Genomic DNA, 144,179 nt, shown 5'->3' with positions numbered 1-144,179 from the left:
AAAGAATTATTGTTTAAACTACCAACATTATTGAATAGATCTGCCAGGAAGGAATCAGGAACCAATGAGCAGAAACTCGTGCTATTGTTACTGAAGACAAAGAACTAAAAGAGCAATCTTCCTCGGAATCTGAAAAAGGAATATCTACTATCTTCATAACTTTTATGATAATTGCATATGTTTCAAATACAGAAAATCTACCTGGCAAACATGCCTGACATTTTTTTAAAGGTCACTGGAGTCATTAGAGTCATGAGCCTGAGTAAGTCTGATTAAAGTTAATAATGAATTTTGAAGTGTAGATTTACACATCCTGGTAATATTATTCCACTGTTAACAGGCTGCTGGTGTTTTTCAGTAGGATCATTGGCTTTATTTCTAATTTTCTCAGGAAGCCTGAGTCAGGGGACACGTGGGATAGGTGTTTGAAAGAAGACAGTATGAACTTCATCCAGTGAAGGAATGCAGAGATGCTATACTGATTTCTATGAATTTGTTCCATTTGATCAGCTGCTCTCCTTGGTGGGACTGGGCCCATTATCTGCAATAGTGAATGTTCCATCTCATAGTCAGAATTATATTTTTTCAACATTTTGCAGATTCACTGTATAAATTATGTAAAGTTATTTAAGGCTAAGTCTACTGAAACCAATGGGCTTATAGTGGAGTAATGGTGTACAGGACTGCACAATGACTATAGTATTGGAGCTAAAGTGCTGGGTTTCAGTGGGAAAAACCAGATCTTTTGTAGCCCTAGGAAAATCTTTCAGCCTAACCTAACTCACAAATGAATGAACTTCCAATTGTAACCCTTACCCTATTAAAGGAAATGTGTGGTTCAAGTGTAAGGAATAATTATTACTGCACTGTCAAATTGACACAATAAATAATATTGACATTGTTAATATAAATAAGGCTCAGTCCTGGCTAGAACTTGGATGGGAAACTACCAAAGAATATCAAGGTTGCTATGCAGGGGCAGGCAATAATAAACCACCTCTGTTAGTCTCTTGCTTTGAAAACTCTCCTGGGTTGCCATAAGTCAGCTGCAAATTTGACGTCACTTCACACAGACATAAACACACTCACACACACACACACACAATTACCCAAATAGGTGGCCTGTCTTGTAATAATTAATTTAGAGGAATTTGATAGAAGGCAGCTCAGCAAGAGGTGAGCAACAGTGGGATTCTCCACCAATTTATACTAGGATTCTCCTGTAGGAGATTAGACCAGAAATAATGACAACTTTGACTAAAGAAAAGGGTCTTTACTGCAATGGGGAAATATCACAAACAAATAAGAGCAGTGCAATCATACAGAACCTAAGAAAGAAAAGAGTTGAGTGAGGGTTGTAGAGAGGGAACTGGTTCAGGGTGATACATTACTTGTCCAGAAGACCAAGGAGCAGAAAGCAATGCACAGCCAGCACTATTGATGTGAAGAGAAAGAAAAATAGCATTGAAAGACGACATTGAGTTTATGGAAATACCACCACACACAGGTGCAGTTTACTTCCTAATTTATAGGGTAAATTGAATGAGTCTGTGGAGGGGTTTTGAAGTTAAACCCAACCCTTCCACTACACTGGGATGCATCAAGCAGTGGGAACATCTGGAATCCACTAACACTTGAACCATCATTCGGGTCCCTTTGGAGGAGTTGGACACAATCATGGGTAGGACTATGGGTCCTTTATCTTCAATCATCCATTCTGAAGCTCCCATCAGTGGGTCTGGACCCCAGACCACAGCGAGATGCCCAGATCCCTATGCTGCTCCACCACAATCAGAGGAGGATGGGATTGTTCCCAAAACTGCTTTTGATGATCCTTTCTTAGGCTTGGTGATACTAGGCTTGTTTACTGTAACAAACTGAGTCCATTCAATAGAATCTTCAATAGAATCTTCTTTGAAAATAGAAAGATCTTTATTAAAATGGATAGATTCATTCAGAGTCCTTGCGAGAACTGATTAGAAAAGTACAGACAGACATCAAGCGAACTTTGGCCCAGCCTACACAGCCCAGTTCACACACCAAGCCAGGCCAGTCTGGGAAAAATGCCAAGCTGAGATAAGACAAAACAACAGGTGTGAATACTAACCATTAGCATTCCAATCCCCTCTTCACATTTACTCATGAAGGAGTTGGCCCTTTGACTGGGGTTTTTGTGGGGCAGGCAGCGGCCATATGTCCACTTTCCCCGCAGTAAAGTGACACCAGTGAGCATAAGGGGTCTCCTCAGGTGCTCTGGCTGTTTTCCCAGCTGGTTTACTGGGTCCCATTGAGGCCGCTTGCCCCTGACAGCATCCATAGCTCACCTTGTTCTCAAAGTTATTGGCCCCCACTGCTAGTATAATCCAATCCATTAGGGTGACTGGATTGCTGGACATCAGAGAACACAAAGATTGAGTGCACCCTTGTATGTTTGAACGAATATTTGTTCTGGCCAATCAGGGATTTTGCCCAAAACTCCTCCGAAAACTCTACCAAGGAGTCTGGTGTATACTGAATGTGCAGGCACAATAGTGGAACATCAGCTTGAAAAATACAGTAGCAAAAAGAGTTTCAGACTTGTTGCAGTAGCAATAAGAGTTTCAGGCTAAAGCAGTGATGGTGAACCTATGGCACGGGTGCCAGAGGTAGCACTCAGAGCCCACTCTGTGGGCACGCACAAACAGAGTTCATCATGTGGGGGGGAAATTGCCCCCCCCCATACACACACACATCTAGGCTGGCCTGAGCCGCTGTGCTCAATTATTAGCATTAAACCTAAGACCTAGTTTTGGGGGAGCAGTATAGGTAATCCTGTTAAGTGCTGTTAAACCCCACTGATTTTCATGCAAAGAACTAAAGCGCAATCCTTTACCTGGGAGTAAGCTCGGTTGCTGGCAATGGGGCTTGCTTCTGAGTAAACCCTCCTAGGGTCGTGATTCACCCGTTCGAAAAGTTGCATGATTGCTTCAAAGCAAAGCCAATGACTACCACCAAGCTTACTCCCAAGTACTGCACGCCTCAGAGCCAACCAGTTTTTCTGAACTAAAACCTCAGTATTCAGGTTAAATTGCCGTGTTGGCACTTTGTGATAAATAAGTGGGTTTTGGGTTGCAGTTTGGGCACTCGGTCTTGAAAAGGTTCGCCGTCACTGGGCTAAAGGTACCCAGTTTATAATGTAAACAAGCATTTCAAGTAGTGAACATTTCCACTACAAACTCATTATTTGCAAACTTAGTCAAATCAACACCCTAAATCTTGGTAGTTGAATCCGCATTTTTAAACCTGGATATCTCCCTTTCTTCCAATCTGTCCTCATTGCTTAACTCTCCATGAAATTTATGGAGGAATCTTAAATAGAGTTACATTGTTCTAAGCCCATTGATTTAAAAGCACATTGATGTGTGTTACTTTATTCTGGATTATAAAGTCTGATTATAAGCTTGTCAGGTCATAGATCTATGTTTTTATGTCAGATGTAAAGGATGACAATTATACTTTTTGCACTGTATAGTAATAATAGTACAAGAAGTAATTATTATTATTGTTGTTGTATTTTTTTATTCTCAGAAGTGTTGGTGCTATCCCAGGCAGGAACACAATATTCTAAGGCTCTTTCTGTAAGGCATGTCAATCATTTTAAAATGTTCTGGTTATATGCCAAGTCTGGAGAATGACAGCTTTTTCCATTGTATTTAATAGGATGTATTCTTTGTAAGTTTTGCCTCAGAGTACTTGGAACAACTTCCATAGCTGGTGTTAAAATGGATGCTATATGAATTGTCTTGAATTTACAGGCATACATTATTTCCAAAGCTTGGTTATTACATTCTTTTTAATATTCCTGGATTTTTCAACATATGTGTGAGAGGTACTGTAACTTCTGTTATAACAGGTAATTTTGGGGTTTTGTCCACCAGAATTATGTCTGCTGTGTTAGAATTTATTATTTTAACTGTTACAATAGGGCTACCTCAATGCATGTTGTAGTTATTATTTTCATGAACTGGAGTATGGCTTTAAAAATAATTAATAGGAAAATAGTGGTTCGAGTTCAACGTAACAATAGGATAATTAAGAATGAAAGGTGTTGCACTCTGCCGCTAGATTTATTTTAATAAGTGGGGATGTGAAAAAACTAATTGGAGGACATACATACATACATACATACATACATACATACATACATACATACACCAGTACCCAATTGATGTTGAAAGATTTTTGCCATTTTACTGTGTCTGGCAAACAAAATCTGAACTATTTTGAACAGGGAAACTATTTGTGCATACTCTGTTGTTCCTAATTTATTTTTGTATTTTCTACAAGTGTCTGCAGCTGTGATCTTTCTTATATGTTTTGATATTTATTGGTGGTAATGATACAGTTTTGAAAACTTATTTCTGCCTCAAGTTGAGCATTAGGAGAAGTTACACTACACTTTCTGGGCATTTCTCACACAGGACTTCAGATTTCTATGGTTTAATTCTTTCTTTTATTATTTGGATAGAATGATCCATTACTGACATTTAGAGGAGTAAAGTTCTGAAGAGGCTTGGCTGCTGCTTGGGCGACAAGATGGTCATATATCCGTGATGGCGAACCTATGGCATGGGTGCCCAAGGTGGCACATAGAGCCGTCTCTGTGGGCACACAAGCCGTCATCTCCCCCTCCCCCTTCCCCCCTCACCCAGCCAGAGGTGGCTGCCAGCAAACACGTTGGGAGTCACGCTGCACAGGCTGGCCATGCACAAAGGCGCTCTGCTGGCTGGGGCTGAGAGAGTGATGGGGCTTTTAGTGCCTGGGAGCCCAGGGTGGGGAGGAGAGATCTTGCAAGGTCCCTAGGCTCGTGGAGCCAATCCTGTTCCCACAGGATCAAAGCAAAAGTACAAAAGACAAAAGGCATTTCACACCAATAAAGAATTGACTGGCAGGAAAGGGAGAGGAGCATCCCTTACCGTCCTGAGCATCCCTTCCCCACCCCTCTTGTCAGAATTAGGGCCATTCTGACAGAGGCAAATGTGGGATAGAGAGGTCTATTTCAAAATATTCCCCATGCTTTTATTTTTCTGTTCCTGTTGCATTTTGTGGGAAGTCAAGTGCTGTGATGACATGTGAAGGAAAAACTGCAGATCAGATGGCTTCTCCACCAATTTAGCTTTCCTGAAGTTATTCCACCCCTTGCACAGCATTCTTGCTTAGGATTGCCTTCCTTGACTGCCTTTTTAATTCTATTTTGTGGTGGTGGGGTTATTGGATTGCAGAAACTGAAAGTTTTATTTCCCTCTCCCCCTGCACCTTTCCCTCTCCCCACACCAGGCCCCCAGCGTGATAATAGTGTAATTATTTCAGGGTGACTATTAGCATTAAACTTCAGACCTAGTTTTGGGGAAGCAGTGTAGGTAATCCCGTTAAGCGCTGTCAAACCCCACTGATTTTCATGGGAAGAACTAAAGTGCTATCCTTTACCTGGGAGTAAGCTCGGTTGTTGGCAATGGGGCTTGCTTCTGAGTAAACCCTCCTAGGGTCGAGATTCACCCATTCAAAGCATTGCACGGTTGCTTCAAAGCAAAGCCAACGACTACACCACCAAGCTTACTCCCGAGTAACGCGCACCTTGGAGTCAACTTTTTTTTTAAACTAAAACCTCAGTATTCAGGTTAAATTACCATGTTGGCACTTTGTGATAAATAAGTGAGTTTTGGGTTGCAGTTTGAGCACTCGGTCTCAAAAAGGTTTGCCATCGCTGTCATATATCCTGCAACACAGGTTCAAAAGTCAGCTGGTTATGCTCCACTGTGGTAGGATAAGGTTGATATTCTTTTGTTTTAAGCTGTTGCCCAGATGGTTAGGAATGGAAATCCCTCTCCCACCCACAAGGTATGATTGGCAATGTTTCTTCAATCATTCAGGTGTAATTTAAAGGCACACTTGTTCTGAAGGATCTTTAAAATCATTTGATTACTATTTTATTGTCATTTCTTTTATGATGCTAATTCTGTTTCCTAAGGTGTTTACATATTGTATTGATGTGTTGATGGAGTGATGTTATGTTTATTGCAGTAGTAACATTTGTAATCTACATTGTCAGTCCAAAGAGTCTCAAGTGGGTTAACAAACGATAAATCCCAAAATAAAAATTAAAGTCCATCAAAGAAAAAAACCCCAAACATTACCCTCAACAGTGAAACTGACAGTCATGGGATATATAAACAAACATATAAACTAATATAAAAGCAGCATAACTGTTTTCACAAATAGTAAAGGTTTAGGAGCAATTTAAAAAAACCAGTTAACAGCATAAAAGTAAAGCAGAACCAAAATCTAAAGTCAGAGTGCAAGCAGGATCGATTAAACAATTAAAAAACCTAGGAGCAATGTCACAAAATGGTAAACTCAAAGAGATGTCTGGATAAAATTTGATGCCAGAAACTCAGTTGACTCAGTGCCAAATTAATGACTGTGGAGAAAATGTGGCACCACCTGTTCCTTGCAACCACCCATTTTATCTCAGTAGCTGAGACTCCACAGTGCATTTCAGTTGATTTCAGTTGGCATGCAGATTGGTATAGGATCAACTGGTTGTTTGACTTGGTTGCAATTAGTGCTTTCTTTTGCTTATTACTGTAAGCAAGCTTGAGTATTTTTAAAATAAAAAAGAAAATAGAAGATTCCTAAATAAATGAATAACATTGCTTTAAAATTTTTGATTTCTGATTTTCCACACTTACTTGCATATTTGCTCATTCCATACCTTCCACATACAAAAGATGTGTAATTTTAGTGTTGATGTTTTCTTTCTGTACCCCACATGAAGGCCATTTGATACAGATGAAAGTGGTACATGGGTTAACCTGGGGAATAAAAAAGCTAAACAAAACCAAACACAGTCAGGAAGCTGCAACTACCACTGTTACTGCTACAAGCTCCTCATAAACTATCTTTCTTTCTTTCTTTCTTTCTTTCTTTCTTTCTTTCTTTCTTTCTTTCTTTCTTTCTTTCTTTCTTTCTTTCTTTCATTTATTTATATAGCTTCCCTCCACCCAATTCAGGGTCTCCAAGGTGGGAAACAATAAAACAAAAACAATAAAACATTAAATCTTTTTACACATTAAATAAGATCTCTGTGTGTGTGTGTATTGTTCTGAGATAGCCCAGACTCTACCTCTCAAGATGTCTGTGCACCACCTCCCCCTCCCCCCCGAGTACCGGAATGGCTGGGGAAACTTCAAGTCACTGCAAGCTGGCCTGCATCACACTGTGACACCTGGAAATGGCCAAGCAGTCTCTGTGCTGCTCGGAGCCACACCACCTCAATCCAAAGCCCACAAAATGACCAGGTAAGCCTTTAGCTGTGCCCAGCCAACCCACCTTGCTTCAGCCTGCCTGGAAAAGGTCAGGCAGTTCCTAAGCCACTCAAAGCTGCCTCATGGCCACTCCAAAGCCCCAGGGCTAGTGGGGAATTCCTTTTCTAAGATAACACCTACTATCAGTAAGTTTGTTTGTTTTGTTAAAAAAAAGATTGCTTAAAAATAGAATTTCAAAAAACCTTTCTGATTAATTGGAAGTACAATTAAATTTATTAAAAATGATCAACATAATTAACTGACAATGTTACATCTACAGCTTAACAAAATAAAAATATGAACAAGATTAAATTGGTTTGAAAGAACTTTGTTCTCTTTCTCGTTTTCAGCCTTCTTGTGAATCCTACTGTGATTAATAGCTGTATTTTTTCCTTTGGGGTTTTCATATCATATTTCAGCTATAGACTAGAAGCCACTTTCTCTGAATTGTCCTTGGACTAGGCCCATAAACCACTCCAATGAGATTTCAGGGAGATGAACTAAGTTTGTTGTTTGTTGGTTGCCTTGGAAAGATGCCTTCTACTTATAAATTGTTACCAGATTTCACCATAGGACCCACAAATCCCAAAACTTCTGCTCATAAAGAACACCTGAGATTGCCTTCTACACAGTCAGACCATTAGTCCATCTAGTTCAGTTCAGTTCAGTCTCCAGGGTCATAAGCAGAAAGTTATAGGCAAATTAAGTTACAACAATTATTTTGTTTGTGTGTGTGTATGCTGTTGTATGGACTCAGTTTGTTACAGCTGTTAAGTCCAATCACAGCTGACATAGTGATCTTGCAGAGTTTTCAAGGCAAGAGACATTCAGAGGTGGTTTGCCATAGCATGTCTCTGCGTGGACTGAGTGAGTTCTGAGACAACTGTGACTGATCTAAGATCACCCAGTAGGCTTCATGTGGAAAAATGAGAATTGAACCCAGAAAGAGTCTGTTGCTCTTAACCAGAGGTGTATCTAGGGAAAATGACATCTGGGGCAAAACCTGAGTTTTCTGCCCCACCCCATGGGCCCAGGGCAAAACCTGAGTTTTGGGCAGGTTCAGCTCTGGGTCCTGAAACTCAGCCACTAATTCTGGGGGAGAGTGCACGAAGGAACCCATGCCCAGTGCCAGGAACTGTGGCCCCACATCTAGCAGCATCCTCAGCCAGCCCTTGGTCCAGGTCCAGCTCCAGCTCCAGCATGACAACAGCTGCCGCCAAGAAGCTCTGGTGGTCCTTCCTGCCTCCTATTTCTTCCATCTTGGGGTGGGGTGTCTCTTTGGGTGCTGGCTGGATCTCCCTGTTCACCTGTCCCTCTCGTCTGCATATTGCAGTGGCTGCCACAGGAGAGGTGTGGGGTGTGGGGGTGATTTGGTGCCCCCACATGATTAAATGTGTGGCGCCCAAGGGTATTTGCCCCCACATGTACCCCTGCGTGTACGCCCCTGCTCTTAACCACTACACTACACTGGCTCCCTCTTAACAATTAAATACCCCTGTAATTCAGTTTGCATGTAATTTCCTGGAGAGCTAGAAATGACTGGAGATACATCACAGGAATTAATTAAACTCATAGCAAGCAGGAACTTAAGAAACATACAGAACTGTAGACTTAGATTCATTAGTTTGGGATAGGAAAATTACTGAATGCAGTTCTGTCCCTGGAATCTCCACTCAGCTTCTCTGTATAGTGTTTTCAGAAGTGACAGAAAAATAAAACAGGAGTCCACTGATGTCTTTAAAGAGAAAAAATAATTTATTCCAGCATACAGTTTCATAAATTAGAGTTTAATTCAACAGATGCATGAAGTATTCACCCATTTGGGAGGATTATTTCTACTCAAAGCTTCAGATAACAGAGAAGTGGTTGTGAGGAAGATTTTACAAAGAGCGGCCAGTTTAAAATGATATTTGCTCAAATGAGTAATCAAATCTGGTTGTAATGTTGTACTTGACCATGGACAATAGATTGTTGATTTTGCTTTGGGCGGTACCTGGAATCGTAAAATGTGTATGGCAACCACTGTATTTCTGGTATACACTCGTTCTTATTTTATTGTTTGATTTAAAACTTTTAAGAGTGTCTTTCCATTTAGCTTAGAGTCCCCAGGATGGCAAACAATAAAAACACTGAAACAAGTTGAAAACTTGTACAAAACAATTGCAAACAATTAAAACAAACATATACACATGAACAGGAAGGAGGGTCATGAGGGAACACCAAACCAAAAAAAAGTCTTCACTTAGTAGAAAAAGTGATAGAAAGGGACAGCCAAATCTGCCCAGAGAGGGAATTCCATAATTCTATACCATGACAGAGATATCTCCATCATATAGCTGAACAGTAGTGTCCAGAAAATATATCTCCCATGTGGATTAATTCATGGACAGGTGGTTGGTAGGATGCAGGTTGCTAGAGTCTATGTAGATGACAAAAATGTCACAGATAAATCTCAAGTACAAGAGATGTGTTGATGGGTAGGAAATGAAGAACTGTTACTCTGTCAGCCATGAAAATGTTGACATATTATGGCATCATGTGGGTATTCATGGCTGTGCCACTAATGTGAAGATACAAGTCACTGCTTAATCTGAGGACAAAGGAATTTTTAATCACCTGTGAATCCAATTATCCCACAATTTTAGCTACTTTATTCTACAACAGTTCATAATACATGTTTCTTCTGCTGCAAAGGTACAATTTTGCAACTACTGACCAAAGTTTTGATGTCTTAAAAATGATGTGTTCATAATTCAGTTCTAGAAAAGATTGGTCAGTGACAATCAAATAGCTGCTCCTTCAAATTTCAAAAATGTGCTGAGCATCACAACACTGACCACTGATCACCCTAGGAGATATTGAAAGATATAAGAAAAGAGAAATTGAGCTAAGCTCATAACTACTATCATTTCTGAAACTCTGAATGAAAAACTGATGCAATTGCTAAATTCCACTTCATGGATCTTAGTAATCTATGGGTGGAGACTTGGCAGTGCCAGATTTATCTGCAGAGATTTTCAATTGCCTAAAGCAAAAGCAGAACTTTTTAAAAAGTGGTGGGGTGGGGAAGAGGCTCCCTCACTGATTTTATTCCTTTCATTGCTGGTTGCTGACTGTTTTTTAACTGTGTCCAGTCAATAGAAATGCATTATTTTTATTTTTAAAGACTGAAATCAATTGGTTTGGGAAGGGTGGCAGCCATTTATGTATTTACCTATAGACAACCTTTCTCACTGAGGCTTAATGACTGGGAGCAACCTGAAAGTGGGGGCAGACAAGCCGCACAGCAGGCAGTGGTGTTACCCAAGGTGGAGACACAGTCTCTCAATATAGTGGGGAATATTAACTTAGAGCAGACTGCTTATTAATGTAGCAAGAGGCTGGGTATGGAATCTTTAGTACCATTGTATATGAAGATCAGTTCTTGGAAGAAAATCCACAGAGAAGGATATAATGTAAATTTGGCAATCTTTATTATAGGGTTAAGAGGTTCATAAGCACTTGATTCAATGCAACAAACATGTATACACAGAGTTCCTAAGATATAGATAAGTCGGAAAATAGATTTGGATTAGAAAGGGGTATGGGATATATGAATAATACTACCTAATCACGATCCAGGGTTCAGAGCCAAATGGTCAGCGTCTGGTTCCAGGGGGCAGCATGTTGGTCACAGTGACAAAGATGGAAAGTGTCAATGGCACTGAGAAATTGGCCCTTTGGAGAATAGGATATTTATAGGATGAAGAACTGACTCTGGGAATGTCAAGACAATCTTTGGGGTATATAAGGACAACCTCTGGGTGGGGGTGTCCAGATGGATTGTTTGAGGAACAATAGAATGCATTATAAGGTGGTCAGAAGAAGTTAGTTACAGAAGAGAGTATCTGGGTTAAGATAATCAGGGGAGGCAATGACATCAGGAGTTTTCTTCTGACTGGAATTGAGTATTCACTCAGCAGGACTACTGTATCATGTTGAGGACCCATTCTTCCTTGGCTGTGGAGCTAAAAATGTGATGATATGGCAAGCAAGCTGAGAGCATAAGAACAGGAAGACAATTCCTGGAAGTTTCTTGTAGGTAGACCTGACTATTACCAGAGAATGGCCTACCCATCTCTGCAATGCCAGCATTACCCTTTAGGCTGGCATGTGGGCAGGGATACTTGTGAATAAGCACTCCCCCCCTGCTATGCCAGGGTAGTATGGTAACAGTGGGGTGCTTCCTCATGTGTAAACAGAGAAATGTAAGGAGGCCCCACTATGAATCCACTGTGCAGCAAAGAGCCCTGAGGAAAATACTGGACCATAATGTATAATGGACCATAATCTGCCCATGGCTCACCCCATGAGTCCATTAAGACCTGGTGCATGGACAGGGGACTACTTTTTACCTTTACCTGGTGGGCTTACCTTTAATTTGATATGTCACAAATTCAATGAGCCAGGACAATTTGTATGCCCACCTGATTTGATTAATTGACACTATGTCCCAAATTCAGACATAGCATTGACCCATATGCTCTAATGTACCACAATAAAAATAAGATTATCATAATATGTTTCCCCCAAAAAAATGTGAGAGAAAAGAATTTAAAACTTGCTAACACCTTCCTATATTCAGAAAGTGGAGCAAACTCATCATTTCTCCTATTCCTTCCTGGGACTGCACTGCTGCTTTGGGTTTAATTGAGAGTCCTTAAGAAATCTGATGGTTCTTTATTTATTTATAGCTTGCGCCCACATTTATGCAAATAGGGAACAAATCCAGGAGCAAGCTTTTTTCCCTTAAAAAAGTAGCAACACAGATCTGAGTGACTGAATGTACAAAAGAGCAATCGCAGACCTTTTAAATGCATTCTTTCAAGGAATAAAATGAAGAACAACAATCACGAGGCAAAAAACCCTTTGCAACACAATTACCTTGAAAAGGCAACAAATATTTCTGACAAAATAAATACTGTCCATTCTTGTCAGCTTTCCCCTCACCTCCTTTGTGTTCCAAGAAATTGCCAGTAATGAAAACAGAGCAGAGCCAATCAAATTGTTGTGTATACCAGTGCACTGTCGAAGCTGGAAACCCTGCATTTCAAGTGAGCCTTATGCATTATTCATTGCCTATGCATGTTTATGTAAATTAACAAAGGCGGAAGTGTAGGGTAAAGCAGCATTAGTAGGTGAAATAATGATGGGGGTGGGGATGGAAGTTTAAACTGTATGTTAACAGTGATGCCATCCTTAACCTTTAAAAAAAGAGGAAAAGGTGATGTCCCATGAAGAAATTAGTTATATATTAAAATCAATTATATATTAAATTCCAAATTTAAAAGGAAGGGGGAGAGTGCTAGATTAATCATCCTTTCTTTGTGACACATGCAACTCTAAAAGGAAGCTTTACATGTTGGGAAGGCAGAAAGGAAGATGTGCATGCCACACTGTTATTATTGTTAAACACATGCCAATCGAAGAGATTAGACTGTCTGCAGTAACAGCCTGCAAAACTTGACACAAACAAACAAAGAGCCTGGAGCTTTGGAGGGGAGGCAAGGTTAAGGGAGAGGTACATTTCTCTTTTGGCAGGAATACTAGACAGTGTGTCACTCAATTCACATGCACACCCCTCTTTCAACTGCAGTCATTTAGGAGAAAGGTACACCTTCCTCTGCACAGACACAAAGAAGGGCTATTCCTCCAGCTCCTTTCCCCCTTCTTTTCGGAGAGTGATAGGAGAAGTAAAAAGGGGAGGAGAAGAAAGACTTGAGTGCCATGTTCATTTGCATGAGCTTAACATCTGCTGGTCGATAATGCAGCTGTCTGCAGTTTAGTGACACACACAGTATTATTATTTGGCAAAAGGCCCACATGTACACAGCACAGTGATGAGACACAAGAAGACACCAGTTCCTCAGTCTCTTGACAAACCCGGTCGATTGCTTTAAATTCTGTCTTTCTGGATTATGTAGTTTTACTTTAATATAATGTCTTTCAAAACGCCATTGTTGGTATTTATTTATTAGATATTTGTTAAAGCCTGTCTTCATAGTGAGTGAGGGTATAATACTGTAAGTGTGGAACAGTGTTTGTGTACAACTATAATTGGGCAATACTGAAATCAGTAAAAACTAAGCCAAACAGAAAAGTCAGAGAATGTATCTGAATGTTCATAAACTCAGATGCTCTAAAACCTTCCTTTAATGATATGGTAAAATTCCTGTTTAAGGTAAGATCCATAACGGTGAAGTGGACAGAATTTCAAACTAGGACTGAAGAGACCCAGGTTCAAATATGAATGCTCCCATGAAATACACTAGATAACCTTTAACGGATTGCTTATCTTTCAGCCTAGCATACCTCTCCAGGTTGTTGTTGTTAAGATAAACTGGAGAAGGAAAGAACAATACATTCTACTTAGTCCTTTGGAGGAAGGGTATGGAAAAATGTAGTAGAATCTGTCCACAGGAATGAGGATGAGTTTTACATTCTAGTACTGAATCTCAATTGATAAAAAGGTTTTAGAATTATGCCATGGGCAAAGATAGTATACAATTATTTTTAAAAAACATAAATTAAAAAAAAGTTTTCCCTATGTTAGCCTCAAAGCCTACAATGCATTATATAATGTTACTAGCATTTCGACACTGAATAATATATTCCACCGTATGGAACAAATGTCACAGCTTTGCCATACCTTTGCAAATATTCATTATACAAACTCAAGGTATATTAAAAGTACAGTCCTAAGGACACTTTCCTGGAAATAAGACTGACTGAATAATTCCTGAGTAGACCTACTTAGGATTTTTCTCTAAAAGTATTCAGTGCTTCAAAAAAGTGTCAAGCCCTGTTTTTCTTGGAATTTCACTTAATATATTTATTTTATGAAAACATTATTATTTTTTATTATTTATTTATTTATTATTAGATTTGTATACCGCCCTCTCCCGAAGGGCTCATTTTACCATTTAGTTTTAGCATTATGGCTGTATTTCACATAGTGGCACAGGCACAAAAACCTGATTGGAAAACATGGAACCCCATGGATCCTTATGATTTTTGCACTAAATCACCCCAAAACCACCAGCACATACACAGCTCATGCCCCTGGAAACATGTCTGAACACAATAATCCTGCATCCCATGCTCCATGGTGCTGCAGTGGTGCAAAAACCTGCTTGGAAAACACAGATACTCATGGGTTCTCATGATTTTTGCACTAAGTCACCCCAAAATCATCATTAAATCATAGTCCAAGCTCTTAGCCATATGTCTGAGCAAAACTATTATGCATCCCATGCTCCATGGCGCTGCAGTGATTCAAAAACCTACTTAGAAAACACGGATCCTCATGGACCAAACAATCTACTAGCAGCAAAGCCCAATGCTGGGGAGATGCAATGGGCCCTAGAAAAGGGTAGAAGGGGAAGGAGCTCCCCAGCAATGGGCTTTAGTTGGGTGGTAGCAGCCCCCACCCCACCCTTGCTCAAAGTGCGACACTTACCTGGGTGTGCAACTGTGGCTCAGTGTGGGACAGGTTGAAGAGTATGGCTTGAGGTAGGAAGGAAGGTGAGATAGGTGCAAAGTGGAGAGGAGGGTGGGGAGGGTGGCAAAGTGAGGGCTGGAGTGGAAGAGAATGGAACAGAGTGGCTTGGGATGGTGGGAGGATTGAAAGGGTAGGCTTGGGGTAGCAGATTGGGAGAGGGTGGAATGGGAGGCTTCAGGTGGGGGAGATCAAAAAGGTGAGGGTTCTGGTGGGACAGGGTGGCAAGGTGAGGCATGGGGGAGGGTTGAAAGGTAAGGCTTAGGGTGGTGGGAGTGGAAGGTGTCGCTAGGGGTATGGGATTGTTGTAGGAGAGCATGAAGGTGGGCAAGGTTAGTATCTTAGTGTTGGGGTGAGGCAGGGTGGCAAGGTGTGGCTTGGAGCAGGGGAGCATTAGAAGGTAAGGCTTGGGGTGGGGTTAGAGTGGTAGGGAGAGGCAGGGGGTGGGGAGAGGCAGGGAAAGGCCCACGGAGCTGCTCGGGGGCCCAGACTTGCTCGCAGTGGGGAGGCAAGGAGGCAAGGAAGGGCCCATGGAGCAGCTCTGTGGCCCCGGGCTTGCTCGTGGGGGGGGGGCAGGGAAGGGGAGGCAGAGCAGGGGGAGGCAGAGCGGAGCAGCCAGCCAGGGGCTGCAATGTGAGAGGACTGCCTTGGCAGCACCTGCCTGCTCCACGCACCTCTTGCATTGCAGCCTGCCTGGCTTCTGCCAGAGGAGTGGGCTGAGGTACAGGGGGCAGCTGTGGCACAGAGCAGCCAGGCGCCACTCGGGCAAGTCTCAGCCCGCCCCTTGAACAGCAGCGCCGAGGCAGGCGATGGGCCGGGAGGCCTGCCTGGGCAGTGCCTGGCTGCTCCACGGCTGGTTCGTAGGCTGGCTCGGCTGCTGCCTGAAGGGCAGGCCAAGCCAGAGGGGGTTAGCCATGGTGCGTTTTGGGGGGGCTGGGAGGGGGAGAAGGAAGGAGCCACCCTCTCCCTCGGCCCAACCCTTGGACAGCAGCCATAGCAGGCCTACCAGGCCGGTTGGCTTGAGGCCTGCCTGGGCAGCGTGCACACATTGTGCTCAGACCCAGCTAGGCCAGAAGTGTGTGTGTGGGGGGGGGTGTGTGATTTTCCACCCCCACGTGACTCCACGGGCTGCCCAGGGTAATTGTCCCCGGATATCCCCGTGGCAGCTACTCCACTGGACATTAGTAATCCTTCATCTCAAGGTCTGGATAAACTAAGGCAACTCTTTTGTAATACCTATTGGGGTTATTGTTTTGAGTGCTTTTCATGCTGCAGCAGAAGAGCAAGCCTTGTAGAAGAGGTGCTGTAGAATGAACCTCCACATCAGAAAGGAACTAATGTAGCCAAAATTATAACCAAATACATGAATTGTTCAATCAATTAATCAGTTAGTTTGATTGCTTCAAAAACTCTTTGCTTAACAAAAATACTTTTCTGACTATCAAGTGGCCAGTATGGTGTAGTGCACTAGGACCTGGGAAATTCGCACTCGTGCCACAGAAGCTTGCTGAGTAACCTTCTCAGCCCTCCCTCTCAGCCCTGACCCTGGCTACTGTTTGGATATGATCCCTCCAAGAAATACTAGGGACATGACATGGAGGCAGGCAAGTAATTGGCACTTTCAAACATCACTTCCAAACATCTCTTACCTTGAAAACTATGGCAGGGGTGTCAAGGGATTCAGCCCCTTGAGAGGGCTTATCAGGCCAGCAAGCCAGCTGAGGCAACCTCCCCTGCTCTCACTGCAGGGACACCAGTCCGGGCACGCACGCACGCACACACACACCTGCCTTGAGCAGATCTCAGAAAAGCTGGCACAACCATTTTCCAAATTAATACTTCAGGTGGGAAGTGCTGTCTTATCAATTCAGTCACCAGAAATGCCTCTTCTGAGGCAATGACTGCTTTGCCACATGCATACACAGAACACAAACACAACGAAAATGTACTGTTGCTTCAGAACAATTGATTTATTCATAAGCAAATTTGTGCAAGATTGATGAATTGATAAATGGCCCAGTAAGATTAATCAGTTTTGTAAAGTTGGTGGCAGCACTAATTAAGTGGGATGTTGGTTACTTATGAGTCCTCAGTGTAAGACAGCTTCAGAAACCCTAGGGTCCAAAGTGGTCAACTGCAATACTGCAGTACAAGCTCTCCTCACAACTTGAGTTTCATCCCAGTGGAAGTCAGTTCAGGTAGCTGACTCAAGGTTGGCTCAGCCTTCTGTCCTTTTAAGGTTGGTCAAATGAGCACCCAATTTGCTGGGGGAAAGTGCAGATGACAGGGGAAGGGAACAGCAAACTACCCTGTAAACAGAGCCTGCCTAGTAAATATGATGTGACATCACTCTACAGGTCAGCAATAACCTGGTGCTTGCACTGGGGACTACTTTTACCTTTATCTGTAAGACAGCTTCATCTTGTCAGCTTCACTGTGTAATAACAGAAGTCAGTTTTCAACTGTTGATTCAGTCATCCACATATAATGGAGTGCAGTGTATAAAATAGCAACATTTTTCTATTTTAATTTGTTGATAACATATTTCCACACGAGAAAAAAGTTCAGTTATAGAGTATCTTTCTAGCAATTGCAGGGATTTATTTATAGATGTAATTTCTCAAAAGACTGTTCTATGTGTAAGAATGGAATTGCTGAAAAATGTTGGCAATTATTTTGCAAGCTGTGGTTCTCCCTTGCATGGAACTAAAGCTTATTTGCATACCGTATGATTGAAAATGAAACTCTGACACGTAGGATTTCACAAATATCAGGCAGGGGAAAAATCCAGCAGATACAACAAATAAATACTGCCACTTATAGATCAAAGACAGTGTTGCAACTACTAAATATTTACTGTAATTTTCAAGGGTATCTAAATTTTTCAAAATGTAAATTATGTTTAAAATGTATTTATTTTTAATATTTACCATACACTTAAAACAACATGACATTCTAGTAACCTACATGACAAAATCATGACTTCTAACAACATGACATTCTAGTAACCTACATGATAAAATCATGACTTCTAAATCCAACAACTTTCCCATTCATGCTCTTCCCATTTTAGCATGTCAGCACACTATGGCTGATATCCAGAAGTCTTTTTTTTTTCAGAAGGTGCGACAGCATGCACAAAGGTGTCAGTTGCTACTGATTTCTTCTCTGGCTGTAGTCCCCATCCCATGCTCCTCTGGAGGATCCTCCTGACCCTCAAAAAAATTGGCCTGCAAGGAGATCTTCTCTAACTCTTGTTAGGATCCATTCTTGCATTATTTTGCAAATGCTCATTCTGTGTGACGGGAAGTCCCATCCAAGAGCTGGCTGCAGCGTCACAGCTGTGCCTGGCTGCCACTCCCAAAGGGGTTTTCCAGTAGCACTGGGAGGCTCAAAAAGTTAAAATGCCTCCCCATCACTGAGAAGCCTCTATAGGGCTGAATAGACTTAGACCACCCAAAAGGGTGACTTATGTCTCAACTCTTGACCACCAGTTCTAATGTACCAAGTGACTAAGAGGGAGCTGACTAATGTCGGCTCCTCTCCCAGCTACCCTCACTACATTGTGGCAGTGGCAAGGGAGCTGGGATGCTGGCAGAGCATCCAATGCCACATATTAGTGCCTGGGAGGGCCGTGGTGGCTATATACCAATAGCTTTGCCCCTCCACCAGCGTAAGTGCCCCAGGAGGGCAAATATGCCAGCACTGCCACATGCTGCTTCCACCAGTGGATTCAGCCCCCCTCGAATGGGGCTCTTGACTGTCCTATTTTAGTCTTTCCCAACTTCCCTTGTGGATGCTGCACACAGAAGTTCCCTGTCTTCATCAGCAGACCTCTTATGAGTAAGGGAGCTGCATTTATGGGACAGCTAAGTGTGCTTGCCAGGGTTCATAGAGGTATCACAGGATTGGGTCCCTTAAATTTTTCCAATACCTCAGGTGGGTTTTAAGCTATCATTAAGTATTTTCATAAATGAGACTTAAATTGCTGGAGTCTTTTCTGGACTGCTTTAACTTTTAACACTTAGACAAAAAATTGAACTTAATAATATGAGAGTACCATGAAATCTAAATCACACAGAATATTTTTATGGCATTTCTATTGAGAGGAGCCACTGCTGTTTCCAAGAAATCTCTACATTTTTGTAAAGGTGATAGACTGAAATAAATTATTATTCTTGGAAGCTGACATCATGTGAACATAATCTGTAAATGGACCTTCTTCTGTTATCTAAATAGCATTTAAGTCTTTGCATGTAGAGGTAATACCTTCATCCTGTAGAACTGGAATATCTAAATGTTCAGTCATACATTTAATGAATTAACATCTGACGTGATCCATCTAATTTTTGGCATGGGGAAAATATGTACATACTTAAATCTAGAGGTTGGGGTCATGGACAGTCGAGAAAGACCTTTATGCAAACCTGAGAAAAGCCAGGTTTCACAAAAATCTGAAATAAAAAAAAGAAACAAAATGTTATTCCCACTCCAATCATCGAAGCAATACCTGTAGCTATAAGAAATGAATGCCCTCAGTGGCTGTTGCCAGGCAACCACACAATAAAAAGCAGAGAAAGGTGGCAGGACCCTTTCTCAGGCTGATCTGGCCTTTGAGGGAAGACTCATTGGTCTACCACGCCTTGCAGCCACCACCAAGCAACTTGTTACAATTCAATTTACCTGACTCACACAGCCCTGGATGCTTGCTACTGTTCAAGGCAGCTTCCTATGATAGTCAGTGTTGGGTAGCGGTTAGAGTTGCAGACTAAGATCTGGGAAACCCAAATTCATATCATCACTGTCCCATGGAAGTTCACTGGGTGACCTGGAGCCAATTACACATTCTCAGGCTGGAGCAGTGGCGTAGGAGGTTAAGAGCTCATGTATCTAATCTGGAGGAACCGGGTTTGATTCCCAGCTCTGCCGCCTGAGCTGTGGAGGCTTATCTGGGGAATTCAGATTAGCCTGTACACTCCCACACATGCCAGCTGGGTGACTTTGGGCTAGTCACAGCTTCTTGGAGCTCTCTCAGACCCACCTACCTCACAGGGTGTTTGTTGTGAGGGGGGAAGGGCAAGGAGATTGTAAGCCCCTTTGAGTCTCCTGCAGGAGAGAAGGGGGGGATATAAATCCAAACTCTTCTTCTTCTTTTTCTTCTTAAATCAGAGTTATTTTCAGGAAAAGAGGAAGAGAGGAAAATGGCGTAAGCTGATTTGGGTCCTCACTGGGGTAAAAAGCATGGTATAAATGAAGTAATAAATATAGTAGGGGTGGTGATTTGATAAACTCAAATCACCATCCCCCAAAATCACCTGAAAAAACATATTGGGTTGGTGGGGGGGACCATTCAGCATAACTGAATTAGCCTGGTGCTGAAAAAGCTGAATAGCTTTCAGCTTTTGCTTGCGGAGAGCGGAGCGCTCTACTCTCTGTAAGCAACCTCCCTGCCCTGCCCAATCACAAAGCCAGTTGCCAGCTTTGAGATGGGGGAGGGAGCTGGCTTGCTTGCAGACAGTGGAGTCTCCACTCTCTGCATGCAACCCAGCTCCCTCCCCAGTCCCAAAGCCAGCAACCAGCTTTGCAGTTGGAGAGGGACGGCTTGTTTGCAGAGAGCAGTTTTCCACTTTCTGAAAGCACCCCCCCCCCCCCCCCGCTTCCCCGATTGCAAAGTCAGTTGCTGGTTTTGAGATTGGGGAGGGAGCCAGGTTGCTTGCAGACAGTGGACATTTACCATCCTCGGTAAATTTTATGCTTGGTTATTTAAAACCTGAAAAAAATTGATAAAGAGACAAAGCCAGTGGGTATTGGCTTCATTCAGCTTTAATGAAAATGTTGGGGTTTTAAAAACCTAAATCTGACATTTATCAAGCACAACTGTTTGTGATCAGCCCTAAAATATAGCTGAAGTCAGGGGACATTGGGCCCTAGAGTGCACAATTTTCACTAGAGCTCATAACGAAAGGGCAGAATTCAGTGGGGAAACAATGAGCAACTTCCCTTTGGGACTACTTAATTGCTCTAAAAATACCTCACGCAGGAGTTTTGGAAACTAAAAAATGATAAACTAATAATACATTAAGCAAAAACTATATCGTTGACATGGTACACATGGTCACTTTTCATACTGTTTTCTAATTCAGGCTGGAAAACACTGGAAAACTTCCTCCCCACAGCTTCTTGAAACACAATCTCACACTTCCTTAGGACCTGCAAGGTGTATTTTCATATTTCAGCAACCTGTATGAAATTACCGCAAACCAGTTCAATGACAATTGAGATAACTAGATAGGCAACAAAATTTAGGAACTACAAAGTTAGTGCCACTGACTGTATACATTCTTCACATTTATTGATATTAATTGTAGTACATTGTTTAAGCTGCCGGCAATGAGATGCAAAGCCTCATTTAGTTCTTACCCAGAAAGAAAATATCATTGAAAGTAATTCATGCAAAAACTGAAGACAAACATATTAGTCAGCAAAATATTCAGAAACTCATCAGAACCAATTACAGAAATTGTAATGCTTTCTGTCTTGCTAACTAAACAAACTGCATAGGTCAGTGGTTTTTAGATGGCATACATTTTTTTTCAGACATTGATAATTGGTGATATTCTTGGAGGTCCCAGCTCCCACTACATTTGGAAGAAGAAGTTTAGTACATACAGCTGCTATTTCTTCTTGTTCATTTCAACGATGAAGAATAGAACGGTCCTTGATAAAGATATCAAACATGTCTGAATTTGCATCAGTAATGTCTTCTTGTATGTAGCACTGATGGTCCAATTAATTTACAAGACTACAGTGGAAGCTTATGGTGGTATTTTTTATACTGAGGTCACTGGGTTTTAAAAAAAATCTTCTCATACAAATGTGTGGATAATTTTTTTTAGCATTTCATGTTGGTTTTATCTGCAAATGTTGGTTTTATCTGAAACTGCACTTTTGGTGGGAGGGGGCAAGGAGTACAATGCTGACTTCTTGGGTGTCTTGAGCAATCAAAGGGTAATATATGATCCAGCAGAGACTGCTATCTCTTTCAAAGCTTTCCATGTTACTTTCTAAGAAAGAAAGTACAATAATTGCCCTCACCTCAGTAAGATAACAATAGCCACACTTTCAGCATTTCTGGCAACTCTATGGCTACTGCTCAATTTCAGTTTGATTCCAAATGGTGTCCCACATCAGGAATCAATAGAAAGTATCATCAACATGTACCAGCTGTGGGAATATCAAGATTATATTGCTTGCCTCATTTCTCATCTTCTCCACACATGATGTGCAGCAATAATGAAGAAGAAGAAGAAGAAGAAGAAGAAGAAGAAGAAGAAGAAGAAGAAGAAGAAGAAGAAGAAGAAGAAGAAGAAGAAGAAGAAGAAGAAGAAGAAGAAGAAGAAGAAGAAGAAGAAGAAGAAGAAGAAGAAGAGTTTGGATTTATATCCCCCCTTTCTCTCCTGCAGGAAACTCAAAGGGGCTTACAATTTCCTTGCCCTTTCCCCCTCACAACAAACACCCTGTGAGGTAGGTGGGGCTGAGAGAGCTCCGAGGAGCTGTGACTAGCCCAAGGTCACCCAGCTGGCATGTGTGGGAGTGTACAGGCTAATCTGAATTCCCCAGATAAGCCTCCACAGCTCAGGCGGCAGAGCTGGGAATCAAACCCGGTACCTCCAGATTAGATACATGAGCTCTTAACCTCCTACGCCACTTCTCCTCCTTGAAATAGTCCACATTGCCAACACGAGGTAAGTTAAAAATGTAACACAATGGTAAAGAAGATGTGATGTGCCAAGTTTAAAAAGATAATTTGGTGATTCTTTTCAAAAATCCTGGTTTGAATCTGCGGCTCATTCCACACACGCAGAATAATGCACTTTCAAGCTGCTTTCAGGGCTCTTTGAAGCTGTGTGGAATGGCAAAAACAGTTGTGAAAGCAGCTTGAAAGTGCATTATTTTGCGTGTGCGGAATGAGCCTGCTACTGTGCAAACACCATGGGAGCAGAACCAGTTTATTTTTCCTGCCCAGCCACCTGATCTTCCTGTCTGCCGCCTGCTGCCCTGATCTCCCCACTTGATGTCATGTCAGTTTTGAACTCTGCTGAGCCACTGACCAATACAGACTGCCCTTCCTGAAACGTTCCCCCAAGCACGTTTTCTGTTCATAGTAGCAACCAGGTGCCATTTCGCCTGGGTTAATCAAGAGTGGAGTCCCAAAATGTCCCCATTTTCTTTTCTGTACATGTACTGGTTGCTCAGACCACACATTGCTAGGGAGATGTAAACTTCAGGCTGAAAGTTATTGGGCATATCACGGGGTGGGGAGAGTCTCTCATTTTCCACAAAAATATGAGAACGTGAGTGGGAATGTGATGTGATGCTGTGTCCCATTATTTTTTGCTTGCTGTGTTGAGGCTTGCGCTGGGCCCTATCCAGAACTGGAAAAGGGGGGGTTCATTTTCCCCTGCTGCTGCCCCCAAACTAGAGCCAATCAGAATGTGGGACACCGGGAATGTTTGTGCATGCGCGGATACACTTGCGGTGTAAATGCTAAGGACCTGGGCTCGTGCGAAACAAACTGGAGTAGTTCCTCCCAGTCTCCACTCAATTCCTTCACAGAAACGGGCAGCCATGCGAAGGGAGAAAACAGACCCGGATTGCAAGATACTGATTGTATCCCGGTATAATTGTGCTGTGCAGAAACAGCCATATTTTACTTTATACCATTTTTTTGTCCAGTGCTGAAGATGAATGGAACTTTTAAGCAAGAACAGGTTATTTTTTTTTTTGGCCTATTAAATTGGGAGTGGCATGTCAGTGTACTTTTCTATTTTCTGGCTCAAGGAGATTCACGAATACCTTGTCCAGCTACTTTGACACAAGGCATAAATGCACTGATCACTGTTTAGTTGTAATTGTCTGTTTGCATCCCACCAACATGGATGGAGAAACCATTGTGACTGATGAGAGCATTTTATTTTAATGGAAAGTGTTAGTCAATCTTATGATTTCATCTACTCTGAATAGTCATCTAGTTTTTTCTAGAAGACAAAGACCTCAGCTTTTCTTATTTAGCTGAACTTTTTATTATGAAACTTGGAAACAAAAATAGCTCAGAAAGTACAAAATAAAAAACTGAATTGAAGGTGTGGGGTGGGAAACAAATATCGCTGAGCAATTTTTCTTCTTATTGGCGATGCCTTCCACATGTCCTTGAGGTCTTCTGATCATTTCCTCTTGCTCCTAGGGTCACAGTCTTGTTCTGGATTTGCAATCAGCTGATCACAAACATATAACTCCACAGGTTGTGTCTGGAAATGTGGAAGTAAGTACTCCAGCTAGTAAGAAGGCCATTATTCTTGCCATTGTAATATATTCCACAGTGCCTACTGACCATGCTTTAGAACACCTGGCATTTCTCATTCTTTCAATGTGACTTTTACTCATCATATTTTATACACTGCTATTAGAATTTAGAATGCTTTAATAAATTGTGTGATGAATATATGATTTTGATACTTGCCATTCATTGAAATAACCACACCATTGCAATGGGTGAGCAGGAGAACAAGTACTTTCACACTGCCTGACAAGCCTGCATACCATGTTGTGCAGTCACAACTCATTGCATCTCCATCTTGGCAGAGGTGTTGCACATCAATGCTCATGTTTGGTAGAGATGATTAAGGGATGGATTAAACCTAGTCAGGAAAAAGTAGTGCCTCCATAAATCCAGTGCTCGGCCTGCTAGGAAGATTTACACACAGTAATGTTTGGCCAGTGCAATCCTTGGCATGTTTTTCTAGAAGCAAGCTCCACTGTGTTATGTAGGGCTTGTTCTCAAATAAATGTGGATAGGATTGCTGTCTGAAAGACTGCATCACACTCTGTTTTCACCCTTTCAGTGATTAATCCAACCCGCTAAAGTTTTGGATCTGGAATAAATGGATCCATGTCAATATTACAGCTCTACGAAGTGTACTGAAGGAATAATCCTAGGCAGGTCTACTCAGAAGTAAGTCCCATTTTATTAGAAGGGGCTTACTCCTAGGAAAGCTTTCTTGCCACTTGCCACTTGAATGCTCTCTTTTCCAGGAATGTTGTGAGGAAAGAATGTAGGATGTATAATGTGTCATTGTCTTTGTATTTAGGATAGTGATATAAATCTTCATAAAAGGGGGAGAAACCTATCCTCCACATAGTTAAAGAATCACACTGATTAAATAGATGGTTTGTGCTATAGTGGTTGACCAGGCCTGATAAGATCTGGGCTGATTCCAGGACAAAGCTCATGGTTGACTTTGGGCCCATCATCCCCTTGCAGTCTAACCCAGAGGAAGGGAGAGTTATGCACTCTTTCCTAAACTTTTTTGGAACAACAGTGTTGCAAGAATGAGATAGTCATCTCTTCTAACTCTGAACACTAAAGTAAAATCCCTTCATTAACAGCACTGTCGCAATAAAGAATACTTAGATTTTAACATTCCCCAAATAGTGTGTGTTGTTTTCTCTCCAGTCTGATTTAGGCCACATTATTTCTTGAATTGGAATTCAAATACAGTCATCTAGTTACCCTAAGCAGGTAGTCTCCATTTTAATTTGGTGGAATTAGCTGGAGACAGACAACAAGAGAGGGTAACTGGGATAGATAACCGATATATACCAGGATTGTCTGGGTGGAGACTCTTAAATGACCAGGCAGTTTTACGATTAAGAACTGTGTTCTATTAATTAATGAAAGACAACAAATATATACATAAGGCATGCAACAACTGATTAAGAGAAGTGAGGAGGAAGTTGGATAGAGTTTCTGCTCTTCAGCTAAGTTCATGGAGAGAACTGAATCCAGTTTTCCCCTATAGTCAGTGGCATAGCGCCAAGCGGGTGGGGGGAGCAACGCACCGGGCGTGTGCCCCTGCGAGGACGTGACAAGGATGTTCTGGGGACATGGCGGGGGCATTCTGGGGCGGAAAGGGCCGTGGCAGGGATGCAGGGCACACGCGTGCCCCGGGCGCAGTTCTCCTTGCTCCGCCCCTGCCTATAATTGTTGAAGAATCTGATGGAAGGGGAAGCAGCCAGGTTTATAACAGATATACAGCAAATCCTTGTAGTCTTGAGTAGGTGGAAGCATGTCTAGAACAATTTTTTACAAAGATTCAATAATAGGAAATCAAGCCAACATAATCATGTCTACATAATATGCTTGGTTGTTCTGATTAGCATAAATTCCTTTGTCTGTCAAGTGGAAGCTGATCAGAGACCTAACAAAAGGACTTTAATGGTTCGTGGTTGCTTAGAGTCTCTTTCCAGCTGTGGGAATGTGACATCTACCAGAGTATGGGAGGAAGCAAAGAGAAAACTGGAAATAGTGGCAATTTTAATCTGGTCACAGAAATAGGTGGAAATTGTAGTTTTTAGATGGAGATAGCTGAACTAGAAGTTGCTTGTGGATCTTGGGGTAGGAAAGATTCATACTGATGTCATTTGGGATTTCAATGCAGGATCTGCATTTCCACAGCCTGAATTTAGGAATTTGCCTCCTTGCTTATAGGCTATTATAAATATTTGTAACAGGATATTATAAGTCTTCACTGTGCAGGCATCCAGAGGAACGTAAACATTGTAGACTTGACCCTGGACTTCTCACCTCTGTCAGGAAAGAGAGGAGCACTTAACAATATCTTTCCATCCTGTTATTCCTCTTCTTTGTCCACAATCTCTTGAACAAAAACAATCTTATGTTGTAGCTATACATTACGCAGGCGAGTGCAGGGAGAGAATCCTGTTGAGAAAACAACTTGAGGACATAACCATAGCAACAATAACAGCTCCAGCAAGGGCACTGTTACATGTGAATCTCATTGCAATGAAGACCGGGGGAATTGAACAGAACCCCTTTCTGGAGAGCAAGGCTCTTCAGAATGGAGGACTGGGAAAACAGTTATTGATAAGACAGCCAGTCTGATTCTTACTGAAGTGTTTTATTCTGAATCTGAAAAATGGGTAATTTGTTCATTCCTAATATGCACTCAGGGAATACTTTCATGTTAGTGACAGAATATTAAAGTGAATTTTTTAATTTGAAAAAGAAAAATACTGCTTGTTGCAAAGCCATTGCCTTCTAATGCATAGAAGTAAATGGGGGGGTGGGGTGGGGGTGGAGGGAGAGATGGTCCTAGCACAAATGTTGGCCTCATGTAAAAACAGATAGTTGGCAGCCTAGAGATTCACTCTAACTTTCCACCTGGCCTCTCAATATAGCCCCCAATTTTAGAACCCAGCCCCATTTTTAATGCACCTCTCAAATATGCTTTCTTTGCTTCCATTTCCCCCATTCCTAGTTGTGAAAACCAATAGAGGCTCTGAGAGAAGGCTCCATCTGCATTTATGCTTCTCCATCAGACCTCATTTTAAGATATGATATAAAGGATACTTTAGCCAAATACATTGCCACTCGTGTGATTTGTGTTATTCAGGTTATGCACAAAACCCAAGTGGTGTGGGCAATTTGCAGAGTTCTGACATGATTCCCAACTCTCCTTGATTCTTGTTTGCGAAGTGAACCAAAACATATGCAATTGTTAGTGGACAGCTCTACTAGATGGGGGAAATTATTGAAGCTTTAATTCATATTATGGAAGAGGGTGTTAAGAGTTTTTTTCAAGTAGTACCAAAGTTTCTGGCTGTATTGTCATGATCTTAAACTCTTACCCAGTTTGCATTCTTAATTTTTATTTTTTTACCCACATAGTAGGTTGGCTGGCCTTCAGAATTACATTTCCCATGAGGCTGCTGGGGTGATGTTGGTGATGATGATAGGAGGAAAAGATAAATGGAGAAAAGAAAAGGCCATGAGTTATAACAAAAAGAAACAACATAATGAAGCTTCCAGTTTATGTGTTCTACGTTATCTAATGCAAGTGCGTTGCAAAGTTAAAGACATTAAGTGCTATTGTAATCACAGAGCAGTGGCAAAACTACAGTGTCCTTTTTTTCTGGGGGAAGCTCAGGCATATAAGATGAGTGATCTGCCAAAAGCTTCTACTAATGGTCACACTAGGGAGAAAGGAGGGTTGCCAAACTTCAGGTATCACATGGAAATCTCTTGCTATTATAATTCATCTCCAGGTAACCGAGATCAGTTCACCTGGAGAAAATGGCTGCCTTCAAGGGTGGATTCTATGGTATTATACCCACTGAGGCTCCTCCCTACCTAAACCCTCCCTAGGTCCCACCCCAAAATCTCCAGCTATTGCCCAATCAAGAGCTGGCAATTTTAGAAGGCAATTCGAAGGAGCTTTGCTTATATATCATTTGCTCTTGTGAGAATTAGTCAATGGTAACAGTCATCGTGATGCACCTTCAGATTTTTTTCCATTCGCAAGATAGACCTTGTTAAAATTTGTTGCTGGCATGTAATGCGCAACATAATCAAGTGCAGTTTTTTGTAAGAAACACAAATATTTAAGATATTTATTGCATTGAAAATTCAGCAATGATACTCCAAAGGTGATCAATGATAACTCAGTTAAAACAAACAATTTGTACAGTGATACCAACTTTAAGAGCTGTATTCATGTCATATTATAACCAACAGCAGCAAATTTATATTAGAAAAAAAGGTGAAATAGTAAAACAATAAACAGCGCAGAAAAGGGTAGAACAAGAAAATCCAACAACACAACACTCCAGTGGGGGGAAAAAAATAAATCCAAATGTGACTGCTTTTACCTGGCACCTAAACGTCAACAGGCTTGGGACCTCAGGTTGCCAACAGTTCTGAAGGACAATGACCTGTCCCTTTACTAGAATCTGATTGTGAAGAAAAGCTTCAGCTTTTCATGGGATGAAGATAAATTGTGCTACCTGGTAAATAACATCCCATTAAGCCCCTGTTAAAGAGAAATGACTTTTTCTCCCAGGCATTTGGTTGCTGATATTTATGATATGACTTGAACACAGCTCTAAAAGTTCATGTTACTGTTTATGCCAATCATTTGTTTTAAGTGAGTGATCATTGATCACATTGGAAGGAAAGATTCTACAGGAGATCATTAAACAGACAGTCTGTAGGTACTTAAGAGTGAATGCTGTGATCATTAAAAGTCAAAATTGGTTTCTCAAAAAAAAGAAGAAGTCATGCCAGACTAATCTGACCTCTTTTTTTGATAGACAAGTTTGGTAGACAAAGGGAAAACTGTAGATATAGCATACCTTGACTTTAGTAAGGCTTTTGACAAGGCTCCCCTTGACATTCTTGCAAGCAAGCTAGTAAAATGTGGGCTAGACAATGCTACTGTTAGATGGATTTGTAATTGATTGACTGACTGAACCCAAAGAGTGCTCACCAGTGGGTCATCTTCATCCTGGAAAGGGTTCTGTCTTGGGCTTAGTGCTTTTCAATATTTTTATCAATGGATGATGGAATAGAGGGCATGCTAATCAAATTTGCAGTTGACACTAAATGAGGAGGGGTAGCTAATATCCCAGAGAACAGGGTCAGAATTCAAAATGACCTGGACAGATTAGAGAATTGGGCCAAAACTAACAAAAAGAATTTCAACAGGGATAAATGTAAGATACTACACCTAGGCAGAAAACATGAAATGCACAGATATAGGATGGGTGACACCTACATTTAAAAGGGATCTGGGAGTCTTAGTAGACCACAAATGGAACATGAATCAGCAGTATGATTTAGCAGCAAAGAAAGCCAATGCAATTCTCGGCAACATCACTAGGAGTATAGTGTTTAGACTGAGGGATATAATAGTACCACTGTATTCTGCATCGGTCAGACTTCACCTGGAATACTGTGTCCAGTTCTGGGCACACAATTCAAGAAGGATATTGACAAGCTGGGATGGGTCCAGAGATGGGTGACCAAAATGGTAAAAGATCTGGAATCCATTCCCTACTATAAGGAGAGACTTAGGGACCTGGGTATGTTTTATCTGGAGAAGAAAAGGTTAAGGGATGACATGATAGCCATAATTTAAATATTTGAAGGGATGACATGTTGAAGAGCAAGCTTGTTTTCTTCTGTTCCAGTGAACAGAACATGGAGTAATGGATTCAAGGTACTGGAAAAGAGATTCCACCTAAACATTAGGAAGAACTTCCTGATGGCAAGGGCTGTTTGACAGTGGGATACACTGTCTTGGGGTGTGTGTGTGTAGATTTCCCTGCACCACAAAGCTCCTTTTTTCTTCCCCAGATTACCAGAAGCAAAAATGGGAAATTCCATGAATTTATATACATTGTAGAATTAATATTTTGTAGCAAGATCAAAGTTTTGAGTTACTTTGACAGACTTGGGTTGCCCTCTCCAGTTTAAAAAATTCTTGGCAATTTGGGGGTGGTGCCTAAGAAGAGAAGAGTTTGGGGAGGGGTAGAGGTGCCACAGAGTAGTCAAAGCTTCCATTTCCTCCAAGAGAACTGATCTCTGTTGGCTGGAGATTCTGGGACAACTTCAGGTCCCACCAGTGTGTATATTCACCAGTGTGTATATTGGAAGTGATTTAAAATCAACCACGTTTACTCGGGCAAATAATCCTGAACTATCTGAGGAAACATCTTGTATGGTGGGCGGGCACTGAATTTGCTAATTTATTGTGTCCTTTCCTTAAAGGTTGTTACCCAAGTTAGTCTGGTCTGATCTTGGGAGAGGTCAGGTAACAATCTGACCAGTTTATACAAAAGTTGCTCCCCTTAGAAATCCACACAAAAAACAGAATTAAGAAGGTTTACAATTTTAGTAAGGATTACAAATAAAAAAATACACAAGTTGCAAACACTCACTGAGATAATTTCAAGAAACCTAACATGAAAAGAGAGGTGACTGATAGAGGGGATAAAATAGGGTGTTGAGGGAGGACAATATTTACTGATCTAGAAGAGATCGGAGAAAGAGGGGGTCAGCATTCCTAAAAAGAAACTGACATCAGGCACAAGGAATGAGATCCAAGGCCCTCATTTGGGAGGTCTAGCTGTAGAAAAAGTTGATCCTCTGTCTATGAGGCTATTTTCCTGAAACAAAGCAAAGTTTTGTTCCCAGACACAGACAATGCTATGGAAAAAGCCTTGACTGGATTAAGACCTGGATGCTTTGGGGGCTTCATTGATGAGAGTTAGACCTGAGGCATTCCAAGTCAGGATGAGCTTGGAACATTAAAACAAAGACACTCCAAAAGGTTGGATAGGTGGTTTAAGATTAAATTAACATTTAGGCAAAAAGGGTTCAGGGTGATCGAGCTGGTTCTCTGATGAAATCAGGATGTGAGCATTTGCAAGTTCTATGTGAGGTGAGAGCCAGGTGTGCCTTCTCAAGGCTGCACTGTTGTTATCCAGTGGCTGAGCCTTGAGGGATCAAGTGGCTGAGCCTTCAGGGTAGACACTATTTGCTGCTGTGCGTACCTGAGCTGGTGTGGGAGAGATATATCAGGCAAATTCACTTGATATCAAAGCTCTTGAGTTAATGCTGGTGTCCGTCTTACCCTTACATTGTTCTGGGCTGTCTTTGATACCAAGAAATGATTGGTAGAGCATTAGAAATGCCTGCTCCAGGTCTGGCAATAAACCTGGTCATGCCAACAAGATCACTTGGTTTCTTGTCAGATCATATAAACCTCTCACTTTTTACATTCCTCACAAGCCACATACATTCCAATCTAAGCTTGCTCTATTTTTTTTCACTCATTAGCAGATCATATCAGAATACAAATAACAGCAATGCAAGCTGCCCTGGATGAACAGACTGTTGGATAAGGTACGTGTAGCACTGAAACACACCTTTCTCTGGAAAGGGGTTGAAATGACTTCTTCCACTTCTGCTTTAGTAGCAAACTACTCAATCAGGAATGTAGAAGTTCCTGTGATTCTTTAAAAAAAATAATAGCTTAGCCAAATTCTTATATGCTGTCAGATATTGAAATTACTCAGGTAGCACATTTTAAAGGCATAAGTAATTGGATAATTTTCATTATCTTCCAAGTTTGCTTTGCTGTTCCACTATTCTCATAATTCTGGCCACATTTTCTAGCACACACTATGTTTAATGGCAAAATAAAACATCATAGACTAAGAACTTTTACACATGATTGGCCAGAGCAATTGATTAATAACTTTTACAGCTAGTTATGAAAATGAGATTACAATACTTGTAAAATTAACACTGCATTTCTAATTCTTCTGCCTGTGGACAATGTGCACAACAAGCAATTCAGCCGTTCATAATTAACTAGTACATTTCAGTTTCCAGTTTAATTTTCAGTGGCGCATCTTTCTGATTCATACATTAAAGCTGTATCATTAAAGCGAACAATGAAATTTTATTTATTTGAATTATTTTTTCTTTAATAGTTTGGCTCAGTTTATAAAGTAAATTTTGCTACTGCTTCTAAGAATAAGGACAGAATTCCTAGTGTCTTTACAATCCTTTGACTTCACTTGAAACATATGCTAATGAATTAAAATGCTGCTTTTAGAGGCACACATAATTTACGTTCCATAGTATGAATCTGCAACCTGCAAGTGTGTATCAGGATGCATTACATATCTGAGATGCAACCCTATGCAATCAGCCAAATAACAGTTTCAAAGGGGTGGGTTTAGTGATTTAATTAATCAGATTCCCACATTACAAAATTTCTTTGGATTTCAAATGAGCTAGGAACTTCCAGGTATGCACAGGGCCAATCCAGATCAGGACTAGCAGCACACATGTAGAAAGGATTTGAATTTCTACTCTGCACTATTTCCCCAAATCAGAGTGTCCCAGATAGGCACTATTTACTCCACTGGGATCTTTACAAGTACTTATGGCTAAACGCAATTCAGTGAACAGCAGCTCCCCAGAGCCATTTTATTTTGGGAAATGGAGAGGTCGGGAGGCTGTAGCTCTTTCTCCACACTTTCTATAGTCTTGATCCAAATTTGGACACCTCCACTATATAACTGCCCCAAGGATTAGGAGGTCCAGAAGGACTTCCATCATATATTTGAGCTTATTGTCCTGTATTTCCCCATTGATTGCTAATTTCCTATTTTCTTCACTTGTCCATTGCAGCTGGCTTCTTCAGTATTCCCAAAGCTCTGCTTATCTTTTGGACTATTTCCTTGTTTGTTTTATGGTAATTGGCACAAAGTGTTATGATAAAGTAAGTGATTAAGTAAACAGATAGTATTGTTTTTAGAAAGTGGAGGAGATGGTGAAATCATCACCCTTTCTAGCTCTTTAAATATTTTAATTAGGAGCAAGCAAGGAGCCATGAGCCATTGCCTATTGGAATAGATATAAACTCCTTGTCATTAAGAGCAATGATCTCTTTGGATGGGAGTGATTATAAAATTATTCTTCAAAATGCCCAATGCTACACTAACATAATGCTGTCCTCCATGAGGTGAGACTGTAGGTTGAAAGACTAGGGTTGCCAACCTTCAGGTGGAGCCTGGAGATCTCCCAGGTCAGTTCCACTAGTAAAAATGGTTGCTTTGGAGGACTGAATATATGACATTGCACCCTGCTGAGGCCCCTCCTATTACCCTCTCCTCCTATTACCCTCACCTGGCTACCCCCAGATCCCCAAGAATTTTCCAGCCTGGACCAGGCAACCATATGAAAAACATGGTGTACAGACATTCTAAACTAACACATCAGTTGAATCTCTATCCCAATTCAAGGATTAAATTAATTTAGTAAAGTTAACACTATAGCATTATCAGCTTTAATTGCACCTATGAACAGACACTGCACTTTATTAGTATAATAAACAGGCCCTTCCAAAGAACTGTTAGACGGTTCCTTTGTTGCAGATTGATGTTAAGACATATTGAGGATGTGGTTCATGCATTAACATGACGGAGCGGACACTGGTCCATAAAAGCCTAAAATGCCACAATAACGGTCCTGTTTTATGAAGAATTTCTCGTCTCATTTTATTTGAAACCAAAGAAACTGGAGGAAGTCTGTATACAACTGTTTTGCAAATCAGTCAGTCTTTAAGGTGCCATGGGATTCATTTAGGTCCCTTCCGTACATGCAGAATGACGCACTTTGCAGATGGATTTTACTGTGCAGAATAGCAAAATCCACCTGCAAACAATTGTGAAAAAAGATTGAAAGTGCATTATTCTGCGTGTGCGGAAGGGGCATCAGTCTTCCCATCTTCTCTTGATGATTATTCGCCGCTAATCTTAAGCACTTTGTGCGCTACTTTATGCTTCTCTTCTAGAGTTAAGAAAAAATAATTAATAACAACCGTACTCATCAGGTCCCGTCTGTTTGGTCCAGTGACCCACAGGGAGCATGCGTTGTGACAATCTTCAGCAGCCTTCACTCAGGAGCCGGAAGTATAAAGCTGAGCGAGTCTAGCATTTCTCTACCTCTTTAGATTTTGATGACGTGATGAGGAAGACAAGAGAGCCTCTATAGCGCATGCTGGGACTGTGCCGCGCATGGCATGCTGGGACGATGGAATGGGTTTGTGGCGGATGAAGCTGTTGCTGTCATAAGTGCGAGAGGAACTGGCGTGTTGCTGTGTCGGGATGTATCAGAGCAGCACGCAGAGGCGTTATTGGACCTTTCGCAGCGAGGAGGAACTCATTCGGCACCGGGCCGATGCGAACCTCAGGTTCCGGTGCAAAGTGGCGGCCAATAGGAAGGTACCGGAGGGATACAAAAATAGAGGAGGGCGGGGCAAAAGAGAGGAGTCAGTCCTGCTCTTCCGCCTTCTCCCGGCGACCGAATACATAATCAGTTTCAGGGTTAGCGGTGCAAATCTAGGCATGCGTACTCGGCAGTAAGTTCCGCTGTGTTCAAGGGTACTTACTCCGAGATAGATGCGCAGACCATCGCACTCTAAGTCCGATTGTTCAGAAGCAAGTTCCTCTCTGTACAGTGTGATTTAGGTTTTAGATGATGGACATCTGCTAGAATTTAAACCTCACTGAGCTGACTGCAACTCACTTCTGAGTAAACAGGCTAGGATTGCATTGCTCTCTGTTAAACGCTGCAGGCAAAGTTGCTTTTACCTTGCTGCGATCTCTGTTGGGTACAGTATGTCTCACATACAGGATGGGGAGACTGCCAGTTCTTTGGTCAACATTAATTTTCCATCTAATAATGACTCTAATAATCAGTATTTACATGGGGCCTTTCAGGGAGCCGTTATGAGGAGCGTAAATATAGAAATTGCACCCTAACACACACACCCGGATTTGGGGGGGATACTAAGCAACCTTTGGGGAAAGGGGGGGATGTCACCCATGTTCCCCCTCTCCTGCCACAGCAGCCTGTGTGGTTGATGGGGTGACAAGTCTGGGCAGTGGATTTTGGACGGGTGAATCCTCAGGAGCCTGAGGGTTATCCTGCCCAAGTTAGGAAGGACTGTGGCTTGTGTGCCATATTCTGGGCAGGGGAATCCTCAGGCTGCTGAGGATTTCCCCATCCAAAATCCACTGTCCAGACTTGCCATCTTATCAGCCAAACTCTGGCGCCCCAGCGAGGTCTCCACAGCCCTTTCTTACTAAATGAGGAAGGGCTGTTGAAGCAATGCTGGGGTGGCAGAGCTGGGTGGGAGGCGCTGAAGGGAAGACTGGCAGGAAACACAGTGCTCCTCCAGCTCCTTGCTTTGTGGGGGAGGAAGGGGGTGGGCATCCGAACTGACTCCTGGGCTCCTGCCCACTCCGCCCCCCTTCATGATGCCTATGCCCATTATTAATTGGTGGAGAAATGAGATGCTGGTGTAGTGCATTTTGAGAGTACCATTGCAGTCCTGTGCAAAGTGAATGGATTAGGCTGGAGTAAGTGCATAAGATGGTGCTGTCAGACAGTTATATGGGTAGTGATACTTACCCTTCATCTAGTGTTTCCTAATGTTCATAATGTTTCACATTCATTGTCTCAGTATGTAATTATTGTATTCATATTCTGCTGGCTTCTAAGCAACCTTATCTGGTCACTGTGACAAGTCACTGTTTTTATCCCCATGTTAAAGCTGGCAGGCTGAGAGATCAGTATGGCTAAGGCCATCTAGTGGATTTGTGCAAGAAGTAAGATTCGAGTCAGAGGTTTATTCTTCTATCTTGCTGAATTCAGTGGGACTTAGTAAAAAATAATTGTTTTTTATATTTTTATGTTTTCTATCGTATATATTTTAGCTGCATGGTAAGCTGCCTTGAGCTTTTTACAGTAGTAAGGTGGTTAGGAAATTTTTTAAAAAGATTGTGTATATAATTGCAGCTGTGATATTTTAGCTCCTCTGCTCCCTAGTGCTTGAAACCAAAGCAAAAACTTGATTATTGACATGTTCCTTATTAGTTTAATTTGTAGTTGCTGGGCACCTGGGATGCTGGAGAAATAACCTGTCCTTAAATATTAAAAAACTTATTATCTGTGAAACAAATCCCTTTGCATCCACTGTTCTCCTCTTCCCTTCTTTCTGTTTTGTCTGCTTTGTTCACTAGGAACTTGTTTTATTGGGACCTCTTAAATCTGTTTTGGTACTTACACATTTTTGTATGAATACTTGAACGTGTGTTTAAAGGATTTATTTTAAGAATTCTAGCTTGTGCTTAGTGAACAGTTCTGATTTAAGATCCATTTGTTCTTCCAAAAGGTTCAACAGAATGACTCATTTATTCTTGAGTCTCATGAAGAGTTGACAATTTGTAAATATTATGAAAAAAGATTACTGGATTTCTGTGCTGTCTTCAAGCCGGTAATGCCGAGATCTGTTGTGGTAAGTTGTTTATATTGGGTTCTCTTGCACATTTTGGATAAAAGAGTGTCTGTGTTTAGTAGCATTCCTCCCTCCCTTATCATCTCCACACACGCCCCTTCAAAATCCCCCCAAAATTTATTACCAAATCAGACATGGCACCAGCATCCTAGCCATTCACTGCCTTATGCCAGACAGGGCCTCAGACTTAAGCTACCAAAAAGGTGTTTTAAATTTTATCACCAAAGTTAAATTTTATTACCAAATAAGACACTATTTCTGTTTTTGGTAGTAGTTACACTTTGAGGGAGCAGGAGATATGAGGCCTCAGGGATTGAGTTGGGAGACACATGATTGCTTAGGCAGGAGTGGCAAAGCTGAGTTTTCTGATTTGAAGTTTTAGTTTCTTTCAGATTTGACAAGGAACAGGGTGTGTGGATAGCTGTCTAACACTTCCCTGGGTGGGAGCATCTCAAAGGTTGAGAAATTAAGTTTCAGAAACAGCTCGTTCATCTTACTGGATTTAGTAACCGCCTTAAGACATTAGAAAATGTAGGGGGTTATTCTTGCAATCCATGAATCTTCACACTGGAAACACACGGAGAGATTTATTAAAATTCTGTGACTGAGAAATTGTCAAAAATAAGATCTAAAAGCAATTTTGCATATGATAGCTGTAGTTGCATCCAAGAACCCATTAAACAATTGATTGTAACATTATGCTTTGGTACTAAATTACTTCTGCCTTGTATATAAGTTACAGTGAAAAATGTACAATCTGTGTACAGTATACACTTGGATTTTCAAAATGTACGCATTGAGTAATCCCCTTTTTACATTCAGCACATGCACAGCTGAATGTGTGAATGAAACCCCACATTTATCAGATAGTGGTCCCTGGTTTCATTTGAAATATGAATATATGTTAGGACTTTATTACAAACAAGTGTATTCACATACATCCAAGATGTACATGCATTCGTGGTAAGGTGTGAATAGCCCTTCTGTTTTTCATGTGTAGTCTTGAATTGGCTGATATCTTATATTTTACTTTACCTTTGTGTATGTTCTGTGTGCTAGCAGATAAGTCCTGTTAAGTTGTGATATGTGACTGGCCTTTCTAACCTGAGTTTCCTTCTAGGGATCTGCTTGCATGTACTTCAAACGTTTTTATCTCAATAACTCAGTGATGGAGTATCATCCTCGTGTGATTATGTGAGTAACTGATTCGCTTTATTAGCTCATACTAATCTGCAAGTTTTAAAATCTGTCACATTAAGCTTGGGTGATGTACCTAGTTTGCCTTCAACAAGTCTGTTCTTAGGCTGAGAGAAAGTGACTGGCACAAGGGCAGTTTCTTTTTTCTCTAGCTATTTAAGTTCAACTTGCAAAACAATGCAACAGAAAATCTGTAGGATGTTAAAATGTATTCATTTATTTAAAATATTTTTATGCCATCTTTCCACACGATCAAGGTCCCCAAGGCGCTGCACATAAAAAACAAAAACATTTGAACAATTAAAAATATTTACAATTACGAAATCATTAACAAAAGCACAACAATTAGCAGATGATCTTTGTTAACTATTTCCCCTCTTCTCTCCCTTTAGAATGTAGGTGAATAAGTTCTGAATACTTTTTATTTTTGTCTGTGTATGTATATATAAGTTGGTTACTGTAAATTAGACAGAATCAAGTGTGTGTTTGTTTTTTAGGTTAACGTGTGCATTTTTGGCATGTAAAGTTGATGAATTTAACGTATCCAGTGCACAGTTTGTTGGTAACCTTCGTGAAAGTCCAATAGGCCAGGAAAAGGCCTTGGAACAGATCTTGGAATATGAATTGCTACTTATTCAGCAGCTGAATTTCCACCTTATAGTGCATAATCCTTACAGGCCATTTGAAGGCTTTTTGATTGATCTGAAGGTAACTTAAATATTTGTTGCTTGAGAAATGTACCTTTTTGATACAAAATGAGAGTAAAGTATATAGAATACAAAATGTTGTCAACAGGAGCTACTAGGAGAAATATCTGGACTGGGGGTATCTTAATATGGTAATATCACTTAACTTTAATGTTATCCACATTATCTGAAGATGCTGTAGAGATTCGGAACAGTGCCTTAGGCTCATTCCACACAGCATATTTATAACGAGTTGCAGTCATTATAAACGAACTTGTCTTCCCTTTTGATGAATGGAAAACAAATTAATTTATAACGATTGCAATTCATTATAAATATGCTGTGCAGAATGAGCCTTAGTAAAGTGGTTAGATGATGAAGGGTGAACAAGTGAATTCTGGCAAGACAGAAGTAATACTGTTTGGGAAGGCTGAGATTGACAGACATTGTCCTTGACAGACATTGATTCCTATTGCCCTCCTTTGGCATACCAGTGTGACGTAGTCGTTAAGAGTGGCAGACTCAGGTTCAATTTCCCACTTCTTTACATGAAACCTGCTGGGTGATCTTGGGCCAGTCCCAGTTGTCTTGGGACCCTCTCAGCCCATGCGGCAGAGTTAGGCAGTGGCAAATAGCCTCTGAATGTCTCTTGCTTGAAAACCCTACGAGATTGCCCTAACAGCTGTGATTTGATGGTGCACACAAGCACATGCTTCTTGTTCATTGATCCATGTAAGTTCGTAACAGTTATACTGAATTAAGGTCTATTAATGAAGAAGCAAGCTAATGCAGCTGCAAAAAAGTATTGTACAAGATTTTTACATGGCTCCCTATGTTGACTTGGCTGACCTGGCAGGGGGTAGACCCTGTGGGCAATTGATGAGCTAATGAGTTCAGTTTGAAGTTCTGATAATCACTTGAAAAGCCCTTAATAGCCTTGGTTTAAAGATACCACCCAGCAGATGGGTAAGATCAGTGGCTCCTTGTTCATGTGCAGTGGCGACTCCCACCTTGTGGAACACCTTGCTTGAGGAAGTCCAGTAGCTTCCCACATTTGTGTCATTCCACAGAACATGCAAAATAGCAAGTTCATGATAGCATTTTTTTAAAAAGAAGAGTGATTAGAATTGTACTAAAATGGAATAGAACAGGAGAGTACCTTTATAATAGAATAAGAGTCTAGTTCACTGCCATGATTGTTACAGGTATCACCTGTTTTTATTTCATTGTCTTATACACCACATTCTGTATCCTTTACAGTATATATTTGCTTTTGTTTGTTGTTTGCATCCTTCTCTAGCTGTGATCCTAGTCTTGTTGCATTCTTCATGGGTTGTCTTACACTATGTGATTGCTCTGCTTTGTAGCCTGTAATCAGCCTTGACTCTTAGCGAGAAAGGTGGACTATAAGTTAAGTAATTACATATATGTATCCAATCATAGCTGTAATGTTACATTTGGGTTTCTGGACAAAGAGTATTTTTGGATCAAGTAGTTGTGATGAGATTTTTGAGAATCAAAGGACTAATTAGTCTAATAGTTCAATGAGTGGGCATTATCGCTTCAAATTTGTTTATCTTAGTTTACAGTGAATCTGATATATAATAAATGAATTAATAAATGAATTAATACATCAATGTATAATTATCTGTGCTTGCTTTTGGGAAGTTAGTTGCACCATTCTTTTTGTTAAATGTTAGCTATGACTGTGGTGCATTGAAAGGTACAGATGGCAGGAAGCAATAAAGAAGTTGTGAAGCCCCTTGTTGGAATAACTCTTCCGCCTCAAGGTGGCAGGAAGTTGTGGTATTTTGGCACCAGATAACGTGTGGTATTTTGGCACCAGATTAAAACGTTTTAACTGATATTTTAAAAATGTGAAAATACAATGGCTGGTTGTATTCACCTTAATCATCTCCATAAAATGATGATGAGATGTTTTGGCACTGTTATCTGGTCAGTTTGTAAAACTTTAGAGAGATGCATTCCTGACGATACTCATATTTATCTATGCCATCTTTCTGCCACTGCATTCAAGGCAGTTTACAATTCAAAACAATTGCCTATGGTAAAGTAGATGTAGTATAGAATGGGGGGGGAAAAGAAAATCATATTGGAATATATGTCTTAGATGATCCAGAACTTGGTGGGAGTCCAAAGATTATCTTTGAACTCCCATTTATTACATATAAAGAGCTCTATTTTTATTTTTTAAAGTTAATATTCATTTGAATCTTGTCCTGAACAGGGAAATTTCTAGCAGCATCTGATGCTCAAACTTTTTTTTATTTTTCAATAGACTCGTTATCCATTGCTTGAGAATCCTGAGGTACTGAGGAAAACAGCGGATGACTTTCTTAACCGGGTAGCTTTGACAGATGCCTGCCTTCTATATACACCTTCTCAAATTGCTCTCACTGCTGTCCTCTCTAGCGCGTCCAGGGCAGGAATCAGTATGGAAAGGTAGATAATATTTTGGATGCTTCAATTAGTATGTTTTTGACCCTTGTATAATTCTTCTATACATGAAAAGAATATGGAAGGGCATATATAGTGTGCCAATAACACTTGGTGGCAGTTTATCATTAATTGTTCTTCAAGCATACAGGTATGTATGTAGCTGATCATTTTGACTGACCGCTTAGGATCTGTGAATGTGATTGCTCAGAGAAGAACAGTCACATGTATTGGAATTGAATGTCAGTTGCCTTTAAAATGATAGCTACACATATTTATTACTGTCTGTCACAATCAGTTAATGTTTCTATATTATACCTTCCAGTAATAATGCCATTGTTTTGCTTTTTGAACATTATCTTTCATGCCTGAGGGGTGTAGATGTTTGAAAATTTAAGTAATTTCTGTAAAGCATGCAGTTTATGATTAGTTTAGCTTTTAAATCTTATTATCGATTGGATTTTGTTCTTCTTTCAAATACTACATTTGTTTTAATATGCTGAAAACCTGCTTTCCGTCACATAATGTGAAACGTGAGCCAAAATGTAATTCTCTGTACAGCGTGTGTGTTAATTTAAATGCTGCTTATAGCGGTTGTTGCATCCAAACAGTAGTAGTGGGATCTAATTTTCACAATCTTTTGACAGTTACTTGTCAGAATGTCTAATGCTGAAAGAGAACAAAGCTTCCCTCTCACAGTTACTGGATGGCATGAAATGTAAGTAAAGCCACTGAGAAAGAGATGTTGTGTACAGATTTAGTTTAAACTGTACTGCATATCACAAAAGTAAAGAGGCTTTGCAAAACGCTTGATCGCCATTTGAAAGGAAAGAGTGCCGTGCCTCCCCTCCCTCCACATAGCTGTAGTATTACTTGTTGTTTGTTTCCTAAGTGATTACTAGGACATCTGTAATAACAAACTTGTATTAGGTGGATGATAAAAGAATCCAGAATGGTTGTGTCGACTTGTTTTTGTCTTCTCTGCCCCATGTAGGGCATAAAATGACAAGAACACAGCAAGATGTATAGTTCAGTGGTATTCCTTTTCTGTAGTCAACCAGGCTGCCCTCTCAAAACCTTGAAGGAACAAAGATGGTTTCACTGATTCTGACAGCTAATAGTAGGAATGGGTTGCATCCAGGCAGGTTTTCTCCTGGTGTTTAAGGAAGGAGGGATTTTCTTTGAATACCTAGACTGGTTATGCTGAGGATCCTGTGACCTGTATGGGTAAAAGCCATGTGAGATGTGGGCTGTAGTGAGGAGATGAGGAGGGGAATTGGGTAAGGCTGAGTGAAAACTGACTGAATCTATCTGCAGAAGTCAACAACTTCACCTCTTGTCAGCAAGGATTATATGCACTAGTCCTGCTCAGTGCCAACCAAAAGTGCATCTTACAAAAAACAGTGCCAAGCACAGGTGCATTTTACAAAAGGTGCCTACTGTGGAAAATTGAACTTTCCATTAAAGGCTGCTTGTGTAACCTGTAGACATGCTGGTAGACATGTTTGTACTGTTGCTTCAATTTAGACTACTAGAAAACTGTTGGTTACTAATTTCTCCATGAAAGGAAGCAATCTAAAGGTGAGCAAAGTTACTACAGCTTGGTAAAAGGCTCACAAGTGCGTGTGTGCTTTGTATAAGATTCTGTGAGACCCAGTTGGGCGTTGTTTTGCAGGTTGCCATCTTGGCTTGTGAAAGAGTCTGTGGAAAATCACTGTACCTTCCCCAGTTTTGCACACAATTCCCCACTTGTTTAGAATAATTGTTTTCTTCTGGTTTGCTGAAGCATTCATTTAAAATCTCTCCCCCACCCCACTTTGATCCCAACCCATAAGGCATTGTGCTGTGGGGCATCGTGGAGGCAATCAGATTAAGTGCTGTCAAGTAAAGCAAATGTGGTTTTTACTCTAAATGGGGTCAAGATGTCGAGATGGATCTCCGTTGCCTGGCAACTGAGCTGTTCTTTAGCAGTTTCAGAGGCAACTAGTGCTGCATCATAGAATTGTTGCATGTAGTTATGCATCACTAATGGGCTAGAATATGGAAGGCAGTGCATCACCCACCACATTCTCCCTCCTCCACTAGTGAATCAGATATGACAAGATTGAAATAAGATAACTGGCTCTGTTGCTTCATCCCCTGGCCTGTTGCAAATTTTACAAATGGGTGTGAAAACAATCGCCAACTGTTGGTGGTGGTGAGGGGAGTGTTGTAAAACGGATTTTGGCTTAATGTTAACTGAAATATTTTTGTGTTATCTTCAGAAAGTTTGATCTTTTTATGAATCCAACTGTTGCTCATTGTTCACCCGCCAGTTGGATCTATTCCTTTTTCTCTCTGTGCCATGAAAAGAGTCATGAGATTAGTCTTCCTTCCCCTTTTAATGATGATTGCTAAAAAGACCACTAGTGGCAGTCTCATACTTCTTGTTTCCTAAACTGAAATGTGTATGATAGGCCTAGATAATTCTTTTCCCCCTCTTTCTTTAGACCAGAGTTAATATTGCTGGTGCAACAACACAACTCTTAGTTATTCTACAGGTGGTCATGAACAACTCTTGGCTGAGGGAGGCTTGCAAACAAAATTCATCAAGCGTGTTCCACTTTGATGTTCATGAAAATAGCTAAGATATTCCAGCAGGTATTCAGAGCCACTGGATTCTTGTTCAAACTGCTTTTGGCCTAGAACTGGTTTTGTTAAATCTTATGTTGCTTGTCTCTGTTTATCAATTAGTCTATCAGTCTTTATGTTATGGTTTACTGTTATCATATGTACCCTCACACTAAGATCTTCTTTGGAGCTGATCTGTATGCCCTACTGGCTAAAGTTCTCAGCAATGGAAGCAAGACTGTAGAACTCCTTTCCTAAGGAACAGCTTCTATAGTAAAAACATTTTACTGGGGACAACCAAAATATTGCATAACGGTACACAAGCTTTTGACTTCTTCAGAACTCTTCATTAAGCTGGATGTATAGTGCAAAAAAAGGAGGAATGGGTGCAAACTTGATGGGGTAGAGGTCTTGCCTTATCCTTTCCTTACTCCACAAAGATGGTGGTGATTTGGAGAATTGGGTGATGCTCTGATAACTCTTGTTTGTATTTGTTACTCCACTACTGATTCCATTGATGATACTTTGCTTCTGTTGCTACTCTTTTCATCTTCTGTCATGGCTAGTTTTGTGGTTTGTGTTTTCCCCCTAATATTGTGTGCTTTGCATTTGATATTCTAAATTGCTTTTACAAAGAAAGACACAAAGATAGAAACAAGTGTTTTACTTTTCTTTATTAACAGTAAGCTCCTTTGACTGGAGATCGTGAGCCATAGAATAAAATTACAGTTCAAATATCAATAACAATTACGAAGTGATTGATAAAAGAAAATAATGCCACTAGATAAAAGAAAATAATGCCAGTCACATTAATGCTTAGCAGGGGGATGTCTCAATGACATTACTGTAGACAAGAATTTGAGCATAGGTAGCAGAACTGCAAAAATAATGCCAACCAACAAAAAGGAAACTACCCAAGGCTCAATAAGTTGATACTTGCTCAAAATGGGGGAAATACAAAGTTTTCACAATGAAGACCATTGGTTACAAAATAACAATGTAACCGAGGGTCTCAATATAAAATACCTATTTTACTACATAATGTTGAAAACCCCTCTCAGGACATGGCTGAACCAAGTGGTGGGGCAGTGGTTATAAATATGATAAACTGATGGAGACATTATTATTTTGTTTACAATAAAGGCTGTACCCTTTCCAGAATTGCTTCTGTCTTCTAGGGTAGGTGAGACCTGAATTATCAATGATGCAAGCAAGGAAGTTCCAAAAAAAAATGATGGAAGATGCTTTTAGTGCTATGAAGAAGTAAGAGGAGATATAATTCTGCCCCTTCCCTGTTCCCAGCATCACAGCAGTACTAATAACCTTCAATCTGTAGACCGGGATGCATGAAAAATATCGAAACTGTTGTATCTGGGTTTGCAGTAGAATGCTATTTACTAGTCTGTCCCTGACACTGCTTTTGTACTTACATCAAAGACAACACATCCTTCAGTTGATTTATATGTTGAAGGTTTGATATGCAAAATGTGCTCCTGTGTCTTGACAGTTTCCCTGGGACAGCAATGCTAACTCTGCATTCTCCGTTAGCCTCAAGGAAATCCAAAATCATAATGTGAACTATCAGCGTGGAGAAGTTCTTTCACTTTGTGCTTACGCTTGTGTCTTGACACTACTTAGAATAAATCCTCTGATGCAAGATGACAGCTAAGAGCCTTACACATGTAATCTTGGCTTCTGTGAAGGGCGAAGAGTGTTATGTAGCAAATTTTAAGCCACAACTTTGTTTATGAAGCCTCTTGAAAGCGGTCTGGAGTTTTTATTCCACCTTAATTTGTCTGACAAGAGTACTGATTTAACAGGCTTAGTAGGAAATATCATGAAGATTTCTGAATCAACTTAATTTCTGTAATGGCCCTAGAATTGCTGGGAAAATTCCATCTAGTTTACATAGCCACTGCACTTCCCCAATAATATTTACAATTCCAAAGTCAGAATTTCATCAGTTTTTGCAAATTGGATAGGGAACTCTTAGAGCAGCTAAGTAAATTGACAGCTGTGACTCGTTTGTTTATTTATTTTAAACATTTTTATACTGCTTTTCCATCCAAATAGGGTCTACAAGGTGGTGAACATAAGAAATATTAAAACATTAAAACAATTCAAATGATACGTCTGTCAAAAACACAAACAACACTAGGGGCTATGCCAGACAAAACAAAAAATTATTCGCCTCTTGGTGAAAGACACCAATAAAGGGAGATAGATAATTGGGGGTGGGGGGGAAGAGTTCCTAGGTTTTGTTGCCACAGCAGAGAAGACCCTTTCTTGGGTTGCCACCAGTCTAACTTCAGATTGCAGGAGCAACCAAAACAGGGCCCTTGAAAATATTGGTAAGTTTGTATAGGAGAAGGTGGGCCTTTGTGAAGGTTGGTTTTCGATTGTGCAGGGCTTTAGACATTAATGTCAACACCAGTTGAGCCTGGAAGCAAACTGAAAGCCAGTATAACTGGAACAAGACTGGAGTGATGTTGTCCCTATGAACTACTCCAATCAACACTCTGGTTGCAGCCTTCTGAACCAACTTTAGCATCCAGTCAATCTTCAAGGACAGCCTCAAGTACAACGTATTGCAATAATCACATCTGGATGCCACCAGGACAGGGACCACATTACAAGATTTTTTTCTACACAGGAATAGCTGCAACTGGCTCACCAACTGAAGCTGCCAAAAGACACCCCTTGCCATTGCTGCCATCTGTTTATCCAATAGGAGGCCCTGGTCCAGGAACACCCAGAAGCTGCAATCCTGCTCATTTAGGGGGAGTGCCACCCATTCCATTTCCTTCTACCAATAGCATCTCCATTTTGTCATGATTAAGTTTTAGCTTGTTAGTTCTCATCCATTCCAAAACTGCTCCAGTTCATGGCTTCCACAGTTTCCCCGAATCTGTTGGTGGTGTGAGATAGAGCTGAGTGTCCTCTGCATACTGATGACTGTTCAGACCAAATCTCTGGATGACCTCTTCCGCCAGCTTTACATAGATGTTGGAAACCATAAGGGAAAAGATGGGACAGCAATTTCCTCAGCACTACACTCTGAAACTTACTCTCGAGGTAGGATTGAAACAGAGCTTCTGAGTCCAGAAGGAGACCCAGAAGGATACATGATCAATGGTATCAAAAGCTGGGAGGTTCAGGAGAATAAACAGGGTCATACACCTCCTGTTCATTGTCCAGTGCATGTCATCCAATAGGATAACCAGTGCTTCTTCATTCCCATAACTAGGCCTAGAATCATAGAATTAGAAGAGGCCATACAGACCATTTAGTCTAATGGATGCACCACTGCCCACTTTAAGGCAGTGATGACCATCTCGTCTCTCCAGAAGGCATTTACTGTCTTCCAGTCCACCCCACCTCTCACCCCCAGTAAGTTGCAGTCAGAATGGGCAAAGTTCATAGAAATATGTGGTAGTTCTCTAACTTCCAAGAATCCTGTCCATATTTGCAGGCGTCACAAGCTGATACTTATTCCACAACACTGGACAAATCATAGCCATGGGATGATCTATCCTGTTGCTTCTATTTTGGGGTCCAAGTTGGAACAGTGTGAGAGATTTTATCTGCAGAGTGCTTAAGAAACTGATCGCAACAGGCTGAATAGTTATCCACCTCCTGTTAACCAGAACCCAATAAAGTTCTTCAGGTCTAAGGAATTTAATATATTTGTACATAAGTATATCATTTTGTACAGATCTTATTGTTCATGTTTCTTGATAATGACATATTTACATTTCTTTCAAACAGATGGTGTTAGATAACTCTTTGATCAAATTGTATCTGTGCAATTGTGCTTTTTAGCATTTGTCATTTCATGTAATTGTACCATTTTTAACTTTTAGTAATTGTGCACTGCTGCAGAGTTTTAGGGAACAGATCTCTTTAAATATTTTGAATAAATAACCATTATTTTTCAGGCATGAAAAATCTGGTAAAGAAATACGAGCCTCCCCATCCAGAAGAAGTTGCAGTTCTGAAGACGAAGCTAGAGACCTGTCATCGTTTGGAACTTGCTCTTAACCCAAACACGTAAGCAGACCCTCAGACTATATGGTAGCTTCATAAAATGATTGTAGGAAAAGATGTCTTGTGTAAGGATCAGCAGATACCTTTAAATCTGACTTCTGGGTAGGTCTGATAAAAAATGCAGTGCAAAATGTTATGATTTATTATTTTTTTTGTCAGAGGTTTGAGGCCAAGGTCTCTGACAGGAACGAACATTCTGGTATTGTCTGAACCTGAGAGGCTATCTATGGAAACAGGGTACTGTACACGACAAGAGATGCTAGTGGAGCTGAGCTAGTGGAGTGGGATATTCTTGCCCCTACATTCTGTTGGTTCCCACTGAACTTTGCAAGGGAAATTATTTTAAAAAATCATTCTTGCCTATCGGTTATTAATTATATGCCAAGATCAGGTCATTGCTTTTGTGGGAACAGATGGTTGAAGAAGGAATTGAGATTGCAGCATTTTGTAAGCTAAAGAAAAAAAACTAAATCAGCACGGTGATATTATATCTTAAGCATCCTATGGCCAAGTTCCCATTCAGCAACACAAGTTCAGTTGTGACCAAATCTGACTGGAAGCTGCTAATTGTTATGAGATGGGAATTCTGATGGTTGACCATCATATCTGATCTTCCTCTATTAGTGCACTTCACTCTTTTGGGGACTTAACTTTCTGAGGTGGTTTCCGCACAGCCAAGGGAGAGACCCTGCATCGGCATTAATCATGTTGATGCAGTCTGTGGGGCCGTTCGCACAAACGGCCCCATGGGATGCGTAGCTACGTATTCCCCTCCCCGGCCCCAAACGCCTCGTTACCTTCTGCTGGCAGCCGCGTCGCTCTATCGTTGCTCTGAGGAGAGAAGGGGACACGCCCCCATGGCCACAGCGACGGCTGAAGCACCGAAGACCAGGGGGCGTGTCCCCTTCCCTCCTCAGAGCGACAATAGAGTGACGCAGCTGCCAGCAGAAGGTAACGAGGTGTTTGGGGCTGGGGAGGGGAAAACGCCAGCTTCCACCCGCTGCCATTCGGATGGCAGCGGATGGAAGCCGGCGTTTGCAGGAAAACTCGCTCCCCAAGCGAGTTTTTGGCGGGCACAGAGCGCTGCTCCATCGATTTGGCAGCGGCGCCTGTGCGAAGGGTCCCCACCAAAACAGTGTTTTACCGGGCTGAAGCCGTTGCTTTCAGCCTGTGCAGAAACCGCCATAGTCTTTTAAGTTTCCCTGAGGTTCATCTATCACAAGCTTGTTCTGTTTTCGTTTATAGTAGTTGATTTTTTTTTGCTTATTCTGGTAAAAGCTTGCAATCCTCAGCAAGCTCTCTTGTACATTTTGAAGGTTCAGTGAGACTAAAAATTTCCTGGTCAGCATTTTTGTGGTAGAAGCTGGCACTGGTCAGGGGTCACAAGCTATTTTTCAAGAACATACTATTTTGGAAACCAGGGGACTTGCTTGGAAGTTAACCCCTCAAAATTGCACACGATGTTTCTCAAAACTGTATAATGTCCAAATTTGAATTATTTGGGTATGCTCACATGATGATCCTCTTTCTTGATCTTCATCTGACCTCTGAGTCATGAACAGCACAGAGGGCAATGTGAGGGTCTGCAGTAAGTGGTGGAATTCACCTTTCTTCTCTTTTGATAACAGAAGAGTCCTTCTGTGATCAAAAACAGATGATAGAATACAGGCCATTATATATCTTCAGCAGTCTTGAACAAACTAGTTTAGCTGTAATGATCATGAACATGATTTATTGACCAATTTGCATGTCCTTTCCCTCACTGATCTTTTTATATGCAGAACACAGTTGAAGACTTCCTGATTTAGGAAGACTTCTGTGTAATTTCACTTTGTGATTTCTGAATGTGAGAACTTCAACAAATTGGACTTTGTTTCTTTTTTAGGAACTGAGATTTCAAACCAGGATTAAAGTGAGGCTTCGAATCCCAATTCCTTAAAAAAACAAATAAAGAGGTTGAAGTATTGAAAGAAATTGAAGGGGAAACAATGGCACTGAGGACTAACTTGTTCACTAACAATTTTGTATTTGTGGGGTTGGTGTTAGGAAGAAGAGGAAGGGCAATGAAGAACATGAATACTTTACAAAGAAATCAAAAATGGATGAGGTTGGTTGATTTGTACACACTTTTCCTTGTCCACTTAAGTTCCCATCCCTTGATCAATTATGCCAGCTACAACAAATGAACCAAAGTTGACTGTTAGTGATATGGGGCAGAAAACGATGCTGTATTTTTCCATGGAAAATTGTCTGCCGCACACTTATTGATAATAAATTGATAATAAAACTGCAAAGATTGTCATGCCCTTATATAAAGCCGTGGTGCGACTGCACTTGGAGTACTGTGTTCAGTTCTGGTCGCCACATCTCAAAAAGGATATTGAAGAGATAGAAAAAGTGCAGAGAAGGGCAACGATTGAGGGACTGGAGCACCTTCCTTATGAGGAGAGGCTGCAGCATTTAGGACTCTTTAGTTTGGAGAGGAGACATATGAGGGGGGATATGATTAAAGTCTATAAAATTATGCATGGGATAGAAAATGTTGACAGAGATAAATTTTCTCTCTCACAATACTAGAACCAGGGGGCATCCATTGAAAATGCTGGGGGGAAGAATTAGGACTAATAAAAGGAAACACTTCTTCATTCAACGAGTGATTGGTGTTTGGAATATACTGCCACAGGAGGTGGTGATGGCCACTAACCTGGATAGCTTTAAAAGGGGCTTGGACAGATTTATGGAGGAGAAGTCGATTTATGGCTACCAATCTTGATCCTCTTTGATCTGAGATTGCACATGCCTTAACAGACCAGGTGATCGGATGCAACAGCCGCAGAAGGCCATTGCTTTCACATCCTGCACGTGACCTCCCAAAGGCACCTGGTGGGCCATTGCAAATAGCAGAGAGCTGGACTAGATGGACTCTGGTCTGATCCAGCTGGCTTGTTCTTATGTTCTTATAGTTGTCAGGGTGATTGTGCTGCAAATCACTCATGTTAGATGGGACATGAATAACATAATACATAAAACGTTTAAAAATAGAACATCTAACTGGCAGATTTTGATTCTAGAAACATCTAGAGCAATGATTGTCAGGAACAGCATGGTTTGTGGCACTTCCTCACTTTTTCTAGCAAATGGTTTGATAGCTTGCTGAAGAAACTTTTCTTAATAAAAAGGGTTCAATCTTCCAAAGCAGCATCTTGGAAGAAGGCTCCTCAGCAAAAGTCACTGGATGGAAACTGAGAAATATTGTAGTTTTGAATACTTAAGATGGGTGTGCATCTGTTTGCTTGGCTAATTGGTTTTTTCTTTTTGTTTAGGATGAATGGACAGATGATGATTTCATAGAATGACAGTAACTGTCCTTGGAGATGACATCTTGAACTTAGAGGAATTTAGATTGTTACAATTGATTGCACAGTTCTCCTGTTGCTACTGTAATAAAGAACTTTTTAAAATAAAATGACTAATTCATCACTGCTTATTTTATGGTGGCAATTGTGGTGTAGTGGTTAAGAGTTGGACTAGGATGTGGGAAATGCAAGTTCAAATCCCCACTCATGCTATAGAAAATCTTGGGCCCGCCGTGCTCTCTCAGCCTAACTTACCTCACAGGGATTGTGAAGATAAAATGTATGAGAAGAGAATGATGTAAGCCACTCTGGGCCCCCATTGGGGAGAAAGGCAAGGCATAGAATGAATAAATTCATAAATAATTTGTGTTTTAATTAGTAATAAACAGCTTTTTTATAGCCTTCTGTTAAGGCTATATTATTATTATTTATTTGACTTGATAGACTGCTCTACCCGCAAAGGGCTCAAAGCAGTTTACAACACACAAACAGACAATAAACAACAAATTACAAAAGGACAAATCGAATAATTCAGTTAAAAATCAATAAAATACAATAAAATCAGTAGCAACAATAAAACCCACCCACAAGTTATGGATGGCGTCCAATCCTCTAAGTCTAAAGCTAGATGTGGTTACAATTTAAATCCCCCAAAATGGCCTGAACTGGTACTTTTACCCAAATCAGTTCTTGTGTGAGCATCCTTCACATGGAGAAGAAAGAATATTAGTTCTGGGGCAAAATGGGATCTTTTAGTCTGTTGTAGAAATGGTTCCCAATTTGGCACAATGTCGATTGGAAAAGTGAAAAATAAGAGAGACCAATACTTAACAAGCAAGAAAATGTATTGCCTTGTCCAAGATACAGTACAGAAAGTAGGGGAATCAAGACAGAAGTACAAGACAGTTAGCAATTTCAATAGTATTGTGGCAATTTATGACTATACAGTTGCACAATCCAGGTGTTTGGTTGTCTTATTTAAGCAAAATACCCAGTTAAAGTTACTTTTAGCTCAAACTGTGTTCCTTTCATATGGCTAGTCCAGTGAAAACTGACCCAGAGAGAATGGAGTTGATGGTCGTTGACCCTAAAGGCCCATAAGGTAGGGAGGGAACTTTGGATACTAAGGAAGAAATCCCCTGGCCTGGATTCATTGGGGGAATGATGATTGGCCAATCAGTCTAGCGCTGTAAAGAGAGGTAAAGATGGATTAGAAAGATGTGGAAGGTGAAATTTGGGAAGGAAATCAAAATTGGGGGGAGGCATACTGTACGTGTCTTGAAGTAATTTTGTGCTTTTAGTGAAAAAATGGCTCTGGAGGAATACCAATTTCCAATTTGAGAAACCGTTTATGGACCTGGGATTCCTAAGCAGCCCTGATTGGTCAAATTTCGTTCTGTTAAGATTTATGATTGCATGGAGCCACATCAGGCTTCCTATTGGTGAATTTGGATTTTTGTTAAGGCGAAGCAGCAGAGCATGATGTATACCTGGTGAGTTGATGAAAATGTTGGGAAGATCTAGATAGGGTGAGTGCCAGAGGCTGAGTGCCAGAGGGCCAGGTTAGGTAGTTAGTTAACAAAGAGCAGTAGGTAGATTGCTGGTTTTACCTCCAATTATAAACAGAATTTTATATTTTGAGAATATTATAGGAATGGTATCCTACAAACTTGGGTCATTATGGCCATGGGTGTGCAGAGTTGTGGAGAGTCAAGCAGTATTGGTTCATGTTCTGGAACATTCAGGCAGTCAAGACTACTTCCATTTGATATTCAAGCAGAGACATTCACTTTGGCAGGAATTCCACTACATGTCCTCAAACTGGATGGATTTCACCCACACCTCTGACTCGGGGTACAGAGAGAGGCCTTAGTGAGGAAGTGAGGCTTCACAAACTTTTGCTTGCAAAGAATTTGAAGATGCATGAGTACAAAATCAAGCTCCAAGCATGGCACATGAAGAAGAAGAGTTTGGATTTATATCTCCTGCAGGAGACTCAAAGGGGCTGACAATCTCCTTGCCCTTCCCCCCTCACAACAAACACCCTGTGAGGTAGGTGGGGCTGAGAGAGCTCCGAGAAGCTGTGACTAGCCCAAGGTCACCCAGCTGGCATGTGTGGGAGTGCACAGGCTAATCTGAATTCCCCAGATAAGCCTCCAGAGCTCAAGTGGCAGAGCTGGGAATCAAACCCGGTTCCTCCAGATCAGAGTGCACCTGCTCTTAACCACTACGCCACTGCTGCTCTCTGCTCGCTACTGCTTTATTTGTGACATAAATAGCCTAGTTCAACTTCTTCACAAAAAAAGGTTTCTACCTAATGTGGTTACATGCCTGTGATGCATGTTTAGTAAAAATACTTTCAAGTTATGTGTGTGTCTTAACTTGCTATGCATTGAGTTTTAGACTCTTCAATCCTAAATGCATTTCCTTCTGGGGGACCATTTTTATTTTATTTTTTATCAATTTTATATACTGCCCTCCCCCGAAGGGCTCAGGGCAGTGTGCAACATCAATCACCATAACATTTAAAATCAGCTAAAACAATCAATACCCAATAATTAAGAACCACATATACATTACAGATGGCTTTAAAACTCTCACCCCTCCCCCTTACTTGTACCCACAGGAGGCCAGATGTTTATTATGTGGCGAGATGTCGATATTACCCTGGCTGGCCAAATGCCTGGTGGAACAGGTCTGTTTTGCAGGTCCTGCAGGGCCCTGATCTCACCTGGGAGCCTGTTCCACCAAGTAGGGGCCAGGGCTGTAATCAGTTTGTATTAAAAGATTGTAAAGCATATTCCGTGTTAAAGCATTACAGCACATTCTCTGGCCGTTTCCGCACGGCCCATAAACGACGGCCTGGGGGCGGTAAAAACGCCGCCCCCAGGCCGCCGTTCGCACAGGCGCCGCTGCTGCAACGCAGCAGCGGCGACCTGAATGTGCTTCCCTCCCCCCAGGGCGGCGTCAGGCCGCCCTAAACAACAACCCTTTAAAGGGTTGTTGTTGGGGAGGAAGCGTCTTCCCGGCGGCGCGGTGCGAACCGCGCCGCCGGGAAGACGCCGTCGCCCTCCTCCGTTCTACTCACGATGTCCGTCGTCGTCTACTCACGATGTCCTTGTCGATGTCCCCAGGGGTCGGAGGGCAGCATGGGCGGGGCTCCGATGGCCAGCAGGCGATGACGAGGACATCGTGAGTAGAACGGAGGAGGGCGAAGAGGCGGCTCCGTGCGGAGCCGCCTCTCCTGCGGCGGCCTCCGCTTGGCCTGCTTGCACGCTTGCGTGCGAGCGGGCTTGTGCCCCCACGCCGCCAGCACTCTTGGCGGCGTGGGGGCGCAAGGAGGCCGTGCGGAAATGGCCTCTGTGAAGATCTAGACATTCTTTCCTCCCTATATGGGAAAACTAACTGAAATTTAGATGACTTAAAGGAAGAACCTGCACTAGAAATTAGTCATTTAGGGATGCATTATAAATGTCTTTAATTAAAGATGCAAATTTTAAAACCAAGCAACTTTGGCTGTGGTTCTCAACAAGGTCAAAACAGCAGCTCTTCCTCCTCAGAATGAAGACTGGATCCAATCATCATCCGTCTATGAAATAATCCTGTGAAAGGTGTTGAAATGTTGATGTTCAAGTCAATTAGACCATTTGAGTTTATAAAAAATGGTCATCTGCCTGGGGATTCCCCTGTCTGATGAATGATTGCATAGGGATGGCATTGTCTTAACTTATACCTTTGGTTTACTGTGGAATGGGCATTTAACCCTATCTTTATGATTGTGCATGAGGGAACTTGGAAATGCGTGTTGGTCCTTTGGCTTACAGAAACCATTGGACATCTAGGTCTTTTTCATGTTAGAACTGTATCACACATAGATTTTCCACTTTCCCAGATATAATTGGGAAGAGCTTAATCATCCAAGTGATATTCTTCACTCCTTAGTTTCTGGATTAGAGGCAATTAGTGTTAGCTGGCCTTTCTGCAGGGACACACTTTCCTTTTCTGTAAGAACTGAAATAACAACAGTGCTATCAGTTCTATTTCATCTTTCAATAGAGTTCATTTCTATCCTAATCCCTACTACTGTAAGATGTAGGCTTCTCAGAATGGTTAGGGATATCAAGCACTGTTATGTGATCATTGGGCCTAGATCGGGTAGGGAGGTTTCAGGACTTCATGGTGTTCTGGATTAAACCAGGCACTTGAAGACAACAAGGCAGTACATTTTCAGAGGCTATCCTTATATACCTTTTACAAAAGCATTAGAGTGCAAACTTTGCCCCACTGACTGCTTAACCAGTAAAAGGCATTCTAGAAAGTACTGGAATCCTTGTTCCATGCTCTTTTCCACTTACTGGTGGTCCATCAATTTCTGTTCAACACTCTTTAAAAAAAATCGAATAATTGTTTTTGCCTGAAGAGATTTGATTAAGCAGTGTGTAGGATGCTCCAGTCACATGTTAGTATCCCCTCTGAAAGATTTGTGGATTAGAATGAAACAAAGAATGCCTATTTCTACTGCTTATGTGTTTAATTTTTTAAAGAAAATGAACTAGGTCACATTACTAGAAGTAGTAAAAGTTCCTGAGAAATCAATTGGTAAATTAGGAAGTGTTGACCAATATGTCCAGGACTGACAGGGTGACTAAGGGGAGCCACAGTTCTGGCAAAGATCAGTGCAGGGAAAGAAGACAATAAGGATTTTTTTCCTGTTCTGCCTCTTTCTGCCAGCCACCAGATCCACGTGAACATGGTCACTTGTGCATTTCTCCAGGTATTTCCTCATTTTTAAGTCAGTTCTTGTCTTTAATGAGCTGCAATCCAATTATTAATGCTGTCTAAAGCCAATATGACATGTATTAAGACCTGGATGAACTAGGTTGAAGCTTCCATCATAACAATTTTGTCTAAGTTACTCAATACAGCATAGACTAGCATGATGGGAGAGAAGAATGGTACCATAGCAATATTTAGAGAGAACAAGAATTTGTCTTACATTACTATTGTCTGAGTGGGTTACACCATATCCAAATTTTCCCTCCTAGCAGAGATCTTGTCTGGTGTGGCACAGTTGTTAAGGTGGACTAAGTTGTTAAGGTGATCCTCCTTGATCGGAGATTGCAAATGTCTTGGGAGCAGCAGCAGCAGAAGGCCATTGCTTTTACATCCTGCATGTGAGCTCCTAAAGGCATCTGGTGGGCCACTGCGAGTAGCAGAGTGCTGGACTAGATGGACTCTGGTCTGATCATGCAGGCTCTTTTTTATGATCTTATGGACTAGAACCTGGAGTAAATGGGTTCAAATCCACCATCTGCTGTTAAAGATTGTCTGGTGATCTTGGATCTATCACAATCTCTCAGCCTAACCTACTTCACAAGGTTGCTTTTGTGATGATGAATAGGAAGAACAACTATGTGATAAGCTGCTTCGAATCCTCATTAGGGAGGAAGGAAGTATACAAATACAAAAGGAAGTATATACATGGAACATGCCTTACCTTGACGGTAGATCTGTTGTATTAAAAATGAAGCTGAGTCACTAATTATGCCAAAAAAGCCAGGCAAATTTGTAAGCTATAAAATTGTTTAATGAATGCATGCATGCCTGATACAATTACCAATAAACTTACTGAATTCCAATTTATTTACTGTTGTAAACATTTTACAAAAAAGCGCTGTGATTTCTGGATACAGTCCTTGACAGAACAAATTATTCAAAACAATCAGTGGCACATTTTAAAAAGCTGACAACCTAGTCTGCATTTTCTTTCAACACAACTAAAGAAGAGGAATAGCATGGTATAAAAAGTATACAGCAAAGATTTTCCTATCAAACTCCAGTAGCTGTAAATACAAATTAAAGTGGCCAAACAGTCTCAATAGGTGTAACTAGGTAAATTACAGTAAGAAGTGTTTTCAATCCAGTTATACTTTGCAGTCAATATTTCCTTGGCAGTTGATTACAGTTTTGCTTTTTCCCCATAAGACAGCAAGACTTTGGCAAATCGGAGGTGTTGAAATAAAGTTCAAGAGACAGCCACAGCATTCTCTTTGTGGAAAGTACACCAAGGCTCAGAGGTTGTGAAAACTGGTTCCAAGTGGAAGAAAGTGCAAGTGTCCTGCACAGTTAGCTTAAAGCTGCTGGTACAGTCTGTTACCAACAGGTTTTTAATTTTTTTTTTTTTGCATAGTTCACACATCACTGGGTATGTGAAACGTGTGTGCTATTTTTGGCAAGAGCAAGAAGGAAGTGATATTGGTAGAAGTTATTGTATTGGACATGCTGGATCCATGCAGAGTTCAATGAGGAAAGCTGCTACCTGATATTGTTGGACAGGGAATACTGATTTTGCTTTTGTTGAAGCAGTTCTGTAATAGCCAGTAACTTCTTCAGCACATGCTGTTGAACAAATAGCAGATAATTAATACAATAATGCATCATTCGGGGCACAAAATGCATAATACAGTCATTTCAACCAAAAGTAATTTGGGTCTCTGCTTGGATGGGACAACCCCACATACGCCACAATCAAGTTCCACAGAAGAAAAACAGGATATACATGGAACAATACTTTTTTCTAATCCACTTAGATTTTGAACTGTCTACAGAGTCTCTTAAAACTTTAAACCGTTTTCAAAGTGTTTAGAACACTTTAAAAACGTGAACTTAAGAAGGGGAGGACCTATAAGCCAACTAGAGTTTCTTAAATATCCCTGAATGCTCTTTAAAGCTTTAATTAGTTTAAAAAAACCCAGAAATTGCCATTTGTTAAATAAAAACAGGACACAGAAAAATTGTTTCGAGAGCTTAACTCCTGCATAAAGATGGCAAATGCAAAACAGCTACTATGAAGTAGCTTGGTGGAAAGGAGCTATTCTACATTTGCCACCTTGCATGTCTACAACTGATTCACCCTAGATATAATCTATTTTCATTTTCTTTAGCTCACAAACTATACATTCAAATATGTACAGAAATATATCCAGTAGTTAAAAAGGCAAGTTACAAGGCTAAGATATCCAGTATGTCCAGCCAAAGCTTGTTAAACTGCTCATAAAGCATAGTTAAGAATGAATTTATTTGCAAACATGAATGAATGAGCTAGAGGAAGATGGTCTGGTAAAGACATCTGGTTTTGAAAAAGTCTAAATGTTACTAATTCTTGATGGTTGCTGGCTTACTATCTGAGTCATTTATTGGTTGTCAAACATATGGCTTTGCCCTTGGAAAAACTACACAAATGGCAGGATTAAAATAGTAGTTAAAAGTGTTCCAAGAGCAACTGTTCTTCAGTAGAAGCTTACCTTCAGAAGTAAAGATTGACTATTTGGTCAAGCTACACATTTACACATTATACACCTGTGACTATTTGGTCAAGCTACACATTTACACATTATAGTCCAAGTGGAGACAATGTACTGAATGCTATGGGCCTCCCCCCCCCCCCCCCCCGCGTTTTAATTCCCATTCTGTTTTACTATAGTGCACTTCTTTGTTCTGAGATAATTATGTCTAAGGTAAAGCTTGAGTTTTAGTATACCAGCATGTTTTCTTTACAATGAAAGTGCAAGAGTAGCCGTTCATCATCTAACATTTTCTATTAAATAAATACAGCAACTGGCAGCAGCTTAATATAAAGAGAAAACTAGGTAAAGAAATCTCTCTTTTAATGACTGTTACCTGCATTGCCCCACGCTCATTGCTAAGTGTTCGAAGCTCATCTGAATGTGCCACACAAATCTCATGTAGAGCTGCTAGATCACGAGACAAGTCAGTTCTAGAAGGTTCTGTAGTGTCTGGAAGTTCAGGTACATTCTTAAACAAGAATGAAAAATACATTATTCATAACCATCACCCTATCATAAAAATAGTACAAAGAAACTGTACAAAACAGTACAAAGATCAAGGAACCATTATGAAAGGTAGGGGTGTGTGCAGGAGTCATGTTCCATTTATCACTTTCCATTCATCATTTTCCATTAATCCAACATCTCCAGCAGGGAAGATGCCTAACCAGTTTCACACAGCAAAGTGTTTCCTTTGCAAGCAGACCTAATTACAAGCCAGGTATATAACTGGCGGCTCATCACAATTGGCTTGTAATTCAAAAGTGTGACCAAAGCAATGAAACCGCAACAGTTGCAGCAAGGGTCTTCACATGCTGCTGAGATGGTAGGGATGAAGTGGAATATGCCAGCTTCTCTTCAACTGAAAGTGTAGATAAATGTAATCCCACACATTCCTATAAGGAGCTCAGGATGGTATATTCCTCAGGGTGGCATATTCCTGTAAGGAGCTCAGGGTTCTCCCCTCCCATTTTACATTCTCAACAGTCTGCAAGAAAGGTTGGGTGAGTGAGCAGTCCAAATTAAATCCTTTCATTTTGAAGCCTAAGTCAGTCAATCTATCAGGAATAATTTGATGAAATGTACAATTAAATAGAACTGAACAAGGAAGCCACACAGTTTAGCAGTAAATAGGCTACCTGCATCCCAAAGAAGTGAAAAGCTTCAATGGATGACTGATGAAACTCTTACATTTGCTAAAAGAGACAAGCAAAAATTGTAAGAAACAGAATTAGAAATCTATATGCAACACTTCAGCAACTGGCAAGTACAGACAAAGAGAACTAGTCCAATAACCGAAGTAAAGAAAAGGAACAAGAGGTCTGTTCCACAGGATACAAGAAATTAATTTAAAGCATAGTTAGGCATGATTAAAGGTCACCATGGATAAACATTAAACAGGACAAAATAAAGAAAAGATGGGAACAACACACTGGCGAACTATACAGAAGAGATGAAAGGATAAGAGTAATCTTTTGAAGAACTACCTGCAATTTTAGTGAAGTGAAGTGAAAGCTGCACTCAAGGTAATTGGAAGAAACAAATCACCAGGACTAGATGGGATATCAATAGAATCATTTCAAGCCACAGAAATGGAGTCCATTAAAGTCTTAACAAGAATATGCAACAAGATATGGAAAATAAAACAGTGGCTTTTCTCACAGACTGGAAACACTCCATCCACATTACAATTCTGAAAAAAATGAGATGTCAAAGACTGCAGCAACTATCAGACCATGGTATTTATTTCTCACACATGTAAAGTGATAACTCAAAATCCTACAACAAAGACTTTTACCATATATGAAATAAGAAATGCCAGATGATCAAGTTGGGTTCAGAAGAGGCACTAGAGATCATACTGCAAATTTATGTTGGTTAGAGGAGAACATGAGACCATGTGAGAAGAAAAATCAGTTATTTAATAGATTCCAGCAAGGATTTTGACTGTGTGGGCCATTAAAAACTATGGCTGTTTTTAAAAGAAATGAGTGTGCCACCACATTTGATTATTTTGATGAATGGCAGGCTACTGTTAGGACAGAATAAGGAGAAACAGAATGAGTTCCTATCGGCAAAGGTGTCAAAGAAGGATGTACTTTATGTCCACATCTGTTCAATCTAGATGGAAAACTAGATTAGATTCAGATGATGGTGGAATAAAAAATGGTGGAAGGAACATTAACAATTTGAGATATGCAAATGATACCTCATTATTGGCAGAAAATAGTCAAGACTTGAAACCTCCTGATGAAGGTTAAAGAAGAAAGTGCCAAAGCAAGATTACATAATAATATCAAGATGATAAAAGTAACGAGTACCGAGGAATCATACCACTTTAAGATTGACAATGAAGACATCAAAATTGTTCAAGCTTTTCTGTTCCTTGGCTCAAACCAAAAGGAAGACTACAACGAAGAAATCAGGAGACTGACAGCTCAATCCAGAGCTGTCAAACGGCAGTGCTGCTCCACCTGTTCCACAGGGCTTTCCCATGGCATGAGAAGCCTGAAAAAGTTTTTAAAACCTTCATGGAATCTTGAAGCTGACTAAAATCAGCCTCGCTCCCTGGAATGCCCTCACCACGCTGATGCAGGCACAGAGCCATCCCAGGGTTCCAAAGTGGGCCTAGGGCCAGCAGATTTGCCCCTCTGCCAGCGGAAGGACCCTACAGTGGGTAAATCTGCCGGTGTAAGCCTGCACCACCTTCAGAGGGGGATTCCTCCCCCGTCTTTATTGGGCTGTGAGACTGGGAATAGTAGCTATGAAGGAACTAAAAATATCCTTAAGTAAAAAGATGTGCCACTGGGGACCAAGATTAAGACAATTCATACTATAATATTCCTCATCACTATGAATGGAAGTTGGGCAATGAAGAAAGCTGGCAGGAAGGAAGTTGATTCTCTTGAAAAGAGGGGGTTGGAGGAGACTTTCACAAATACCATGGACCACAAAAAAGACAAATCAGTGGGTTCTAGATCAAATCAAGCCTGAACTATCCCTAGAACTTAAATTGACTAAACTGAGGCTATCATACTTTGCTCATATAATAAGACAAAACTCACTGGGAAAGACAATAATGCTAGGAAAAGAGGAAGACTCAACATGAGCTGAATGCCATGGTCTTATACTTGCAAGACTGTTAACAATGGGACCTTATTTATTCATTTATTCACAGGGCTGCCATTAATCAGAAGTGATTTAATGACACAACACACACAGATAAGCTGCATCTTAGAAATGTTCCATAAAATGATGACAACCACCAGTACTTATTTGGAACAGAATTTAGAAATAATTTTTAAAAGGGCTTATCCCAGTGATATATAATTAAAAAGACACTGGAGAAATAATAACTCTTACCCCAAGTTCATCCAAAAACATGATCATCCGATGTTTGTTACTCTTAATGAAAGGATTTACACCTTCCATATATGGTTCCTAAAAATTGAAAGAAGAAGAAATTATATGGCTTGTTCATCCTACTAGTATTTAGTGAAAAGTGTACATTACATGCCAGAGCTGTTTACAGTAACAAAACCACAAAACAACAAACATTCCACAGGTGTATATACTCCACTTGCTTTACTACTATCAGATCCTCTGAAGATGCCAGCCACAGATGCAGGTGAAACATTAGGAGAACTTGCTACTGGAACGCGGCCATACAGCCCGGAAACCCCACGACACCCCAGCAAACAACAAGGCTGCCTATCAAAGAGGCATCACCCATAAACTCAGGTCTGATCCCCTGGTAGTCCACATGTCAGATCAGAATCTGAGTGACCACTGATAGTGGAATCGAAGTTATATATAAATATGCCAGATGCCATAAGGCATTGCTGCTTCTTGTTCATATGACAGTAGACAAAGATACCTACCAAGAGGATGTGAAGTTTGTCCTTAGCACTCTATGGTTTATTAGATTTAAAGGTTAAAACCTGAAGCCTAAACCACTTATAATTTTTAAAGAGGCATATTATGCTAATATATCCACCCTACAGTTAAAAAGTGGTGAAACAACAGGCCTGCTGCACCTCTGTGCACATGCAAAAAATCAGTCTGTGTGCCAAAGAACCCACAATCTTCAAAAGTAAGTTAAAAATCCACACTATGTTTTGAGTTTAGCGTGCAAAGAGCCACTTGCCTAGTTTCTTGTTACCAGCAGAATTGGAAAGCAGGCAAAGACACTTTTGCAAATTTGTTCAGAATTGATTCCATAAACAATTAACACCATTATGCAACGATAGGGAATGTTATGCATGTACTTGTAAATGTGTGAGAGCCTCTGCTAATTCAGAATTATTAAAGAGAAGGTCTGGAATGAGGTGCAAAAGCTTACTGTGACCTCTTAATGAAGTCTGTTTCCTACTTAGAAAGCCTACCTGTCTTTGTCTTCCTTGCCAACACAACAAAAACCAGAAAATCAACCATGCTGCAAATCTATATTTGCTATATTTACTACATTACTACAAACCAACATAAGCTTGTTAAGAAGTGTAGTATGGTACTGGTGACCAGAATTGGCCCGTTGTAAGAGCACATTCTCCAACAACAGTCTAATTTGTCTGAAAGAAATGAAATCTTTATTCAGTTCAGTGCTAACTAAGTCTCGTCAGTTGCTGAGCCAGTAGTTTGATGTCCAAGAGCCTGTTCCTTTGTCTTATCTGCGGTTACGTTTTTGGGCTAACCCAATACATTCAGAAAATTGTGCATCAATATACTGTTCATATAAATTGTTTTGCTTGCACTGACACTTAACCATATCTACAGGAAGCTGTTTGTATTTTCCTGCAAAGCTGCAGCTATCTTAGGAGAAAACAGGAGCAGCAGTAGCGTAGGAGGTTAAGAGCTCGTGTATCTAATCTGGAGGATCCGGGTTTGAGTCCCAGCTCTGCCGCCTGAACTGTGGAGGCTTATCTGGGGAATTCAGATTATCCTGTGCACTCCCACACACGCCAGCTGGGTGACCTTGGGCTAGTCACAACTTTTCGGAGCTCCCTCAGCCCCACCTACCTCACAGGGTGTTTGTTGTGAGGGGGGAAGGGCAAGGAGATTGTAAGCCCCTTTGAGTCTCCTGCAGGAGAGAAAGGGGGGATATAAATCCAAACTCTTCTTCTTCATATGTGAAATTTGAGAACTGTGTTTGCAGTTTTTCACTTTCAAAAAGACATTATTCAACAATTAGTATTAAGCAGTGTATTCTTAGGCCCAACAATAAAAACAAGTTTGGACCTGAGATCTAATGACCTCTGGTTCAAATAAAGGAGGGGGTGAGAAAAAGGAGGAAAAAAAGATGTATAATTAATGTTCACACACAAAGCTCTGCAGTTTTGGGAAAAGGATACAAAATTTGGGCAAAGAAGAATTTATTTTGTCTCAAGACAGATAGAAAATCATCAGAGAAAGCTAGCTGTGGCTACTGTTTTTACAAATATGCCTTGAAACATTAAATCTTTAAGGTTTTTATTAAGTAGATCCCCTGCAAACTATGCCCCTCACCCTGTTTCAGATGTCAGCACAGGGGGAGGTTTTGATTACACTTGTGACTCCTGGAGGAAAACATAAAACAAAAACAAAACGTAAATCAGCCCCAACTCAAGCACACGTGAAACAGACTCCATTTAATATGTTTAAATATTCATGTTTACCTTAGCTCCAAATTCAACTAGATTAGCTAAATTCTGCACAGACTTGGCGACCAGCGTCAGTGTTCTTGCAGCAGTAGGAGAAGGAGAATCTGAAAGGAACAAATTTGAAAATGACAACTGATATTAGACGACAATGGCTGGAGGATCATCAGGATTCCTACAACACAAATCATTTGGCTTATATCAAAACCTTATATCCTATCATTACTGCAGGGAATTCAAGACAGCTACCTACAATAGTACATGACATACAGGGCTTGCCATTGATCCTACAAGCTCATTCTAAAGCAGTGGAGAGACTATGAAAGGCACATGAACAGGCGGGATCACTGCCACCAAATTCTGTTCTGTAGAGCGTAACTGAAACTGTCATGCAAGAGATGGTCCTTCTTCACATGTGCAGATCACAGACTTTGAACTGTTTCAAAAAGTAAAAACTGGCACCTTGCGTTGGACCCAGAAGCAACTTTAAAAGTAGTGTAATATGATTGCAACAATTCTTTCCTGTTGTTTCCTGTTAAATAAAACTTCCTAGGACAGCCTCACATCGCTTTACAGTAGTCTAGTAGCCTAGCCTAAATGTTACAGAAGCATAGCTCAACACAGTTAAATTATCCTATGCAGGAGGGAGGAAGCTTTTCTAAAAACAAAGTTTTTTCTAGCTGCAAGATGGGATATAACAAGACATCTAAGCTCTTAAGAGAATCTACCATTATCATATTGTCCAATAAGGACAAACCAAATTTCCCCAAGGCTTCAGACTTGCCTACTAACAACACCTCTGTGCCTCTTAGATTTAGTTTTAGATTGCCAAGTAAATGGGGGTGGAGAAAAAATGATATTAGTCAAGTGGGGAGGCTGCAGTATTTGGAAGTTTAGCCAAAGAAATACATAGCTATGTGCTATTAGCATTTTAATGATATCCAATTATAAAACTTCAAATGATTATTTCATTAGAGGAACATAAATATTGAACACAAGACCCTGGAATTTGACAGATTAAAAAAAAAGACTGAAACTAATAACAAGCCAATCCTTTTATCTCCATCAGCCTCTCCAGTCATTGTAACAAGACTATGGTCCATTGTATCAAAAGTAGCAGATGTATGCTTTATACATGGTATATCTCTCTGAAAAAGATCACAAAGATGATCAAAAGTCTAAAGAAACTGGCTGGAAACATCAGGAAGAAAATGGATTGTTTATACATGGTGGACTTGTAAAAAAGTGAAAACATTCTGGACAGAAATATATACAGAAATCCAAAAAATATTGAAAATCAAATTTAAAATGGATGCAAAGACTATATTATTGGTAATTCTGCCAAAGAAATTATACAGAAAATTGAAAAAAAATTATTCCTGCATCTGCTAGCAGCCAGATTTATACTGGCATCTAGATGGAAAGCAGAAATTTGTCCTGACTGAGGAGACAATATAGCTACGATGGCAAAGATTTTACCAGCCTTGTAAACAGGACAACCAAATCAGGAGTTTTATGAAAAATGGAAGTTATATTTTATTGTGCTGGCACGTCAAAATGCTGTCTTTTATAAATCAGAAAAGTAACTAGACAATTAAAATGTATGGGATGTAGTGCTTTATATTAATATTGATGGTAACATATTTTAATGATGGACAAGTATAACTCAGAATATTTTGTTATCTGCTGGCAGAAGTAACTGCAACTAGCAACAGTATCTTCATCTGAAGTCATTTTTACAGGTTCAAATGGATGTTTGTAAGTGCAGTTAAAACCATATGAAAATTCCAGGTCTGAAGGTGGAATCAAGGATGATCCGCTGGGAAGCTCCCTTCAGAACCTTGAATGTGCAGGTGATGATGTAAATGTGATTGGTGGACAGACTGGTAAATGTGATTGGTGGATGTCAGGATCATAAAAGAATAGACAAGAGCTAGGAATCTTTGCCACTTAACTCCCAGGCAGTCAATCTGAACCACTGAGGTTGTGGTTGAAAAACTGGACCCTGACTCTACATGTCCAGTTTTATTGGTAGAATTAGAGGAGTAAGCACTACTAATTCCTTGAGCATGGCAAATCCAGTGGCAGCAAGGCCAACACAGCCAGTAATAATTCTCCAAAGCAGTTTTGGTAGAACTGGTGTGTATATGTGTGTGTGTGGGGGGGGGGGGGGGAGGAGGTTTCATAGACCCATGGCCATTCTGCTGTTAGAGCATCTACTGGTTCCATCCTCATATGGAAGAGCCTGGAGAAGAACCTCTCTACTTGATGGTTGGTCTGTGAAGCAAATACACCCACCATAGCTGTCTGAAGTGGGTCACAGTGGACTGAAACAGACTTCTCCTTGGGGACCATGCCATAACCCTGATTGCGAATCTGCTTAACCAGTATGCTGGGGTGTTCAGGAAGCTCTTATGTGTTCCACCCATATCAAGGCAAGGCTGTCTTCTACCAATTTAGTATTTTATTGCCTCCACATGGAGCCAGCATGATCTGGATCCCTCCTGGCTGTTTAGGTATATTTTGGTGGTTATGTGGTCTACACATGCTTCCCAAAACCACTTGCTTGAAGCACTTCATTGACATATATTATTCAAATTTCTAGAAGATTTATTGGAAACTCAGTGTTGACTAGCAGCCAAGAACTGGACAGCCATCCAGAACTGATCTCTATCCTGTCAGACTGGCTACTGTGAATATCTGAACATGTTCCTTGTAAAAAGATTTTCTTTATCAGTTTCAACAAGAGGTCCACCAGCAAAGGCTGAATTTGACTTCTAATGGAACCATTAACAAATTGTCTTTCTTGTTCATGATGTCCAACTAATTTGTGTGGGGAAAGCACTGCAGGGTTTCTGAATGTATTCACCCCCACTGGATGGAATTGATGGAGATCAGGAAACCCATCAGATAATTTAGTTGCATCAGAGTTGCTGTCCTGCCCTTATGGCCAATGTTGCCAATGATCTTGATCTGAGTGCCTTGGCTTTCAGTAGGAAGACGGTGTTCCAAGAAGTGTCCATTAACACTCTCAGAAGTTCTTGGCATTCTAATGGTATCAATGAGTTCTTCTGAATATTGATAACGAAACCATTGCTCTGCAGAGATCGAATGTTGTCTGTGTAATGTTGTCTGATTGATTTCATCCTGGATGCCAGCCTCATGAACAGGTCATCCAGGTACGAGTGTATGTGGATCTTCGGTTCTCAAAGTCTCATTACAGGGGACAGAAGGATCTTGGAAAACACTGATGGTGTAGTTGAGAGCCTTGAACTGGGAGTGCTTTGAACTGGAAATATGAAGGAGTCTTCTGTGTGTAGCAAAGATGAAAATGTACAAATATGCTTCCATCAGATTCACAGAGGTCATGAAGACTTCCTGTTTCATAGCCTTCTTGGTGGAGTTGAGTGCCATCATATTAAAATGTCGAAGCTTGATGATTCTGTTAAGAGCTTGAGGTCAAATAAATCTCTCCAGTCCCTATTTCTCTTGGGGACTATAAAAAAAAGGTTCCAATGCATTTAACCATGGAAGGCTCTGGTTCTAAGACACTAATGACAAACAGATGATGAATGGCTGATTGTGTACTGAATGCCTTGCCTTGATTTCTGCATGAAGGTGAAGGAGTGAAATGTAACGAAGACATCCTTGAAAATCCTAAGGAATAACATTTGGTCACGACCTTGAGCAACCACACATCTGTCTGCTGTCAAAGCAATTTACCCTAGAATGTAAGAGTCATCCACACTGGTGTAGTGAGAGCTTAAAAGCTTTGTCGCCTTGACTGGTTTGTCGGATTTCAGAGTGACATATTTGCAGTTTGGCTGTCTTTGAAAGGACTGGCCTAAAAGTATCTAGTTGGATTGCCTGAGCGCCTACCTGGCAGCTCTACAGAGAGATCCTGATGGGCATTTATCCATGCAGATGTTATCTGGGCATCTTTTCTTTTAATGTCTTCACGAGGACTTTGTCGAGTAGAGAGCCAAACAGCATGTCCTCCTGAAAGTATAAGCCACCATTATGGCATTATAATGCCTACTGGCTTGGCATGCATGTAACCAAAAGTTCCACCTGGCAGTGACTGAACAGGCCATGACCCTTAAGAAGAAAATAAGAGAATCTAAGGCTGCATCTGCTGTGCAAAAAGGAGCCTTCAGAAGTTTGTTCTTCGCCTAGACTAGCTGTCTGTTGGCTGTTCTAGAAACGATGGATGTCATCACAGATGTTCTAATGGCCATGTCAGTGGCTCCAAGTGCTCTTTTTAGAGCATATTCTGACCACTTATCCAGTGCATCCTGGTGGAGTCTTCACCATCCTCAGATAACATACTGCTGGACTGTAGAGCAGATACCAGGGCATCCTCCAGCAGGACGAGATAAGGCATACATTTTCTTAATAAAAGATGGGAAATATTTATTTGAGGAGGTTTAACCCATTCTCTCTTTAATTGTTTCTCAACGAATCCTGGGAATGGAAACAATGTTTTGATGGAGCCAGTATGAGGTAACGTTTCTGCTGCTTTTAGGTCAACTATTGAAGCTGTTAAAGCTTCAATGGGGGGACCTGCCTCCTTCTTGGGAGAAGTATAAGGAAGAGCTAAGGCAGCCATTAATTTAAGGAGATGATATTGGCAATCCTCAGGTTTGAAAAACCTTACAAATAGTTTAGGAACCTCTATTGAGAACTCTTCTACAGCAGATAGAATCAGAGGTGGGATCCAACCAGTTCTCACCACTTCTCTAGAAGTGGTTACTAATTTTTTCTGAGTGCCAAGAAGGGGTTACTAAAGCAACCTCCCTGCCCAATAGGGACTGGAGGTGCGTGTGTGCGGCGGCGCCACTGTTTGAATCCCACCACCATCGGAACCTGTTATTAAATTTTTTGGATCCCACCACTGGATAGAATACTCCCTGCTCTTTGTCATCACCCTCACTCTGAAACAAAATATGACTGCTAAGCTGAAGGGAATCTTTTCTGTGCTCCCCCCCACCCCCATTGTTTTAAGCCACTTTGACCATCTTGCAGCATTCTCTGTATGATGGCCACTCCTGTGTCTAGTAAGGGAGGGGCTAGAGAAAGAGCATGTCTGGTAGAAGGAGGTGATCTCCAGATCCTAGCCTCCGCTGAAGAACTGTTATTATAGGATCGGGGTCTGAATTCTGTACCTGGTTACTCTTGGCAGAACTGAATTCTGAGTATTCATAGACCACACTGCTGTGAACTTGTTCCATGCTTGTTCCATCAGGCAAGATGGCATCCAGGCTTCAGGTGGCTGGAAAGAGTGCCCTCTCTTTGCGTACTCTGACCACAGAACAGGTTCCCAACAGAGCCTTTTCTTCACACGTTTTTCCTGCGTGCTGCCTCAAGATAGACCATAGAACTGGTTCCCAGATGAGCCTTTTCATTGCACGCACCTTGCCCCCAGCCTCTGGGTGGGCCACAGCATTGGTTCCTGGTGAGCGTGATTGATAATGGAGGTAATTACTGCTGGCACAGCTGTTAAAGAAGCTTCTGTAATTGCTTCCCAGCATAGTAGTTTTCTGGCAGGAAGTTGAAATCTACTGGAAAGACCGATTATAGGCTGCAATTTTTTCTTCCTACCTCTTCTAAAGTTCCTAACGGTCTGAATACTGGAGATAGAAGGAGAAGCGAAAGAAAAGGCTGAGGGAGAAAAAAACAGTAAGGAACAAAGTGTAGATTTTTAGAGAAAATAGAGGAAGGTTAGTATAAGACTCAAAGCCTATGCCTAACACAACTCTCCATGTTTGAGGTAGGAAAAGAATTGAGGAAAGGCGACTCCCACTAGAGGAGACAGAAAGGAAGGGGTAGGAATCACTCTAGCAAGATGTCCTCCTGTCTCAGAGGGAGAAACCAGAATGCATCAGATAGTTTTAACCAGCACTGTTGTTTAAGGTATTTCAGCATCTTTTGACTATGAAGTTTGGACCTCTCCACACTGCTAGAAAACCCCTTTGGGAATGGTGGGGTGGAGCACCTGCAGCACCGCAACCGGGCACCCAGCCCTTAGTTGATTATCAGTGTTTGAATACAGACAAGAATTATGTCTCTTTTTTGTTCTTATAGGGTTAATTAGTAGCTTTTGATACTGTAGACCATGCCATCTTGTTGAGGCATTTGGAGGCAAAAGTAGGGATTAAAGGATGGATTCTGGATTGGTTTAAATTGTTCCTTATAGACACGACTCTCAGGATTGCTGTTGACCAACTGTTATTAGTGTAGGACTTGTCCTAAAGGGCTTGGTATTATCCCTCATTCTATTTCATCTTTATGTGAAGCCCTTTGGAAAAATAATAAATCCTGACAAGATGGAAAGCTGATGTCTTAAAGAGATGACACTTGCTGGCTCATCAAGAGCCCTAAGGGTTCCACTGGACCCAGCATTAGTACTGAAGAATCAAGTTACTTTGGCTGCAAAAAATGCTGTCTGAAGTGCTTACCTGAGATGATATTAAACATCCTTGGATTTAGAATGGCAGGACAAATCAGCCGAAGGAAAACAAAGCCACTGGAAAAATAAAAACAGCAATGTGTCTTTACTCAGTATCTGAAAAACTATGCTATAAAGAAATATAAGACAAGATCTTGAAAAGGCTTGTTTATTTTATATATAATTCATTGTTGCTTTTTAGCACCATCTATTCTACTGTTTAAATTTTGTTTTAATCTATCAACTTATTTTTGTTTTAACTTATTAATCTATGAACTTATTTTTGTTTTAATCTATGAACTTATTAAGTGTATTTTAAATTGCCCTGCCAGGCAGGGAGAAGGCAGGCTATAAAGTATAATTTTTTTTAAAGTCCACATGGATGTCCCCAAGGTGAGCTTTTTCGATCAGATTAGTTTGGAATTTGTAAGTTTCTGCCAAGTAAATGGCCAATGCACCCCTTCAGTCAGTTTACAGAAAAATTATAAGAAATCATAATTTACCACTTGGCAAGTGGCCATATAAATTCCTAATTAGATAAAGCGTGCAAACTGTCAGTTGTAAAAGGTGAATAGATTAAATAATAACATAACTGCAGTATTGTGTGGTTTCCAGGATGTGTCGTCGTGTTCTAGTAGCATTTTCTCCTGATGTTTCGCCCGTATGTGTGGGTAGCATCTTCAGAGGATATGAAGGTATATATGCACAGGTATATACTCCACTTGCTTTACTACCATCAGATCCTCTGAAGATGCCAGCCACAGATGCAGGCGAAACATCAGAAGAAAATGCTACTAGAACACGGCCATACAGCCCAGAAATCACACAACATCCCAGTGATTCCGGTCGTGAAAGCCTTCGACAATAACATAATTGTATAGCTCTAATCAGCTCTGCAACATTCACAGCCTTAAATTGATACATTGTATTTAAACTAAATAAACCCACACCAAAAATCTCTTACCTAACCACTCTCGTTCTCATGGTGGTGTTAGCTGGCCACTTGTTCTGAACAGATTTTTGTAAACAACCATAAATATATCTTAACGTCCTGTCAAAATAATACAATTAAAAGCTTTAATTATTACATTATTTTAGATAACTACAGTATATGGATGAAGTTATTCAACTGCCAAGAGTTCAGGCAAATGTAACATCACACTCAGAATTGGGCTTTCATTCAAAGTACTGCCTTAACTTTTGAGATCAGATATGAAATCAGAGTTTTGATGACAAAATAATGTACCTTTAAAAAAAATGAAAAGATACATTTCACTTCACAGGCACATTACAAGCAGATATGTGTTACACTTGCCTGATTTTGCTAGGAAAAATTATCTGTACTAATCATGCATTGTTGATCATTTTTTAATGGTTCATAGTATTGAGATGGATTTTGTTAAATGATAAAACTTGATTTGACTGACAAGTAATTTCATCAAAACACAGAAAAAGCACAGAACTATGAACAAGCAGAAAGCTTCGAATATTTTTTTAAAAACCTATTTATCAACTTACGGTGGTAGTATCTCTGCAGCCATGAATATTTTCTCCACTAACTCTGACAGGATGCTCAGCAGATGTGTTAAATTAGTATTTACATCTTCATTTTTTTCTAACTTTGAAGGATTTAACTGAAAAACATTATAAACTTTAGTAAGTCAAATTGAAGTTTAATGTTCAAAATATACTGTGAGTAATTAGCAAAGGTTTTTGAAAGTGAAACAAAGCTCTGTAACCCTGCCCTTTATACCCTGCCTTATGAAATATTGGATTTTCATATTATTCCTTACACTGTGTGCTATAAAATGCCAGTTTCCATGTTTGTATGTGTAGGTAGCAGAGTGTCCATCTAAAAACAGGCAAAAGGCAAAAGGTATGTTTGCAAAACTAAATCAATGCATGAGTTACTCCAGGCAATAGAATCTGGAAGCCTCATTGACCACACCCCGCTAAGCTGCTGTGATATAATGAATCCTGGAAAACTCCCTAATACTGGACATTACCTTTGAGAAACCATTTCTTCAAACAATTGCTTCTTCCATGCATTTCCTCAACCTCTAGATATGATCTCCCTAACAACAAGATTCCTTCCTGATTCACTCAAGCCTCAGCCAAATTTGAATACTCAAGGCAGAGACTTTAGGAAGCACCTATGCCTAAACCATTCAAGGTTTCACTGATATAATCTAGGACCAATTGGCCCCATTGTCCTGGGAAGTAGAGATAATAGATAGAGCTGTTAATTAGCTCAACCCCGCAAGTCCAGCAAGGAAACCCCAAGCAGTTGCAAAGAAACGAAACCCAAGTTTGAATTTCCCACCTTACCTGTGCAAAGGGGTATAAAAGTACTGCACACCAGAGCCTCAGTGCTCAATACTAGCCTGAACCTCTCTTGGTCATGTTGGTGTGAGACATGATATATTGTCCTTCGCTTGGGTCCCTATGCTGGCATAGAGATCCTTGCCTTCTTCTGGAACTTCTCTTCAGATTTTAGGTAACGTATAAGTCCCCTGCTTCCCCTCCTATTCTATCATCCAAAACCTATCTTTTCCTCCCTGTTTATATACTTAGGAACTGTGTGTATGTGCCTTAACGTCTCACTGTATGATTGCTTGCAAACAAAATTTATATAAACATATTTAAACTACAATTTGGTCTCTTTTGTGAATTCTCTGTGGATACGTTTCAAGCCGTTTCTGGTATAGCTGTCTAAAAAGATCCCCTCTCAGCCTACCTCTTGCATTGCCAAGCCAACTAATTCCCCATTGCTATATAAACATAAGTTTGTATACTGTTAAGCTGGGTAACAGATTTTAGAATAACTGGCCGCAGGATTACAGGCCCCAAGAGGCTTCTTCATTACTGATCATTCTGACAACCTCACATGCTTGAGAACATGATCTAGCAAGTACACATTATCTAGAAAGGTCTTTCAGCAACTATGAAATGCTTACTTTTCCATTTTATTCCAATAAACCTCTGGCAGCCCAATTCAGATGGGGGGTAGGGACTGAATGAGCATTGAAAGTGGTGGAGAGCCACACTGACATGCTTACCCCTTCCACTGGCATAAGGGGCACCCATATCAGCAGAGAAGGCAAAGACACTGCTGTACAGCCACCCCACAGCTTCGTGGGGCAAACTCGGAAGTGGGTGCTGCTGCAGAGCTACAGTGGCATCCGAGTGGATACAGTGTGGGGGAGTGCTCCCAGGGATGGTGCCAACTTTAGTCAGCTTCCACCAATGTACCAGCCTGGGAATGCTGCACTCCGAGCCTATGCACTTACTCTGAGCCTGTTTCAGCTAGGGGCAGATTCAATCTCTCTTAGCGTAACCATTTTTATGACTCCTGAGCAACTTGAGTGCTTACTGGAACTCATAAAAAGGAAGCACAAGCACGTAACAAAACAGTTTTTTTATTCAACAAATGAAATTTTCCATTATAAATTTAAGGTTCAGTTTCTCACCTCACAAGACTGCTTGCTCTCCATTATCTTTAAAATGGAGTCCTTTAGAGCATGGTGAACAAAACACGTGGCTGTAGCTTTCATATACTGCTCCATAAGTGTACTTGCCAGTGTGGTGGCACGGAATAAAGTTGTGGCTTCATCTAAACAAAAACATGGATTTATAAACTGGCAGGTAAATGTATTTTAAATGTAAAAATGGTTAAAAGTGCGTGTTTGTAAATAGCCAGGACAGTTATGGCCAATAATTCAATGCAATTATTCATACTCTACCTTCCACATTTATTTCCCTGTCGTTTAGTGTTCGCAACAATAATGCTTCCAGTTTCTCATGAAGAAAAATCTTCAGTAAAATGCCAGCCAGCAGCGTTCGATCCTGTCCACATACGTGTGATAATGCATAGACCACATGTAGCTCTTTCTGAAGTACCAACTAAAAACAGATAGCAAAGTTTTAAGTTGACAGTTATGAGGTAAGTACCCCAAGAACACAGCTCTACATGTAGATGCCATCATGAATGTAACATGTTTGTCACACAAATCCTCCTTGAATTCCTCTTATGAAAGCAACACCAAAAATGATGGAATCTTCAGAAGGGAATGGCTGTCTTGGAAGGCAAGAAATCACCAGCCTCCAGCCTTTCTGGGCAATTCTTTTAAGTATTAACATTTCAAATTACTGTAGTTAAAATGAAATTACTTAATACCTCTTTGAATTCACTGTACTCTTCTTCTGGCATTATTTTTTCCATGGAATACCTTGCTCGGACACGCAAAGAGCCTGGGTCAATACCTTTCAGAGGTATGTGCGAACTGAGCTGAAACCATTCATCCGTTGCCTGTCCTCTTTGTAGTCTGCTTAACTGGCATCTCATAAATACTTGAAATAAAATGGTGCAGAGGTAAGCTAACCTTCTGGCAAAGTCACATCACAATTAAAAACCACCTCTGTAATGTTGTATATTGCCAAGTACTGCATTTGATTATTCTTTGACACAAGACTGGGCGACATTATGTGGTCGAAATTGTGATCAGATCTCACAATGTAGTTTTTAATGTTCAAAAGCAACTGGGTGGGGAAGTGGAGAGGCAATGAGAAAATCAATCTGAATCCGGACTATCATTGGGGTGGGGAGGGAGGGGGGCCTTCACTCAATATAGGCTGCTACTAGCCTCTGCTGGTGAAACACGGAACCTAAATTCTACTTGCACGCTCCCACCCTGGGAGCTGACAGAAAGTACCACTTTTATTTCTTCTGTCAGGGTAAAAGGACAAAATTTTCCCATGACTGACAGCAACTCAGGGACAAAAGTACCAAGAGAAAATCATGCAAGGGAAACTATTATTTCTCCCTTCCTCCCTTTGCCTTAATCCATATCAGGGAAGCTTGCAGATCTCCAATGTCAACATACATATAATATATCTCAAATGTAAACATGCAGTTTAACTTTTAAGAACAGTTTGAAGTATCATGGATTGCAATATCAATTCTATTTTTATTGGGATTCCGAAACACATTCTAAATTATCAAAAATTAGCATACATGTATCATGACCATTACGGCATCTTGCACAAACGCTGATTTGGGATGGAGCAGCACAAAAGTGGGACACCTTGGCATCATTCAGAAATTTGGCTGTTCAAACTATCATGTGTGCCTTGAAAATATAATGTTATAGCTGATGATCTGGTCATCTCTAGGTGAACTTACATAATGAAATCCATTACTTAACCTGTTTATGCACAGGAGATAATGAGTGCAAAAATTCCTGAATAATTCCTGTAACCTTTGTATTTGTATACCTTTTATCTCAGGTTTTTATTGTGTTATGATTATTGTTATGCCAAATAAAGGCTTATTATTAAACATAATTCCTGTAAAGATTTGACTATTATTATTATTATTATTATTATTATTATTATTATTATTATAGATGAAAAATGATGAAATCATATATAATGACTACAACAATTAGTTACGTGATGCCATTTCTTTAATTTGGCATAGAAGGTCTGCTCCTCCCCTCCCCCGCCCACCCCACGACACGTAGTTCAGCTTTATAGTTTAAACAAGCAATGAAGGCAATGCATCCCTTTCTACCCCCACAATATCCTAACAAGAAAGTTAAAGTATATCTTAAATTCTGGTTATAGGATTAAGTGATTTGAAACAATGATGAATCTTATACAAAGTAAACATTATTTAATGAACAATTATAAATTATATAAATTAATTAATTAAATAAATAATATAGTGAGATGCACAGCAGAGCAGTAGGAAACATACTGCAGGGTTGGTAGCAATTTAAGAAGCCAATAGTACCGGTAATTGCAGTTTGACAACAGTGTGGCCTTTTTTCTCATAAATATAGTATCCCTTTTTCTCACAAGATAAAGAAAACAAAGGGTATGACCCAGAATGAAGCAAAACTGAAATCTGAGGAGGAATGACTCATAACACACAACTGAAGAAATCTAGGGGAAGTTTATCCTTATCAGACCCCCCAACTCCATATTTCAATGATTTAAAAAATCATATTAAAACTGACACAAGACAGAAAATGGGTCAATCTTTCTGGCAAGAATTATGGTAATATAGGTTTAAATTTTTACTTACAAATTAAGTAATACATTAAGTAATACATAACCTGTACTTTTTAAATTGGCATTTTTTTTACAGAAAAGGGAAGCACCAACGAGGCATACTGTTAAATCACCTGTTTTAAATAAGGTTTTTTAAAGAATATATTGGCATCCAACCAAGAACTTTAGATTAAAAATGCATCTGAAATATGTGTATGATTCTTTTTAAAAGCAGAAAGAAAAATATGCATTACAGGTAAATCAAAGAGAATTCTGTGAAAGTTAGGAAAATCCAACTATATGAATGAAATTCCAATCCAAGAAATTTGTTGAATATTTGAACTAGCAACACCGAACAAAATGCAACGCACATGGAAAGTCCAATCCTTCTGGGAGTGGAGCCCCAACCCTGCTCCCGGCCAGACAATACTGTTGAGCAACACTGCACTGGACCAGGCTTCAGCTGTTTTGCCCTCGTCCTCCACCCCATCCGAGTGGCAAATGGCAGCACCAGGTGAGTCTTGCACACTTTGCTGTAACTCATGAGAGAGAAACCATAAAGAAATGTGTGTGCACAAAGAGACTCTCCAGGACTAAAAGTGACTGAGGCAAAAGTTCCTCAGTGGAAGAGGAGCTCTTTCCAGTAATGCTCAGTAGTAACAGTTGGCTGCTATAATGAAGAAGTCTGAGGTGAAACCAGTGAAATGGATGGAAAGTACTGATGTATTGGGACTTTCTTGTTCTTTATCATTAGAAATAGCATCACTGCTATATACACCCTTTGGAAAAGGAGAATAGACTAAGGGGAAGTGAGTTCATGGTTACAGGAATAGTGGGTACTTGTCTCCACTACCCTGAATGAGCAACAACCATATCCACCTTATAAAACTGTGCACATGGGAAAAAAAGCAAAATAACTTCATTATTGCAGAGAATACTGTACATGCAGTGGACAGATGTCGCCACATTAACTGCAAGGTACTGATCAGCTGTCCCATGGGGGACTTACCAACAGCAAAAGGAGACCTAAACTTCAGTGGTGGGATCCAAAAAATTTAATAACAGGTTCCGATGGTGGTGGGATTTATTTATTTATTTATTTATTTATTTATTTATTTATTGTTTCGATTTATAAACCGCCCTATCCCCTGGGGGCTCTGGGCGGTGTACAACATTCACATATACAATTAATTAAATCGATAACAACAATAAATTACTAAAATCCATTAAAAGTTACTTAAAACAGCGGTTAATAGCACAACAAGGTGCCCTAATTTAAACAATGGCGCCGCCACACACACGCACCTTCAGTCCCTATTGGACAGGGAAGTTGATTTAGTAACCCCTTCTCGGCACTCAGAAAAAATTAGTAACCACTTCTAGAGAAGTGATGAGAACTGGCTGGATCCCACCTCTGCTAAACTTGCATTACCGACAATGTGCCAATGTTACTTCTGTTGTGCATCCCATCACCAGCTGTACTTTAGTACTTGGGAAAACATTCTATGGCAAAAATAACGTCTACTGTAGAGGTTGACCAATGATAATGGGTTGACTAGTGATAATAGAGGTTGACTAATGATAATGACCAATTGGCCATGCCAGCAGGGACTGATGGGTATTGTAGTCCATGACCATCTGAAGTGCCAGAGTTGGACAACCCTGTACTAGAGGATCTCCGTATTGTTGGCGATGTAATGACCAGTTTGTGTCAGAGTTTGTTCCTGGATACACTGGTCTAGGCTTCTCTTTGCTCCTGTGAGTCCAACCCTCCCACTAGATGCTGGGGTTACCTGAGAACCGTAAGTCACGTTAACATGAAAACAGATTTTTTTAAAGTTTAATATGAGTAAGATAAAAACATATATTGAACTTTTGTAAGTATTTTCTCCTTGTGACTCAACCAAATATAAAATATACAAAGAGACAATATTAATACTTTTGTAATACCTTGCTTTCAAACAAGTACACATACACTTACATATATCTGGATCTTTACTCTTCTTTGTTTTGTTACTAAGACTTATTTCAAATCTGTTGATATCAGATGAGAGATCACTGCAAAACAAGAACATGATTTATTGTCGAAGGCTTTCACGGCAGAAATCACTGGGGGGTTGTGGGTTTTCCGAGTTGTATGGCCGTGTTTCAGTAGCATTTTCTTCTGACATTTTGCCTGCATCTGTGGCTGACATCTTCAGAGGATCCTCTGAAGATGCCAGTCACAGATGCAGGCGAACAGTCAGGAGAAAATGCTACTGGAATATGGCCATATGTAACGGACTTGCCAAACCCTGAAAAGCTGGTGTGAAGCAGGCCTGCTTAAAGAAGCCTGGGTGACAGTAAAAGTAGGCAGTAGGCAGTAATTTAAATAAAAGCAAGGTGACTTGTTGATGGAAGGCACTGTTGCCCCTGGCCAAAGTAAGGGGGTGCTAAAACTCTGCTAGATAAACAGAAAGACAGAGAGAGTCTGTCAGACAGTTCTTTGGAGTTCTGAAGAAAACAGCTTGTGTTCAGAGAGCAAAGTCTGTGGAGTGAAGTCTCTCAGCTGTCTCTGGTGTAAAGGAATTCTGGTCCAGCTCAGATAGCTGGCAGGATTCTAGTGACTCTCCTCAAGCGAAGGAAGCTTGTGAGAGGAAGGAAGGCACTGGCTTTTTGGTACAGAGTGAAGCGCCAGCCAGAGGCTTGTCAGTAGACACTGACCAGACCTAGGAGTCTGTCCTGTCCTTGTACAACACCAGTCTGGGAAAAGCCCGTTCCATTGGCAGTGAGGCCAATTTGGGAGTAGTGTGAGAGAGGGAGGCTTTGTATGCCAGAATCTCACAGGGCATAGACTGGGTGTGTGTGTATTCAGTGGGTTGTGGATCAGAAAGAGTTTTAGCGCCCCCTTTTCTGTGAGGAAAAGCAAAGTGTATAAAAGCCAAGCCATTTCTGAAGAGACACCTGCGTGTGTCTGTGTATGTGTGCGAAACCTAAATAACAACTGAAGCTCTGTAACTTTTAAGTGAAAAGAACCTCTCTGAAACCATCAAGCGTTAGTGCCTCTCTGAGCCAGTTTAAGAAGCTTTTCTTTTGTCTGAGAGACTAGAATCCCAGCCAATTTTGAGTTCCCTCCATTTTTGTATATGGGACTCTGAAGGACATTCCCCTCAGACCAAGAGTGAATGTGAGGTGGGATCCTTTATTATATTTGGCAGCCAGAGGTCAGTTTTGGGACTCCTAATTCCTTCTCTTTTATGGTGGCAGCAGAGTAAAAAGAAGATCCCTGAACACTAGCCTGGGATATTTGGGTGGCAAAGGAAACCCCACTGGTCAGTTTAGTGGGAACCTTGATTGTAGGCCACATGTTCCCGTTACAATTGGTGGCTAGTGGTGGGATAATATCTCTCCCTCGCCTTGAATATAAGTGACCCTGTTACACCATACAACCCAGAAAATCCACAACCCACCCCCCCCAAGAAAATGATTAGTTATACTCCTACTCAGACATTTTAGCACAATATAAGAATGCTATTTTTTAAATGTAATCTTGTCATCTAGAATCAATTGCTATTAAATTGGCTAAATTGTTAAGTGAAGGTAACAGAAACGGAAAATACTAATTCACCCATTTTTAAATGCAACAATTCAAATACCACACAAGACTTACTCAAAAACGAATTCCTCTGACCACACGGGGTTCTGTCCTTCTCGTACATGTGTTTTTGCTACCTGCACACTATTCAGGGAGATATTACAGTAAGGATTGGTAAAATGTTTTGCTGGAAGTGTATGGGCTTCTTCAACATGCAATATAAGGCTGCTGACCTAGAGAAATAATACAAAACACATCTTGTTTTAGACACTGAGACTTCTCTTCCTGCTCCCAGTCTGAGTGAGGTATTTACATAATTTTCCTAAATACAGAAGAGCATTTAATTTCTATTTTACAGCCAATTCCCTCACTACTTACACAGACAGGAAGAACTGAATTCTGACCTCAGTCCAGCATTCAGTTCTGCTCCACCACCTCCAAACAGCACATGGACTTCAGAGGCAGCACAGAGTCAAACACTGGCCTTAGCCATGCCAAGCCCAATATCCAGCTTTCCACTACCACCTCCCAAGCCCCCGTGGATAATGGAGGCAGCAAACAGTTCTGCCTCCAAGACCCACATGGGCTTGGGTGACTTGGAATTTTTTGGCACCAAGATAAAATGGACCTGAAATTTTAAAAAAGGGGGGGGGGACACCCATACTGGCATGGGGTGTGTGCGTGTGACTTTTTCATATTTTTCAAAAATTTCCAAGTCATTTAAACTCAGACCAAAAAATACTGAAAAAATGTTGCAGTAGTAATACAAATGTATATGTATAATTGCTGGGATGACCACTAAAAGACAAGCAGTCCTCAATAAGTATTCTTTTTTGTTTTGGCATCACTAGCAATAACACTGCTCTCTGCCGTCTCTTGAGCGGATGTGAATTGCATCAGCCAACAAATGAGGAAGAGAGGGGTTCCCCCATCTTTTTTTTTTTTAAATGGCAGAAAGGCCAAACAGCTCCAAAATGCCGAAAAGTTGAAATTTTGGGGGATCTGCTTTTCAGCTCCATTACACTGCTTCTATTTTTTATTTTACAAATGCACACCCCTCATCTACACTAACCAGAGCAAACCCCAGTACCTGAAGAGGTGGCCAACAAAAATTCCCTCAAGAGAAGGGAAGCAAGATTGCCTTCTCTTGGCCTACAAAAATGTTAACAGTGTTTGCTTTGTTTAGGTATAGACCAATTTGTGGGACAGCAAAGAGACCACAAAAGAAAGGTATCAGATTTAATTATAAAACTGAAGCTGACCCTTCCATTTCCTTGCACAACATAACCTGTACATTTGATGTGGTAAGTGTTTGTAATAACAAATCAAGAACTAGCAACATGTTTAAAATTGGGAGATGGCTTACAAAGCCTTAATTTAGGTTCTTCTATTGGGTATTAATGGTATAATACAAATTTCCAACTCCACTTTTATTAATTTAATGCTTTACTTTATTTATTTTTACTTTATTTAACTTACTACCCTGCTCCTTCTCAGGCTCAGAGCAGCTAACATACATAATTTAGTAACATATAAACAATTCCACATACAATTCATTAGCAACAATAACAATCTTAAAAGTTATTAAAATTTTATACCCTACCTTTCTCCCTCATGGGGAGAACTAGGCAGCTGTTATTAGTCAAACATCTTTTAAATAATTTTTTGGTGTTGACTTCTGGTCCAAGGGAGGTAGAAATACTATATGTATCTAATTCATAACATAACTTTAACTATGATTTAACTTTGTTATACGCCGCCCAGAGCCCTTCGAGGATAAGGCGGGATATAAAACTAATTTATTTATTTATTTTATTTATTTATTGTATTTGTATACCGCCCTCCCCGAAGGCTCAGGGCGGTTTCCAACAAAATAAAAATTTAAAACATCATATATATAAGTTAATTAAAAATACATAAAATACATAAAATATTAAACTAGAGATGGCATCAGCTATTCTATTCCCCCTTTTATGAACCCACGGGAGGCCAGATGTTTGCTTTTTATCGCGGTTGATATCATCCCGGCTGGCCAAACGCCTGGCGGAACAGGTCCGTTTTACAGGCCCTGCGGAAACTTTGTAACTCCCGCAGGGCCCTGATCTCACCTGGAAGCCTGTTCCACCAGGTAGGGGCCAGAGCCGTAAAAGCCCTGGCCCTTGTAGAGGCCAGCCGGATCGCCTTGGGGCCAGGGATTACCAGTAGGTCCGCCTCTGATGAACGGAGGAGCCTAGAAGGGCGATATAGGGAGAGACGGTCCCTTAGATATGCAGGGCCAAGGCCGCGAATGGCTTTAAAGGTCAAAACCAAAACTTTAAACATGACCCGGTACTCGATCGGCAGCCAGTGCAGTTGGTATAGGACCGGAGTAATCCGGTCCCTCGCTGTTGTTCGAAAGGAGTCTGGCTGCCGCATTCTGTACGAAGTTTCAGTTTCCGGATCATGGCCAAAGGTAAGCCCGCCAGAGCGAAGTTACAGTAATCCAGTCTAGAGGTGACCGTGGCATGGATCACAGTGGCCAGATCAGGACGGGAGAGATACGGGGCCAGTTGCTGTGCCTGCCGCAGATGGTTAAAAGCCGCCTGGACTGTCCGGGTGACCTGGACCACCAATGATAGAGATGGATCCAGAGTCACCCCAGGCTCTTTGGCGGACGGTTAGTTTTAACGTCTCGCCAAGAAAGGTAGGCAGGCCAAAGGCCACCGGACTCCTCGCCCAGCCACAGGACCTCCGTCTTAGTGGGATTCAACTTCAGCCTAATTTGCACTCAACCAACCAGCCACAGCATCAAGACAACGCTGGAGAGCATCAGTCGCAGGTCGGGCTGCCCTCCATTGTGAACAAGAGCTGGGTGTCATCAGCGTATTGGTGACACCGCAGCCCAAAACTCCGAACTAGACTGCGCCAGGGGGTGCATGTAGATATTAAAAGCATCGGGAGAGTATCGCTCCTTGCGGCACCCCACACATAATGGGGCGACGCTTTGGAGATCTCACCCGATGCCACCTGCTGTCCCCGATCTCGGAGGAACGAGATCAGCCAATTTAAGGCTGAATCTCGTTCCTCCGATACCAGTGAGGCGGTGGACCAAAAGGTCGTGGTCTACCATATCGAACGCTGCAGTGAGATCTAACAACACCAACAGCCGAACTGCCTCTCTGTCCAAGTGTAGTCGGAGGTCAGCCCACAACAGTGACCAGCACCGTCTCGGTCCCATGACCAGCGTGGAAGCCCGACTGGAAGGGATCCAGTATGTTTGTGTCATCCAGGAATCGCTGGAGCTGAGCCGCCACCGCTCGCTCAATTACCTTGCCCAAGAATGGTAAATTAGAAACTGGGCGGTAATTGGCCGGATCTCCAGGATCTAAGTGGCGGTCTTTTAGGAGCTGGCCGGACCACTGCCTCTTTAAGCCAACCAGGGAAAACTCCTTGCTCAAGGGAGCAGTTGACTATATCCAACAGGTGGCTCCGAAGCTCCTCCCTGCCGACTTTCACCAACCAGGAAGGGCACGGGTCAAAAGGACAAGTGGTAGATCGTACAGCATCCAGGATCCTGTCAACATTCATTGGGTCAAGTAAGCTGAAGTGGTCCAAGAAAGGACCCAAAGAAGGCCCAGGGGCCTCTAGTTCACATACCGTATCAATAGTGGCAGGGAGGGATTGGCGGAGGGTCAGGACTTTGTGTGTGAAGTAGTTCGCAAAAGCCTCACAGCCTAATGCCAAATCAGTCTCTTTTGGACCTATCGAAGAGGTCGTCAACGTCTGAATTACACGAAACAATTGTGCTGGGCGCGAACTAGCAGATTCAATAGCGGAAGCAAAATATGCCCGCTTCGTCTCCTTCACAGCACTCTCATAGGACTTCATAAATGATCGATATGAGTGTCTTGACCCCTCGTCAAGTACCCGCCGCCACCCTCGCTCTAGCCGTCTCAGTTCCCTTTTCATCTTCCTCAGCTCCTCGGTGTACCAAGGAGCCGGGTTGATGCGGGTACGGAGAGGACGCTTTGGAGCGATACCGTCGATGGCTTCAGAGAGCCTGGTGTCCCAGCTCTCTATTAGCTCATCTAGAGTAGCGCCAGTGGGCGGGAGTTCCCGTAGAGCATTTTGGAACCGTTCTGGTTCCATTAGTCTCCGCGGGCGGGCTAAAATATGCCCGTCACCTAGACGGGGGGACATAGGAGCATCAATCCGAGCCTTCAGGACATAGTGGTCAGACCACGGCACTCTTTCTACAGAGGATAAGACCACATGCACACCTGCCGCGAAGACTAGGTCCAGAGTGTGGCCTCCTTGATGAGTAGGGACACCAGTATTTATAAGAGAGAGGCCTAGCGTCGCCATGGATGACACTAGATCAGCTGACCACTGACGAGGAGGCCGAATCAACATGGACGCTGAAGTCACCCAGCACAATTAAGCTTAGGGTGCTCCAGCCCACTCAGAGACGCACCTCCAGAAGCCGTGGACAGGCTATCCGCCGGATGCGCTAGGTTACCGGTACACTAGGATAGCCAGCTTCTCTTGGTAGTCCCAATGAAGGCCTAGACACTCCATGCCATCAATCACCGGGACAGGGGACGTCCTGAAGGTGATAGTATCTCGGATGAGCATCGCCATGCGCTGCCCTGTGTCCGAGGCTGCTGGACTGCCACGGTACCCCTTGGAGTGAGATTGTTGAGGGCAACTGTTTCGCCCTCTCTCACCCAGGTCTCCGTGACACACACGAGGTCAGCAGCTTGATCTCCGAGATATTCTCGGAGAGTAGCATATTTGTTATTAATCGACCTCGCGTTAATCAACAGCAGCCTAGGAGCAGAGTAATTAATCCCTGTCCCACTACCTGCATTCTTTGGGATAGGCCGTAGGTCAGACAGAGAGCGAGCTTCACTATATCTCACTCTGCATCTAGTATTCGGCCTAGGCCTACCGTCATACCTCCCTCGCCCCAATATCACTGGAATCCCTGACCCATGTAGGGCCTCCTCGCGGGTATCTTCAAAGGGGGGCATTCTTACCTGGAATTAAACCACATAATCAATCAATAAATAAATAATCCAAACTATTAGGTCAGTGATATATTTCAGAACTTACTATATGGGTTGGCAATCTTTCCAGCTGAAAGTAAGACCAGTGCTCTATTTCTGCTGAATGTTTCAACGAAAATATACATTCACTACCTAATAAATCAATGAAGTCTCTAGATTGCAAGTTTAGCACAAACATTTCACATCACAACAATCTGAAATAGTTCTGCCTGTCAGCTTCACAGTATGAAAGATAAAGGGCACTGACTTTTAGATTTGGAACTCACTTCAGTTCAGTTTCATACTTGGAAATGAGATATGGTTGTTAGTATGGCTTTCAAAAATTAATTCCATTTTTGGGAGAGAAAATCACCCAGCATTGGGGCTACAGGAGGGTGACAAGTAGAGAGGACGTGTTCCTAAATGCTTGTAGGAACCATAGCCTAATGAGGTAGAAGGCTGTGTGAAAGCTATATTTCCTCACGCTACAGTTGGGAGTTACATTTTTTAAAAATCTCCCCTGAGTATGAAAATTACATGTCGGGAAAATGCCTAGCCTTCTCTCTGGCATGTACTTTTTCCAACGTGCAGGCTTTTTTTGTATGGAGCAGCAATCATATGAGCCATCCCCTCAGACTTCAATTTGCCACCTCAACCCAGATGAGACTTTCTTTGAAGAAACCTGTGCACATAAACAGCTCACTTTGACTGATTCAGTGAAAAAGCAGAGCACGTTTGACCTAGGGATGAGCAGATTTCTCCAGCTGAACTCCAATTAAGAGTAGTACCATTTTTAATCCAAGAGTTTTGCAGCAATTATTTTGTCTTACATTCAATGGAATTACAAGGACCATGACCCAAGCATTAAAGACATAATGAATTTCCCTGGTACTTGTGAATATTATAGTGGGGCGGGGGGGGGGGGGGGGGGGGTGAAGTCCCAAAGGTATTTATTTTTGCAATCTTAAAAACCATGGATCCTAAGGGATACGCAGCCAGATGCACTCTAAATTATTCCTTTGCATGCTCCCCCTCCTAAAAAAAAATGTTTTTTTAGCATGGAAATCAGATTCTGAAAGTGTCACTACTGTTGGGTGCTGTGTGGTTTCCGGGCTGTATGGCCGTGTTCTAGCAGCATTCTCTCCTGACGTTTCGCCTGCATCTGTGGCTGGCATCTTCAGAGGATCTGATGTTGGGAAAGCAAGTGGAGTATATATATCTGTTGGAGTGTCCAGGGTGGGTGGAGAAACATTGTCTGTGAGTAACAAAGAAGGCAACCAGGTCAATAGTTGAGGGCATCTGAATAGAAGTATGAGTAACAATGAAGACTATAGCATGGGAGTGACAATGGAGATAGCAAGGTCACTGGTGGGAGCATCTGAATAGAAGTATCCTGGCCTTTGTTTCTTTTGTCTATGGTCATCCTGTGTTTGTGTGGAGCTGGTTAGACACTGTCTTGACTCTAGTATTTTTCAACACTGGCAGCTAAGTTCTGTTCATTTTCATAGTTTCTTCCTTCCTGTTAAAATTGTCCATGTGCTTATGGATTTCAATGGCTTCTCTGTGTAGTCTGACGTAGTGGCTTTCAGAGTGGTCCAGAATTTCTGTTTTTTCAAATAAAATTCTATGTCCAGGTTGGTTTATCATGTGTTCTGCTATTGCTGATTTTTCTGGCTGAAATAGTCTGCAGCGCCTTTCGTGTTCTTTGATATGTGTCTGCGCGCTGCGTTTGGTGGTTCCTATGTAGACTTGTCCACAGCTGCATGGTATGCGATAGACTCCTGCAGTAGCTAAAGGATCCCTCTTATCCTTTGCTGAACGTAGCATCTGTTGAATTTTCTTAGTGGGTCTGTAGATTGTTTGTAGGTTGTGCTTCTTCATCAGTTTTCCTATGCGATCAGTGGTTCCCTTGATGTATGGTAAGAACACTTTCCCTCTAGGTGGCTCTTTATGTGGCTTGTTCTTGGTCTTGCAGCCCTTCTGTTACTACTGTTGTTGATGTTTCTAATTTATAACATCTATCTGTGCTTTCTCTGGGATGGTAGAGGTGCAGGTATGTTTACTAATGGGACCTTACCTTTATTTCCCTACCCACTTCCATAGTAAATATCTAGATCCCACTGAAAAATTAAACACACTGAAGCGTGAACTCTTTTCTCAGACTACTCACTGAGTGGAATTTGATCTGATGGGAATAGACTAAGACTACTCTGTGAAATCAAGAATTTGTATAGATTTTTATAAGTAGGACTTAAATTCTGGAAGAGCCAGAGGAGTGTAGTGATTCTAATCTGGAGAACCGGGTTCAATTCCCCACTCCTCCACATGAAGCCTGATGGCTGACTTCAAGTCAGTCACAGTTCTCTCAGCCTACGCAGAGACAGGCAGGCAAACCACCTCTGAATGTCTCTTGCTTTAAAAACCCTATGGAGTCGCCATAAGTTAGCTGGGACTTGATGGCACAAACCGGAGTTCAATTAACCCACTCAGTCATGAATCTTGCTATGTGAACAGAGCCAGCCAATTTCTCTTTACCTACTCTAGTTCACAGAATTGTCATGAGGAAAAAGGGAAAGTGGAGAAACCAGGTATGCTATCAGAAGCTTCTTGGAAGGGCAGGACAAAAAACAGATGGATAGACATAAATGAATGCTAACAGGACTTCAAAATCATCCCTATCTGAACCAAGAGAAGGTTATACTGGAAAAAAACCTGTCACAGTAACTGGTTCTGGTGGGTTTTCCGGGCTGTGTGGCTGCGGTCTGGTGGATTTTGTTCCTAACGTTTCGCCTGCATCTGTGGCTGGCATCTTCAGAGGTGTATCTCTGTGAATCTGGCCGTGAAAGCCTTCGACAATACATTGTCACAGTAACCATTAAGCACTTTAAAAAATCTCAGGGTTTAAAAGCCATATTTATCCACTCATTTGTAAATATTTCTAATCCACTAGTGTGATGCCCTTTCCTGTCAAAAGAAGGAACCCACACAGGCTCCTATGATTTTGGGGGAACTAGGTTTGTTTTAAACTATAAACCTTTCCCTTAGTTACGAGGTGTTTTAAAGACAGTGAGTGTACAGGCTTTGGGTTCACTGCTGCAAGGTAAGTTTCATGACAAGCAAGTAGACTATGGAGATCACTAAGGCAGGAATTGTGTATAAACAACACAAAACATTTATTTATGTACAGGTTAGCTTCAAAGACCACCAGCACAGCGTGATGGGAAATTTATTTATTATTTATTTTTGCACTTATATTCCGCCAATCCCCAGGAGGGGTTGAGGTGGCTTACAATCAATAAGGTAGTTATGACATGAGTGTGGTTTGGATTTGTCCTTTCCCAAGAGTCAGTCAAAATTGTGCAAAGGCTGCTTATTATCATAGACTGGCCTAACAATCCGATACTCTGTTCTCTCCCAGAGGTAGAGCTATACTACCCTGCCACACTACCAGGCAGACCTTGTCTTCACCCTGCCCACTGTTTTGCTGAGGCAGACCCAAAACTATCACTGCACTCTTTCTGAGGTAGATTTCAAGTCCTGCTGTGCTTCCCTTCAGTATTCCATTTCCCTTCCAGGTACTGAAGCAGCACTCCCATAGGCTCAGCTGAATGGTTGTTTTTTCTATCAGGGGCCAGACAGCCTTCTATCTCTCACAACTAGTACTGAGTTTTATGGAGCCATTGTTGTTTCTAAATAATAATTATTAATACAACGCCTTCAGTTTCCTACCTCTTATATACCAATTCCATATAGTGCGCCTGCACTAAAGTATGTTTGGGATTCTGGCATACATCATATTTAATAACAATGCACCATCATCAGCATTTATTGCGAAACTCTTCTCAGGACTCAGCCTTTAGCCCATATCTGATGCATGTTCGCATACATATTCCATGACTACATTAAGATGAAACAACACTGTGATTATATGTTTGTAAAAAGTAACAGAACAGCTAAGTGCACCTTAGATAGCATCCCATTTGCTCTATATTCTGAATATATGACAAATTCTGATGTTCCAAAAAATAAAATATAGAACAAGCTGGAAGAGAAAATAGACTACAAGCAAGCAATACTTTGAGACAAGTTTAATGAAGTACCACATTACCTCAGTCAACATGGAAATAAAAATATCCTCATTAAGAGAGAATGCATAACTTTACCTGGCGTAGACGTTTATTGGATGTCCCTGGACTAGTTTTCCGTAAACTGCAGAATGTTTGCAAAGCTTTCATCCAGTCCTAAAAATGCAAAAGAACTTCTAATCAACAGGAATTCCCTCCAACTTAAAAAGACAGCATTAAACAAAATTTAACTATTTAACCATTTCATGCTGATTTGTCTTGTGTTCTTTGATTACCCACTATACAAAACCCAATTATTATTACTATTATTATTAAAAAATTGGATTTCGTATACCGCCCAATTCCCGAAGGGCAAACAGAGTAATATACAACAAATCCAACAACACAAAAAAGATAATAGATTACAATCCTATTAAAACAGCAGCAGTATCATAACCCACATAAAACCCATATTATGGGAGGCGCCGGACCCCAATTCCCCTACTTTCAGATTCCCAGGAGGGGACCGGCAAATTGCCAAAGATGGTAAACTTAGATGGTATACGGGGGCATCAAGATGAGGTGGACAGTCCACAGTCTGCCTCTCCAAAGGCCCGGTGGAACACCTCAGTTTTACAGGCCCTGTGGAACTCACCAAGGTCCTGCATGGCCCTAACAGCTGGAGAAAGAGTGTTCCACCAGGCGGGGACCAGGGCCGAAAAAACCCTGACCTGGGTAGAGGCTAGCTGCATCATTGAGGGGCCAGGGACCACCAGCAAGTTTGCCTCTGCCAAACGCAGAGGTCAAGTCAGGACATATGGGGCAAGGCAGTCTCGAAGATATGAGGGCCCCAGGCCACAAAAAGCCTTAAAGTCAACATTAACACCTTGAAGATGATCTGGAATTCCACTGGGAACCAGCACAGATGGCGCAACACAGGGGAGATGTGATCCCTAACAGAACCACACATGAGAAGGCCAGCCGCCACGTGCTGGACCAGCTTCAATTTCTGGGTCAGCCTCAAGGGAAGACACGCATAGAGCAAGTTACAATAGTCTAACCTTGAGGTGACAGTTGTGTGGATCACCATGGCCAGGCCAGCCTGGGAGAAGTAGGGGGCCAGCCGCCGGGCCTGACGAAGATGGAAAAAAGCAACTGGGTAACATGGGCCACCTGGGCCTCCATGGAAAGAGACGAATCTAGATGGACCCCCAGGTTGCGTACTGAAAAGGTTGGTACTAGAGGAACCCCTTCCAACACCGGCGGCTGGAAATCCCCAATCCCCCCCACGGCCCAGCCAGAGGATCTCCCTCTTCAATGGATTAAGTTCTAACCTGACCTGCTTCAACCAACCAGCAACCGCCTCCAGACAATGTTGTAGAGTCACAGGGGCAGTGGCTGCCCGCCCCCCATCAACAGAATGAGCTGAGTGTCATCTGCATATTGTTAACAAATCAGCCCAAAACTCCACACCAACTGAGCAAGGGGCTGCATACAGATGTTAAACAAAAGCGGGGACAACAGAGCCCCCTGAGGCACACCACAATGAAGTGGGGACCTCTGGGAGGCCTGATCCCAAACATCAGATCAGAAACATCCAAATTGTCCAAATTCTCTTCAAAGATAGATATGTGGTCTTAATGATGGTAACTTAAAAAGGGTCTCACTTGGGCTTGTTCTGGAGTTTCTCCTGCAAAGTAAAAGATGTAATGTTCTTCACTGAAGTGCTGAACTACTATCTGAAAACAGTTTGGCCTGTTTCAAGAAAAGAAAGAGAGATGGCCAACAGCACCTAACCATTTTACTGCATTCATGACATAAAACATAAAATAGTTATATAAAATTGCACTATATGTCATATTTATGAAGTTTAAAGCATAACACTTAAAAATATAAGTGCTTTCGTTTTCCTACAGTTTACTTTTTTGCCAACTGAAACATAAGAAAAAAGAAATAGCACACAAATTTTGTAGTAAAAAAAGCAATGTTACTTGGAAAGAAATAGTCATAACAAGACAAACAACGTATTTGGATATGTGCATACCATCATTGCATACAATAAATCTGGACAAAATTAAACTTAATATGTTTTTGAATATACAGAAGTCCCATTATCAGGAAGGCATATGACATATCTTCCTATTTACCGAGCACATTCTCAGAACAAATTGTAGCAAGCAACAGTACTGTGAAGGGGAACAATTGTCCTAGAAAAAGCTTTCTTTAAAGGGTGAAGCCAACACTGCCTTTGAGGAAGGGGACATGCAGGGAAAAAAGTGTACTATGCAGGAAGTGATATGACATGCCTTACATTTCTTTGAAGCTTTGTACTTAGAAAAAGTACATACTGCCTTACCTGCCAAACAGACTATCATGAACACCATAAACAGAACATACACTAAGATCAATTAATCCTTTGGGTTTCGTGGCTCGCTTTTCACTTTCAAAATAAATAAGTTGGGCATCATTGCCCTCTAAAATAAAGTACAAATTCTTCCACCGCTTTCCTTTGCCTGCAAGCAAACAAACATTCAATGAGTATGAGAAAAAGTTTTCATGATCTTGACTGTTCCATACTAAGTCACAGAATCTTGGTTCTTTTAAATACATATAAGTTGGATATTGTCAAAATATTCTGTGCTCCCTTTCCTTCCCTCAGTGGACTTACAGCTCCTTCCTCCTGTTTCTAGTTTGGCATCTCATGGTGCAGTTTGGACAGCAGCAGGGAGGTGTAAAAACTTATGCTTTTGGGGACATGAATGCCTCCATCCATGGAAATTTTAGCTGGGATCCTACCTTTAAATCAGGGTGTCAAACTCAATCGCACAGGGGGTCAAAACTCAAAGAACACTTTAGGTCTGGGGCTGAACAGGATAAACATTTATTGAACAGACTAAAACGAAACTTTTTTTGAACATTAATATACATTGAAACACAGGATATCATTCCAAAATAAATAAAAACTGGTGGGCTTCCCTTCTCACCCAGAAACTGGGCATCTTGGCTGCTGGGGAAGAAGAGGGGCTGCCCTCGGCTCCTCTTCCTACCCAGCAGCCGGACACCAGTCATCCTGGCTGATAGGCTGTGGAGCGGGGCTTACTCGTGAGGGGCACCCGGAGGTGGGTTTGTCTCTGGGTGTCATTTAGCCCCATGAGGCTGTCCCCCTCCCAGCTCGGCCTCTTCTCCTGGCATCCCAGTGAGTCTGGGGAGGAGTGGCTCCTTTCTCTGGGGGATTGGGTGCTGCGTGCAGGAAAAGTCCAGAGCTGGGTCTGGACAATGGGATTTGAAGTGTGGCCAGATATAATTGTATGCCGGGTCGGATGTGGCCCATGACTTTGACACATGTGCTTTAAATTAAACTTTGTACCTGAATAACCTCAATGCAAGTGAATATAAGCAAAACTGATCTAAGAATAGGGTTAGAGAGTATATAACCATGAAATAAATAAGTTTGCAGAATGAATTTTTCCAATGCTTTTTTTCAATTTACATCCCTGTGAAAAGCTGTTGAGAGTGTGAGAGCAAAATGGGATGCAACTTAGGAGACTGCAGCCAAAAGGAGAAATGAACAGACACTGCCCTGCAACTTGCAAATGGTGGTGGAGGTTCCCCACGGATCTCCCCCCTCCCCCAATTTTATTTATTTTGGATTTATATTCCACCCTATCCCCAAAGGCTAGGGGCAGTATTCTTAGCTTCATACCGCCTCCAATGCCATATCCCAGACTGTTCCCAAGGGTCCCTAGGATCTAAGGAGCTACAGAGGAAAGACAGAAAAATCAGTTGAAACTTCTATAGAATCCAAACTATCAACTAAACATCAAATCTAACAGAAATACTTGCATAATGCAAGAACTGGATATAACCAGGTTTCAAACTTGGATCAATCATTTGGTAGCACAACCAGGAGGTTTAAGAGAAAGAACTCCTTCCAAGGCTTTGGAGATGCCTCAATATATTGCTGGAATTTTGTGGTAATTATGTGTTAAATATGACTTCAACTCTATACTGCACTAATCAGAGGAAGTTGAAAGTTGGGTGAACTGCAGAAGAAAACTGGCATGCTTTGTGTTTTACAAGACATGTTTGCTCACTGCTAGTGGAGTTTCTTACCATAAGATCTGAAAGGCAGCAAAACCGTCTAGGTTGTAAAAATCCATGGCTATTTTTAGCATTAAGCTGTATGCCACACTTACTTTTCTTGAGAAGGTATCCTTTTTTAACAATATTTTTGTAGAATGCATCCTTTGTTTTGCGACGAATTGTATTGTAGATTTCTTTCCCGTCCACTGTGTCATTAAGAACTTGTCCTTGATGCTAGAGAGGAACACCACAACCGTTAAGTTTTTAATATTTAAAACATCAGAAAATAAAAAGAATACTTCTTAACCTTTGATTGCTTTGTGTGGCTATAAAACAATCACTGGAATTGTTAGACCATAGAGATCCTGGTAGAGCATGTTTAACAAATGCAGGGATTATCAGAATTGAGATAATCTGGCAGATCTGTGAGTGCTAAAGCAGTTATCCCATTACATTCTAATAAGATCAACCAGGATTTTTCAGCTTCTTCCCTCCCTAGCTGCTACTGCCATCAGATTGGAAGTAGAATTTAAAAAGAAACATCAAAATGGGATTGAACCATTTGAAAAAGACCATAAAATCAAGAGGCATAAAGAAGTATTTAAGTGCTGTGAGAAGTCAAGTGGGAAAATTTTTGCACACACTGTCTCACCTGCATTGGGACAGGATCTTTAAGATAGTAACCTTCAACAATTTGTTCTTTTCTATAGTGCTCAATGATGTCAGCAATACTGTTAAAAACACAAACAAAACAAGAAGTTTTGAATAAGCAAATGCCATTTTACTTTAACTGAACATGAAATAATTGTGATTTTCGCAGACATTTGGTTTGGATCATAAGCCTCACTTTCACTTGTGCTGAACCCTTTCCCATTGAGGATTGCGGTTCTGCTGCTGGAAACTACTTCTTGTACAACACTAAAGTCTTTCACTAAGCTTTCATCCGATGAAAATGCCCTACAACAGAGGACTGCCCCACTTCCGATAGGGAACAGAACAAACAAGGCTTAAGATGTCATTCATTTATTTAGGAATATGTTCAGTTAAAATAGAAAGCAAAAATGTGTGTTTTAGACTGCGTTAAAAGTGAAGTGGAAAAGCTAGTCTAATTTTCACAAAGATATATGACTTTATGAATCCAAAATTCAGTACCATGTCAACATAGATGAGAGCTCAAATAGAACATACTCAGTAATAAAGAAGATTGAAACTCCTGTCAGAACACACAAATACTCAAAAGTGTCAGACTGACACCAAGTTTCTTCATGTTCAAGTAAGGGCAAAAACATTCCCACCTTTCCAGCAAGGCTGAAAATTGTAGTTTTATTAGACATAATTTTCAAAGTTTCTTTGTAACTAAGGCAGGGGTATGAGAGTCACTTTAACATGCAAAGCAATTTATTTCTAGAAGAGTGGAAATGGAGAAGTACTTTAACACAGTTTATGCAGACTTTACTGTGAAATCACTGAACTATCATATTAAATCAAATATTCTATCTGTAAAGCTATTTTTCAGAGAAACCTGCATTCTAATTACCACATATAGCCAGGTAAAAATTACATTTGAAGGACACAGGATTGGGAGACTTAAGAGTAGAAGCCTAGCATTCCACCCACTTTGCTTGTTTGTACATCAATCTTACTGAAACAGATTTGAACAACATTACAGTGAGAAAGGCAATCCAACATAAATGAAATGTATTTTGAACAGAAATGGATTTGGGTCAAAAAAGGTACCTATGATTAAACTTCTGGATCAAACTACACTTTTCAAAACTGTGTTACCCTGATACTCAAAATAAATAATTGAGAGATTATTTTAGCAAGGAAAGGGTTTCATTCAAAAGTGCTTCCAATTTTTTGGCAGTTATAGACCAATAAAGTTAACTGTACAACCTATTTAGAGGGTTATATTACATTCACCAGATATGAACTCTGTTCATTTTACAAATAGTATTTTATAGAGAGAACATAAAGTGCTTGATATTGAAAAAGGAATTCTTCAAAGAAATTGCACACCTAGTAAAAACTTTCTGATTGCAAAATCTTTGATCAGGTTCACTGATGCATTTTCTGCCTCAGCCTTCTCTTAATAATCAATATGGTTACACTTTACTATTGAGCAAATGGTGAAGGCTGAAATTTCTGAATGTTTATTTGTAAGCACCATGCATCCAGGATTTATGAATGTTATTTTTGTCAATTCATATTTAATTTAGGAATGCTGACAATTATTTAACAGTTTCATTCTGCCTCTAGCTACTTGCAAAGAAATCACCACTATATCATCAAGATCATCAATACAAATATTACTGTTGTGAAAATAAAGGAACATTTCCAAGAAAATATCAGAGATGAATTTTTATCACAAATACAGAAAACTGAAAAAAGAGGTTTCTAACAAATATCTATAAAGTAGAGGTCAGCAATAATCTCTATAAAACGTTGGGAGTTGAATCTAACATGGATCATACTCTAAAGACTGAGGAAGAACAGGATCTGGGAGACCCAGGTTCGAAATCCCATTTTATCATGGCTACTTGCTGGGTTACTTTGTGCCAGTAACAAATTCCAGGCCTAATTTACTTCCCAGGGTTGTTGTAAGAACACAATGGAGGAGAAACTGCTTTGGATCCCTTTGGGAGAGGTATGGCACTCAAATGAAACAAACAGGTGAACACATAACCTTCATTTTAGCATACAGCATTTCACCACCAAGTTTATGCTGCATTAGACAGATATGAGGAATCATCATTAGTGCCAGAATATACTTACTATGTGCATTTTCTGAGGTGGAAAAGTGAAGAATTCCACCATATACCTATTAAGGGACATGAACAATGGTCTATGGTAACTAACAGAACGTTTCCCTTCCCTAAAATTTAATTCACAGATATTTCTAGGCTTTCCTAAAAAAAAAATCCCTTAGGGATAATGAGGACTTCCCACTGTAAAAAAAGACAAGCACTACCATGTTAAAGTTATTGGTCAGTAACATACATACACACATATAAACAAACATACATCACACAAGATTGAAAATGCTACAAGCGTTCCTACATTACACAGTGATGGTGACATCTGGAAGATTGTAAAGACAAAATTTAATCTCACATTTTCATTATGTGTTAAATAAACAAGTGAAGAACAGTAAGGTGATCTGAATCTACTAAAACTGATTAACAGTGTATACAAGAGTACTTCTTCATTTAGTGAGCAGCTTATTTGTAGGGTGTTAAACAGAAAGATAAATATTACAACTGGGATGCAAAGAGCTACTTCAGTCACAAAATGCCTCATCACAAACTCCTTCAGACAGTCTTCTGTTTCAAGAACAGAATACTAGAAACACAAGTTTAAACTTTCCTAGTTAATTTGTTTGGATCAGAGCCTATTGAAAGAATTCCAACAAGCTGGTATCTGGATAACTGCCACTATTCACACATCTGTATGAATACTATTCCCTATTACATTAATAAAACTCTCACCCTGAGGTTGCATGGTGTCCCAGAGATACAAAAGAAAACAAAAATCAAAATCCATTTTCTCTTTTATTTATTTTTCAGACATTACAGAGGGTCAGTCCTGTTGATCATTCCTCATGCTCGTTTTATCTCTAAAAAAATTAAAGCGAGAATCGGAGTGAATGGAGAAATGAAAGTAATATATGCCTAGGCTAACATGGTCATAACAACGAAAATTTTCTAGAACTTTATTTATCAATCTCTCACTATGAATACAGAGGGGAAAATGACCAGAAGTCCATTTGTTGTAAAAATTTACCTCAGAGAGAGTATATGTTTACCAGCTTAAAATTTGATTAAGCTTTATCTTAAATACACAGAAACCGACACTTTCATGCTGTGCCACTTTAGCTCCTTTTTTAAAAAAACAAGATGGAATTAAAAAATATCTATCCGTCTATCAAGCCAAAGTTATTCCACTATTTGCAGAACTTTCCTGTCACAGGCACCTTCCTTTGCCACATGGAAAGCCTCTTGCATCAAGTCAGAATTCCTTACACTCAGGGAAAACACTGCCATCGACACAACAGAGCGATACCACACAACCCATCCTATCCTATTTGGTAATAACCCTTAACCATCCTCACTGATAGTCCTTCTTTATTCCCAGACATTTCTCGATCCTCAACAATGACAGACATGGTTACAACTAATGAATACTAAACGGAATTACTAAATCCAATAGTTTTCATGCTGAACTTGTATTTCTGTCCAAGAAACACATTTTTAGGTAACATGAAGTTGGTGTTCAAATCACCCTTATACCCAACTGTGACTTAATTGGCTACACTAGAACTCAATGGCTGATTAGTACAGTAGGCTTTTGAGATAAACAAGGGTAACGTATCCAACAGAAATTAAAAGATAGTACTTTAGCACCATAACAATTTAATTTCAGCATATTTTTAGTATAACAAAATTCTTGCCAGTTTTATCTTAAGCATTCTGGAACTAATTGTCCTATGTAATATCAATTTATTATTTGATCCTTCTTAGAGGTCTTCTTCATATTTTTAATTTACTTTACTTTGATTACATTCCTTTTTAAAAAAATCTTAGACCAAGTTTATCATGATCAATAACAAAATTATAAATATTTTCCCAATTAAAAAAACAATAATCTGTGAAAACAGCAACAAAACCCCAAAAGCAAACATTATATTTTCAATCTTCTTGCCCACACCCATGGTCAGAGAGCTATTGATGTTAAAAACAGATCATGAAATAGTTAAAATTATTTATTCTACAACTTCTAACATTTTTTGGAAGGAGGGGCATGGAGAAGAAAAAACATTTTCATCTGGAATACCTAACCTAACGCTGTCAATGTAAAGTTATATTTGAAAGTATCAGTCCAAAATAACCATTAAGCACAGCTTCAGGTTCATCAGTAATTGATTGTATCTATCAACTACACACTGTAATTCAAAATCGCTCCAAAAGTAGCAACACAGAACTGTTCACTCACTATGTAAAATGACATCAATCCGATAGAAAAGGATTTCTTTTGCTGGATCATTAACATAAGTTTTTGGAATTATGTCAAGGTTGTCAAATGGGAGGCTTCTACTGCCATACCCTAATAAATCAGACAACTAGAGAATGGGCAAAAGACACTTTACCTTCACAAAGGCTGAAACTGCTGCTAGATGGACTTTCAATGAGGATGTCTGGGGACCAGACAGAATTAATGAAGAAGGTATTCAAGTAGCTTGTATTGGGATTTGCAAAAGGATCCAACTGTTTAGCCTCATACCATCTTCCACTTGAGGTTCCTATGACAGTCCAATGAACTTTTCAGCTAGGAGAACTTGATACTTTCTCAGTCACACCAACTGCAGGATCTCTAACCACTCAGAAGCCAAGCTGGAAGCGAGAGAAATTCTCGGTTGGGATGGATAAAAATTCCCTGGTTCTGGACGATCAGGTATTACAAATTCCATCATCTGTGGATTAGGCAACAGCCATCTCCTTTGGAAAAGGGAACTAAACTTATCACTATGAGGGAGAGGTGCTCAAACACAATATGCTCTAGATCATGCCTTTTAGTTAGAACATGAACATTAGATGCATTTAAAGATAGGCATGTATCAATATAGCCCTCATTTTAAGATTCCCACTTACATTACACATTAACTACTAAGTTCTACACAAAGTAACTATATATCATAAAGCAAAAAAAAAGCTGTTACTTTTTAGAAATATAAGGGTATTTTCCCTACAAAAGGACTGCTTCTGTTAGCAGGCTTTGCCTTCTTTACAGATCCCTACTGGGATCAGAAAGAACATACATTCTACTTCATTTGATAAATCCACTCCAATTTACCAGATCCAGATACGTTGAATGCTGAACATCTTGAATACAATTAAGAATCATTTGCTTTTCACTGGTTGAAACACATCAAAAAACAAGTTACAGTGAATTTATACCTCAGCAAATACTGGTATAGACAACTATACTGGTGTAGAAAGTTAAACCTGATTTACAACTTACCTGTTATAGTACCTGCCCCCCATCATAAACTGGTTGTTTGGTGTTGGACATATTTTAAAACGCTGTATGTTTTCACTTGTTCGAAAGTAGAGAGAGTAATCTCCAGGTGTGTTATCAGAAGGTCTCACAAGAAAACCGGACACCTGTCCAACTGATTGGGGGAAAAAACCATATACTTAGCTCATCACCAATAATTGGGGGAAAAAACCGTATACTTAGCTCAATACCAATAATTTGTTTTCTCAATGTCAATTCAATTCCGCTGGAATTTGGCATGCACTCATGGACATTCAGTTACTTATAAAAATCTGTTCCCCACATTAAATATGCCTACAAAGATAGGCAAGCCATTGTTATTTGTTTTCAGATCATTTTTCTCCCTTAAAATGCTAATTATAGGAACTGTTTCTAAAAGAACATAAATCAGGGATATATGATGCATGAAATTAACTCTCCCATGTTGACAAGTACAATGTAATACAGAAGCCATACCTTTACCAAAACAATACAGATTATGGCAGACCATCAAGGATTGTATTACATATATATTCACTTTTGTACAAGGCTTTTACCATAACTACATTGAGCCATTACCACCAATTATTCTGCAATCTATTAATGAGCACAGTACAAGTACCTGTCATGAGCAAACTGTAAGCCTCTTGTTTGGAGATTTTCCCATGGAACCATCTTTAAAAAATGGATAAATTTGGAAGTATTAGAAATATATTCCAGTTTATGTGGATGACAGTACTCTACTACCTAAGAATGAGTCAAATGACATTATATTTTCAATTATGAAGATGGCCCCATACAAAGTAATGTACAGATAAAAGGGATATGTATTAACTAATGCAGGGAAATTTCCAGCTTTGCAGAAAAATCCAAAAGTTTAAAAAATGTATTTTTTTAAAGAATCTGCTTTTCTATCACAAGGCATCAAAAAAAAAAAAAAAAAGAGCCAGGATTTCATGAGATCAACCCAGAAATTATAACTTAGCATTTTAAAATCAACTATTTATTATTCACAAAGTGTTTATGCCCTCTCCAAGGAATCTGCGTAAGGAAGTCTACAAAGTAAAAAACAACATAAGATCATAAGAGGATGAGGATCGGAGGTAGTGATAGAACTAGGCCGAGGGGAGGACAAAGCAGGGAGAAAGGAGATAGGTGGGCAGAGAAGAGGTGGAGGAGACAGCAAAGATACGATGGGAACGGAGAGTGGGATTTTCCCTTTCCCGTAACTCCCTGTGGGCTTACACTTTGCAACTACCTGCCAGGTGGCTACTTGGACTGCCCCAATCAGTGGTGTTAAACCTTTACAAGCTATTGCTGGGCAAACTCAAAAAATAAAAAACTGCAACATTTTTGTTGGCAAACTGGAAAAAACGCTTCAACATTCTGTTGTAGATCCCTACTTATTTCTTTACGTTTCAAAGTTATCAAAAACCTCTTGTAGAAATATTTTCAACTAGCTATACTACTAGAACAATCTAAAACTGATAATCTATTTGCTAGTAATTATTTACTGACATTCTAACAAGATCTGGCAGTTAGAATTCAGAAGATGAAGTTATTTTTCACATCAACTACCAGCGAAATTCCTGTCAACACTCTGGCAACTAGTTCACTAAACTTTTCTAGTATGCTTGGGAAACATTTCAAGATTGCAGGTATATTCCCATTTCTCAACTCTTTACACAGCTAATACATCCTGTCCTTATTTCATAAGATTTGCTTTCTAAGCCTTGTATGATCTTCACAGTTTTTACCATTATCTCTCCCCTATACTCTGCCACAACAGCTTTGCTCATCTTATTAAGGCCTGCTGCAAATGCCAATCTGCAAATGGGCAAAGTACACAACTGGCTAAGCATGTCTCTTCTCTGCTGTGACCTCCACCTTGTGGAATGGCCTGTGGAATGGGTCAGGAAGGCTCCCACTCTCCTGGCTTTCCACAAACAATGCAAATCTGAATTATTCAAGAGCATTTTTCTTTGCAGACAGTAGGGTAGTACTGTTACAAAAGACTTCACAAAGTTCTCGCACAAATTATTGGGGACTGTGGTCTGTACGACTATGTACAAGTTGCTGTGGATTGATTTCTGTTATGTATTTATTGGATTTATTATCCTGTCCTCCCTGGCCATAGCTGGGCTTATGGAATTCTACATCATTCATTGTGTCATATTTACATATGCTTTGCTTCAGTTCTGTTTTTTAGACATCTGGCTGGATCTACAATCCAAATATCTCATCTTGTGGATTACACTGGCTCACTCTGTATAATCTGCCTTGAGTCCCAAGGCAGAGTATAAATAATGTAAAAAAAAATAATTTGTCCATTCATTCTCTAAACGATCATGGTCAGAACGGAACTAAGCAATCCAGACGCAGCTGCCTAATATAAATTAGATCATTTCCATTTCTTCCTAAGTATTAAAGGTAGTGGGGAGGGGGGAGAGATCTGCAAGGGCTTGGGTTTCCATTCTCCCCACTCAGTGGCGTACGTAGGCAAACTGGAGCCCTGGGCAAAACCTGAGTTTGATGCCCCCCCCCATGAGCGACCACCCTCTCCCACCGTGACCAAACAATTTTTTCCACCAGGTCGTTTCAAAGTCACCATCACATTATAGAACATGCCCCAACTCATAAATCTGAACACAGCAATGGCCCATACCACACAGCAGAAATTTTTTTTGAAAACATTTTCAAAATGCTTTATTACTGCTATGAAAACATTTTATGGTGTTGTATCCAGTCCCCCCAATTGGGGGAAACAGCATCATTTTCAATGTTATTTAAACTGGGAACCCCAGATTCTCCCTTGAAGGTGGATTTAAAAAAAGAATCTGGGCTCCCTAGTTTAAACATTGAAAATGATGCTGTTTGGGGGTGGATTATCCCCCACCCTGAAACAGCATCACTTTCAGTGTTTAAACTGGGGACTTCAGATTCTCCCTTTAAATCCATGCCAAAGGGGGTGGATTTTAATAATAATAATAATAATAATAATAATAATAATAATAATAATAATAATAATAATAATAATAATAATGAACAACAACAACAACCTTTATTAGGCATTGAGAGAATAAAAGAAAAAATAAAACAAGAATTGGCAGGAAGGGGTGGATTTAAAAGGAAAATCTGGGGAAATTTAGGGGGTGCCTGCTGTCAGGGGTGCAATTATTAAGATAGCAGCACCAAAATTTTAGAGTATCTTCATGAGACCCTACTAATGATACCACCCAGGTTTGGTGAAGTTTGGTTCAGGGGGTCCAAAGTTATGGACCCACAAAGGTGTAGCCCCCATCTCCTATTAGCTCCCATTGGAAACAATGGGGGATGGGGGCACTCCCTTTGGGAGTCCATAACTTTGGACTCCCTAAACCAAACCTCACCAAACCTGGGTGATATCATCAGGAGAATCTCCTGAAAAATCCCTGAAAGTTTGGTGCTACTAGCCTAAAAACTGTGTCCTCTGCAGGCCAAAAATTGAAAAACACTGAAAATACAAAAAATCCCACAAACGAACCTGCAGTTTTTGCGCCCCCCACAAGGAGGCGTCCTGGGCAACTGCCCACTTTGCCCAATGGGAGGAACGCCTCTGTCCCCACTATTTCCTTTTGCTCCTCTTGACAGCTGCCAAATACTCTTACCTTTCCTATTTTCCTTTCATCTTCCCCATCCACCAACTATCTTCAGCAATTTTTTAAACTTCATTTACTTTGGGCCTTTCTCTCCAATGTAGACCTAAAGCAGCTTATGTCCTTTTCCTCTCCTCCATTTTATTATCCCCAAAATCCTGTGAGATAAGTTAGTCTGAGAGGATGCGAATGGCCCAAAGTCACCCAGTGAGCTTTTATAGATTTGAACCTGAGTCTCCCAGATCCTAGCCTGAAATTCTAACATATCACACTAGTTTTTATGTGGTGGCTCCTGTCATCAAAGTTGCATGGCGGCTGCCAAGCCTTACCCCAGTGAGTTGTTCCTCAAAGCCCAAAACAGCCCTGGAAAAGGCCCTGCCCTCTCCCTGTCTTTTATTGATAAAACCCAGACATGAATACTATTGTGGTTGCCTAGCAACAGATAGAGGACATTTGTTTCTTAAAGCTACAGAAAGTGCTTCTATTATTTGGACGTTAAACCAGCTATGTATCTTTTTTCTTTTAATTTAGATTTCAGATTATTCTGCAAACTTGGGGCTTTTTTCAGGTTTGCAGAAAGTTCTGTCTTGCCCAGCCATGGACCCAATCTCCAAATTCAAGTATTCACAATGAGAGTTATGATGAGAGTTCGAGATATTAATCACCCTATTTGTTGCCTAAAGGACACTAGCCTTTTATGTCTCAGCAACATGCCGACTTGTGACCAGTGTCATATTTACTAAGCATATCAAAATTCCTATTTATTCCTACTATTATTATGATGCTTAAGATGCACATTACTCTCTCGAATTCTATTCTTCATAAACTAAGGCTGATTCCGCATGGGCCAAAAACAGCGGTGTGAAAACAGTATAAATCCTTTTACACCGTTTTAAACCCTTTTACACCATTTTCACACCGTTTTCACACTGCTGTTTTTGGCCCATGAGGAATCAGCCTAAGAATTCAAAAGGCAGACCTCTTCAAATATCAAGGTCTGTCATACATTTGTACCATAAAATGATTTTATTTGATCAAAACACTTACATCTTTCCTTCATGTGGATCTTCCTCACGTCCCTAATGAAAACATACCACACACTTTAAGAACAAAGCAAAGTAATACAAGAAATTATTTTCTAAAGTTTACATATTTTATTAAACAGTAAAACAATTTTGCAATTTGAATAGTTTTAATATCTGATATTAGAGCACACAGCAATATTATTAGATTTTTTTTCAAGGAAATAAACATATGATTGCTCTTGAACTCCAGAAATACCCTGAGTTAGAAAGACACACAATGGTAAAGTTTCCATATTTTTACTAACACCATGCCAAACTGTAAACTGCAGCATGACTTTGCAAAATTTCCTCCACTGGAGAGTACACTTCAGGTAGCTTAACCACAAATAAAGTTCTTTACGCTGAATGTAATTATTTCGGGAGGGTGATTTAAAGAGCTCTGTGAGCTATTTTTAAAAGAGTCCTTCCAGAGGGTGATGAATAACGAGCATTTAATTCTGCCGATGACATTCATGGGATTTCTCGAGGAGGTGAAAGATGCGTTTGTAAAAAAAACAGGTGCGGGTCGTCCGACGTCCACGCTCAACAATTATCTGAACATTGGAGGTCACAGCGGACCTCTCAACGTACCCTCTAAGGTCCTCTCCCAAAACATTTTTGATAAATGACATATTCTGAGTGGGATCGCTAGAATGTTAAGAAGTGTTGGAAACGGCTGGTCTGGGGTAAATTCACTTCCGCCTTCGGCAAACGGCGCTAATGTTCTCCTCAAAAAAAAAAAGAAAAGAAAAAGAAAACCCTGCAGCAAACTAACAAACTTCACCCATGAAATGCTTCCACTCCTGTAATTTTATTTCGTTTTATTATCTCGCTTTGCAGCCCAAATTGGCTCTCAAGCTAGCTGGGGGGAATAAAACCCCCCACTACAAATGGCATTACTATCTAGTACAAATGAGCCTCGGAGAAGGGATTTTCCGCTGACTTCAGGAACAATGAATCTTTGACTGGTTGCTTTCTGGCCTACTTGTGGTAGGCCTATCCATGTTGTTATAATACTATGATGATATAATGTTGTTATGAAATGTTGTTGCTATGCAACATTATTACGCTGATTATGTTGATTATTGATATTTGAAATATTGTTTATTGTTGTTGTAGCCTGACTATTATTATGTTTATAATGTTGTATTCTTCTATCAAGATTGCTGATGTTTTGATTTTGTAATAGTGCTTATGGTTGCCTATATTACGTGTGTTGTACACCGCCCTGAGCACTCCGGGGGAGGGCGGTATAGAAATTAAATTACCATACCATACCATTTGAAAACTGACACTCACCACTTTCATACCCATTCTAGAACAGGTCCTCTATGTCATAAGCTTGTATGTTTACGGCAGCTGTAGAATAGTGCTGCCAAATCTAGGATATGGCTACACCCAGGGGTATATGTCATAGCGTTTGGGGATACAAGAAAAAATTATGTAATGGGTTTGGGGGTACAATTTTAGGGAAATGTGTTGCTAAAGGGTACGTGAGTGAAAAAAGGTTGGGAACCACTGCTCTAGAATATTTTCCTGTTGAAATTCTTATTACCCAGGTCCCCCTTTGTCTCGGATCCCAAACAATATTAATGCATACCCTCATTAAATATAATGGACCTATGGAATATAAACTAGTGTCATGTTTTCAAGCGTTCTCCCCACAGTCCTATATTACTTTACAGAGAAAGCACAAGAAAGCGAGAAAATTTGAAATGTAGTTACAATATTTAACCCTATGTGAAATCCTTTGTGAGACAGGAGTATGTAGAATTGAAAAGTCAGTTGAATTTGATTAGTATTTTGAAGTACACAAAATAGATTAAGTTCTTTTTAAAAAACAAGTTCAAGTACTTCTTGCATAAAGTGACTTACCACTTCCTCCACCAAGTCTTCTACTATAAGTCCCTGCTCATCTGTACGTAGGTTTGTAACCCACATCCATCCATCTTCTAATTCATTGTGGACAATAAACATGTCTCCTTTAAGGAAGCTAAAGGTAATTAAGATTACGACACAGATTCCAGTTAAACCAACAGTTTGACAGACTACATCAAACATTCTTGTGTAACATTGGACATCAACTGCTCACCTGTCTTCTAGCAAGCAAAAATCTCTTTTCCCAAAATCCACTGGTAAAATTGGGAAGAGCAACTGAGGAGGTTCTATGGTTAATACTTGTTTCTTTCATTTACCTCAATGCTAAGTATGATGGTTGCATTCAGACAAAAGTAGCTCACAATTTAAACACTTTCACCACAATCCAGTGCATATTTACCTATAAGTAAATTTCACTGCGCTTAGATCTGACTCCCATGGTATGATAATAGAATCATACAGTTGGAAGAGACCCCAAGGGCCATCAAGTCCAACCCCCTGACAACTTTTACAGTTTAGATTTTCCAATCAGATATACTGGGCTAGTTGATAGATCAAGGCCATTTTGGGAGGGAGAAGGTGGATGTCTTTTTTCATGTTTTTCTGCATATCTGGACAGTATCCCAGTTATGCTAACTTGCCTGGGAATGGCTTGCTTTTGCTGCCTTCATGGGCAGCTCCTTATTATTAGATACAATGACTACAGTATGCTGACGACCAAAAATTCAACAGAGTAGATCCACAATACTCTTTTCAACATAAAGATAACAGGGGATGTGTGAATCAATTCACCACATCTTCCTGAACCTTCCTTATGCTGATATGCTCCGTTGGTTCCTACTGCCTGCCTCTTCACCCCCCTTCTCTGGCAGCATTTTAAACACTTATTTTTAAGTGCTTATTTAAATTCTTATTAAAGCATTTTAACTCTTATTTAAGCGCCATTTTACTCTTTATTTAAGCTCTGGACACTTATTAGTGAGACTTGCTTTTTTGTAAAGTTGCACCCGCTATTTTCTTTCCCGTACCAGGAACAGGAAAGAAAATGGCAGGCACAATTTTACAAAAAGGCATGTCTCGCTAACAGATGCCCGAAGCACTGTGGATGCTATTTTATCAAAGTGCTATGTTTCAGATAATAATGGTTTCAACGGAAGTGGCAGTTAACTAAAGTTTAACATGCTGCCAGAAAATCGGACTTTTTTATAATCCAAGCAAATGCTGCTCTGACTTCCATCGGAGAACACGCAACTGCATTGTCTGATTTATCCTGAAAACTTTCCACCAGTACAAAGCTGCAGTAAGATGATGCATTAGTGCACAGATGTCAAACTCGTGGCCCTCCAGATGTTATGGACTACAGTTCCCATCATCCCCTGCCAGCATCATGCTTGCAAGGAATGATGGGAACTGTTGTCCATAACATCTGGAGGGCCACAAGTTTGACACCTGTGTATTAGTGGAACAGTTTCACATGAATGAATGTACTTTACTTGGGGTTCATTTAATAGTAAACTGTAAAGGTTTCTGTACTGTGTTAAATGTTATCATAGCACTGCTAAATCGGCTTGATCATGAATTTATTTTGTACTCAGAAATCAATATTTCACTGAAATAGAAAACTATAATGCTAATGTAATTAACAAAATAATCTTAAATTATAAGGAAAGTATTGCAAAGCTCATTGCCATCTTAACTCTTTTATAAGTATTAATAATCCCTTTTTCTAACAAAAACATGTTTAACGCTGCACCCAGGTCACTATTTATCCAGAGCAATAGTACAAGTATATTCAACTATACCTTATTTCATCTGTTTCTGGCACTTTAGTATATGGCAGAATGGCTCGAACTCTCCTGCGGTCCTCTACTGGCTATAAAAAACACAAGAGTTCTGTTATGGAGCAGGACTACAGATCTGAATTGCTATGCGAGTAATGTAAAGACAAGATACAGGAGAAACAACATACTAACAAGATACTGCTTTTTAGTGATTGTTTTGTAGCAAGACAAGAACTCAAACTGATGACTGCTTTAGTAACGCTAAGAACTTCATCTGGCCAAAGCCTAGCAGTGCAATCCTAAGAACATTTTGCTGGGAGTAAACTTCGCTGAATAGGTAGAGCAATATAACTGAGTAGCCCTTTTTAAGACTGCGCTGTTAATCTTTTCAACCACTCAATATGTAATCAAAATCATCACAAGAGAGTTTCCAGTTATATACTTAGCAATCACCAGAGAATTAAATAGAAGTCTAAGCAGTTCAGGTTACGTTTTTAAAAAGTGGAAACTTTTGCATTTTAGACAGACTAAGCAGCTTATTGGATTATGTCTCCAGTAATAACACATGGAAAAATACCTTCAGACAATAGCATGAATTTGTTGTGTTACCCACTAGCAATAGGGCAAAACAGTTTTGCCATAAAAATTAGCGCAATACTACATTCAGTTAAAAAAAAATTCAAAATGTATGAAAACAAATTGCTTATATAATCACTTACACAAGCTACCAAAGGTGTTTAATAGCAGAAGGGGAGGGATGATATAGAAATCTCATAAAATAAATAATGAAATAAATAAAATTGGTTACTAATTCATTTTAATTAGTTGTTAAAATAAGTTACTAATTAGCTATTAACACTATTGCATGTATCCAAATCATATTGGTATTTTTTTAATAAAGATCAATGTTTTCTAAAAACCATTTTTTTAAAAAAAACATACCTCTGGAGGTGCTACTGGAAACAATAATTTTTCCCCCTTAAGCAAACAAGACACATGGCTGTAATAACCTATCAGGTCAGAAAGTGAAGAAAACCGTCGTCCACCAATGTAATAATCACCACACATAGCAATAATCCTGTTGTAGAAGAGCCAAATATTAGAAAAACATTAATGAGATTATATCAATAAATTCTAAGAGATATATTTCAGTGCTAGTCAAATCTGCACATTAGTTTCAAAAATATGGTATAAATCTTACAGGACCAGTGTATACATTCATACAGAACAGGGGTCCAATCTACAGTCACTGCTAGTCTGCTGAACTTTCCAGCATGTGTTACAGGGCTAGAGTTCCTTGCCCAGTCTCTGAAACTGATAGTCTTGTCTCTTATGGCTTATGGTACATATGGATTTTGCATGTGTCAAGGCTGGAGTTCTGCTTAGAAGACAGAGCAAGGTACTACACACAAGTAAGGAAGATGAGTTTGGATTTATACCCCTTCCCTTTATCTCCTGTAAGGAGTATCAAAGCAGCTTACAAACTTTCTCCTTTCCTCTCCTCACAAAAGACACCTTGTGAGATAGGCGAGGCGGAGAGAATTCCAAGAGAGTGCCCTCATCAAAGCATAATTCTCACCACTCGCAATTCAACCAATCTCTCTAGAAGGATATCTTATTTGTTTTATGTATTGGAGCATTTTAAACACACTTTTCTATGCTCCATGTGGACTTAAGTACCTTACAATGTCGAAAGTAACAGAAAACAAATAAATACTTATATACAGGTTACTTATTTGCCAGCCACAGCTCTGAAAACCTCCTTCAAAGCTCCTTCTCATAGCTGCCTACCACATTTTTGGGTGCCTTACAGGCTTCAGGTATACTTGATTCGAATATACAAGTGTGAGAGAGGTCAGAGGGACTTGCTGCCTGGGCCACACAATGAGGTAATTTGAGGGAAAGAGGGGAAAGGGCAGAAATGAGGGCCAGCCCTCCCCACATGAACTCATATTGTAACATATCACTGGTCCATAAGTTCAGCAGTGCCTACTCAGTCTGGCAGTGAGATGCCAGAATATCAGAAAGAAGTTTATGACATTATCTACTCTTTTGATCGTTTTAACTACAGATGCCAATGTCTGAGCATGGAATGCCAAGCAGATGCTCCCCCACTAAGCCATGGCCTCTCCCCAGAAGCAGTTCAGCTTAGAACTCAGGTCTACAGCTTCTCTGACACAGGGTGAGTATTTTCAGGCTTGGGTGTTACAAGTTGGTGCTTACACCAGGTGAAAAATATACTAGTGTCGGGCCACTGCCTCTCCTTCTCTATTCCTTTACAAACAGGGAGATGCAAGACCTTGAAACATGCTTCGAAGCCATCATTTCTGACTCCCTGCAAACACACAAGAGAAGGAGAAATTACAGCTGCAAGCTCAATACCTTACTAAGCAACTGATCATATCCAACAGCAATGGCTCTCTGTTGGTCTCTACATACTTTCAATCTCTTTGAACTGAAAGTTCAAAAAGAACTATGGCATCCAATGCTGCTGAAAGATGAGTAGCTGGTCAAAGACATCAATGTATGCTTAGCTTCATGTTTTCCCCACCATTGTATAAGACAAGTGAGAACATAAGAACAAGCCAGCTGGATCAGACCAGAGTCCATCTAGTCCAGCTCTCTGCTACTCGCAGTGGCCCACCAAGTGCCTTTGGGATCTCACATGCAGGATGTGAAAGAAATGGCCTTCTGCGGCTGTTGCTCCTGAGCACCTGGTCTGTTAAGGCATTTGCAATCTCAGATCAAGGAGGATCAAGATTGGTAGCCATAGATTGACTGCTCTTCCATAAATCTGTCCAAGCCCTTTTTAAAGCTATCCAAGTTAGTGGCCATCACCACCTCCTGTGGCAGCATATTCCAAACACCAATCACCCATTGCGTGAAAAAATGTTTCCTTTTATGAGTCCTTATTCTTCCCCCCAGCATTTTCAATATAAGCCCCCTGGAAATAGTTGCGAAGTGTACAAAAGTGTGCTAAGATGGCTGAGAGTTGGAACAAAGTAACTTCTGTCACTCAGAAGAGACAACTGATCTGCTCCTGCTGAACAGGTTCTCCCTTTGGTTCTATATTTTATTCTGAGATGTAAGGAGTAACAGAAAAGATGGTGGGATCTCGAAAAGAGTAAAGAGGTAGATCTTGAAAAGTGCACTTTCATTTGCAACACCAGGATATTTTTCAAGGCACATTTTAAAATCAGGAAATCAGCTGTGTGGTTGAATGAACCTGGCTAATGCTCCACATGAACCAAGGGTACCCTAGCATAAACCCAGTATCGTCCTCATAATCAGGGTTCAGTAACAAATGAACCCATACACAAAGAGTGCATTTGAAGGCACAAAGTCCAAAAAGCACAAGATTAAGTATGTTCACTTAACTGAGCTTCCTGTAGTGCAGCCACTGTACTCACTATCTTCCTTTACTTTGATTGTTCAGAGTAATATTATGACTTCTTCTCTAATAAATGCTGTGACAGTCCTTTGAAGCTCTTAGTCAAAAAAGAAAGGGTGTGTGCACCCAAGATGAACACTAATGCTAAGCTTCTTAGGCAACCCTTTAAAATGATATGAATAGATTGAACCAATTCTGAAAATACCAACACTTACCTAAAGTGATTAACAATATTTGTTTTACTAAGGAATGAAAGTACAAATGATCCAGGCCTTCGATCACTCTCTCGAATAAGATAACTTCCAGGTTTCCCTGCTTGCCGAAGACGTTCTTCTGCAATTGTTCTGTCAAGTTTTCCATGATACCACCTGAAAAAAATGTGAAGAAAACACATAAATTTCAATCAGTATCATATAGTGATAGAGAGCTGGACCTAGCCCAGAGAAGTTGGGCTGACATTCACAACCATGAAGTACTACGACACAAACTCTGAAACACAGACCTAGTTTTATTAAGATTTGGGGCAAGGCAAGGAGACTGAAGATTTTGCAGAAGATCCAAGGTAGTGGTTACACATGAGGCATTAAAAAGAAAAGCAAATGATGTTGTATGGTATCCCAATTCTAGAAGAGTACATGTCCTACATACTATTCCTATCATCTGAACCTCCTCCACCTCCACACATTCCAGCCCAAGTGTAAATGTCCCACTGTACTAAAGAACAGGAATCTTATTGGCTCACATAGGTAAAACTGATAACAACAATCCTGCTACACATGCATAAACCCTTAGGTAATAGATGTTAAGAATAAAGTATAGAAACTGTACGGATAATATGCTTCAGTGATTAAGTTCTGGAACTCCATTTCCTTCTAAAGGAGCAGCAGTGGCGTAGGAAGTTAAGAGCTCATGTATCTAATCTGGAGGAACAGGGTTTGATTCCCAGCTCTGCCGCCTGAGCTGTGGAGGCTTATCTGGGGAAATCAGATTAGCCTGTACACTCCCACACACGCCAGCTGGGTGACCTTGGGCTAGTCACAGCTTCTCGGAGCTCTCTCAGCCCCACCTACCTCACAGGTGTTTGTTGTGAGGGGAAAAGGGCAAGGAGATTGTAAGCCCCTTTGAGTCTCCTGCAGGAGAGAAAGTGGGGGATATAAATAAAAAAACACCCTCTTCTAAACTGGGAAGCATGCTTCTGTAAGCCATAGATCCAACCATTGCCATTTTAAGTAACAAACTATATTTAATAGATGTTTTTGATGAAAGTCACTATCCCCCCTCCCAACCCCAGCAACAACTTTAAGAATAAAGTTTGTTTTATCAAAAACACTTCCTTTTCTAATTCAAGCTTGTGCCTTTTTTAACCACCCATCCCTACATAAAATGCTCTGTAGTATTTTAAATATAGTTTTGCCATCATTCACAAAGTATAAATTATGCCCACGGCTAAATGGGAAATATACAACATTAATACATATAATTGCATGATACAGGCCTGGTGACATTATAGTAACCAAAAATGTGGTACACTTTTTAGAGTCATTTGAGGTCTCCTCTTTTTAGGACAGCAATCGTTTCCCCCTTAACATGAAATGTTGCCTTCCTGTTAACCACCCTCAGCTAGACCAATGTCTTGAGGACTTCTCAGTTGTGGATGGTAACTTACCTCAAGTTAATTGGGGTCACAGAACTGAAAAAAATTATCACCAAACTACTTAAATTTAGCCCCTTAAGGGAAAAACTGACAGGTTTTCTAACCAGTGCAGATGATTCCATGTCCCTAGTTGGCTATAGTTAGGTCTTGAAACCTTAAGCCAATAAACAGACTCTGAAGTATCAATATTGTTGAGGTATACAAAAACCAATAAGCACCACTGGTAACTCCCACTGTCTGGAGCAAATACAATCTAAATTCCTGAGAACACTCTTACAGCTATCAAATAACATCTCAAATGCAGCATTGCATGTAGAGACGGGAATAGTTACAGTCTAGAAAAACTATGGGATGCTACCTTAATGTTCTGGGTAAAATTGCTTTTTTGCTGAAGGGGCTAGCCCGCTTAATTCTTTTAGATACATTTGTCACATCTTGACAAAAAGAACTAATACAGAAGTTAGCTTATTACAGTCTCTCGTTGAACGGTCTTGGCTATAGATTGTATTAGGACTAAGGCATTTATCAAATTAAGGGTCATGGAGGTCAAAAGGTAGCACAACCTTAGATCCCTACTTTGATAAATCCTTGCTTAACAAGCTTACTCTGATGTGCTACCTTTTTAATCTCACCAGGTCTGAATCTAGGAGAGCTTTTATTCTTTATGCTATAATGCTCCACCCTCAACATTTATTGGAAGGGAAATACACGAAGTCCCCAATCAAAGATTGGACCTGTATCTGCCAAGATGGGCACATAGAAACAGCAAAACATATTCTATTTGACTGCAAGATTTATAATCATGTATGGAAGGGTCCATTCTCACCAATTCTCAGTGATTGCCCCTCAATCACAAGGCACATAGACTGAAAATATTACTATCAGATATAAACCAGGAGTTAACTTATAATGTTGCCAAGTATGCTTGGCTAGCAATTAGAATTAGAAATAATTGGAAGAAGATCCTCTGATATAATCATCATTGCATAAATATAGATCTCTCCTCACTGTTGTGGAACTGCTTACCATATTTAAATCTTTTAACGATTTGTAGTAGCATTTTAATATTTTGTAGAGGTGTTCTATACATTATGCAAATTTATCTATTGTATTCACTGTGGTCAACGACCGCAATTAATAAAACGATTCGATTCAAAATTGAGCAATTGAGCATGACACAAGCTACATTATCATTGACCTTCAAGAAGTCTATCAAAAACAATGGCAATATTAAATAGTTTAAATATTTCTAACTTCAGAGCTTCCAGTACAGTTGCATGCATTCAGACTCGGAGATTAGAAGTTTGACAAAATTTGAGGAAACCAAAAGTAAAAATCAGGAGAAGATGCTTTCCAAAATTCGAGGGATTTTACTCCTAGCAGTCAGTGTATCTAAACACTAGTTTCAATACAAGAGGGAAAAGGATCTGTTATGAAATTTCTGAAGAAAAGCAGAAATATATATTTAATTATGATTTAACTTTATTTCCTTTGGATTCAGAAACATTCAATAAAATGTTATGTCAATGATACCTGTTGCTATCTAAATTTGCTAAAATCGTATGGGAATATACAGGGAAAGTATTGGTTCTCTAAATTAGCAAATGCAAATTATCTGCACATGTGGTGGAGATGTTGTAGAGCACAAACACAGTTATCTTCTATAATAGTTTATCTAAAAAACAGTACTCTATAGATTTTCTCTTTTCTTCTGAAATCATGCTATGCTATACAGCTGTTTTTCCAAAAGACAAATAGAATTTAATTGCATGTCTGTTGACAGCTACTAGACTAGTATTTGCAAGATACCGGAAAGCAGACCTAAGTCCTACAGATGACAAGTAGATTCTGAAATATAATCAAACTCCTAATCAAACTGACAAATTTAAATAAAGGATATAATGTGTCACAACTGCAAAGAACCTGGGAAAATTTCTTGTAAAAACATAGTGTTTATGTCTATGTATATAATTACAGATTACTAATACACTTTTTTTTCTGAAAAGGGTGAATTTTAGCACAATGTATACCAACACTGCATTCAGATTCTGCAATAAACCTAGGTTTGCTTAAACTAAAAAAAATACGTAGACAACTCATGCCATCTATAATATTGGTAAAATTGACAGGAAAAATGGGACAAACCATGGAAACAGATCATATGTAATGAATACAGCAGTAAACTATTCTTGCAAATATCCTCAGGAAACTCTTGTAGATAACACACTTCTCTAGAAAACAGGATACACACTGAAATGTCAGCTTTTTAAACAGTACTAAGTGACCAAAGTTATTTATTTTTCTCTGTGTGGGTAGAGAAGAATAAGCTTCATAGTTAATTATAGAATTATGTTTGAGGATGAGGAAGCAATATCATGCATAAAAACAATACAACTGATAGTTCTTCATTAATCCTGCACAGTAATACCTTACACTTTTATTTCAAAACAAGCCCCACTGATTTCAGTAGCACTTACTCCTAAGCAAGTACTTACTGGATGGTAAACTAAGTACTCTAATTCTAAGTAGTAGTCAGGACTTGAACAAGACTAACAAGTTTCAGATACAGAAATTCATAGATATGGCCAACAGTGGTAACCACTAGAAATCCAGCATAAAGATTCACTGTGCTTATTCAAGTCTCAAGGTCTTCTGCTGAATCAGAGAGAGATACATACAAGACTAGGGCGGATTTCGAATGGGCCAAAAACAGTGGTGTGAAAACGGTGTAAACCCTTTTACACCATTTTCACACTGCTGTTTTTGGCCCATGCAGAATCCACCTAAGAGTCAAACTACAAATCATGATCAATCATTGGGTCAGCCAGATATATTTTCAATCAGGTGCTTCCCACTAGGAACAACTGGGCACATGGGACCCAGTATGGTCAGGCCCATTATGAAAGTAAGACTGAATCTCCCCCCCCCCCCAACACACCATTTTTTCAAAACTGAAATGGCTCCAGGGACTGTATATGCACCAGTGGGCTACATGCACTGCCGCTAATAGGGAAGGCAGCACAAAAGTGGTGCCAGGGGAAGCCTAAGCTCCCACTTTTTGCATGCTGTGGCCCCAATCCTAATCAGGCCCCTCTTGCCTTAGTTATGCTCCCAACCAGGAACTTATGAAACACCAATTGTCAGATCTAAATACAATCATAATGTATGGCTTATCTCCTAGTGTTCTGACATACCTTAACTGAGCAGGAATTTAAAGGACTGGTCAGGTTCTCGAGATGAGCCTTAGAAAAGTACTACTTACCATGTGTCTGACTTCACAGAAGGAAAAAAAACAAGGGTGAACTCTTCCTTCCCAAAGTCAGAGAAAGCAACCAAGTACCCGTATGTAACACCTGAAAAGCCATACTATGAAGTCTATGGGCTCTGGAGAAAGACTTACAGTGTTTCTCACTAACACCCAATGTGAAGTAAAAATTTAACCAAGTCATGTACATCCTAATCCTCCAGCAATAACTGTTCAAAGGTCTCAGCAGATGGTAGCAAATGAAAGAGAGAAATGTTTCATAGGATCCAACCCACTATGCAAAAGTAGCTGAAATATCTATAACATGGCTCATTTTGATGAATGAAATGTCTTTTCCCCTCAAAAGTTTCTATCCAATTTAAAATAAGAGAACAGCATTGTAATATGGCCACTCAGTGAGATCTCTTTCCTTGGAAAATGGCAAAAGCACAAATCCAGTTCTAGTGATTGCTGCTTCTTCAAAGGAGGACTTTATTGTGATGGTAAGTGTAAGAGCACTTCCATACTGGAAATTTATTTCCATCATGGTGGGAAACTAGCAATATGCCTTCTATAGTCAAAATTTAGCAACTCAGGTTTGTATTTAAAAAAATTATCACCAAAGAAAATAATGAATATTATAAAATGTAACTTTATTCTATACTGGAATTAGACTACCTGGCCTTCAAAATGTGAATGGATACTAAACCCATAGGAGATTTTGTCATCCTCAGGTACCATCACTCCCCATCAAATCTGGTCTGTTTCAGACACACCTGAAATTGATAGTGTTTTGTTGTAATTTTTTGAAGGCTGGCTTGCTGTATTCGGCATTGCTATCTATCTTTTTTTACTGTACTATTTGCTGTTAATATTGTGTTAGGCACCTTAAATCCTCAAAGGGGACAGGTCAGTGGCAATCATAAATAATCGAACAATAGTTGGCAGAGCAAGCCAAGCTTTGTTCACATACTTGCCAATTGTTTGCATTTAAATGAAAAATACTCTTATGCTGGAACTAAATGCTGAAAGTAGATTACACTCGCATTCCAAGGTTTCAAAGCATACCCTACACTCAATAGTTGTAAGATAAAAGCCCCCAATGTAATTGGAAAGGCACTTCTAATGATCTGCTCTGCTGCAGCCTCCACAATAAGCAAAGGAGAAAAAAGACATGGCTATAAATTTACATCACATGCTATATAGCAGTTGACTATTCTAGATCTTTCCTTCAGGACTATTGGGAAGGAAGGAGTAGAAAAAATAAACACAAGAGTGTTATGGACAATTAAGGACATGAGATGTTCCACTGATGAGAGCAGGAGTACTTCAACCCAACTGTATAACTTTTTGTCTGTGTGGGACTCATAACTTACCAATGTCTCTTTATGGATCCTAAATGGATGCTGGTGAAAGGGAAGATAGAGCACGAATTGTTTCTGCCAACAAAGTGATGATCTTAAATTACAAAAATTACACATTACTGAGTGTTCACATGTATATTGATTCCTAAATGTTGTAAATGTCAGAATGGATTAAGGTAAGTTTTAGACCTGTCTGGCCCTAATGTCAGCAAATTATGCCTAAAGACTCCTTGCTGTATCATCTGCCTTCAGAGAAAAGAGACTCCTGGTTCAACCAACCAGTATCTTCTGCCAGGATCTGAAGACAGTGTACTAACCACAGGAAGCAAAAGAGATAAAACCATTTTTATCATTTGTTTCTTTTACTGCAATTCTGTTTTGTGCGTTTTATTAATAAATTACAACAAAGTATATTACGAATTCTGATTTGGGGACAATTTTACCTAAGGCTCTCTCATCCTGCATTAACAGTAAATTTCGATCCAACCCCTACACAAAGCAGCTACAAATAAGGTTAAAACAAGTTAGCTGAATACAATAATATATAGAAATTTATTCAAAATACCAGTCATGTTTGGTAGCTATTTTAATTTTGTAGGAAAGGTACTTGAATGTAGATCTGTATTTTTTTCCACTTAAGAGATTGCTCTCATTTCCTTTCTTTGGTTAGGCTACAACAGCTACATCTGCACAGGTCCAATATTCACAACTAAAAATACCCAGCATCCATTTTATTTTTATTCAGCATGAACACCACAAAGTATGAACCTAATATGACTGTAACATACTTTGAACACGTTATCACGGTGCCAGATTCAACACATATTTTCATGATTTTCATGATTCAATCATACACCAAATTCTGAATGTGGTCAAAAAAGAGTCTAATAAATCCACATAATAAATCCATGCGCCCCCGCCGTGTCATCGCTGGCCCCCGCCCCGGAACGCCCCTGCCGCGGCACACGCTTTGGGCATCGCGGGGCAGGAGACAGGTCAGAAAGCTGCAGGAGGAAACAGGGACCAGAAGAGAAACAACCTTTGCTATCTCCTGACACACACACACCCCAAAATAAATATGTATCTATATTATTATTATTAGCTTTTATTAGGCATAGATGTACCTATATATAAATATACACAACCTGAAAATAAATCAAACTACAGTTGCAAATTGTTAACTTTTCTGAATGCACACTTGGTTTAACTGGCAGATAACTTTTATCCAGCAGACTCAATTTAAATGTTGTATTCCCAAATCAATTATGGATGCTTAGATCTGTTCTGTTCTTCTGTTTCCACCGTCTTGTGTTCTCTTGTTTGTTCTCTGGGTGTCATCTGTCATCCACTGAAAACATCATCCCACCCAACTTCTAAAAGGGGAACTGAAAGTATACATCTGCATCAACTAAGATCAAGATGTTTCTATCCCACTACTCTTACAGCACCAGTTCTTCTGCAATTGCTCTGACACAGAGTGGGCACACAGAAGAGGAGTTTGTATTTTCTGGGAAGGAGCAGGAAAAGGATCTGATGGCAAAGCTACTCTGTAGAAACAACTTGGGGCTGAGATTCCAGAGCTGAATTAGAGTGTAGTCATTTTTTTTGTCCCATTTTTTTATGTTAAATGGCTTGCTTCTGTATTAAAACACATGATGCCTTTAGCTATATGCATACCTTATCCATCAGTCAATGACACATACAGATTTAGATAAAGTAATGTAGGGACCAAAATGTATTATATACATCATTTCAATAAGCACCTTCCCTGGCACCCAGCTGACAGCAAATACAGAGCAGACTTGCCCTTTAATCTTAAAATATGCCAGGTGTACAAAAGAAGTTTCAGGTGAAAAACTCTCCTCAAAATCGTCCACAGAGGTAGAACTGTCCTCTCCTAAATAACCTACTAAATTACCAGAAAGGGGTGGACAAACTGGAATCAGGGGTATATAATCTAACACACAGCCCAAGGAAAGGGTAAGTGAGTTCCTGCAGGAGCTCTGCATTGTTCATCTCAACACAATAATCAACCTGGGGTAAGATTTCTATGTTCTGTGTTTGATTCTAGAGTTAAAAATGCCAGAAACTGATTGGGCTCTTGTGTGCTTCTGGAACAGGTAGATGTGCTCCAAGATGGTCCTCTATGATTAGTTATTGTCCTATGTATGCCTCATCAATACACTTTGTACATAATAAACCGTGTTAGCCTTTAAAACTTGTGTGAGCAACCTATCAGTTCTGCAAATGAGAAAACAAGATCAGATCATACTGCCTCTGCAGCTTACAAGGCTAGTGAAAAGGCAAAAGGCGGCGGTTGGCTGAAGCCTCCACTCATAAAGAGAATTGCCCAAATCCATTTATGACACATTCTTTTGCAGTAAGTTTAGAACATAGTCTATTTTATATATTAGTACAGGTAGAAAAGTCTATCACCCACTAAAGAAGATTGTATGACCTCTGTCGACCATTTCTTATCATATCTGACTGTGTGGAACCTATATGAGAAAAGGGTCCACACTCTACTTTGACTGTTCAGCCAAACATTTTACCAACCACTAGTGCAGGGGTCTGCAACCTGCAGCTCTCCAGATGTTCATGGACTACAAATCCCATCAGCCCCTGCCAGCATGACCAATTGGGATTTGTAGTCCATGAACATCTGGAGAGCCACAGGTTGCAGACCCCTGCACTAGTAAAGTAATTGTTCTCAGGCCTTTGTCTTGTACCAAGTTAGACCATCTCTGACTGACAATGAAACTCTAGGATCTCAGGCACTAGGATCTCAGGCACTTCTAAAAACATTTTCCCCAAAACAAGATATTTCATAACAAGAGAAATCTGACATACTTCATGTTTACAAAATATACAAAACATAGATTCAAGTCAACTGAGGACAGTAGACATTTTTCTCCAGAAAAGAAAAATTCAATAGATTTTCCACTTTACTAGCAACCAAGCATGTGTCCACTATTCTGTTTGCTGCTCAGTATAGTCAAGAAAGCCAGGACCTAACACTGAAAGTGGTTTACTGAGTTCCTCTTTAAGAAGCAATTCCTCCTGTTAATCTCAATACACTGATGCCCACAAAAAAAAGGGGGGGGGACGTGCATGAGTCAGGAAAGAACATAATGGCCGTACATGGATTGCCACAAGTAGACATTCTGAAAGCCTGATATTTAAATCTGACAACAGTAAAAGAAATTACAAATTTAACAGAATGCATTTTGAATACTGAGACTCCAAGGCAACTGTATATCAAAGACTTAAAAGTGTAATCCTTAATTCTGCCCTGCCAATGATTCACTGCTATTAAATTTGAACTGATTCACAAAAATAAATAGTATATACATTTTTTTGAAAATTTCAATATCTTGCCAGGCAATCTGTGTTCTTTCCTCATTAAATTACCTTTGAAGGATGTTAGGGCATGTCAGTGCTTGCTCAGAAAGTGAGGAAGGGCACTCTGAACAAAGCAGAAAAATTCTTGAAATGGTAATAGCTCAGAAATGGGGGTTCTGAAAATGTATAGCATTTTTTAGAAAGACCAACTCTTATTTCCTAAAGTAGGAATGCCTCAAGTGACCAAGTCAGAGGCTACCTGCAAACATTTTTCAATCCAGCCTCCCACAAAACCAAACTTTTAACAAGAAATACATTAAACGCTTTTCAGAGTTGCTCAGGTTTTGAAAAGTTAATAGAGTTCAGGACTGACAAAATATTAATGTCCCAACTAACAATTATTCAAAGCAGCATTATTTAACAACATTTCATATAAAGTTTCACTGCATTGGCATCTCATACAATCTCTAGAATGGCAAAAAAACACAGCCAATGTGTCTCCTGGAGATTTTTTTTTTTTTTTAGATTCATTGCTGAGCCCCAACTGATAATTTCATCTTAGCTGAAGGCAAGCCCCTCCTATCCTGGGCAAACTGATAAGAAGCAACTAAACATCTTCAAATTTGACTCATTCCTGAGTCCGAGCAGCCAAAAAGTTCACCTAAAAACCCAGGAACGTATACCCAATGAAACGACAACAAAATACTTAATTCACATTTTCATGGTGATTTATTTTTATTCCTCCATTATTTACAATGGTTTAACCATGCTTTCCATTTATGGTAGGTATTCTGACAGTGGAAAGGAAAAGGAATGATTTTGCCTCTTCCCACTGCAGACTACACTAACTCCCACTACATTGTTTCCAAGGCTTCACCAACCATACAGTACTGTGGGGGAAGTGGGAGGGAAGGGCAGCCCAGGAAAGTTTCTTTTTGGAAAGACAATTTAACTCAAACTTGGTAGGATCTAATTTCTTACAAGGACATCGGGGGGGGGGGGGGAGCCACACTGGAAGCAACATGACCCCTGAGCCACTACTGGTGTCACTTGTGCTGGCGAAACAGGTATGGATGCTGATGCAGGGACACTTCTGCCGGTGCTGAGGAGATGCATAGCAGCACAATGCCTGGGCACCATGGAAGCCTCTCACTAGCACTTCTCTGGCACAGGCGCCAACGCAGGCACTGGTGGGGGTGTTCTAGAGGATTAGTAGACTTCCTGGGTGGTTTTGGCCTCCTTTCACCAGCATGGACTTATGATGGCCTGTTGGGCTGCATAGAGAGATTGCCAGGCAGACAGGGATTTTTGCCATTTCTCTTGCTTTCCACGCCAACTGAAAACTCTTGGAAGGCTGTGCCGTTGCGCTGCACTTGACGCTGTCTACTGCCACTCCAAAACTGCCCCCCATGGATTGCACTGCCCATCTCTCATTAATTATTCAAATTTCTTTATCTTTAAATTTCTACATCATCACTAAAACAATCTATTGTTCAACCTTTTAATGAATCTAATGTTCCAAAGGGGATGCAAGAATATAAGAGGACAATATTTTCAGAATATACTGTTAACTACTGTGTAAGATCAGGATCATAGCCTCGTACTTTAGGGAAAATAAATTAATCTAAGAGAGCTACTTTCAAGCAACATGAGGCCCGCATTCTGCAACACAACCAGAAGTCGTATTTGTCCCATATCCCTTCAGGCAATTCTACTGAAGAACATCATGCCATGATTCACCTGTTCTTTCTTGAACATGATATATGAAGACATATGTCAACAATGCTCCACTGCAGACAGTCGAGTCTCCACTAGAGATATGAAGAGCTGGCAGAAAAAAGCTAGAGACACTGTTACCACCCATTGTGGCTGTTGTGGATGGTAATAATGCAGTCCTAAAAGTTACACTCTTCTAAGTCCACTGATTTAGAAGGGTGTAACTCTGTTCAGAATTGTACTGTGAATTAACTTTAACAAATGAAAGTTTTGTATACAAGTTTCAGTCTTTACCTACAACATCATGGCCTTTTGATCCTACTGGCAGTAGGATACTAAATGGAGGCAAGTACCACATACTAAATGGAGGCAAGTACCACTTGAATAAATCAAGCACCCTAAGTACAGGATCAGGATTTAGACAAATTATACCTCTGTTTAATTTAACCTGGATTGATCTTAAAAGCTAAAAAAGATGGGCCCTGGTTAGTGTTTGGATGAAAGACCATCAAGGAAGTCCAAAGGTTGCTATGCAGAGGCAGGAAGCCAAACCACTTCTGAACATCTTATGCCTGGAAAAACCCCTGTGTCTTGTGACTTGACACTTTGTGACTTGACACTTTGGCCATTTCCTTACTGCGAAATTAAGGCCAGATACAACCAGGTTTCAAAAGAGACGGCACCTTTTCATCGCTGTTTCACCCTATCCGCTGCATCTATGTCTATCTATGTCTGTCACAGTTTCAAAAAGTACAGCGCTCCCCATGATTGTGCGATCAAACATGGGATCTGCTCAGTGGCTCTTTCTTCCTCGTCCTGATTGGCTGTTGCGCTGTGTTGGGGTGGGAATTTTTAAAAACTTTTTTTGTGCAGCTACACCACCACGCGCGTGGTGGATAGAATGGTAGATGTTTTTCGCGCTAAGCTTCGCTTATGCACAGCTTCGGCACTCTTTACTCACACAGCTGCACTGGCATGGAAGTCTAATTTTAGTTAACAGTTGGCACAGAAATCACGTTCCACGCAGCCACGTTTCAACATAGCCTCCGCTGGCTTGAAACAAAAAAAGGGCTGAACGCAAACTGCGCACAGCCCACTGCGCTCTGATTGACTGGAAGGCTCCATGTCACTGCCAAAGGTGGGAAAACAAACTTACATTCAACCCCCGAACCTCTCCACCGATCTGGATTTGGCGCATGTTTTTTAAAAAGCTGCACTTTCATGCAGGTTCTTAAAAGACACATAAGAGGGGGTGGGAACACCAGAACCAAGATGAATCCATGTTCATCAGTTGAGCACTGGGGAGTTCTTGCTGAAACCTGGATATTTTGCGTATCACGTGATTAATTGACCGTGAGGATTCGACCTTTCTACTACAAGTCTACTACCTTTATCACTTGTTCATCCATAGTCTTTTTTTCCTACAAAAAAGGAAGTGTTCCTTTCCCCATTACAAAGGGTCATTTTACATGCTAAAAGGAAACTGGAATCTTCTTTACATCAAAGAAATTAAATTTATTGTAAGATTCTAAAGTTTTTTTAAAACTCAGAATACAAAGTATGTTGCTGTTCTTTATTCAAAGCCACTTCCAATGAATTTTTCACAACATATGATGGTATTTTACCCCAAAGTTTCATTGACCATATAATCATTAAAGATTTCCTGTTACTACAAGTTAACTGAAGCTGCCTGCAGGTTTACTGAACACCGGATACTGCAATTTAAAACTTTTGTATTTAATCTGTGTTTTAATTATGCTATTACAATTTTTGACCTTGCAACTTAGGTGCTGCATGGTTCACCACATACTTCACTGCCTTGAGTATGAGGAGGGATATAAGTGTTTTAAACAAACAAATAAATTACTGCCAAGAATATAAGAAGCCTTTTCTTTAAATTCAACACATTAAAAAATGCCTGTGTTACTTACACTACCATAAGGATTACCTCTATTTTTTAAAAACATCATCATTATTTTACTTCTGTTGCAGGGTGGATAAATCCAATTTTTAAAATTAAAAATTGAATGTTCTAATTTAAATCAGATTTTAAACACTGAAATTGGATTTTTAAAAATTAAAAGTGCTTTTAAAAGAAAAAATTACCTAAAGATCATTCTCTATTCAAGACACACTATAATTTAAAGATTATTCAACATGAAATAAAACTTAGTTTTTAATTGTGTAGCCTAAGGCTGAATAGTCATTCAATGTTTCAGTTTTTTGGCAAAATTAATTCATGATATCATGCTCTTTTAAGAGATTTCACTGAAGTTTCTATTAATTATTTCTTTAAATCAGATAAGTTAAAATTCAAATCTAGATACACACTTTAGACAAATTTACAAGAATGTGTGTTGTATATACGCAAACAAAATCCATTGATGCAGCATCCTCAGACCTATTGTAAATACACCACAGCAGAATGCCATTATATGATATCCAATATTGCCCAAGATATTAAATAATTAAGACTGCTGCTGCTTTTAATTTTACCGAGGAAGATTATTTGTAAGACTTTTTGGCTTTTTAAAAAAGGACTGTTTCCTTAATATAGTTGCACTCAGTCTATTCATATTTTTTTAACCATTAAAGGATGCCTATAAAATACTCTTTCATGGTGCTTTCTGCAAATTTTGTGAATTTGCAGTTTTCTGCTTACTTCAGCTACTTCCAGGGGGAGGAAAATCCAGGCAATTTTTGCATATGGTACACTATTTTTCATGTGGATTTGTCTGTGGAGAAAAATACTGAATAATACTGACCCATTTTATACCAAAAAAGAAAAAGAAAATTAACATTTAAAAATCAGTAGCCTGTATTCCATACCTAAATTGTACTTTTATATATATTGCATTATATTGTCTCACACACCTATTCTACATCCACTTACATGCAGACTAATCCTGCAAATCCCACCAAGTTCATCAGGAAGTTCTCACAATTAAAGCACATATGTCACCATCCAAACTATATTAAAAAAATTTCCCATCCATAAATACATCTTGAACCCCCGCTCCCGTCTTTTCACACAGTGCCTGGGAATACTTCTGGGTAGTTCTTACCAAGTCAAAAGTAACTACTGAGTAGTAATTTTGAGCATGCTTAGAGTCTACTGAAATGTGTCACAGTATTTCCCATTTCAAGACTTGCCCTCCTCTCTCCTTCAAATCCTTATATTTGGGTTGGAGGGTGGGCGGGGCAAGGGCGACCAGTTGAGAAAGCCGAGATAAAGCGACCTTATAACAAGCGAATGGCAAAACTTGGGAGATGTCCAGTTGGGATACCATAAGCACTGGGCGAAAACCTGTCTCCTGATTTACCCCAGAACTGATTTTTATGAGGATGGGAAAGCAACAGTCACCCCAAATTCTCATTTGTTTTCCCTTCAAACCAGGCAGCCACCTTACCAACCAAGCCTGCTTGAAACTGGATGCGGGAGGCGAAAGAGGCGGGCACAAAAAAAAAACTTCCAGGAGTTGCCCAGAGTTTGACACACACACACACGACATACGCTCCCTGCTAGGCGCCGTGCGGCAGAGGGAAGCCGGCTCGACCTCCAGCCGCAAGCAGGATCCCTTCACCCTGGGGGATAGCCGGGGGAGGCTTCTGGGAGCGACACTTACTGGTTGGCGGGGGGCGCGTTGAGCGGGATGGCCACCTCCTCCTCTTCGTACTCGGGCCCGTCCAAGGAGTCGCCTTCGTCCACCGTGCTCAGCCCCCCAGCTGGGAGCGGCGGCTGCGGAGGCGGCGGCAACGGGGGGAACCCGCCCGAAGTGGTGCTGGTGGCGGTGTTGGAGCCACCCTCAGGAAACGGCAGCGGCGAGCCCTTGGACGGCTCGGCGGGGACAGGCCTGCAGCCCCCCGGCGCCGGAGAAGCGCTCGAGCCGCCAGCGCCGGAGCCCCCCAGGAAGGTGGCGGCGCTCCTGCTGCTCCGGGCGGCGGCGGCGGGAGAACACCGGCCGCCCGGTTCCCCGGCCGCTCCCGAGCCGCCTTCCTCGCCTCCGGCTTCGGCCGCCGCCATCATGCTGCTCCGGCTCGCCCCACTGCTTCCCCGCCCCTGCTGGGGCCACGCGCCCCCGGGAGGAGGCGACAAAGAGACCGAGGGAGGAAGGAAGGGCTGAGCGAGACCCGCCGCCTGAGGCAGCTGGAGGGAAACAATGGGAGGAAGAAGGCGAGCCTCTCACCGACCAGCCCGTGCTCAGTTAAGCCCCGTGTTTGGAGGCAACCCAGCCGGCGCTGCACTCATCCCCTTCCTCAACTCAGGTGGCGCCACCTCGGCCCTCCCTTGCAGGCGGTGCGACTCAGGTTTGCTGCTGAGGGCGGCAGCGCCTCCCCGGTTCGCCCCTTCTCCCTGCCTTCCTTTGGAAGTGCGCATGCGCCCTATTCGCAAGGCTGGTCCCGCCGCTTGCTGCAGCCTCACCTCTAAGGAAAAACAAAACCTGACTGCGGCTGAAATCCTATGCTGGGTTATAAACCCCATATGGCATTCAGTGTGAATTTCCAGTCAACGTGCTTGAGGCGTCCACCACGCTTTCGTAGTCTGTGACCACAAAACTAGAACAGTCTTCTTAAGACACCTTAAAACAAACACCTTCCTTAGTCCGAGTGGGGAGCCTACTTCTTGTACGAGTATGTTCTCTGGAGCTTACCCCTAACTAAGGATATTTAGGACTACGATTTCAGGCAGACTTTTGTGCAAGTAAAGCCCAGGATGGCGTTTACTACATCCAATGACAAATGCGGTTGTGTTTTGAATTTTGTAACAGACCTCTTTGTAAATATGCAAAGGTTTTGGGAAGAGATTTGCTAGTCTACACTGATAGACGCACATGCGTGGTGCGCTGATACAAAGAAGTGTGTAAAAACACACTATGTTACAGACAGGAATTTCTGGAATTAACGCCAGTGTGCTGCACTGACATTCCACTTAACACAGTTTGTTTGTTTTTTATTTCTATGCTCCTCTCCCATGTTGTGACTCACTGGTATGGCGCTGCTGCACTATGAGAACAAGGAACTTCCAATCTCAAGCCATTTATAGATTTCTTTACTTATAGCCCACTTGGGGGGGGGGGGGTGCGGCAGAGGCAACAAATATGCCTACAGGCGGCCACCTTGCAGCTCCACAGCACCCAAATCCAGAAGGGCCTGCCACTCTGAAGCTACACTGGTGTCAGAGAGCACACTGATGCAGCAGGCCCGGGCTTGAGTTGGCTTGCACCAGGCTTTTAGCCCAGAAACACCTCCACCCCCAGCCACTGGAAAGTGTGGTGTAAATCCTTTTTGCAGTGGGGCTGTTTGGACAGGCAGATTTTATTGTTTTGGGGCCTTCCCACACTGTCTGAAACCCTATGGAAGCGACATTATTCGTGACTGCTAAACACTGTGGATTGAGCTGTTACTTACTTCTCTTATACCCCAGTGCAAATACACAGATGCTGATTTTTTTTCTCCTCTCTTCCATTTTATTCTTGGAACAAACCTGTGAGGCAGGTTAGGCTGAGTATGTGACTGCCCCCAAGATCATGCAGCAAGCTTCTGTGGCAGGGCAGGGATTCCAAGTTCTAACCACCACCATCACGTGATTACTCATCTGACAAATGTTGGAAGATGCAGGATATGTGAACTCATTGTGTAAATGATTGTGCCCCTGAATAGTGTTTTTTTCCTCCTCACCTTATGTTTCTCCCTGAAAGACATGAGGTGACCAGGCAGAATCCCTAGTTAGTTGAGTTGCAAGTTTAACCAAGAAATTTATGTTTTGGTGCAAGTTTCATGTTCTGTTCAGTTATGTCATGAGAAACCTGAGTAGTGCTACCAAAAAAGAGTTGTAGAATATGGGGTCAGAGTCAGAAATTCAAGGATTTTGAGCAAAATAAATTAGTTTATGTTATGCTTTTGGTTTGTTTTAACATTTGTTACGGGTGACTATTGGTCAGGACTTCAAATACACAGGAATGGGATCATTGTAGTGTTTTTCTTTATTGGTCTGGATTAGGGACAGAATAATGAAGATAATGAACTGCTTTCCTGTTTCGTACTACATATGCATTTTGAAGGTTGTCCTGAAAGTTAAATTTTTGGATAGAAGTAAAAGTTTCCATATTTTCTGATTTTATTTGTTTGTTTAGTTGTTTATTTGGTTGGTTTAATACCCTGCTCTCGAAGCAGGCTCGGAGTGGCTCACAATATAGTTATACAACAGTTACATAAAATGTCATGTAAAATAGTAATATAAAATAGATACTCTAACAAACAATATGCAGAGGGCATTGATAGCTGTCATCTACTGAATATTTTCTTTTCCATCGTGTAATCATCCTAGTAGGAAAAACATTTAATGGGAATAAATAGTGGTATAAAGAGAAGCTAGAAACCATGATCATGTATGCAGACAAGCATTTAAAAAAGCATTTTTTGTTGAAGAACTTGGACTCAATACACTCACATTCTTCCTTCACTGTTTTATAATGGTTGATGGACACTGATTGACCCATTTAGATTGTATAACAGATGTCAGATTAGATTAGGTGTTTAGTCAACAGAGGCTGATTTTGCATGCCGAAATTGCTCCTCTGTTGGCATTGGGAATGCACTGCCCCAGTGCTGCAGCATGGCTGCCACATTTTTGCCCCGGAGCCCCCCCCCCCAACATTGGCTTTGCTCCACAAATTTCCTGAACCTCAAAGGTTGAGGTTATTTTGAAATGCCCCTTTGTTGCTCTGGCGGCTTCCAGTGGCGTAACTAGGCAAACTGGAGCCCTGGGCAAAACCTGAGTTTGATGCCCCCCCAGGCGCGTGCCCAATGCAATGCGCATCCCCCCTTGTAGCTACGCCCAGTGGCGTATCTAGGCAAACTGGAGTTTGGCGCCCCCCATGGGCAGACACCCTCCCCCACTGTGACCAAGCAATTATTTTTTACACCAGGTTGTTTCAAAGTCACCATCACATTATAGAACATGCCCCAACTCACAAATCTGAGCACAGCAATAAGCCATGCCACACAGCAGAAATAATTTTTTGAAAACATTTTTAAAATGCTTTCAAAATGTTTTATTACTGCTATGAAAACATTTTATGGTGTTGTATCCAGTACCCCCACTTCGGGGAAATAGCATCACTTTCAAGTGTTTTCAAAGGGAGAAGATCCTGGGCTCCCTATTAGTTTAAACAAGAGTGATGCTGGGAGATCCACCCCAAACAGCATCATTTTCTAATGGTGTTTAAAACTAGGGAGCCCAAGATTCTCCTTTTAAATCTACCTTAATCTGGGGTTCCCAGTTTAAACTAACATTGGAAGATGATGCTATTTTGGGTTGATTATCCCCACCCTGGAAACAGCATCACTCTGCAAATAAGTGTTTAAACTAGGGACCCTCAGATTCTCCCCTTTAAATTCATGTCAAAGCATGGGATTTAAAAGGAAAATCTGTAGGGAAATCTTGGGAGGTGCCTGCTGGCAGGGGATGTTGACATAAGCTAGCAGGCACCAAAGCTTTCAGGGTATCTTTAGGAGACTCCCTAATGATACTCACCCTGAGTTTCAGTGAAGTTTGGTTCAGGGGGTCCAAAGTTATGGACCACCCTCAAAGGTGTAGCCCCCCATCTTCTGGTGTTGGCTCCCATTGGAAACAATGGATGATGGGACACCCCCCCCTTCTGAGGGAGTCCATAGCTTTGGGCTCCCTGGACCAAACTTCCACAAGAACCTGGGTGGTATCAGTCTAAGATCCTCCTCGATGATACACCTCCCAGTAGTTTGATGAAGTTTGGTTCTAGGGGGTCCAAAGTGCTATTCCGACTCCTCAAAAGTGTAGCCTCATCTCCTATTAGCTCCCATTGGAAACAATGGGGGATGGGGCACCCCAAAGTCCATAACTTTGGACTCCCTGAACCAAACCTCACCAAACCTGGGTGATAGCATCAGGAGAGTCTCCCAAAACATCCCTGAAATTTTAGTGCTGCTAGCCTAAAAACTGCGCCCTCTGCAGGCCAAAAATGGAAAATCACTGAAAATACAAAAAATCCCACAAACAAACCTGCGCCCCCCACAGGGCTGCGCCCAGGGCAACTGCCCATTTTGCCCAATGGGAGGAACGCCTCTGGCGGCTTCCACTACCGTCAAAACTCCTCCGTAGCAGAACTGGGGCAATTTTTCCCACCTCGCTGCCCTGGCCTGCCCCACCAATGGAAAGGCACTGAGAATCAGCACCCTCGCCCCCCTTGAAGTGAAAAAAAAAACTGAGGGAGAAACCTTGGTTTTTAGAAAGGAGGGAGAAACCTTGGGCAGAAAAATGGCATATGCAAGCTCCGCAAACAGGAGGGCGGCAATTCTCTTGCACACACAAGGATTTTAGATTTTAGGTGTGGGGTGAAGAACGGTGATCCCATAGCACACGCAAGGATTTCAGATGGGGAGGGCAAGGATGCCGATTCTCAGCACCTGTTTTGTGTTCATTTAAGACTAAAATAGTGAAAGTAAGTGGGGGGAACGGGGGGAAATTCAGCCAATCAGAACGCAGGAAATGGAGGTTGTCCACACATGTGTGGAAGACACTGCGGAAGAGATTGCGGTGCAAATGGAGATGCATCGGCCCTGCCTCGAGTCCCACGAAGAACCGGGAAGCAGTGAAGAGTAAACAGCAGGGCAAAAAGCAGTGCGGCAGACACGCTCCTCCAATCTACCACAGGGCATTTCAACATGAAAAATCGACCAAAGTAATTCAGCAATTCATGAGTGCAGATTTTTTAGGGGGAGAAATTCTACTTCAGAAAATTCGCAGGATACTTAACTGCAACTTATCTGGTATCCTGCAGCAATCATACCACTAAGCACAGCCTATGGCTCATTATGCAGATACTACTAGTGCCACAGCACCTTGCTCTGCTTTGGGATTTCTCCACTGCTTGCCGTACTCACCTACTCCTTCCCCAGGGAGGAAGGGTGAGAATAGAGAATGGCCAGACCAATCACCAGTCTCCCTTCATCCTCTGGCTGTACAGAGACTTGTAACTCTCAGTCCTCCAGGAAATATCACCCTTCCCCTCTCTGCCCTGCTCTGTAACAAAACCCTGAGCCCATCTACAATTTGGCCCTGCCACAGCTGCCTCCCTCCCCTCCAATTTTACTGTATCAACCCTTGTCCCCCTATTAAATCAATCATCGGTATTAGGGAATTTTGATTTTCCTATATTAGATCTGTCATTATTTCAATAACTCTAATGCTATTGTGTGAGGGGGGGGGGAGGATTCATCCATAACAGAAGCTCTGCCCCAAATAGAATATTCCTTCAGCGCATGACAGAGCAGCAATGTATAATTAGCCTTTATTAGATTTGTGAGTATTAATTTTGAGTAGTTTATTAGTTAAGAACAAGAACAGGAAATACTTATGCATATAGGGCTGGGTCCAAAAGAAAATTTTCAATGACAGAATGGAACTTTTGTTCTTCCCCCATCCCAGTACAACCCACTAATCTCACAAAATACTGCTCCTGGGGCAGGGGACCCTGAGGTATGGCAGTACTAACAAACCTTGATTTTCAAGAGTGGTCACATGTTATATTTTGTTCCACTTTCTAAATTTAGAAAGATTAATTGGATACAACCAGCATTTTTTCTCAGTCCTGATCAATTTCCTTCCTTACTACTACACCCATCTCACATGGTTTTACCAATGCCAGACGTATGAATGCCCAGTATAGTTCTTTTTAGTTCAGGGGTAGGGAACCTGTGGCTCGAGAGCCGCATGCGGCTCTTCTTCCCTTGCACTGCGGCTCCACGAGCTGAGCCGCTGGCCCCATTCTTGCCCGCCCTGCAGGCAGCAGGGTGGGTGCACCAACTGCCTGCGGCCAGCTGGGCCGCGCCGCGGGCTTCCACTCTTGCCTGCCCCGTTGGAGCGGGGCGGGCGCTCTCCCGGCGGCCGGCAAGGCCGAGCCACTGGCCCCATCCTTGCCCACCCTGCAGGCAGTAGGTTGGACACATCCATGCGCTTCTCAGAATGAGTGGAGTAAAAGGTTAAAAAAACCCAATATATACAGTGTTATCTTTATTTTAAATGTCAAAAATTATTTGCGGCTCCAAGTGTTTTTTTTCCCATGGAAAACTAGTCCAAATGGCTCTTTGAGTGTTAAAGGTTCCCTACCCCTGTTTTAGTTGGTCGGATGGGATCCCTTCTCCCTTTTTCACCAGTGGAAAAACGGGATAGATCCCAACCATTGAATCTGTCTTCACTTTTTTAAAAAAGAAATTCCCATTAAGCCAGTTTAAGGAGCTGGAAAAAATGTATTTCATAAGAGTTTTTGTTACACTGCTAAAATAGTGTTTCTGTACACAAATGACAATTTGCACACATTGTTGTCTATCAAGACATTTTCCTATTTACTGCAACTTTTTTCTCCTTTAGAACTCTGTCAGAGGTATCTTGGAGATTTATTATAAAGAGGTGTTGGAGGGACTGAAAAAAAACTGGCATGTGCATGCACACAAGCATACCCAGTGGTGAAAGTCCAAAGATCATTTTCAGAAAGAGCAGGGCCTGTAAGTTGTATCTAATTTGCCCTGTGCTTTACTCTGCAAAATTAATGTTGATTTTACATATTACATTTTTAAGCCTTCTGAGAGTTCTAGGAAACTTTCCATTTTATATCAATTTAAAATTGTCAAGTTGTAGCTCGTGTTTCTATACTTAAGAGATTTTTTGCATAAGGTGTGCTTGTCCAGCCTCCTCTAGGTCTAGCTTTTGGAACATTAAACATTTCTTTGAGTTGTTTGATAAACCATGTCTTGAGCTTTAACAATATAACCATTCTGATTTATATAGATACATTATTTGCCTTTAGGCTTAATTTTCTTTTCTTCCATTGGCTTGATGTGAAATATTAATGCACATACCATTACATTTAATCATACCCCCATGGTGCCATTAAACTTTTAAAAGCACTGAACACTCGTGAGAAGTTATTAATTACATTACAGTTAAGTTGTGGTCCATTTACTGTTCTCTGGAGATCCAATAGGGCTGTTGTCACATGACTTCCAATAGATAATGTTGGTTGTCTGAATAGTCAGTTTGGGTAGTGTAAAAATTCAGTGTAATGGAAAATGAATTCTTCATGAGAAGAAATTTGAAACTATAATATGTCACCGCCTTTTTAATCTGCAGTGGCAAAAGTAAATGAAAATGTAAAAGTGTAACCACTGAAACAAAATGCAAATGAGATGGTGGTAAATATGCAAGACTAAAATACCACTCTTTGAAAACATAGATATTATAAAAGGACTTACTGAATGATGTCACAGATGTGTGCTTCTGTACCACGGTGTGCACAATACATATTGTCCAAGAGCCAATTTACTGTAGACTCCTTCCATATGCAGAACGGGTTCAATTCCCTGACAGAAGCCCTCCTCCCTTTTATATACTGCATAACACACTGCTTTTGAAAATGGGAAGAATTTCAGAAGCAGTTTATGATTAAGGCGTTTAGGCATCAATGAAAAAAATGGTAAAACTGGTGGGTGTGCCAAAGCTTTACTGTATTGATAAAGTACCCTTTAGGATCTCAGTCAGGCAAAAATCCTTTCTTCACCAACATGCCTCTCACACTGATTATATACAATATGTAATGAGTCGACCATATCATTGCAGTTAGTAAAAACCTTTCAGGCACTTTTCATTATCCTTTGCAGGATGATGCTGTGTGATATAGATGAAGGCAGATAGATGCTAAAGCATTCCAGAAGTTTAATTACCAGACACAAAGGTGATATTCTTATCTCAGAATGCAGGCAAAAGGAGAATACTTCTTTTCAAATACCACTGCATGGCAGCTGTGACTATTCTTAATGAGTGTTTTACTTAAAGTAGACAGAAACTGGGAAAGCTTCAGTGGGCATGATACCAAGGAAACAAAATATCAGGGACAGATGGTGTATGTTTCCGAGATAGAAAAAAAAATTCCGAGAAAGTGTCAAATAACATCAATTAAGAGAAAATAAGGGGACAAAGCGGGAATATTTATACTATTGCACAAAAAAGTTTCACCCCTCTTGTTTTCCATCATCCTACACATATAAGCATACACATTCAATTATATCTGACAGACAAGTCAAGTATGTTGGTATGTAACATCTAAATTTGTGATTATTCACAACTACTATTTTCATTGCCTATGAAGCTTGATGCTGGTCTCAAGCAAATATAATTCCAATGATCTAATCTAGAGTTAAATTAATTTGCATTTTGAGAACACCTCTTTATTACTGAATGAAGAGTCTAATATTTATGTTTCTGAATCTGTATATAAACAGCTAACCATCCATTTGTTGGTGACTCCCTAACGTCGAAACGGCTGGACGGATCGCCCCCAAATTTTCACATGACGTCCCTCCCTGTTGTGGGCAGGTAATCGGACCTTCAAATTGCCAAAAGTCCATACCTGAGCCAGGTAAAAATTTCTTTTTCCTGGCGAACCAGGCCATGAAGCTGCCTCTGTTTAACTGTCACCCTTAGAATGTTCATGCAGCATGTCTCTGTGGCCTGAGGGCTTGGTATGAGGGCTTAGAATGTTTGTGCAGATGGGCAGAGATGAGCAGTGAAAACAGTAAATAGGTAATACTGTTAGGTAATACGAGTGGAAGTGACACACATACACACTTTGCCGTATGAGACGTCAGGTGGTGTTCCTCCACACACACACATGCAGGTAACTTTCACTCTCTGTGCCTCACCCACTACTACCACACAACACACATACTCTCATCCACATCCAGCTCATCCTCACACACCTCACTCTTCCCTCCCTCACATCCAACCACCACTTACCCACTTCCTCACCCATATTCGCCACAGCTCTCTTTTACTAAAAGCAAGCTGAAGTTTGCCTTTTTCTTCTAAGAAAATCCGCGGGGTGGGGGCGAACCAACTCTACTGCCTCTGCTTCTTTTGCACGTGGCCCTTTAAAAACCCAGGGAGCTGGCCTTGATCTGAGCGCCTCACCACCCTGCCTCTGCTGCCTGACTGGGATAGCCTCCTTGCCCCAGTTCCGCCTTACCTAAGCCAGGACTGTGCGTGTCAACCAGCCTCATGGACAGCAGGATTTGCACTCTGGACAGTTCCATTGTGGAATGGAAAGGGTTACCTTATACTAAAAACCAAGACAGCACTATATAATAATGTTAATTGAAAAGGGAAAGAGGGATTCCATTTGACCACCCCAAAAGAGGAAGAGGAGGAGGAGGAGGAGTTTGGATTTATATCCCCCTTTTCTCTCCTGTAGAAGACTCAAAGAGGCTTACAACCTCCTTGCCCTTCACCCCTCACAACAAACACCCTGTGAGGTGGGTGGGGCTGAGAGATCTCCAAAAATCTGTGACTAACTCAAGCTGCAGAGCTGGAAATCAAATCCAGTTCCTCCAGATCAGAGTGCACCTGCCCTTAGCCACTATGCCACTGCTGCTCCCAAAAGGCTATGCTGGGGATCATTGGACCTGCATGGACATCTGTGTGGGTTGTGGACTGTGATGAGAAGGACAATTGCCACAGCAACGCGTGGCCGGGCCCCGCTAGTATTATTTAAATATAACTCTGACTTGGCTTTCTAGTTTTGCTTTAGTAAAAAATATTTATTCCTATATTTATGTCAGTATGGTACTGACATAGCCTATTTCTTAGCTTCTGTTTCCTCAGAGGATTTGTTCTGACTCCTCTACTAAAAAGGCAAAATATGGATCAGACTGTGTGTGCATGTGTTAAGTGCCATCAAGTCATTTCTGACATATGGTGGCCCTATTAATTAAGGTCCTCCAAAATGTTGCATTATCTTGCTCAAATCTAGCAAACTAAGGGCTGTGGCTGGGGCGTCCTTAATTGAGTCTGTCTATCTTATACTGAATCTTTCCCTGTTACCTTTTCCTAGCATTATTTTATGTTCCAAGTAGTCTTGCCTTCTCATAATATGACCACAGTATGATAGCCTCAGTTTTGTCATTTTAGCTTCTAGGAAGAATTAAAGTTTGATTTGATCGATAACCCACTTGTATGTCTTTTTTGGCCATCCGTGGAGTCTATAAAATTCCTGCAATACCACATGTGAAAGGAATCTACTTTCTTCCTGTCACCTTTCTTCATCGTTCAACTTTCACACCCATACATAGTAATGGGAAATGTTGTGGTATGAATTGTCTTGATCTTGGGAGCAAGTGACACATCCTTACATTTGATCTTTCTGACCTCCTTCATGGCTACCCTTTCCAGTCTCAATCACTTTCTGATTTCTTAATTGTGGTCTCCTTTTGGTAGATGATTGAACCAAGGAATAGAAAATCTTTAATATTTTCAGGTTTTATGTCATCAGCCTCAAAGTTGTGAAATTCCTCAGTAGTCATAACTTTTAGTTTCTTGATGTTCAGCAATAGTCCTGTTGTGGGACTTTTCGTTAACCTTCATCAATAATTGTTTCAAATCTTCACTATTTTCTAACACTAATGTGGTGTCATCCGCATAGTCAAAACTGTTAATGTTTCTCCCACCAATTTTCACTCCACCTTTATCAAAATCTGATTTAGCTTTCTTTATTATATGTTTTGCATATAGATTGCAGACTGGCTGTAGCCCTTTGTAATTGTGTATACTGATCAGTTTAAAAACTAGTCCTGAAGCCAAATCTGGGGATGATGCAGAGATCTATGGACAATCCAGGAAGAAAGTGGCTGTAGAGACAACTCAAGCATCCCAAACCCAAAAAGTCAAGGTAGTATATTGACAACATCAGAATTTATCTTGATAAGAATGTACCTGGAGGTGAGGAAATGAAAGTAGCTGGGATCAATTTCAGATGAAAAAATTGGCAAAGGAAGCATCTCAACCTGCCTTCATAATGCTCCATTCCAAATCAACCCCTCACCCAGCTGCTTTTAATTTTTGTTGAAAATAATGCCTGGGCATTTTCATGCAGTTTGTTGCTTACTCTGATTACTGGGTGGAGTGTTGCATAGCTTCCTGAGACAGACCAAGGTGAAATAGCACTGGATGACTGAGAAGGGGAATGCAGCTTCCAATATTTTATAAAGCCAGAGAGGTCACTCAGAACCAATTCATATTTCATTAAATGAAAATAGTAATCTAATACAATCATCAGGTACTAATAGTGCAAACATTTATACATGGTTGAGATTTCCTTTCAATAAATATTAAAGCAATGATCTGGAAAGAATAGTGTTCCTTATTTCCTTGTCTATAGAAACCTGTGTACCCTCCTCGATTTTTGTATTCAAATTGCTTCTTTAAAAGTTATGATTGAATTTCAGTTTTCATGTAGGATTGGCTTTAGCGAAAGTAGCAGCATGTGCTCTTGATCAGCTGTTACAACCTTCACTTGGAGGTGAGCAGAAGTGAAACTCAACCACCAAGTGATCATAAGGACATTATATTGAGTGCAGCTTCATACCACTGAACATCCTGTCTGTGGTTGGGACGGTCCTTCATAGGGAAGCAAAATCATTACTCTGTGCAAGGTCTTAAGAGAAGCAACTTCTAACCTTTCTTATAGAGGTTTATACACCTCTGCAAGGTTTGGAGAAAACAGATTCGGAGACTATCCCTCCCTCCTATGTGATTAAAAGTCTTAATTACTCTGTGAAGGGGTAATAGATTTGTGGCAGATTAAAAAAAAACTGTTTTCCCAATGCATCAATAAAGAAGTCACTGACATAAGATTAGGCGGCTTTAAAAAGAAATCCTAGACAAAATAATGGCAGATAAATCCATCAGCAGCCATTAAGCATTATGACTAAATGGAACCTCCATATTCAGAGATAATGTACCTTGGAATATCAGTTGAGGGTGTGGTCAGAGGGCTTCCCAGAGGATTTCCCATAGGTATCAGACTGGCCACCAGATGCTGGTGTTAACCAACAGGATTCTTATGTTCTTACATTAACTTGAAGGCTTCAGCTGAGGTATCTGGAGAGAAATCATATATTCATCATAGAGGTATCAGACTAACTTTTGGATCCACAATAGGACTCTCTTTCTGTCGCCAGGTGGAGAGAAAGAGTTATGTGGAAACCGTTCCACAAACTACCATTTCATTAATCTTGGCTTTGTCACAGACCATATCACTCTTTGAAGATCTAGTAGAGATGTGGAATTGTTAAATGAGTGCCAGGGTGTCATATTTTAAATGTTGAATGATTCAATAATATTATCATCAACATTCCTGCTGATTAAGGCAGCAGATATTCAAATGTTGTCTAATTCATGCCACCTTATACAGACTGCAGTCTTTTAATACCAATCAACTGTCTCACATTTTAAAGTAAAGCTAATTATATCTGACATTTAAATTGTAATTCCAGAACACAGTTTTGTGTTTAATCTTAGATTACCGACTTTGCCAACTTTCATTCGTGTTCAGAATTCTATTTTATCAAAATACCTTTGCAAATGATAAACTCCTGAAATTATAAATGTTACTGCTGAATAATATTTCATGTATCATACATAAATTATGAAAATGGAATGGAATCATCTGAAACACTTCACAACATTTATAGCTGTAATTAGTGCCAACAGTAGCAGCAATGTGGCCTCATCTAATCCCTGGAAAAGTGGGTAAATTAGTTTGGATTTAGTAATCCAAACTAAAGCCATTCTGGTTTAAGCCCACTGATTTACTTTTAGGGAATTTTGCTTCATTTCCTAGATCCCAACAGTTATAACCTCCAATTACATGACATTATGTACAGCTCAGTTATGATTTATATGGCACTTTGGGGGCAGGCATCTAGTACATGATATCCTCTTGGAGCAAGCTTGTAGAAGGACCTAACAGAGGAAGTCATGGAGAAGAACAACAAAGGGAGAGATGGCCTACATAGATGATCATGGATCAAAACACATTTATACTGGTTCTCCAGTGTACTTGCATTCTATAGAAATCCCAAGGAGCTCTAGTGTGTTGGATTAGAATGCAAGTTGGAATCCTTCTTGTGCCATTAAACTCAGTGTGGCTGTTTCTGCATGGCACAATTATATAGGGTGACAATAGGTATCTTAAAATCTGGATCTATTTTATCCCAGTTTCTTCCTTTGCATGGCTGCCCATTTCTGTGAAGGAATCAAGTGAAGACCAGGAGGAAATACTCCAATTTGTTTCACATGAGCCCGGGTCTGTAGTATTTATACTGCAAGCATATCCATGCATGCACAAACATCTCCGGTGTCCAGCATTCTGGTTGGCTGTTGTTTTTGGGCGACAGCTTGAATGAATGTCTCCGCCCTGCCTTTTGAATTTGAATTGCTGACACCTGCCTTTACAGCTGCTCTGCGGTTTTTGGATAGGAGCTTGTGGATATTGTGAACTGGGCAATCTGAACCTATCCAGCATCCAGAGGTGGCACAGCTGCTGGGTGTGTTTGTGGCACTGATGGCGTACCTCCTCAGCCTCATGCACGGTGCCCTTGCTGCATGTGCCCACTACCAGGAAGAGATGGCCTGGGGATCTCTTCAGTCTGCTGCACTGAGGAGACATTGCAGGCAGGCATGGTTTGCCCTGGCAACTTCCCCCCAGCACCATGGTTACTGGGTTTATCCACACAGGAGCAGGGACTAATGGCATAACTGTGTTAGAGCTTGTTGGCATGACAACTTCGACAAAAATTGGCTGAGAAACTTCTGCATGACCAGGAAGACCTTCATGAGGTTTGTGGACAGCCTTAGACCCCATCTGCAGTACCAGGACATGAACATGTGGGCTGCATTCCTGGTGATGATAGTCAGTATGGCTATCTGGTATCTGGCCAGCTTGAACAGTTTCTGTGAGGTGAAACAGCAGTTTGGTGATGGCCTAGCAACTTTTGCAGAAGCCGTGCATGAATTCTGCTTGGCCAGTATGGTTGTTCTCTTCAGGAGGGTGGTCCATTTCACGGATAATGTGGAACAGGTACTTGGATTCTTGTGTCCAGCTGGGGTGGCCTCTTTGTGCAGAGACTCTGTGTATTGAGCCACTTCTTGCTTTATGTTCTTGGTGTCAGTAATTTCATGTATGAGTTCATGGCTGCCCCTCCTCAGAGCCCCTGTGCACACACCTGTCGAGCCCCCCTCCCTCTGTGGTACTTTTCACTCTGTGGAGTGATGCTTTTTTGCGCCTCTCTCAACAGGTCATTGTGGGATTTGCCCAGCTGGGCTTTCCCCAATGTGTGGGAGCCATGGATGGATGCCATATTTCCATCAGGAATCTTTCCGATGTGCCAGGGCAGTGCATAAATTGGAAAAATTTTGCCTCCATTGTTCTAATGGTGGTCTGTGACCACAAGGAACAGTTCTTCAAAGTCAAGATTGGACACCTAGGCAGGAGCTATGGTGCCCACATCTTCAGTGAATGCCATTTCACCCATGTCATGGACAGGGGTGTGTTCATTCCAGGGAATCTGACACTGACCGTGGAGGGGGTTGCTGTTCCCCCACTAGTTATGTTGATGGTGCGTCTCCCATGAGGTGGTGGCTTGTGAAGCTGTATGCTCCCCCGCATGATTCAAGGGAGTGTAACTTCAATTACAGACTTTCCCAGGCAAGGAACGTGGTGGAGCGGGCGTTTGGGAGACTGAAGGTCAGATGGCGTTGCTTTCTTACAAGGCTTCAGGTGATGCCCCACATTGTCAACCTGGTCATGGGAGCATGTGTTGTGCTGCACAACATATGCGAGAGCAAAGGCCATGATGCTCCAGAAAGGAAGGCTTGCGGTCTCCTCTCTGTGGAGGAACTTTTTGTTCTCATTATATCCAGTGTAGCATTAGCGCAGGGGAAAAACTGTTCACTTAAAAAGTGCTTTGAAACAACACAAATAAAAAATGGAGTGTGTTTTGGACTTCACTTTTGTTCCTCGAGTGTCCCTGGCTTGGTGGGTAAGGTGGTTCAGGCCATGGGGGGGGCAGGCCCCCTCAGTGACCTGCCAGTCACCTCCTGTTGGACCCAGGGCTGGAGGGTGGTTGCCCACATGCTGCCTGGCTGTATGGGACTTCCACTGTCTGGTGGCTGTTCTTCCTTTCACAACATTGGGTGAACTGGAATGTTCTGGGGAACTGGAATGTTCTGGGGAATGGTTCTAATCAGAACCAGGCAATTATTGAGGCACCAGCATGAGTCAATGGGGCGGGGGGGCAATGTTCACTGCTTTGTTTAAAAGCCAGGCAGGCAGCACACATTTTGCTACGTGCCCACCCCGCAAGAGAGCTTGTTATCCTCGTGGATGCCAAGCTTTCTTGCTGAGGGCTGGGCCAGCAAATCACCAGGTTCTGAAATTCCGGTTCCCAGATGCCTGCCTGAGTGAGGATGCAGGGTTGATCTTCTTCTCCCCTGACTTCTAGATATGAGTGAACATGTGAGAGAGGCCGCAAATGGTGGTTTTGGGTCCTTCTTTGAAGGCAACAGGATTGCCTGACCCATGGTTGGGCATTTTGTCCTGTCTGTGCTGCTTTGGACCATGAATTTGTCCGTACTGTTAATTATTCATAGCCCACAATACCTTGCCTTGGGCTAATGAGCTGATCTAGCTATGCATTTCCTGGGCTTCCCTCCAGTCCCAGCAGCCCTAAGCGAGATTACTGGCTTCGGATCCCATAGGCAATGCCAGGCAATAGCTGACATATCTCTAGCCTGCGGTGAGGGATAACAGTATATGAATAGGACTAACACATCGACTGAATGTGAGTGGCACCCCGTGATCTGTCTTGGTATAGAACAGCTTGACATTTACATGTACATGCTGCTCTGCGTGCTATAAGCAAAGACCCGGACTTCTGGGGAGGGCAGGAGCCGGCCTGCATGGAGGGCAGGGCTCACAGTGGCAGGCTGGCTCCTGCCCTCCAGGGGCTGGCCTGCCATTTCAGCTCCTGCCTGGGCCACCCACATGGGCTGCCCACCGCCAGGCCATTCCTTCCCCAGCCTCCCTGGGAAGAGCAAGAGCAGCCGGAGGCGGGGCTCAGTGGCAGGCAGCTCAAAACGGGTGGCTTGGGTGGGCACCGCAGCGGATGTCCAAACAACAATTTGCAGAAAAACGCCATTTGCTATTCAGTAGCAGCTGATATGCTATAAATATGGGTGAGTTGATATTGACAATTACAACAGCATGTACATTTTCACAGTCCGTGCAAACTTCTTGGCCAAACCAGGATATTTCCCTTGCTCAACCTGGGATATTTGGACTGTGCAAAAACGACCTGTGTGGCCTTAAACCAGTCACTGCCCCTTGACTTAATGGCCCTAAAGTGGTGTAATGATAAAATGAGATTTCTGTCTATTTTAGTTAGATTTTTTGTGAAGAAAAACAGCAAAAAACTATTCATAGCCAAAAATACAAAATAAAAACCACATCAAAAGTGAAAGCGAGATCAAAAAAGCCAGTAAAACAGCAAAAGCCAACAATCAACATTGAAATCGTAGTTGCAAAATAAATATTGGTTATCTAAAACTTTCTGTTACAGAACTGCCTTGACCATTCTCCTAAAACATAAATCCAAACTGCTCTATATTAACTATTTAGTTGTGAATGAGCTTTCAAGAAAACAATGTACTTCTCTTAGATGCAGATGGTATAAATAATGTGTATGTATATGTAGTCAGTATAACAGAATGACATAGCAAAGCAAAAGCACTCCTTTTTCCACGTATGCAAATAACTAGATATTAAGTACTACCACATTAATATTTAATCTTAGGTCATATCTCTCCTAATAAACATTATTCTAGTCTGACGTTCCCCCCTCCCCCCTCCCCCCATGTGTGTGTCAGTGCAAGAGCAGTAATCATGAGGTTGGCATAAGTCATATGAGTACTCTGTTCAAGGAAATGAAAATGAAAGGAGCCTTGGGCATTTCATTCACAGCCTGTGTTTCTCATTCTCTCCTTGACACAATGAGGTGAGAATTGGTAATGTCATAATATGTGTATTTTTAACAAGAATATATCGTTCTTGACAACTTGCACTGTTTAAATTTTACTGTCTCTAACACAGTGGATTAAAAATACATAAGGAATGAAAAGAATAGACATTTCATGTTTTAACATCTTCATTGAGGGATACAGTAAGATTGCATGCGGGGTTGCTTCTTCTGGCATGAATGGAATCAGTGAAACGGATGCTGCTTGAGAATTGTCAACATACGTCTTAAATATTGGTGCTGTACAGGAATTTGGCAAAGTATCTTAATTTTCTTTTCAGAAAGCTGTCTTCCAAAAATCACAAACAGAAGCACTGGAAGAAAGAAATGGAAACACAGAAATTTATTAAAGCTTCAGAAACTACAGATTGTCATGCAGGGTGGTGACTCTGTGAAGAACTGGGCTTGGAAGAAGGCGAGGCTCCATGGTGCAGAATGCATCACACAAACCGGTTCAACTTGCACTTTTACTGATACCGTGGGGCTGTGGTTGACTTCACCCAACCTCATTAGAGAGTGGCAAATTCTGTTTCCTGTATGAAACACCCTCAAGAGTGTTGCTGCATGACCTTTAATGCCCATCTCAGCTTCTGACCCCATTCCTTGAGCCTTTGAGTTCCCCTGGGCCCACTCTGGCCCTCTCCATCTAAGGTCGCTCAGGCTATTATCCAGCCTTGGCCAACTGAGTGCATTTCTGGCCAGACACACCCAATGGGACATTTTATCCTGTTACCCTGGGAAGGGGTCCCCACTCTATGTGATACCAGGAACCATCGGAGGTTCTGGGCCCATGAGGACCCACCCAGACCTTCTGCCATCATGTGGTAAGGTCTCTACTTATCTGCCATATAATTCAGTGACAGTGGTAATGTGGTCCCCTACATGATCACTGTTCCTAAATATTACAGCATATTTGGAAACATTTCAGGGGAAGA

General features: G+C 40.8%; 2 protein-coding genes across 3 annotated transcripts; one reads left to right on the top strand and one right to left on the bottom strand.

Annotated features, from left to right (window-relative positions):
* The first annotated feature begins 34,267 nt into the window (after window positions 1-34,267).
* CCNH (cyclin H) lies at window positions 34,268-51,080 on the top strand. 2 transcript variants are annotated; one of them, XR_007245056.1, is made up of 9 exons: window positions 34,268-34,539; window positions 36,495-36,617; window positions 37,738-37,811; window positions 38,312-38,522; window positions 40,800-40,963; window positions 41,605-41,675; window positions 47,506-47,617; window positions 49,500-49,721; window positions 50,938-51,080. XR_007245056.1 is itself a non-coding variant. In XM_048503434.1 (9 exons), exons 1-9 carry the CDS (start codon window positions 34,423-34,425, stop codon window positions 50,968-50,970), a joined length of 966 nt encoding a protein of 321 aa, XP_048359391.1. In that variant the 5' UTR covers window positions 34,269-34,422; the 3' UTR covers window positions 50,971-51,080. The 2 variants fall into 2 exon arrangements, 1 of the variants encoding a protein (XP_048359391.1); XM_048503434.1 differs by having other exon boundaries at window positions 34,269-34,539; window positions 49,661-49,721.
* Window positions 51,081-56,539: 5,459 nt separating this feature from the next.
* Window positions 56,540-126,658, bottom strand: RASA1 (RAS p21 protein activator 1). The gene is made up of 25 exons (XM_048503433.1): window positions 125,928-126,658; window positions 111,197-111,349; window positions 108,533-108,668; window positions 107,612-107,682; window positions 105,807-105,924; window positions 103,915-103,946; window positions 99,855-99,907; window positions 99,218-99,368; window positions 93,852-93,930; window positions 93,313-93,433; window positions 91,473-91,629; window positions 90,784-90,871; window positions 89,216-89,293; window positions 80,101-80,258; window positions 78,433-78,509; window positions 74,575-74,747; window positions 74,141-74,300; window positions 73,868-74,010; window positions 71,916-72,031; window positions 71,362-71,448; window positions 70,408-70,475; window positions 63,968-64,056; window positions 61,680-61,757; window positions 58,651-58,785; window positions 56,540-57,369 (listed from the first exon to the last, which is right to left on the bottom strand). Exons 1-25 carry the CDS (start codon window positions 126,326-126,328, stop codon window positions 57,286-57,288), a joined length of 3,006 nt encoding a protein of 1,001 aa, XP_048359390.1. The 5' UTR covers window positions 126,329-126,658; the 3' UTR covers window positions 56,540-57,285.
* Window positions 126,659-144,179: the final 17,521 nt, after the last annotated feature.

Source organism: Sphaerodactylus townsendi, linkage group LG07 (assembly GCF_021028975.2).
Source record: "Sphaerodactylus townsendi isolate TG3544 linkage group LG07, MPM_Stown_v2.3, whole genome shotgun sequence".
Lineage (NCBI taxonomy): Eukaryota > Metazoa > Chordata > Lepidosauria > Squamata > Sphaerodactylidae > Sphaerodactylus > Sphaerodactylus townsendi.
The sequence above is the reverse complement of the archived record's forward strand: the minus strand, read 5'-3'. Positions and strand labels throughout refer to the sequence as shown.

Coding starts and splice junctions, on each gene's coding strand:
- CCNH (XM_048503434.1), top strand. CDS start 34,423: ATGTATCAGAGCAGCACGCAGAGGCGTTATTGGACCTTTCGCAGCGAG. Junction 36,618..37,737: donor TAATGCCGAGATCTGTTGTG/GTAAGTTGTTTA, acceptor GTTTCCTTCTAG/GGATCTGCTTGCATGTACTT. Junction 41,676..47,505: donor GTTACTGGATGGCATGAAAT/GTAAGTAAAGCC, acceptor ATTATTTTTCAG/GCATGAAAAATCTGGTAAAG.
- RASA1 (XM_048503433.1), bottom strand. CDS start 126,328: ATGATGGCGGCGGCCGAAGCCGGAGGCGAGGAAGGCGGCTCGGGAGCG. Junction 99,369..99,854: donor TTACAGTTTGCTCATGACAG/GTACTTGTACTG, acceptor TCCCCCAATCAG/TTGGACAGGTGTCCGGTTTT. Junction 58,786..61,679: donor TGTTTTTGGATGAACTTGGG/GTAAGAGTTATT, acceptor TTCTTGTTTAAG/AATGTACCTGAACTTCCAGA.